Source organism: Entelurus aequoreus, linkage group LG03 (assembly GCF_033978785.1).
Source record: "Entelurus aequoreus isolate RoL-2023_Sb linkage group LG03, RoL_Eaeq_v1.1, whole genome shotgun sequence".
Classification (NCBI taxonomy): Eukaryota; Metazoa; Chordata; class Actinopteri; order Syngnathiformes; family Syngnathidae; genus Entelurus; species Entelurus aequoreus.
This window is the reverse complement of record NC_084733.1, coordinates 65,726,636-65,848,531: the sequence shown is the minus strand read 5'-3', so window position 1 is coordinate 65,848,531 and position 121,896 is coordinate 65,726,636. Positions and strand designations below refer to the sequence as shown.

Genomic DNA, 121,896 nt, shown 5'->3' with positions numbered 1-121,896 from the left:
ACCAAGGCCTTTGACACTGTGAGCAGGGCTGCTTTGTGGAAGATAATGGCAACGTTTGGATGCCCAAAGCACTTCACAAAGATGGTTCGCCAGTTTCATGAAGGCATGATGGCCAGGGTCCTTGACGATGGAGAAGCATCCAAAGACTTCCCTGTGAGCAACGGAGTTAACCAGGGCTGTGTGTTAGCCCCTACCCTGTTTAGCATGATGTGTTCTGCAATGCTGACAGAAGCATTTGCTACAAAGAATACAGGGGTGTGCCTCAGATATCTAACTGATGGCAAGCTCTTCAACCTTTGGCCACTCAAGGTTGTTACAAAGGTCAAGCAAACTCTTTGCAGATGACTGCACCCTGAATTCAACTACTGAACCAGATATGCAACACAGTGTCAACCAGTTCTCAAAGGCTTGTGACAACTTCACCTTAACAATAAGCACACAGAAGACGGAAGTCCTCCATCAACCCGCACCAAGTAATCAGTATGTTGAACCTTCAATTCAGGTCAAAGGAGAAAACCTCAAAGCGGTAGACAAGTTTACATACCTGGTAAGTACCCTGTCTCATGTGGTACACATCGACGATGAAGTAGACTGCAGGATTGCAAAAGCCATCGCAGCATTTGGTAGGCTAAGAAGTAATGTATGGAGTCGTTGTGGCATCAGGCTCGAAACGAAAATATGTGTTTACAGGGCAGTAGTGATAACAACTTTACTGTACGCCTGTGAAACGTTGACATTTTATACCAGACATGCCAGGAAACTGAACCACTTCCACATGACTTGCTTGTGCAAGCTGATGAACATCCGCTGGCAAGACAAAGTGCCAGACACTGAAGTTCTTTCTCGTGCTAAGCTACCATCAATATACGTTCTTCTTCAGCGCTCTCAAGCCCGTTGGACTGGTCATGTCTACAGAATGCCGGATACAAGGATACCCAAACAACTTCTGTACAGGGAACTGTCTTGTGGCACCAGGTCTGTAGGCGGGCAGCGCAAACGCTTTAAGGACTGCTTTAAAGCTAACCTTAAGACGCTCAACATCAACACAGAGACATGGTAGGAGCTGGCAGACGATCGTTCTGTATGGCGTACGGCGATCTCGGTTGGTACCAGAAATGCTGAAAACACTCGCATTGAAGCATGCAAGAGGAAACGTAAGCTCCGGAAGCTGAGAGTGTCAAGTACCTCCGCTCCAACTGGTACAATTTGATTGATTGATTGAAACTTTTATTAGTTGATTGCACAGTGAAGTACATATTCCGTACAATTGACCACTAAATGGTAACACCCGAATAAGTTTTTCAACTTGTTTAAGTCGGGGTCCACGTTAATCAATTAATGGTAAGTGATTTCAAGTGTCCTATATGTGGCAGATACTTCCGAGCAAGGATTGGCCTGACAAGTCATCTGAGGAGACATCAACCACAATCAACTACTTAGATGTCCAGCTGCTCATCAACGACCACAATGGAGGAACATCATCTTGAATTCCTAAAACTATTAAGTAATCGAAAGCAGGAAATGTTGGTAACGTTGTACGATCTGTTGCTGAAAATTTCAATACTTTTCTTTCGTTTGTGTATTTCCAAAGCGTAATGAGCCTTTATTGTGAAGGCGTAACCGGAAATGACCACGTGACCACTACTAGCTGAGCAGTTTAACGATCGGCGGCTGCTCTTCGTGCGTCGCTTTCACACTGCGCGCACACTTTTAGTTAAAATGAGCTCCATAGGGACCGGGGTGAGTATTTGTCTCTTTCAGGCTCTCTACTTTAGACACAACAGAATGGTTTTGTCTCACCTCTTCGAAAATGGTCCGTTCAAATGTGTTAGTGGTGTCCATTCATCTAGCTAGCCAGCTAGCTAGCATGCTGAGTCACAGTGAGGCCGGCTAGCACATTGATGCTAATCAGAAACTGAAAGCTACTTTGTTGTGTATAACCTAATGTAGTTGAGTGAACAAATGTATTATTTCAATCTATTTTGTTTGATTTAATTCTGGTAAAAACGTTTCAGCACTGTAGGAAGAAAACAGGACTCACACCGGGGCTGGGCGATACGGCTGAAAACTATCACGATATCGTAAATTGTTGATATTTTTATTACCTGTGGAAAATATATTTTATTTCAGATATAACCGTCCTGTGATTATGATCTCTCAGCTACCAAGGCAGGACGGAAATGTCAACACAAGCATGGAAAATATAAAATCACATTCATGCTTAAAGGCCTACTGAAATGAATTTTTTTTATTTAAACGGGGATAGCAGATCTATTCTATGTGTCATACTTGATCATTTCGCGATATTGCCATATTTTTGCTGAAAGGATTTAGTATAGAACAACGACGATAAAGATTGCAACTTTTGGTATCTGATAAAAAAAAGGCTTGCACCTACCGGAAGTAGCGTGACGTAGTCAGTTGAACATATACGCAAAGTTCCCTATTGTTTACAATGATGGCCGCATGAAGTGAGAGAGATTCGGACCGAGAAAGCGACAATTTCCCCATTAATTTGAGCGAGGATGAAAGATTTGTGGATGAGTAAAGTGCAAGTGAAGGACTAGTGGGGAGTTGAAGCTATTCAGATAGGGAAGATGCTGTGAGAGCCGAGGGTGACCTGATATTCAGCTGGGAATGACTACAACAGTAAATAAACACAAGACATATATATACTCTATTAGCCACAACACAACCAGGCTTATATTTAATATGCCACAAATTAATCCTGCATAAAAACACCTGCGTGTTTGTTATGCTAGCTCCTAGCTCCTCTGCTAGCTCCTAGCTCCATAGAACACGCCAATACAATTCAAACACCTGATCAACACACACAATCACTCAGCCCAAAAGACCGTTTACCTAACCCAAGGTTCATAAAGCTTATATATTTTTAAAAAGTTACGTACGTGACGCGCACATACGGTCAAGTTATCGAATGTTTAGCAGCCAAGGCTGCATACTCACGGTACCTGATATTCAGCTGGGAATGACTACAACAGTAAATAAACACAAGACATATATATACTCTATTAGCCACAACACAACCAGGCTTATATTTAATATGCCACAAATTAATCCTGCATAATAACACCTGCGTGTTTGTTATGCTAGCTCCTAGCTCCTCTGCTAGCTCCTAGCTCCATAGAACACGCCAATACAATTCAAACACCTGATCAACACACACAATCACTCAGCCCAAAAGACCGTTCACCTAACCCAAGGTTCATAAAGCTTATATATTTTTAAAAAGTTAGTACGTGACGCGCACGTACGGTACGGTACGTGTTATGCTAGCTCCTAGCTCCTCTGCTAGCTCCTAGCTCCATAGAACACGCCAATACAATTCAAACACATGATCAACACACACAATCACTCAGCCCAAAAGACCGTTCACCTAACCCAAGGTTCATAAAGCTTATATATTTTAAAAAAGTTACGTACATACGCAAAAAAAAGCCAAAGCTGCATACTCACAGTAGCACGTCTGCGTCTTTGTCATCCAAATCAAAGTAATCCTGGTAAGAGTCTGTGTTGTCCCAGTTCTCTACAGGCGTCTGTGTATCCAAATCAAAAGTCCTCCTGGTTAGAGTCTCTGTTATCCGAGTTCTTCCATCTTGACTGCATCTTCCGGGAATGTAAACAAAGAAGCGCCGGCTGTGTACTGTTGTGGCTGACTACGTTCGAAAAATACGTCCATTTCGCACCGACAACTTTCTTCTTTGCTTGCTTGGCTTCCTTCTCCATAATGCAATGAACATGATTGAAACAGATTCACGAACACAGATGTCCAGAATACTGTGGAATTATGAAATGAAAACAGAGCTTTTTCGTATCGGCTTCAATGTGGAAGGCATACCCGTGTTCGCCGGGCTACGTCACGCGCATACGTCATCCGCAGAGGCGTTTCGAACCGGAAGTTTAGCGGCAAATTTAAAATGTCACTTTATAAGTTAACCCGGCCGTATTGGCATGTGTTATAATGTTAAGATTTCATCATTGATATATAAACTATCAGACTGCGTGGTCGGTAGTAGTGGGTTTCAGTAGGCCTTTAACAAGCTCTTAAAATGAAGGTGCAAAAATAAGTAACATGTAAGAAATGTTCAATAAAGTGTAAGATAAGTGCAGAGTGGGAAAATGTAAACATAGAAAAACCTGAGAAGAACTATTCTGCAGGTTTAGAGGCGGGAAGTTACAGTTGTGCTCTAAAGGGTGAGCGTGGCTAAGGTGGTGTGGTATTAGCGCTCTTGCCTTGCATCATTCACAGACCACATTGGTCTGACTACGGTCCTTTTGAAAAAAAAACAAAAAAACTGACAATTTCTTTGCTCTCTGTGGCACTCATTTTGACTTTCTCTTCTCGCCATATTGACATAATCAACTGCCAGACAACCAAACCTGCTAGTTGATACTGTTATCTGATTGGCTGTCAGCGTGTCACTTCCACTGATCAGCGATCTCTTCCTGCCTTTGTTCATGCAACCAACCTTGCTTCCCACCAAGAAGGGAACAAAATGATTAAATGTTTTATCGAACACATTTTTTGTTGATAGTGAATACGTGTCTATTGTGAAAAATACTGATATCGTTTTATCTCCCCGCCCAGAGTGCTTTTAAAAATATATTAATATCGATTATATGTCTGTCGGGCTATACATTGTGTACCCCTTTAAATTAAATTGATATCATGGTGCCGATAACAAAATACTGGTATCGGGACAACCCTAGGCCATCACAATATACATTGATATCGTTTTATTGCCCAGCGCTGTAAGGATTTTTTAAAAATTGTAATGTGTTACTGATATTACGTGTCTATTGTGATATAAATATATTGATATCGTTTTATCACCCAGCTCTATAGGCTTTAAAAAAAATATGTACTGTTTTGTTGATCTTATGTGTCTCACTACGATATATAATGATAGCATTTTATCGCCCAGCCTTATAAGGATTCTTAAAAAATGTGTAATGTGTTATTGATAGTACGTGTCGATTGTGGTATAAATATATTGATATCGTTTTATCACCCGGCTTTTTAATTTTTTTTAACGTGTCGTTTTATTGCCCAGCCCAAAAGGATTTAATGAAAAGTGGTCATGTTTTATTGATATTTGTGTTAATTGCGATATATATGTTTATATTGTTTGTTAATTGCGATATGTTGATATTGTTTGTTAATTAGATAGATAGATAGTACTTTATTGATTCCTTCAGGAGAGTTCCCTCAGGAAAATTTAAATTCCAGCAGTGTACAGAATTGAGATTGGAAAAAAAAAAGTTAATAATGGGAGTATAAATGGAAATAAAATAGAAACTATTACAATAAGAATAAAAATATAACAGTAACAATATATCAAGAGAAACTATGTATTGCACTGTTAATTGCACCGTTTTTTGTTGCAGATTATTTCAGTATTGTTATTGTTATTGTTTTGCATCTCCTGTCATCCTATTACCCCCCCTCCCCTCCAGAGAGGAGTTGTACAGTCTGTTGGCGTGTGGGACAAAGGAGTTTTTTAGTGTATTAGTCCTGCACTTGGGATGAAGCATTGAGAATTGCAATATATATGTTGATATTGTTTGTTAATTGTGATACATATGTTGATATTGTTTGTTAATTGCGATATATTTGTGGGGTATTGTTTGTTAATTGCGATATATATGTTGATATCGTTTGTTACTTGCGACATATATGTTGATATCGTTTGTTAATTGCGATATATGTGTTATTATATATGTTGATTTTGCACCGTCCGTAGCTTTCGTCGGTACAATCAAGCTGTTGTGGTTTTTTTAAGCTTAGAATTCCTGGCATAAGAGCCAAAACAATAACAAAGTGAATGAGTGGAATACGGAGGATGTAAACTTCCCGTGGGCATGTCTTCTAGTACGACCTGTCAGCGTCCACCTTCTCACCTGACGGCCGAGTCTTCCAGGTGGAGTACGCCATCAAGGCTGTGGAAAACAGCAGGTTGGTTGTTGCTGCGACTCCTCCCTGCTTTGATGCCCTCTTTAAGTGTGTGTGTGTCTGTGTGTCCAGCACAGCCATCGGAATCCGCTGTAAAGACGGTGTGGTGTTTGGTGTGGAGAAGCTGGTATTGTCCAAACTGTACGAGGAGGGCTCCAACAAGCGCATCTTCAACATTGACAGACACGTCGGCATGGTAACCACACACAGGAGGGGGCGGAACAGCAACAAGCTTGTAACCGTCTGACACCCCCCCAGGCAGTGGCGGGTCTCCTGGCTGATGCGCGTTCGTTGGCGGAAGTGGCCCGGGAGGAGGCGTCCAACTTCAGGTCCAACTACGGACACGACATTCCCCTCAAGGTAAGCCGTCGCAGAGTGGTAACGCCCACCACTCACGCCGCTTCCTGTTGCCACACAGCACCTGTCGGAGCGTGTGGCCATGTACGTGCACGCCTACACCCTGTACAGTGCCGTGCGACCCTTTGGCTGCAGGTGAGGCTTCCTGGTCACACCTGTTCCCTCCTGGTCACAACTGTTGCCACCTGGTCACACCTGTTGCCACCTGGTCACACCTGTTGTCGCCCACAGCTTCATCCTGGGCTCCCACGACAAAGACGACGGCCCGCAGCTCTACATGGTCGACCCTTCCGGCGTCTCTTATGTGAGTCCTGGACACACACATACACACACACACACACACACACACACACAATGGCGTGATGATGCTGAGAAGGTTTCGCTAGAGAGCTGATGTCATTTGATGTAACTTTTCTCTTGGCTGTCTGACCAAAGTGTACCTGTCAACTTACACAACCACCAACATCCTCATCTTTAACCTGCTCCATCTGTGTGTGTGTCACTTTAGGGCTACTGGGGGTGTGCCATCGGAAAAGCCAAACAAGCTGCCAAGACAGAAATTGAGAAATTACAGGTGACTGTGTGTGTTTATATTAAATGTATATATGTATGTACATATGTATGCATGTACAAACCCCGTTTCCATATGAGTTGGGAAATTGTGTTAGATGTAAATATAAACGGAATACAATGATTTGCAAATCCTTTTCAACCCATATTCAATTGAATGCACTACAAAGACAATATATTTGATGTTCAAACTCATAAACTTTATTTTTTTTTTGCAAATAATAACTTAGAATTTCATGGCTGCAACACGTGCCAAAGTAGTTGGGAAAGGGCATGTTCACCACTGTGTTACATCATCTTTTCTTTTAACAACACTCAAACGATTGGGAACTGAGGAAACTAATTGTTGAAGCTTTGAAAGTGGAATTCTTTCCCATTCTTGTTTTATGTAGAGCTTCAGTCGTTCAACAGTCCGGGGTCTCCGCTGTCGTATTTTACGCTTCATAATGCGCCACACATTTTCGATGGGAGACAGGTCTGGACTGCAGGCGGGCCAGGAAAGTACCCGCACTCTTTTTTATGAAGCCACGCTGTTGTAACACGTGCTGAATGTGGCTTGGCATTGTCTTGCTGAAATAAGCAGGGGCGTCCATGAAAAAGACGGCGCTTAGATGGCAGCATACAGGTAAAAGCCAGTAAATTAGAATGTTTTGAAAAACTTGATTTATTTCAGTAATTGCATTCAAAAGGTGTAACTTGTACATTATATTTATTCATTGCACACAGACTGATGCATTCAAATGTTTATTTCATTTAATTTTGATGATTTGAAGTGGCAACAAATGAAAATCCAAAATTCCGTGTGTCACAAAATTAGAATATTACTTAAGGCTAATACAAAAAAGGGATTTTTAGAAATGTTGGCCAACTGAAAAGTATGAAAATGAAAAATATGAGCATGTACAATACTCAATACTTGGTTGGAGCTCCTTTTGCCTCAATTACAGCATGGAGTCGATGAGTTTCTGGCACTGCTCAGGTGTTATGAGAGCCCAGGTTGCTCTGATAGTGGCCTTCAACTCTTCTGCGTTTTTGGGTCTGGCATTCTGCATCTTCCTTTTCACAATACCCCACAGATTTTCTATGGGGCTAAGGTCAGGGGAGTTGGCGGGCCAATTTAGAACAGAAATACCATGGTCCGTAAACCAGGCATGGGTAGATTTTGCGCTGTGTGCAGGCGCCAAGTCCTGTTGGAACTTGAAATCTCCATCTCCATAGAGCAGGTCAGCAGCAGGAAGCATGAAGTGCTCTAAAACTTGCTGGTAGACTGCTGCGTTGACCCTGGATCTCAGGAAACAGAGTGGACCGACACCAGCAGATGACATGGCACCCCAAACCATCACTGATGGTGGAAACTTTACACTAGACTTCAGGCAACGTGGATCCTGTGCCTCTCCTGTCTTCCTCCAGACTCTGGGACCTCGATTTCCAAAGGAAATGCAAAATTTGCTTTCGTCAGAAAACATGACTTTGGACCACTCAGCAGCAGTCCAGCTCTTTTTTCCAGGGTCAACGCAGCCGTCTACCAGCAAGTTTTAGAGCACTTCATGCTTCCTGCTGCTGACCTGCTCTATGGAGATGGAGATTTCAAGTTCCAACAGGACTTGGCGCCTGCACACAGCGCAAAATCTACCCGTGCCTGGTTTACGGACCATGGTATTTCTGTTCTAAATTGGCCCGCCAACTCCCCTGACCTTAGCCCCATAGAAAATCTGTGGGGTATTGTGAAAAGGAAGATGCAGAATACCAGACCCAAAAACGCAGAAGAGTTGAAGGCCACTATCAGAGCAACCTGGGCTCTCATAACACCTGAGCAGTGCCAGAAACTCATCGACTCCATGCCACGCCGCATTAACGCAGTAATTGAGGCAAAAGGAGCTCCAACCAAGTATTGAGTATTGTACATGCTCATATTTTTCATTTTCATACTTTTCAGTTGGCCAACATTTCTAAAAATCCCTTTTTTGTATTAGCCTTAAGTAATATTCTAATTTTGTGACACACGGAATTTTGGATTTTCATTTGTTGCCACTTCAAATCATCAAAATTAAATGAAATAAACATTTGAATGCATCAGTCTGTGTGCAATGAATAAATATAATGTACAAGTTACACCTTTTTAATGCAATTACTGAAATAAATCAAGTTTTTCAAAATATTCTAATTTACTGGCTTTTACCTGTATGTTGTTCCAAAACCTGTATGTACCATTTTAGCATTAATGGTGCCTTCACAGATGTGTAAGTTACCCATGCCTTGGGCACTAATGCACCCCCATACCATCACAGATGCTGGCTTTTGAACTTTGCGTCGATAACAGTCTGGATGGTTCGCTTCCCCTTTGGTCCGGATGACACAATGTCGAATATTTCCAAAAACAATTGGAAATGTGGACTCGTCAGACCACAGAACACTTTTCCACTTTGCATCAGTCCATCTTAGATGATCTCGGGCCCAGAGAAGCCGGCGGCGTTTCTGGATGTTGTTGATAAATGGTTTTCGCTTTGCATAGTAGAGTTTTAACTTGCACTTACAGATGTAGCGACCAACTGTATTTAGTGACAGTGGTTTTCTGAAGTGTTCCTGAGCCCATGTGGTGATATCCTTTAGAGATTGATGTCGGTTTTTGATACAGTGCCGTCTGAGGGATCGAAGGTTACTGTCATTCAATGTTGGTTTCCGGCCATGCTGCTTACGTGCAGTGATTTCTCCAGATTCTCTGAACCTTTTGATGATATTATGGACTGTAGATGTTGAAATCCCTAAATTCCTTGCAATAGCTGGTTGAGAAACGTTTTTCTTAAACTGTTCAACAATTTGCTCACGCATTTGTTGACAAAGTGGTGACCCTCGCCCCATCCCTGTTTGTGAATGACTGAGCATTTCATGGAATCTACTTTTATACCCAATCATGGCACCCACCTGTTCCCAATTTGCCTGTTCACCTGTGGGATGTTCCAAATAAGAGTTTGATGAGCATTCCTCAACTTTATCAGTATTTATTGCCACCTTTCCCAACTTCTTTGTCACATGTTGCTGGCATCAAATTCTAAAGTTAATGATTATTTGCAAAAAAAAATGTTTATCAGTTTGAACATCAAATATGTTGTCTTTGTAGCATATTCAACTGGATATGGGTTGAAAATGATTTGCAAATCATTGTATTCTGTTTATATTTACATCTAACACAATTTCCCAACTCATATGGAAACGGGGTGTGTATGTACATGCAGCTGAGATAGGCTCCAGCACCCCCTGCGACTCCAAAAAGGGACAAGCGGTAGAAAATGTTTTGTGTGTGTGTATGTGTGTGTATATATATATATATACATATATATGTGTATATATATATATATATATATATATATATATATACATATATATGTATATATGTATGTTATATGTATATAATATGTATATCAATCAATCAATCAATGTTTATTTATATAGCCCTAAAACACAAGTGTCAAAAAAGGGACAAGCGGTAGAAGATGGATGGATGGATGGATGGATGGATGGATGTTTGTGTGTGTGTGTGAGTGTGAGAGATGTCATGTAGGGCTGAACGGTTAAAGCAAAAATAATCCCAATGATTTGGATTGATTTTGTAATCAGGATTGTTCATGAATTAGAAGACATGATTGTACCAACACAACTTGAAATATCATTTAAAACTAAAAGTTAAAAACAACAATCAATGAAAACTCGAAAAGTTTGGCAGAAAATTTGATGGGCCACCTATCTGTGCTCTGAAGCTGTGGGCTGGCGTCAATTGAAGCTAAACGCTAAATTAGCCTGCTAGCTTTAGCCTGTTATACTGGGAACAGTTGGCATACTGTATTTTTTTAGAGATCTTTTCATGTTGAAAGTATACTTTTAAGATGGCATCAAGTATCAACATTCATGATTTGTAGGTTCAAACAAACAATAATAGCTAAAATGTTAGCATGCTAACATGGGATGAGTTGGCATAGTTCCATGATGGCATCAAGTCTCAAAATTCATGATTTGTAGGTTCAAACAAACAATAATAGCTAAAATATGCTTCTAAAGTAATGGAAGAAGTGAACATACTTCTAAGAGGGTACCAAGTATCAGAATCCATCATTTGTAAACAAATATTTAGTCAAGTAGAGAAATGCTCACATTTATTGGTGCAATACATGAAGTCTATGCAGTATTTTATAAATAATTGTCAATGGATCAATAAGTGTTTTATTTTGAGTATGGGCTGCAACCATTAGTCCACCCTGTGGACACATGTCCACTATAAAATGTGTCCACACTCGTGACGTTGTCACTGGTGTTTTTGCGGGTGGAAGTGGGTCCGCGCTAGGGCTTGGCGATATATCGACATACTTGATATATCGCGGGTTTGTCTCTGTGCGATATAGAAAATGACTATCGTGATATTCGAGTATACGTTCTCACGCAGTTGCTTTTAGCTGCTGGCATTACACTACAGGCTCTTCTCACTCTTTCTAGGCTCTCCTTCTCACAGAGACTTAAACAAGCGCACCTTCTTACATACGTCACGTACGTATACGCCCTTGCGGAGCAGAGAGGTAGCAGCATGGGTAACGTTAGCTGTGGTGCGAGTGGTAATACGAGAGAAAGAAGGTGCGAATCTGGTAACAAATGAAGGAATGATTAATTCCCAAGAAAAACAGCAGGGGATCCATCGTCTGGCAGTGGTTTGCATTACTGCTAATATGTAGCATCATTTGAAAAGTCACCTGCTATAGAATGAAGAGTGCTTACCGGTACTCCGCATGTCAACATCTCCGTTCGGTGCCACACCCACAAAATGCAGAGGCAACCATTTCCATATCAACACCGTAAGAAAAAAATAGTCCACAACAGAAGGAGATAACGTCCGCCGGAACCTACCACATAGCGAAGGACGTACACAATTTGATTTCCTATTATGCAGCTCATTTTTATTTGGCAGTTATTGACATATCTTGTGTGACATCATGCACAAAAGTGCACTTTATTTGTTTTAAACTATTGTAGTGGCATTCTGTACAAAAAGTGCACTTTAATTTTGTGTTGTTTTGATGTGTCATCTTAGTGACATCATGCACAAAAGTGCACTAATAACTTGTTTTAAAATGTCTCTGACAATTTTGCACTTTCTGTTTTGAAATGACATGAATGTTTGTGCCACTGCTCAATAACTGTTTAATAAATACAGTTTTGGTCAATTAAATAAATGATAAATGGGTTATACTTGTATAGCGCTTTTCTACCTTCAAGGTACTCAAAGTGCTTTGACAGTATTTCCACATTCACCCATTCACACACACATTCACACACTGATGGCGGGAGCTGCCATGCAAGGCGCTAACCAGCAGCCATCAGGAGCAAGTGTGAAGTGTCTTACCCAAGGACACAACGTACGTGACTAGGATGGTAGAAGGTGGAGATTGAACCCCAGTAACCAGCAACCCTCCGATTGCTGGCACGACCACTCTATCAACTTCGCCACGCCGTAGTTGTGATTTCCCTCTCTGCATGAAAGTTTAAAATGAGCATATATTAATGCAGTATGAACAAGAATGTTTTAATTTAGACACATAGAATCATCATACTGCTGTGATTATATGCATCAAGTGTTCATTCAAGGCTAAGGCAAAATATTGCGATATATATCGTGTATCGTGACATGGCCTAAAAATATCGAGATATTAAAATAAGGCCATATCGCCCAGCCGTAGTCCGCACCACCAGTCTGAAAAACATGGCCAGTTGTGAAGCACATATGTAAAATAACTACACGTCAGCCATGCAATATGTACCTTTTATTATCCCACTAATGGTGAAATAAACCTTAGTTGCAGCCCTACTTGTGTTGGGTACTTTCTTGAAACCTTTATTTTGTTAGCGCAGTCAGAGCGGATGTTGTGCACAGCGCTGTTATTGTGAAGGGGGGAAGTGTGCTGCCTTTACCTTGATCTTACATCTATCGTGTGCGCGTGCGTGCGTGCGTGCGTGCGTGCGTGCGTGCGTGCGTGTGTGTGTGTTGCAGATGCGGGAGATGACGTGCAGAGAGCTGGTAAAAGAGGTTGCCAAAATGTGAGTCCTAACAAGTCTTGCTCTATTCCAACTTTGGCTATTTGACTAATACAATGCCCAAATCCATCCTGCATTTCAGACTTGTGTTTCTCACCTTTTTCATCAAACTTATTTGCTTCATTCTGGACTCAATATAGAATGGGGGCCCCAACTCTTTCCACTGAGGGCCACAGACTAACTAAGGAGGCAGGGGACATTTTGCTAGTGTTACCTTTAAGACCAGTACAATCTATAGATTAGTATCAATGAACTAGAAATAAACATTTTAGTAAACATTTTGGGTCAATACTGAAGAGCGAAAGCCAAACTGAAATGCTAACCGCACACTAGCCAGATAGCGTCAAGTCACAAAAATATTAGCACAATTAGCCAAAAAAGTGGCATGCTGATAAAAAGTAGCTACAGGCTGCTAAACCAGGACTATATATAGACAAGTAAATGCAGATCAATTAAAAATGTTTTCTGAATGTTGAGAAGCCAAGCTGAAATGCTAACAGTTAACACGCCGGCCATATAGCACAAAAAAGAGAAAAGTGATGTAAAGAAGTTAGCATGAGTGATGATGATCCTAAAATGTGTTTGCAGAATCTACATCGTCCACGACGAGGTGAAGGACAAAGCTTTTGAGTTGGAGCTCAGCTGGGTCGGAGAAGGTAAGAACATTGCCACAACCAATCACCACGGTCGCCAACTTGACCACACCCACTGTCGATTGTCCCGGTCGCCGTTGTGACCCAGCACTCCCTCTCTTGTGTCCCGACAGTCACAAACGGACGCCACGTGCTCGTGCCCAAAGACGTCCGAGAGGAGGCGGAGAAATACGCCAAGGTGTTCACACGCACACACACACACACACACACACACACACACACACACACACACACACACACACACACACACACACACACACATGTAACGCACCATCGTGTCTTTCAGGACTCGCTGGAGGAGGACGACGACTCGGACGAAGACAACATGTAAACATTTTTTTTGTGTGTTTTGTTTTGAAAATAAAAGTTGTTCCCTGTATTTGCCTCCAGTCAGTGGCTTATCATTGGAGGGTGCTAAAGGACCATATATGGGCTTCCTCACAAGCATCTAACATGGCAAAGAAATCAGCAGTATGACCATATTCAGGTATTATGTTCTTAATATGATTATATTCAGGTATTATGTTCTTAAGATGATTATATTAAGGTATTATGTTCTTATTAGGATTATATTCAGGTATTACAAAATCCAAAACCAGTAAAGTTGGCACGTTCTGTAAATGGTAAATAAAAACAGAATACAATGATTTGCAAATCCTTTTCAACTTATATTCAATTGAATAGACTGCAAAGAGAATATATTAAATGTTCGAACTGAGAAAGTTCTTTTTTTTTTTTTTTTTCAAATCATTAACTTAGAATTTAATGGCAGCAACACATTGCAAAAAAGTTGGCACAGGGGCATTTTTACCACTGTGTTACATGGCCTTTTCTTTTAACAACACTCAGTAAACGTTTGGGAACTGAGGAGATCAATTTTTTAAGTGGAATTCTTTCCCATTCTTGCTTGATGTACAGTTTAAGTTGTTCAACAGTCCGGGGTCTCAGTTGTGGTATTTGACGTTTCATAATGCGCCACACATTTTCAATGGGAGACAGGTCTGGACTACATGCAGGCCAATCTAGTACCTGCACTCTTTTACTATGAAGCCACGCTGTTGTAACACGTGGCTTGGCATTGTCTTGCTGAAATAAGCAGGGGCGTCCATGATAACGTTGCTCGGATGGCAACATAGTATGTTGCTCCAAAACCTATGTACCTTTCAGCATTAATGGTGCCTTCACAGATGTGTAAGTTACCCATGCCTTGGGCACTAATACACCCCCATACTATCACAGATGCTGTCTTTTGAACTTTGTGCCTATAACAATCCGGATGGTTCTTTTCGTCTTTGGTCCGGAGGACACAACGTCCACAGTTTCCAAAAACAATTTGAAATGTGGACTCGTTAGACCACAGAATACTTTTCCACTTAGCATTAGTCCATCATAGATGAGCTCGGGCCCAGCTAAGCCAGCAGCGTTTCTGGGTGTTGTTGATAATCGGTTTTCGCCTTGCATAGGAGAGTTTTAACTTGCACTTACAGATGTAGCGACCAGCTGTAGTTACTGACAGTGGGTTTCTGAAGTGTTCCTGAGCCCATGTGGTGATATCCTTTACACACAGATATCACTTTTTGATGCAGTACCGCCTGGAGGATCGAAAGTCCATAATATCATCGCTTACGTGCAGTGATTTCTCCAGATTCTCTGAACCTTTTGATGATATTACGGACCTTATATGGTGAAATCCCTAAATTCCTTGCAATAGCTGGTTGAGAAATGTTGTTATTAAACTGTTGGACAATTTGCTCACACATTTGTTCACAAAGTGGTGACCCTCGCCCCATCCTTGTTTGTGAATGACTGAGCATTTCATAGAAGCTTCTTTTATACCCAATCATATACCTGTTCCCAATTAGCCTGTTCACCTGTGGGATGTTCCAAATAAGTGTTTGATTAGCATTTCTCAACTTTCTCTTTCTTTTTTGCCACTTGTGCCAGCTTTTTTGAAACATGTTGCAGGCAACAAATTCCAAATAAGATAATATTTGAAAATAAAGTTTTCCAGTTCGAACTTTAAATATCTTGTCTTTGCTGTCTATTCAATTGAATATAGGTTGAAAAGAATTTAAAAATCATTGTATTCTGTTTTTGTTTACAATTTACACAATGTGCCAACTTCACTGGTTTAGGTTTTGTAATGGGCTATATACATCCTTTAATAGATTATATTACTTAAATCTTTAAAAAAATAATTTTGAAAGGTTTTGTATTATGTTCTTAATATGATTATATTCAGGTATTATTATGTTATTAATATGATTGTAGTCAGGTATTATGTGCTTAATATGATTATATTCAGGTATTATGTTCTTAATATTATATTCAGGTATTATCTTCTTAATATGATTATATTCAGGTATTATCAATATGATTATGTTCAGGTATTATCTTATTATGATTATATTCAGGTATTATGTTCTTAATATGATTATATTCAGGTATTATTTTCTTAATATGATTATATTCAGGTATTATGTTTTTAATATGATTATATTGAGGTATTATGTTCTTAATATGATTATATTCAGGTATTCTTATCTTCTTAATATGATTATATTGAGGTATTATTATGTTCTTAATATGATTATATTCAGGTATTCTTATCTTAATATGATTATATTCAGGTATTCTTATCTTAATATGATTATATTCAGGTATTATTTTAATATGATTATATTCAGGTATTATCTTATTAATATGATTATATTCAGGTATTATGATCTTAATAAGATTATATTCAGGTATTATCTTCTTAATATGATTATATTCAGGTATTATGTTATTAATATGATTATATTCAATTATTGCTAATATGATTATATTCAGGTATTATTATCTCCTTAATATGATTATATTCAGGTATTATGTGCTTAATATGATTATATTCAGGTATTATCTTCTTAATATGATTATATTCAGGTATTAATATGTGCTTAATAGTAGTTGCGAATGACGTGTCCGCGTGACGTCACAGACTAAATGCGTTGAAGTGTGACAGCGTGTATTTTATGGACCGAACTCCAAAAGGAGCGCTGTACGTATTGGGGCGTGGCTTCGCTCCAACAAGGAAGCCCGCTCAGCCAATAGCGACGCCCCTCTGTGAAAAGCCCACCAATGCAGACAAAGTCATTGGCAAGCCGCTTCTTATCAGGAAGTGACGCCACACCAGTCGTCATTTCCCTTGTTGGCGCCGCGTTCGTATCGACCAATGTTAAACCATGAAACGTTAAGACCAATAACAACCGCGGAATGGCTCAGCCAATCACATTACTTCTTTGCGAACCCCCCCCTCAGCCAATGGGATGTCGGGAAACACAGCTCGGGACTCAACAGCTTGTTGTTCGTGTATCGCTTCGCAGCCCGAACGAGAGGCAAGCGTCGTCGAATGTGAGTATAAAAATGTCCCTTCGTCCTCCGGAGCTTGACCAAAGTATCCTGGCGTCAAACGCGAGGACACTTGAGTTCCACACGAGGCCGTGTGGACGTGAGAAGATGTCCGCCTCGCAGCCTGTGAATTGAATGGCTTGTCTTTGTCAAAACACCAAATTGAAATCAATCCCTCCGCTTTTGTCCAATGTCGCCGATAATGGCGCCGGTAACTGTCAACTTAGTCCCGCCGTTGTTGACACGGCTTGTTCGGCTTAGGTAACAAGACGATTCAAATCTCCATTTGGTCAACAAACTGGCTAGCATGTTAGCATGCTAGCTAGCTTTAGCCGGGGAGCGGACCGAGAACCCCCGCACTTCTTTCTCGTCTCCTCCGGACCCAGTTCTGCCGGGGGTTCGGCGGCGCTACGAGTACGTCCGTTCGTCCCCCCGCATGGGCGTCGTTGGTAGGGGGAAGCGCGTTAAAGTTAGCCGAGTTAGCTTGAGCTGACATGGCGACGTACGTGATTCTTGGGAGCTCGCGGCGACGCGGGAAGCGCAGCCCCGGCTCGTCTTGCCCAAGTGGTCCCTGCTAGCAGACTTGTGGTCCGCGGCAGGACGGGTAGGGTGAGCACTGGTGTTAGCTTAGCGCCACTTGACAACTTTGTTTATTGTCGCAGTGATCCACAAGCTCTCGAGCTGGACTCCCTCAAATAACAACAAAGATGAAGGTGAGTTTACTCTGACGTCATCAAGTTCCTTGGACTTCAATGGCCTTTAAACACAAGGTGTGTGTGTGTGAGACAGGCAGCAGACGAGCCTGCCTACCTGACCGTGGGGACGGATGTGAGCGCCAAGTACAGAGGAGCGTTCTGCGAGGCCAAGATCAAGACGGTGAAGAGGCTGGTGAAGGTAAAGGTAAGATGTCCGCACACGCCGCCTTTTAACCTCTGTCCGCACACGCCGACTGTGACAGGCACTGTCTGTCGCCACCTGATTGTGGTGCAAGCGTCTCAACACCAGTCTGGTGGGTGCGCTTTGAAGTGCAGGCGTTAGCATGTTGCTGCTTTGTTAGCGTTGGCATGAGTTATGTTACGGACCCCCACTCCACAAAACTGAAGTGAGACACCAGCAACGCAAACTTACTCTGTTTGGACGTCTGCCTCCCGTTTGGTCGTCTACTTCCTGCAAACATAGACCAGGAGCAGTCTTTGTCAGCAAACAACACGTACGGCGTTCGGGGGCGGAACATCTTGACTCCTCCCTTCCTTGCTCTTTTACCTTCAGGTGACTCTGAAAGGTGAGGGCGCCAGTCAGGTGGTCCACGACGACCAGGTCAAAGGTCCACTGAGGGTAAGTGTCACCATGATGACAACGATTGCCGCTACGCTGATGACACGCCGCTCAGCACGTGTGTGTGTATTTTGGTGCAGGTGGGCTCCATTGTGGAGGTGAAGACTAATGAAGGTTCTTGTAGCGAGGCTGTCATCGGTAAACTGACTGACGCCAGCCTCTACACTGTTGGTAAGTTCACTTTGTCGTTTGTGTGTGTGTGTGTGTGTGACTGACCAAGCTGGTGTGTTTCAGTGTTCGATGACGGCGACGAGAAGACGCTGCGCCGTACATCTTTGTGTCTGAAGGGCGAGCGCCACTTTGCCGAGAGCGAGGTGAGTGTAGGAGACGCTGCTTGCCGCCGGTCCTTCCGGCCCCCCTTCATCCTGGCGGTCTTCTCCTCAGACTTTGGACCAGCTGCCGCTCACCAACCCGGAGCACTTCGGCACCCCGGTCATCGGGAAGAAGTCCAACCGCAGCGGGCGGCGCTCCTCTTCGCAGGCGGCGTGAGTGTGGGCAGGAGAAGCGTGTGTGTGGGAGGATGAGGGCAAGGCGCTGATTGCTGGCTGTCCTTCAGGGCCGACGAGGAGAACCAGTCTTCGTCCAGCGAGGACGAGGAGGACGACCGCAGGAGACTGCACGATGAGCTGCTGGGGAAAGTTTGCAGCATCAAGACGGAGAGCGAGCCTGCGTCCTGGTACCTGGCTCTGGTAAAGCAAGCTTTGTCTGTCTGTCTGTCTGTCTGTGTGTGTGTGTGTGAAAGATGACCATGTGATGTGTGCAGGTGGTGTCTCCTAGCTGCAATGATGAGCTGCTGGTGAAGAAGGATCAGTGTCTGCTCAGGTCCTTCCGTGACGGAAAGTTGTGAGTACATTTGTCCATCTCCTCTGCTTCATGTTTTGTCGTCTTGCTTCCTGTTTTGTCGTCTCGCTTCCTGTTTTGTCGTCTTGCTTCCTGTTTTGTCGTCTGCTTCCTGTTTTGTCGTCTGCTCCCTGTTTTGTCGTCTGCTTCCTGTTTAGTCGTCTGCTTCCTGTGTAGTCGTCCGTTTCCTGTTTAGTTGTCCGCTTCCTGTTTAGTCGTCCGCTTCCTGTTTAGTCGTCTTGCTTCCTGTTTTGTCGTCTTTCTTTCCTGTTTTGTCGTTTTGCTTCCTGTTTTGTCGTCTTGCTTTCTGTTGAGTCGTCCGCTTCCTCTTTTGTCGTAGTCTGCTTCCTTTTTAGTTGTCTGATTCCTGCTCGGTTGTCCATTTTCTACTTGGTTTGTTGCTTTGTCGTCTGCTTCCTGCTTGGTGTCGTACTTCCGATGTCTACTTTCTGCTATGTGGTCTACGTCCTGTTTGGTCATCTACTTCCTGTTTGGTCATCTACTTCCTGTTTTGCGCAGTCACACAGTAGCCAGGAGACACGTGCACCCTGTCAACTCCATAAACATCAACAAGTCAGACCTTTCCCACATACCTGGTGAGGCTTTACCTTCCCTCAATGCACCGGATGCTCCTCCCCCTTCGTCTCACTCTCACATCTCCCCCGTAGGCTTCGCAGCGGCCCAGACGTTTGCCAGGCGCCGGACAATCCCTGACGCTTGGAAGATGGACATGAGCCAGATTCTGGAGTCCTCGTCCAGCGACGAGGAGGACAAAGGCAGCGAAGAGGAGGAGTTGGATGAGGAGCAGGAGAAGAGGAAGAAGCTCATGAAGGAAGAGGTGACAGTGATACTGAAACCTCGGTTACCGTTGTAACATAATGCGCCAACAGTTGGCAGGAAATGACGTAGTGACAATCAGGTCCTCCGTCACAGGTGGCGTAGTGACAGTTGCTAGCAAAACATTTGAACGACTAAAGATATTCACCAGCAGCTAGCTTATGTTAGCATTATTGTTGTAATATGTGAAGTGAAGTGAATTATATTTATATAGTGCTTTTCTCTAGTGACTCAAAGCGCTTTACTTAGTGAAACCCAATATCTAAGTTACATTTTCAAACCAGTGTGGGTGGCACTGGGAGCAGGTGGGTAAAGTGTCTAGCCCAAGGACACAACGGCAGTGACTAGGTTGGCTGAAGCGGGGATCGAACCTAGAACCCTCAAGTTGCTGGCACGGCCACTCTACCAACCGAGCTGTACCGCCCCAAAAATTTAACAATACTAGCTAACGTTAGCTCTCCACATGGCTCTCATGAGCTAGCAACACACAAAGCACATACGAGGAGCAGGCGTAGTTACATGTTTGCAGCACAACAACGTGACTTTATTCACCATCAACATCCTATCTTTACTTGTTGAAATGAAGGGGCCAGTGAGCTAGCATGTCACCAGAGCAGCGATACTGTGTGCACGAGATGCACAGAGGGTTGATATCTAATGCATATATGGTCTGTTGCCTTCCTCTACTTGGTCCACTTTGTATGGAGTTAGTATAAAACGACATGAGAATGAAAGGCTTGAAACCTGTACTCGCACACCTTTTGTTTGTTATAATCGCACAATGTATTATCATGCTGTTACAAACAATTGTTGGAATTATAAGCACGTAGTTTGAATGTTATGTCGATACTGTTACACGGTCAACAACACTCACTTCCCCATCAACAACAATGCTAATCGAGCAGACTTTGTGAGAGCCAACAACGATTACTTTGGGAAAATTATGATGCAGAACCTTATATTTTTGAGGCCGAACACTAACAGGATGAGCAATAAGTTTAAGAAGTTGACTGCTACCCGGCGGATGCAGCTTTGTTGTGACACTATAGCATTAGCATCATTGCTAGGTGCTAAACATACAAACTAACCTTAACACTCTTGCTGGGATGCTGACCGACGGGACGCTCACATAATTCTGTTTAGATGAAGAATTAATCACAATCCTTACGAAGGGTTTAAAAAAGTTGCCGCAACTAGCGTCTTTTTTCACCACCTCTGGGGATGCGAAAGTAGACCAGCCTGTGGGTCCATGGCCACATTTGTCTACTAGCAGGTGAGAGATGCATTAATTATAATCTAGAATTTACTTTTAGCAAGTTTGAGACCAGCAGAAGCAGCCGTCTGCTCAGTGTGTCAACAATAGCAGCGTAAGCTAGCACTAGATCACTGCTATCAATGCTTCGCTAAAATAGTCCTTTTAATAATATCACTCATAGTTTGTTAATTTTCAGGTCACGACATGTAAATGGAGTATTGTCGGTGCTTTCTGGATGTTTTTAGAGAGTATAATGAGAGGATCCTCCAACTGTTGACTCGATTGTAAGATATTTATTTACACTTTAGAATGCATTAAAACATGTTCTGGTCTCACATAAGGATTGTGAATGATAACCGCACATCTCTTCACAATGTTTGCGTATTTCCACTATCATCCATAATTATTTCCAAAAGGTGTCTGTGACAGGGCAGTAAAACGGCTGATCAAACAAAACAGAAGTCATGGTCATGGATCCACTAGCTGCGCAAGCTAGCTCTCCAATCAGCTAAACAGACTCAATAACTCCATGTTTGGTGAATTTACTGAGGAATTTGTGAAACAGAAACAATACAAAAAGAATGCCATTGTAAGTTAATAATACTAACACAGACACTCGTAAGCGTTTTAGCATATTAGCTAATGCTAACGATGCTAGCTTGATTACATTATGATAGCACGTACAAATATGCATGAAAACACTCCTACAGACATCACACATGGGACGGTTTAGTAAGTAAGAATTGTTTTAGTTGTATTGTAAAACTTACAAACATAGCTTGGAGTGATGATTGAAGAATCCATACGAGTAGGAACGCTATGGACGGCTAGAAGACTGAAAGGCACTTGTACTTCCGGTTGAAAGCACTAACTGGAAGGACACTGCAGCACTCGTCCAAAAGATGGCACCATAGCACAATCAATAACACACTTTTTCAGTGTGTTAAAAAAAAAAAAGTTTTATTATGCCCTTCAGCGAAGTCAAATCCATGAATTATCAGCACTGTTTTATAAGCACCAGGGTTGAAAGCGTAGGAAGAAAGTTGTGGCTCATGGTCCATGACAATGGTGACTTTTGACTGACACATTTAACATGTGTGCGCAGCCAGAGGAGGAGGCGGACCCAGATGAGCGGGATCACTTCCTGCAGCAACTGTACAAGTTCATGGAGGACCGAGGTGAGACCTCCACCACTATGATGATCATCTTTTGAAGCTTTCTAACCACGTGTGTCCGCTGCAGGGACGCCCATCAACAAGCCTCCAGTTCTGGGTTACAAGGACTTGAATCTGTTCAAACTCTTCCGCCTGGTCTACCAACACGGGGGCTGCCGCAAGGTAACGTCCTCATGCGGCTCATGAAAGACCGAACCATGTGACTGCACGTCCACTCTGGCCAGTGAGACGTTCTGTAGATACAAGACAAGGAACCAGTGGACGCCTCTGGTCTTTTAAACACTATTAATGTAGCAACACTATTTGTCACCTGTCCCTCTACTAATTGGTGTCTGTGTGTGTGTGTAATTAGCTTTGTGTGTGAAGCAGGAACCCTGATGTGACTTTAGCAACACTTGTGTCCTGTAAGACTTGTGTGTTTGCAACTACACTCGCCACTAGTGGGCGCCTGGTTTTCTGTGTTGGAGCGTCCACTTGCTGGAAGTCCAAGTTGATGTTTTAGACTGGTGTGGGGACTCCAACACGGAACAACATGAGTGGGTGAACTAGTGGTGAGTGGAGTTGCAGACACACAAATCTGTTTACACTTTCACATTGCTACACACACCTTACATGCAAAAGTCATGTGTCAAAAGACAGCCAATCTTGGTTCACACAAATCTGAATATACACACACTTTTTTGCACATACACTGATCGAAATACAGAGATTTTATTTCTTTGACACGTCCAGATCAAAAATTATTTTTTTTTTCGCACATTGAAATACAGACAGGTTTTTTTTTTATCACACACTGATTGAGATACAGACACACAAATTAAAACACACACACACACACATGAATCTGATTACACACACAGATTGAGATACAGACACACAAATTAAAACCCACACTCATTGATTTGATTACACACACAGATTGAGATATAGACACACAAATTAAAACACGTGCACATGGATCTGATTACACACACAGATTGAGATACAAACACACAAAACACGCACACAGGGATCTGATTACACACAGATTGAGATACACATGCAAATTAAAACCTGCACTAATGGATTTGATTACACATACAGATTGAGATACAGACACACAAATTAAAACACACACACACACACGCATGAATCTGATTACACACACAGATTGAGATACAGACACACAAATTAAAACCCACACTTATTGATTTGATTACACACACATATTGAGATATAGACACAAATTAAAACAAGTGCACATGGATCTGATTACACACAGATTGAGATACAGACACAAATTAAAACCTGCACTCATGAAATTGATTACACACACAGATTGAGATACAGACACACAAAACCTGCACACGTGGATCTGATTAGATTGAGATACAGGCAGAAATTAAAACCCGCACTCATGGATCTGATTACACACACAGATTAAAACCTGCACTCATGGATCTGATTAGATTGAGATACAGACACACAAATTAAAACCTGCACTCATGGATCTGATTACACACACAGATTGAGATAGACACACAAATTAAAACCTGCACTCATAGATCTGATTAGATTGAGATAGACACACAAATTAAAACCCGCACTCATCGATCTGTTTACACACACAGATTGAGATACAGACACACAAATTCACACAAATTAAAACCCGCACTCATCGATCTGGTTACACACACAGATTGAGATACAGACACACAAATTAAAACACGCACACATGGATCTGATTACACACACAGATTAAGATACAGACACACAAATTAAAACTTGCACTCATGGACCTGGTTAGATTGAGATACAGACACAAATTAAAACCCACACTCATGGATTTGATTACACACACAGATTAAAATACAGACACACAAATTGAAACACGCACACATGGATCTGATTACACACACAGATTGAGATACAGACACACAAATTAAAACCTGCACTCATGGATCTGATTAGTTTGAGATACAGACACACAAATTAAAACACGCACACATGGATCTGATTGGACATACAGATTGAGATAGACACACAAATTAAAACCTGCACTCATGCATCTGATTAGATTGAGATACAGACACACACATTAAAACCCGCACTCATGGGTCTGATTACACACACAGATTGAGATACAGACACACAAATTAAAACATGCACACATGGATCTGATTACACACACAGATTGAGATACTGACACACAAATTAAAACCCGCACTCGATCTGATTACACACACAGATTGTGATACAGACACACAAATTAGTACATGGACATGTGAATGGGATTACAGACGCACAAATGCATTTGCAAATAGTTAGGTTACAATAATACTTGTATTTGTAGTAACAACATCCCTGACAGACACACACACACAAGTCTCACTCAACACCCCTGTGAGGTCCCCAAATAGCTATCCAGGATATGCCTGTAATATGGTTCTTTGATGTTGGACCTGCAGAATCAGCATGTCCTCGTCCATGGTGTCAACAGGGTGAAACTTCTTGTCAACACCTCTGACACATTAGTGTTTTATTTTGAAAGTAAACCCGATGATTTCCTTTGTGTTTGTACATGACTTTTTGCTAACTAGAAGCGTTGTGTATATTCAATTACTTTATCTTTGGGCATCTTGGTCAGATTGAGAGCGGCACGGTGTGGAAGCAGGTCTACATGGATTTGGGCATTCCTATCCTCAACTCTGCTGCGTCCTACAACGTGAAGACGGCCTACAGGAAGTATGTTTGTCGCTATCAATGTGAACAAAACTACTAAGGACAGACAGGAGGTGGCATATTACTCATACAAAACTACTAAGAACAGCCAGTAAAGGACATCATACTCATACAAAACTACTAAGGACAGACAGGAAGTGGAATATTACTCATACAAAACTACTAAGGACAGCCAGTAAAGGACATCATATGCATACAAAACTACTAAGGACAGACAGGAAGTGGCATATTACCCATACAAAACTACTAAGGACAGACAGGAAGTGGAATATTACTCATACAAAACTGCTAAGGACAGCCAGTAAAGGACATTATACTCATACAAAGCTACTAAGGACAGCCAGTAAAGGACATCATACTCATACAAAACTACTAAGGACAAACAGGAAGTGACATATTACTCAAACTAAAGACAGACAGGAAGTGACATAATACTCATACAAAATTACTAAGGACAGCCAGGAAGTGACATAATACTCTTACAAAACTACTAAGGACAGCCAGGAAGTGACATAATACTCTTACAAAACTACTAAGGACAGCCAAGAAGTGACCTAATACTCATACAAAACTACATGAAATTACGTCACAGGTACTTGTACGGGTTTGAGGAGTACTGCCGCTCCGCCTGCATCACCTTCAGGACTATCCATCACAACAACCCACGCCCCCCCAAACTACAGGGCATTCTCAGGACGACGAGGGCGGAGCTCAGCTTGCCTGTGGTGAAGGTGGAGCCTGTATCAGAGAAATGCGTGGAGGCGGAGTCAGAGAATGAAAGTGACAAGGAGGAGCTGAAGGAGAGACAGACGTCGCCAAGGGTGAGACGGGTAAAACATGGAAACTGCACGGCCAGCAGCCGCCGTAACAGACTCCATCTTGTCTGTCACAGGGACGGAGGCGATGTGGCGGTATAGCGCCCAAGATGGACACGCCCACCAGACCCGACAAGGCAGGAGAGGAAAACGGCGACGAGCCAAGGAGGCGCAGCAGCCGACGCCTAGACGAGTCTGAGAGGGGCTCTGAGGAGGAGGAGGAGGAGGAGGAGGAGAATGATGATGATGATGAAGAAGATGAGGAGGAGGATGATGATGAAGACGATGATGAAGACGAGGAGGAGGAGGAAGCGGAGAATGAGCACGAGAGGAGGCGTGTCCACAGGTTGAAGTTATTTTGCTTGTCACATATGTCCATTGTTTGTTCTGTCAAACACACCATCAGCAGCTTGTCCCTGAGTTCATCTGCCATTTGAACTACTTTGTTGACATCCACGCTCTCGCTGTGAAGGGGCGGCGAGGAGGACGAAGACGAGGACGACGACTCTGTGACGGGGACCAAGGTGCGGGTGAAATACGGCCGAGGGAAAACGCAGAAGATCTATGAGGCACACATCAAGAAAACGGACACGGACAACGGCGAGCACTTCTACCTGGTGCACTACTACGGCTGGAACGTCAGGTGAGCGTACGCCCACATGGCCCACACCTGCACACCCTAACGTGCGTGTCCCGCGCAGGTACGACGAGTGGGTGAAGGCTGACCGCATCCTCTGGCCCGCCGAGAAAGGATCCAGGAAGAGGAGCAGGAAGAAGGTGAGCGACCACCGTGTCACTTCCTGTCCGCTTGCTCAATGACCTTTCACCCACATGACAAGGAGGACGTGGACGAGGTGACGCTGAAACCCTCGGGAGCCAAACGAGGTCGTCCTCAGCTCAGAACCACGCCCCCCAAGATGGCGAGCAGTGAGGGGCGTGCCAACGGCAAGGGCGTGCGTACGGAGTCCAACATGGCCAACGGAGACAGTAAGACCCGCCTTCTCGTCACATTAGCAGCAACAAGAAGTCAATGCATGACATTTCCTCTCCAGACGCCACGCGCGGCCGCAGGACCAGGACATCGTCGGGCGTGTACGACTCAGAGGCCACGTCTAACGGTAAGCCTTCCTTCCTGTCGCTGGCCGGCACCTTGGGCGCTAACGTGGCCGCCGTTCTCCTCGCAGAGGATTCTGGGAACTCATCGGTAGAAAGCGAGCCGGAGGAGCCGCCCGACAAGAAGCTGTCGCCGTGGCATGGGAGGCCCGTCGACAGCGCTCTCAAGGAGGAAGCGGAGGAGGCGGAGTTAAGTCAGCATCCCAGCACGCCGCCATGTCCCAGCGTGCCTCAAGAGGATGCCATGAAAGTCGTCAGCAAAACAGAAGAAGGGGAGGAGCCTGTAGAGGAAGTGGTCCCGCAGGACGAGGACTTGTCAGTGGCACAGGAAGTGGTCCCCAAGACGCCGCCTACTGCACAGGAAGTGCCTGCCCACTCCTCCCCGCAGCCCGAGATGGCCCCGGAGGTGTCCCCTTCCCCGCCTGCAGAGGTGGAAGTGGAAGATGTCAAGGGTGCACCTTTGTCCCCTCCCACCTCCAAAGGGCACCGGGCCACCTGTGAGGCTCCTCCCACCACCCCTTTCTGCCCCGCCCCCGTACCGCCTCGTGGCGTCCTGAAGAGACCTGACGAGCCCATGGTGGTCCTCCACTGCCTCCCTTTGCAGCACCTCCCCCCAGAGCCGCCCGCTGCCACCTCCGACACGGACTCTGCCAGCGAGGAGGAGGAGGAGGAGGAGGAGGTGGAGGAGGAGGAGGAGGAGTCAGGCACCAAGGTCCACCCTGACAGGAAGCAGGAAGAGGTAAGCCCCGCCTCCCCCAAATCTTCAGCTACGCCACCCAAGATGTCCCCTGGAAGTCCTGCCAGACCCCTCCCATCACCACTCCGCCGCACCGAGGCAGAGGAGGAGGGGCCAGCTGGGACGCCGCCGCAGTCTCCCAAGGCCCTCGGCCCCGGCCCCGGTGAGGAGCCGCAGATGGGCCCCGACGCGCTAGTTTGTCATGAAGTGGACCTTGACGACCCGGACGACAAGGACAAGCCCGGCCCTCCCTTGGAGCCACCCCAACACCCCTTTCTCCCTGCCGGCCACCGCCCCGAGACCCCTGAGCCGGAGGTGGGCGGAGTCACCAAAGACGGGGACGCACACTCCACTCCCGATGTGGATGTATCGCTAGAGACCAGAGGTAGGTGTTGCACTCCCCCCGCCTCCTTTGTGGCCCTAACCCTGTGACCTTTGACCCCTCAGGGCAGAAAAGGCTGCCTGAGTGCGATGCCAGCCCCTCGGCCAAGAAGCACAAGCGCAACCCCAAGCGAGCCAACACGCCCGCCAAGGCGGACAAGAACGGCACAGGTAGGCGCGCCACGCCACGTCATGATGTCACTTCCTGACAAGACTCCTCATCCTCAGGCCATAGCAGCGACAGCGAGGACCAGTCTGGTCTCTCGTCCCTGTCCAAGCCCAGCAAGTCTCCCACGCCGCACGCCAAAGACAAGCACGGTTCCTACAAGTGGACATTCCAGCTTGGTAACACGCACGCGCACGCACACGCACGCATGCACGCGGCGGCCACTGAAGGCGTCTCCTCTGCAGACCAGCTGGACAGCATGACGAGCAGCCAGAGGATCTCCTTCCTGCAGGACAAGCTGCAGGAGATCAGGAAGTACTACATGAGCCTCAAGTCCGAGGTGGCGTCCATCGACAGGCGCAGGAAGAGGCTAAAAAAGAAGGAGCGAGAAGGTAGGCGGAGCCAACCTCCAAGCCGCAGGTGCAGCTGACTCTCGTGTGCTTGTGTGTGTTCCAGTGTCCAACACCACGCCGTCCACCTCCTCGGGCTCCTCGGACACGGCCATGAGCCCGTCCTCCGCCTCGCCCGCTCAGAGCACGGTGGCCGTGGAGTGCAGGTGATGACACGCCCAGGCCACGCCCCTTCCCAGAGACACCATTGACTCTTCAAACATGGCTGACTTCTTGCTGGGGGGTCAAAGGTGAACTGCAGGAGCCATTATGCAAATGAGATATCTGCTTCTTCAACTACAAAGTAAAAAAAACTTTTTTTTTTAAAAACTTTTTTATGGAATTAGAGCTTCTATTTTGGTTAAAAAGATGAAATATCAGTTGGTGTTCAACATTTGGCAGACAAAATGGTTCCTGACCTCAGCGCCGCTCCACTTCCTGTTTTGTACATAAGCTTTGTGCAGACCACCTTGTAAAGATTTATAGTATTTTTAAGAGAACACTTTGTACACGTTTGTTGCTGGGCCACACACACACACACACCATATGGCCACAGCACTGGTTTCCAATAAAGTTTTTAAATTTCAGTCACATTTTTATTAGCCAAATATTCCATCATCCCAGTTCAGTGAGATTGACCCAGCAGACCCGCTTTAGCCGCCAGCGCCTCGTTCTGCTGGATGTGGTACTCCTGGAAGCGCATGGAGATCCGTTGGGTCATCTTCAGGTACTTTTGGAGACAGGACTCGGAGCACACGGACTGAGGGAGTACAAGTTACAGTCAAAAGACGTCATTGCCGGTCCCGGGGGAAGACTTCCGGTACCTCTTCGGGCCGGACGTCCCTGCTGGTGAAGTCTTTGACGCAGTCCATGAAGCAGTTCTCTGTCACCTTGTTGTACGTCCCCAAAAACTCTTTGAACTGAAACCAGAAGTGACGTCAACGTGTCAGACTACTAATGAAAACCTCTCAGACGGAAGTGTTTTGTTTACCTGTTTGACCTGGTCCGACTCGGACACCTGAACCGCCATGTTTGACAACCTGGGAGTGACACTTAAAAACATGTAGTCAGCATGTGCGGGACAGATAAATGACCGGAAACACACAGGCACGTGGCTACATGCTAAAGTGGCTAAAATCTAGTTAACTGGCGAGCTACTACTGCTCTTTATGAATGCCCGCTACAGTCCCACATCCGATGACCGAATTAAAACCCTTACAGCTTCATGCTCGCGAACACGACGCAAATAAATACATTTTCTTCTCACCTGCGTCAGCTTGAGGCGAGTGAAGGACGGAAGAATGGACCGGAAGTGTGCCCTCTAAAAGTGTAAAACAGATGTATGACAATACATAAAACAGAACCTGATACCTAATAAACACACGAAGACATGCTGTCAAGATACGCCAAACAAAAAACCCTTAAGACAATACATTAGAGAAAGTAAACGTTTAAAAGTGGACCTAAAAGCCAGCCTGTGCGCCACTGAATATACCCCCGGGGGCGTACTATCGTAGTAGTTTTAATGTTCCGACCTATAAATGTCAGGTATTATTTCATACTGTATGTACTGTATATGTAATAGATGTAATGACTTATTTTTTAACATTTCATTAAAATTATCATAGAAATGACAAACGTTAACAAAATCAACTAGAGAGCAGAGACTAGAGACACATCTTAACGGACGCTTTTCCGCTCGGGACCGGAAGCGATCTTTGTTTCCAGCAAGCGCTCAGACACTTTTTCCTCACTACCGTTTTTGAGTTTGCTACAAAGACACTCTTTAAAACTTCACGGGATACATTTTATTGACGAAAACATGTTTGTTTTTCCAGAGCTTGTCTGTGTGCTTTTACGTAACACACTTTCAGCGGGAACTTTGAAGCCGGTTAGCGGGGAATGAGCTAACACCTTAGCCTCGTCGTCTCCAGGGCGATTTTAAAGTTAATTAAAAAAATTATTTTGTTTCATATGTTTAATATTGAGTTTTGTCTGGGAAAATAAACATGTTGTCTCAGGCGGTCCGCGGGGACGTGGGTCAGAACCAGTCCTCTTTCAATTCCGACACTGGAGAACTTCTCATGCGCTCCACTCGGGCTCTTATCGCCGCTAGTAGCCTTGCCACTGGGTCGGCGACCGGTCCCGTGCGGTTAACTATCCGAAAAGTGTCCGACGACTACAGGCAGATCTCCAAACAAGGGAAGCCGCGGTCGAGGCTTCGACACGAGCCAGACACCGGAGCCCCTCTTAGGACACGAACCGACATTCAGCCCGGTGAGTTTTAGTTTTTTTTTTACACAAAATGTATGTTGCTTGTTTTTTGGCTGTTGAATATTGCTTAATTAAATGTAATTCCGTTTGTCAAAATAGTGTTTTAACATTCAGTGCAGAAATATCCGTTGCTTCAAAACGCAACACTCACTTCCGGTTTACCCGTGTCACATGACTGCAAGCGTGACATCTCATTGGCTGGTTATGAGATCGCTTCAGGCTTGATCTACCGGAAGTGTACGTAATTGTTTTTCCTATTGAACGCTTAAACATATATTGGCAATATACAAACAAACCAAGGCATTACAATGTATCTCAATATTACATATATTTTACTAGGTTGACCAGTCAACATCCTTCTACAAAGTGAAGTAAGAAACCATACAAAATATTTAAAGAAACAACTACAAAGAAATAAAATACATACAGATACAGAAAAAAGGCTTATCTGAAAAGACAATAATTTAGGGCTTCTCTATTTTTAACCAATTTCCAAGAATGTATTAATAATTTGAAATCACTAATCCAATGGTAGAATTTGTGTGTCACTTCTAGAAATTGACTTCTATGTATTAAAAATGTAGCTTGCAACATAATAATATTATTAATCGTTTCTAGGTCGCTATCTTTCATAAATGTGCCAAATTATAATTTTTTTGTGAATGGGGACATCTCTATTTATCTGATCTCCCAAAATAAATGTTCGGTATCACCTTCTAAAAATAAATGTAGCATCTCAGATCTCACAGTTGTCAACCATAATGTTACCTGAAGGAATCAATAAAGTACTATCTATCTACATATTTCTTGATCATATTTCTTTAATCATTTTAAACTATATTTCTTTAACTTCAGGAAAATTGGATAAGTAATATATATTGTCTTTATATTACCTATTTCTATGTACGGAGATTCATTTGTGTACTTTTTAACTGCATTTTTTGCATTTGAATTTTGTGAACTCTATTTACATCAAATTATATTCATTGATTAACATTTGTAAACAAAATGTGTGTGTTCTTACAATACAGTGTTTAAAAATCCAGTGTAAAAAATTCAGTGCAGAAATATTTGTTGTTTACAGGAAGTGAGTCCCTTCATTAGAACAAATATTTGTACTCTAAATTCTAAATTATTTTACTCTGATTTATTTATTTTACGCATATTTTTTTGGTACTGAACTTTAAAACACGCATAATTTGATGTAAAAAAAAAGATCAGTTTGCAAAATTCAGTTCCATAAATTCAGTGTAGTAAAAAAAATTTGTAATAGACACAACTTAACCTCCATATTGAGTCTTGAAGCAACAAATACAAATATTACACTTTGAAAATGTTTTGTTTTACATATAAAAAACTCAGTTTTCTTTGACAAAAAGGGCATAAGACAAACAAATACCAAATTAATAAACCAGCGTATCTGCATGGTTTTAAAAGTCTTGAATCCAACAAATTGAATTTAAGGCCTTAAAAATGTTTAAAATTTCATAAAAGTTCTTAAATACAATTTTGAAAGGTCTTCAAAAATCTATTAACGTTACTTTTATCTAAATATGCATAAACTTCAGTCTTGCTTTTAAATGTTTGCATTTTTGAGGACGCGATAACGTAACTACAAAACGTGCTGCCCGGTCAGAATGAGTCGCGCACTACCCAGTGTGCTGTGCGCACGCAGCATTGTGTTGTTACAGCTTAGCCATCCAAAAACTGCCAACAATACTCTATTGACATCTTGTGACTTGAAAGTGAACCAGCAATTAGTGATCTTGTTATTTTAAGCGCTAACGCAGACAAGCTACTTATAGCGGCGCCGTGATCACACAGCTTGTGCGGCTATATTGACATCATCGGCTGGTGAGCTGTGAAAGTTTATTCTAGATGATAAATTACGCCACTCAGCTGTCGATGTGAAATGGGTCTTAAATTGTACTTATTATGGTCTTAAAAAGTCTCATAAAGTTTTACATGTGGCTTTTTGAAATCTGCAGAGACCCTGTAGGTTGGATCTGAAGGTCATCTAGAGATTTAAGTGTTGAAAGTAAAAAATAAAATGTGTGACTTATTTTTAACACTTTTATGACTGGGACCCTTTTGGATCCCCTAAAGTGTAATTTTTTAAAACCTAATTGTTTAAAAAATAATAATGAATCAAAATCAATGTTGTCATAAATTATTGACATATTTAAGGCTCCATTTATTTCACATCAAATATTCCTTTCAAGTACCTCGGAGTCTTGTTCACGAGTGAGGGAAGAGTGGATCGTTAGATCGACAGGTGGATCGGTGCGACGTCTGCAGTGATGCGGACCTTGTATCGGTCCGTCGTGGTGAATAGCAGTTGAGCCGGAAGGCAAAACTCTCAATTAACTGGTCTATCTACATGCCAATCCTCACCTATGGTCATGAGCTTTGGGTTATGACCGAAAGGACAAGATCACGGATACAAGCGGCCGAAATTAGTTTTCTTCCTTCGGGTGACGGGGCTCTCCCTTAGAGATAGGGTTAGAAGCTCTGTTATCCGGGAGGAGCTCAAAGTAAAGCCGCTGCTCCTCCACATGGAGAGGAGCCAGATGAGTTGGTTTGAGTATCTGTTCAGGATGCCACCCGAACGCCTCTCTAGGGAGGTATATAGGGCACATACGACTGGTAGGAGGCCACGGGGAAGACCCAGGACACGTTGGGAAGACAGTCTCCCAGCTGTCTTGGGAACACCTCGGGATCCCCCAGGAGGAGCTGGACAAAGCGGCTGGGGAGAGGGAAGACTGGGCTTCTCTGCTTAGGCTGCTTCCCCCACGACCTGACCTCGGATAAGCGGAAGAAAATGGATGGATGGAGGGAATTATTCTACTTTAGTTTGAACATATTTTTTGTGGAAAATAATGTCTATTTTGTGTTTGCTATATAAAAAACAATGTTTTCTCTGACACTTCTATGGTCATTCCTGCCACATGTGACTAACTGCTTCCGGTTTTAAGTGTGTCTCTTCCAAGAATGACTCGTATGCCTCCTGAGAGACTCCGCAGCCATTGTTAACTGCTGCATGCCAGTTGGATCTCTCACTTGCAAGAGCATCCCTGTTGTCAATGTTGATGGAGAAATATTTCAGGTCTCTCATGATTACGTCTTTAAAACGTAGACGGGGACGTCCTTGTTTGCGCGGACCATTGGCTAGTTCGCCATACAATAAGAGTTTGGGGAGGCGAGTGTCATTTGTACGATGAGTGTGCCCCGCCCATCTGAGATGGCGTTGGCCAAGAGTTGAGTACAGGTCACTGGAGCCTGATTTCTGTAGTAGGAGTGACTTGGTGACATGGTCCTTCCAACACACGCCCAGTATGGAACCAAGACAGTGGAAGTAAAATGCATTGAGGCGATGTTTGTGCCTGCGATATGTTGTCCATGACTCAGATGCGTATAGTAAGGTACTAAGTACACATGTGTGGTATACACATACTTTGAGGAGCAAGGAAAGGTTATTGTTGTGCCAGACACACTTTCTCAACTTTCTACAAACTGACGATGCTCTTCCAATGAACACGTCAAGTTCTGCATCAAAGTTGTTGGTGTTGGAGACAGTGGATTCGAGGTAGGTAAATTTGTCCACCACAGATAGAGATGTGTTGGAGATGGAGATAGTAGGGTTCAGGGTTGCAGGTTGGGCAAGGACAACTGTCTTTTTATGCTAATCTGCAGGCCAAACTCTTGGCATGCAGAGTCAAAAGATGTGGTTGTAGTTCAGCATCATCGGCATAAAGCAGTTCACACACCAGGACATGACTTACTTTAATTTGAGCCCGCAGTCTGGATAGATTGACCAGTTTTCCTGAGCTGCGGGTATGTAAGAGGATACCAGAGTCTTCGGGGAAAGCGCGACCTAGTAGGGCAGAGAACAATATTCGGGTCGGAGCAAGAACACAACGCTGCTTCACCCCACATCTCATCTGAAATTCGTCAGAGCAAGTGCCTTCAAATTGTACCGTTGCCTTCATGCCATTATGAAATTCAGTGATGACCTTCAGCAGCTTATGGGGGCAGCCAAGTCTTTGCAGAACAAAGAAGAGTCCCGATCGGCTGATGTAGTTAAAGGCCTTAGTCAAGTCGACAAACACAAGAAACAGAGGTTTTTCTTGTTCAATGCACTTTTCCTGTAATTGTTGAACACAGAACACCATGTCTCCTGTGGAGCGACCGGCTCAAAACCCACACTGGCTTTCAGGGAGGATACGGTCTGCAACGACTTGTAGTTGTGGTAGAACAGTTCAAGCAAATATCAACTCTGTAGGTCCCCTTTGTTTTTATAGATGGTGATGATGTTAGCATCTGGGAAGACATCTGGGAAATACCCACTGTTCCAGCAAGACACAAACAAAGGATGTAAAACGCAGACAAGGGCATCCCCACCTGCACTGAAAACCTCAAAAGGGGGGCTGTCAGCTACGGGAGCATAGGTAGCAGAAACATCCAGGCAAGGAGTGGGCTTGGGCCTGGCGTGATGAAGCTTGATTGGGGTCAACCTTAGTTTCCGGCGTGCAAGAGAGTGATCAGTGTCACAGTCTGCTGAATGCAGTGATCGGCAATGTGTTAAGTGCGCACGCTTCACCAGCACAAGGTCAGGTTGGGGCCAGCATTTAGAACGAGGATGACACCAGGTGGCCTTGTAGGAGTTAGAGCCCTGAAAGAAGGAATAGGGGATACAGAGTTCCAGCAGGCGTTGTCCATTGTCATTCAGGTTGCCATAACCTTGGTCTCCCAGGATGTCAGGCCATGCGTTTTAGTTCACACCCACTCGGACATTGAAGTCCCCAAGAATCAGCAGGCGTTCAGTTTAGGGGGTCTTTTAAATAATGGAGGTCAGTTGATAGTAGAAAGTTTCCTTTGAACCCAGGTCAGAAGTGTGTGTGTAAGTAGCGATGATTGTGACTGGGCCACAGTTTGGTGAAGGTGCAGTGAGGGGAAGCGAGTAGCCAGTCGTGGAGGCATAATATTTGAACTCATGGAGAGAAGAGATGCTCATAACGGAGAGTGATGGGGCAGAATTTTGTGAAAGCATGCTTGCCCAAGACAAACTTCCATCTCTGGACTCACTACTACAGGTTCCAACAGAACACCGGTGTGTGACATTTGGTGTAGTGAGGTGCCCCGCAGTGACCAACTAACTCGGTCTATTAAGTTGGGCTCTTCTGGTCAGCGGGCAGCTGAGACAGGCCAGTTCAGGTGCTGGGACCGTAGACACGCCCTGAACTCTGCCCACCAGCCCCTGCTGCCAGGCTACATAGGTGGACTGGACTGTCCGGCTTGCTTAGAGCTACTAGGGTCATAACGTAGCTCTCAGGATCATTAAAATATCAAAATGGCGCCCTCTTGCTTTGGTTTGTCAGTGGTAAACATTTATTGTGTAATGTAAAGTTAGTTTGTATTCACCTACTATTTATTTACCTTTAATTTACTCTGTCGCCCCCTGCTGCTCAGTAGGCGCACCTGTCATTGAACGCAGCTGTTTGAACCAAAGTGAAAGTGATTCCTGTCCAGGTCACAAGCTGCTGACATCACACTTTGAGGAAGGGACTCGTGGCCTGGTGCTGGCGGCCCTCAAGCAACGGTGAGCGTTGTTGTTGTCTTACAGGAAGTTGCCCGGTGGGATTTTTGTTTTGAAATCTGGTACCTCTTTCAGCGCTTGCGCCCCCCAGAGGCGCAACGTAAAAGTTCAGCTTCTAGACCCTCCCAGCAGCCGCCATGACGCTCAGAAGAGGGCAGACATCTTGGCTGGTAACCACGGAGACCTCAGCCACGCCCCCGTCACTGCTGCAGCGCAAATGGTACAGTACACTTTTCATCACACGTTGTGCGACTCATAGACACTCATGTGTGTGTGCGTGTGTGTGTGTGTGTGTAGGCTCAACCAGAGATGGCGTGTGAAGGGTTTCAGCAAGGTGACATCACGGACAGGTCGGTGTCCTCTTAAGTGTACACACACACACACACACACTGACTGTAATGTGTGCACTTCATTAGGCAGCGTGGGAAAAGTGGGCGGAGCCAGGTGACAGTGCAGCACCTGGAGGCGCTGCACAGCCGCCGCTTGGAGCTTCAGGTGAGCGACACACCTGTCGAGCTGACGGAAGCCGCTGATGCCGCTCTTCTTCTTTCTCCCAGAACCAACTTCTCGAGTCGGCGCTCAGCTTCGTCACTCGCTACACCCCTGTCACGCCTGAGCAGGAGCACACCTATCAGCAGGTGCCTCGCATGAGCTCTGCAGGTACACATGTCTATTGTCACGCTCGTGTGGGCTCTAAGTCAGGGGTCCCTAACTTTTTTTGCAGCAGGTGGGCATTATTTTCCAGGGGCGGCCTTGCAGGTGTAGCAGACAAAACTCACCGTAAGGCCGAATAGTGGGAGCCAAGTGTTAGCGATGAGATGGTCCCATCTAGTGGTGGCGGTAGACACCCGCGCCGTGTTTCTTGTGTCCAGCCTGCTCCGCCATTTTGTCTTTGCACAAACTGCTGCCTCACACAAATAGCTGCTGGAAATGCGAGCAGTTGTCCGGTCTCTTGTGGCCATGACAGGACATTGGGCCTGTTGTCAGGTCTCTTGTAGCCATGACAGGACATTGGGCCTGTTGTCAGGTCTCTTGTAGCCATGACAGGACATTGGGCCTGTTGTCAGGTCTCTTGTGGCCATGACAGGACATTGGGCCTGTTGTCAGGTCTCTTGTGGTCATGACAGGACATTGGGTCTGTTGCCAGGTCTCTTGTGGACATGACAGGACATTGGGTCTGTTGTCAGGTCTCTTGTGGACATGACAGGACATTGGGCCTGTTGTCAGGTGTCTTGTGGTCATGACAGGACATTGGGCCTGTTGTCAGGTCTCTTGTGGTCATGACAGGACATTGGGTCTGTTGTCAGGTCTCTTGTGGACATGACAGAACATTGGGCCTTTTGTCAGGTCTCCTGTGACCATGACAGAATATTGGGTCTGTTGTCAGGTCTCTTGTGGCCATGACAGGATATTGGGTCTGTTGTCAGGTCTCTTGTGGACATGACACGACATTGGGCCTGTTGTCAGGTCTCTTGGGGACATGACAGGACATTGGGTCTGTTGTCAGTTCTCTTGTGGACATGACAGGACATTGGGTCTGTTGTCAGGTCTCTTGTGGTCATGACAGGACATTGGACCACTTGACAGGTCTCTTGTGACCATGCCAGGACATTGGGCCAGTTGTCGGGTTTCTTGTGGACATGACAGGACATTGGGCCAGTTGTCGGGTCTCTTGTGGTCATGACAGGACATTGGGCCAGTTGTCAGGTCTCTTGTGGCCATGCTAGGACTTTGGGCCAGTTGTCAGGTCCTTGTGGCCATGCTAGGACATTGGGCCAGTTGTCAGGTCTCTTGTGGCCATGCTAGGACATTGGGCCAGTTGTCAGGTCTCTTGTGGACATGCCAGGACATTGGGCCAGTTGTCAGGTCTCTTGTGGTCATGATAGGACATTGGGCCAGTTGTCAGGTCTCTTGTGGCCATGCTAGGACATTGGGCCAGTTGTCAGGTCTCTTGTGGACATGCCAGGACATTGGGCCTGTTGTCAGGTCTCTTGTGGTCATGACAGGACATTGGGCCAGTTGTCATGTATCTTGTGACCATGCCAGGACCTTGGGCCAGTTGTCAGGTCTCTTGTGGTCATAACAGGACATTCGGCCAGTTGTCGGGTCTCTTGTGGCCATGACTAGAGATTGGGCCTGTTGCCGGGTGTATTGTGGATATGCCAGGACTTGTTTATACAAGTTAATACTACGTATCTTGTTGTCAATTATAGTCAACCTGGATGGTGTACTTTTTAACCCTCTTTAACTATAAAGGTACATAATCAAGTAGTATTACCTTATTGTCAATACTAGTCAACCTAGATGGTGTACTTTTTAACCCTCTTCAACTATAAAAGTAGATAATCAAGTAGTATTACCTTGTTTTCAATACTAGTCAACTTGGATGTTATACTTTTTAATCATCTTCAACTATAAAAGTACATAATCACGTAGTATTACCTTGTTGTCAATACTAGTCAACCTGGATGGTGTACTTTTTAATCATTTTCAACTATAAAAGTACAAACCCCGTTTCCATATGAGTTGGGAAATTGTGTTAGATGTAAATATAAACGGAATACAATGATTTGCAAATCCTTTTGAACCCATATTCAATTGAATGCACTACAAAGACAAGATATTTAATGTTCAAACTCATAAACTTTTTTTTTTTTTTGCAAATAATAATTAACTTAGAATTTCATGCCTGCAACACGTGCCAAAGTAGTTGGGAAAGGGCATGTTCACCACTGTGTTACATGGCCTTTCCTTTTAACAACACTCAGTAAACGTTTGGGAACTGAGGAGACACATTTTTTAAGCTTCTCAGGTGGAATTCTTTCCCATTCTTGCTTGATGTACAGCTTAAGTTGTTCAACAGTCCGGGGGTCTCCGTTGTGGTATTTTAGGCTTCTTAATGCGCCACACATTTTCAATGGGAGACAGGTCTGGACTACAGGCAGGCCAGTCTAGTACCCGCACTCTTTTACTATGAAACCACGTTGATGTAACACGTGGCTTGGCATTGTCTTGCTGAAATAAGTAGGAGCGTCCATGGTAACGTTGCTTGGATGGCAACATATGTTGCTCCAAAACCTGTATGTACCTTTCAGCATTAATGGCGCCTTCACAGATGTGTAAGTTACCCATGTCTTGGGCACTAATACACCCCCATACCATCACAGATGCTGGCTTTTCAACTTTGCGCCTCTAACAATCCGGATGGCTCTTTTCCTCTTTGGTCCAGAGGACACAACGTCCACAGTTTCCAAAAACAATTTGAAATGTGGACTCGTCAGACCACAGAACACTTTTCCACTTTGTATCAGTCCATCTTAGATGAGCTCAGGCCCAGCGAAGCCAACGGCGTTTCTGGGTGTTGTTGATAAACGGTTTTCGCCTTGCATAGGAGAGTTTTAACTTGCACTTACAGATGTAGCGACCAACTGTAGTTACTGACAGTGGGTTTCGGAAGTGCTCCTGAGCCCATGTGGTGATATCCTTCACACACTGATGTCGCTTGTTGATGCAGTACAGCCTGAGGGATCCAAGGTCACGGGCTTAGCTGCTTACGTGCAGTGATTTCTCCAGATTCTCTGAACCCTTCGATGATATTACGGACCGTAGATGGTGAAATCCCTAAATTCTTTGCAATAGCTGGTTGAGAAAGGTTTTTCTTAAACTGTTCAACAATTTGCTCACGCATTTGTTGACAAAGTGGTGACCCTCGCCCCATCCTTGTTTGTGAATGACTAAGCATTTCATGGAATCTACTTTTATTACCAATCATGTCACCCACCTGTTCCCAATTTGCCTGTTCACCTGTGGGATGTTCAAAAATAAGTGTTTGATGAGCATTCCTCAACTTTATCAGTATTTATTGCCACCTTTCCCAACTTCTTCGTCACGTGTTGCTGGCATCAAATTCTAAAGTTAATGATTATTTGCAAAAAGAAAAAAGTTTATCAGTTTGAACATCAAATATGTTGTCTTTGTAGCATATTCAACTGAATATGGGTTGAAAATGATTTGCAAATCATTGTATTCCGTTTATATTTACATCTAACACAATTTCCCAACTCATATGGAAACGAGGTTTGTACATAATTAAGTAGTATTACTTGGTTTTCAATACTAGTCAACCTGGATGGTGTACTTTTGAATCCTCTTCAACCATAAAAGTACATAATTAAGTAGTATTACCTTGTTGTCAATATTAGTCAACCTGGATGTTGTACTTTTTAACCCTCTTTAACTATAAAAGTACATAATCAAGTAGTATTACCTTGTTGTCAGTACTAGTCAACCTGAATGTTGTACTTTTTAATCATCTTCAACTATAAAAGTACATAATCACGTAGTATTACCTAGTTGTCAATACTAGTCAACCTGGATGTTGTACCTTTTTAACCCTTTTCAACTTTAAAATTACATAATCAAGTATTATTACTTTGATGTCAATACTAGTCAACCTGAATGTAGTACTTTTTAATCATTTTCAACTATCTAAATATATAATCACATCGTAGTACCTTGTTGTTATTACTAGTCAAACATGGATGTTGTACTTTTTAATCATCTTCAACTATAAAAGTACATAATCACATAGTATTACTTTGTGGTCAATACTATTCAACCTGGATGTTGTACTTTTTAATCCTCTTCAACTATAAAAGTACATAATCAAGTAGTATTACCTTGTTGTCAATACTAGTCAACCTGGATGTTGTACTTTTTAACCCTCTTCAACTATAAAAGTACATAATCAAGTAGTATTACCTTGTTGTCAATACTAGTCAACCTGGATGGTGTACTTTTTAATCATCTTCAACTATAAAAGTACATCATCAAGTAGTGTTACCTTGTTTTCAATATTAGTCAACCTGGATGTTATACGTTTTAACCCTCTTAAATAAATGATAATAATGATAAATAGGTTATACTTTTATAGCGCTTTTCTACCTTCAAGGAACTCAAAGCGCTTTGACAGTATTTCCACATTCACCCATTCACACACACATTGACACACTGATGGCGGGAGCTGCCATGCAAGGCGCTAACCAGCACCCATCAGGAGCAAGGGTGAAGTGTCTTGCCCAAGGACACAACAGACGTGACTAGGATGGTAGAAGGTGGGGATTGAACCCCAGTAACCAGCAACCCTCCGATTGCTGGCACGGCCACTCTACCAACTTCGCCACGCCGTCTTCAACTATAAAAGTACATAATCAAGTAGTCTTACCATGTTGTCATTACTAGTCAACCTATATGGTGTACTTTTTAACCCTTTTCAAGTATAAAAGTAGATAATCAAGTAGTATTACCTTGTTTTCAATACTAGTCAACCTGGATGTTATACTTTTTAATCATCTTCAACTACAAAAGTACATAATCAATTAGTATCACCTTGTTGTCAATACTAGTCAACCTGGATGGTGTACTTTTTAATAATCTTCAACTATAAAAGTACATCATCACATAGTTTTACCTTGCTGTCAATATTAGTCAACCTGGATGGTGTACTTTTTAATCATCTTCTACTATAAAAGTACATAATCACGTAGTATTACCTTGTTGTCAATACTAGTCAACCTGAATGTTGTACATTTTAATGATCTTCAACTATAAAAGTATATAATTACATAGTAGTACCTTGTTGTCAATACTAGTTAACCTGGATGTTGTACTTTTTAATTCTCTTAAACTATAAAAGTACATAATCAAGTAGTATTACCTTGTTGTCAATACTAGTCAACCTGGATGGTGTACTTTTTAATCCTTTTCAACTATAAAAGTACATAATCACATAGTATTACCTTGTCAATACTAGTCAACCTGGATGGTGTACTTTTTAATCATCTTCAACTATAAAAGTACATAATCAAGTAGTATTACCTTGTTGTCAATACAAGTCAACCTGGATGGTGTACTTTTTAACGCTCTTCAACTACACAAGTACATAATCAAGTAGTAATACCTTGTTTTCATTACTATTCAACCCGTATGATGTACTTTTTAACCCTTTTCAACTATAAAAGTATATAATCAAGTAGTGTTAACTTGTTGTCAATACTAGTCAACCTGGATTGTGTACATTTTAATAATCTTCAACTATAAAAGTACATAATCACGTAGCATTACCTTGTTGTCAATACTAATCAACCTGGATGGTGTACTTTTTAACCCTCTTCAATTTTATAAGTACATATTCAAGTAGTGTTACCTTGTTGTCAATATTACATACTTGCCAACCCTCCCTGATTTTCCGGGAGACTCCCGAAATTCAGCGCCTCTCCCGAAAACCTCCCGGGACAAATATTCTCCCGAAAATCTCCCGATTTTCAGCCGGCGCTGGAGGCCACGCCCCCTCCAGCTCCATGCGGACCTGAGCGAGGACAGCCTTTTTTCACGTCCACTTTCCCACTATATAAACAGCGTGCCTGCCCAATCACGTTATTCCATACGAGGCGTCCTGCATACCGCCGATGAGCATGGTGCAGATGGAGAAGATCTTCTCGGCGTCCGTGTTGGCGCACACGTTGCCAAAGCCGACGCTGGTCAGGCTGCTGAGGGTGAAGTAGAGGGCGGCGATGTACGAGCTGCGCACCGACGGGCCGCCGACCGTGTTGTTGACGTAGGGCAGTGGTCCCCAACCACGCGGACAGATTGGTACGCACAAAAAAATAAAAAAAATAAAAGCAATTTTTATTTATTTATTAAATCAACATAAAAAACGCAATATATACGTTATATAACAATATAGATCAGAGGTCTCAAACATGCGGGCCAATTGCGGCCCGCGAGACGTTATTTTGCGGCCCCCACCTTAATATGAAAGTTTAATGTTAGTGCGGCCCGCGAGTTTTAAATGAATGGCGCTTGACAGCGTTGTGTGAGGAGCTGAAGGAATCTACCAATCACGGTGTAGTATGTGGCTCTCAACTATATTGAGGGCATGCCATGATGGCACTGCCTTTAATGTCACCTGACATCACGCAGTCTTTTTCTCCATACTAACAGCGTGCCCGCCCAGTCACGTGTTGTGTGCGGCATCTGCATGCACACACAAGTGATTGCAAGACATACTTGAGCAAGTCATACAGGTCTGACTGAGGGTGTTCATATAACCAACTTTAACACTGTTACAAATATGCGCCATACTGTGAATCCACACCAAACAAGAATGACAAACACATTTCGGGACACATCCGCACCGTAACACAACATAAACACAACAGAACAAATACCCAGAATCCTTTGCAGCCCTAACTCTTCCGGGCTACAAAAACACCCCCGCTACCCCCAACCCCGCCCACCTCAACCCCCCGCCCCCCGCCCCACCCACCACCCCACACACACACACACACACACCCCTCAAACCCCCCCATCACCCCATCTCCCGAATTCGGAGGTCTCAAGGTTGGCAAGTATGCATCGATGTCACTTGCGTGATGCAAGCAGAGAAACATTTTGCCGCTTTTCCACGACAGCCGCACACGCTCTTCCTCCCTCCCTCCCTGCCTCCCTCGCCTGCCCGCCTGCTCGCTCCCGCCCCCGGCGCCGCTGTAAACAGTCCGGGCGGGGAGACGAGCGGTCCGGTGTTGTGCCGGAAAAAGCACCCCCGCCGTAGAATGCCGAGCGACAATAAAAAACTGGTGCACTGGACCCCAGCGCTGACTTGGTAGGATATGTACAGCAAGTAGTGGACATAGAGAGAGAGAGAGAGAGATCAGAAAGCATAAGAAAAAGTATCTACATTTGATTATTTACATTTGATTATTAACAATCCATGGAGGGTGTTAGTTTAGGGTTGAAGTTACCATGAGGTGTACTTTTATTGCGGTTTTGAAGGAGGATAGAGATGCCCTTTACGTGTCTTATTTGCACAGAGAAAGTTGCGGTGCACAAGAAATACAATTTGAAACGTCATTATACAACTAGACATGCTGAGGAGAAAGCAAAATACCAGGGAGATGAGAGAGTGAACCGGGTTGCACATTTTAAAACCAGTCTACTGAGGCAACAAGATTTCTTCAAGAAAGCAACCGAAAAGAGCGATGCAGCAGTCAAAGCTAGCTACATGGTGAGTGAGATGGTTGCTAGGGCGGGAAAGCCATTCAAAGAAGGTGAATTCATTAAAAAGTGCATGTTAGATTTTTTTAAAGAAATCTTTTCTTGCGGCCCAGCCTCAACCAGTTTCTGCATCCAGTGGCCCCCAGGTAAATTGAGTTTGAGACCCCTGATATAGACCAATACAGTCTGCAGGGATACAGTCCGTAAGCCCACATGATTGTATTTCTTTATGAAAAAAAAAAAAAAAAAATATTGGGACAAATTTTCAAGCGTTGACTGGTCCGCAGCTACAAAAAGGTTGGGGACCACTGACGTAGTAGGGCATCTCCAGGCGTTTGCCCAGCTCATGGAGCCATCCTTGGGGAAGAGACGGTAGGACAACAGGGTGACAAGAACTAAATCATCCAGACTAGAGATAAATTGTATTATTATGTTTATCTTACCTAAAAATAAATATATTTACTTATTTAAAAAACAACAACTAAATACATTTTTACTATATTTTGCTAAAAACATCAAAATTAACTCCTTATTACATCCAGCCATAGAATTATACATTAAAATAAACAATTTGAAATAATTAATTTGAAATTATCATAATAATTCACCATATTATAAAAACCATATTTAATTATTAAAATAATTGCTTGTTTATCAACAACTTTAGCATTTTATTCATTACATTTTGAAGCTCTCAGAAGCCAAGTTATGTTATATTCCTTAAGATTTATTTATGCAAGTTTGAAGTATCAATTATCTAAACACAGTTTTGTTTGCATATTTTCAGGATGTATATATATATATATATATGAAATACTTGACATGGTGAATTCTAGCTGTAAATATACTCCTCCCCTCTTAACCACGCCCACTACCACACCCCTGCCCCACCCCGACCACGCCCCCACCTCCCGAAATCGGAGGTCTCAAGGTTGGCAAGTATGCAATATTAGTCAACCTGGATGGTGTATTTTTTAACGCTCTTCAACTATAAAAGTACATAATCAAGTAGTCTTACCTTGTTGTCAATAGTCAACCTGGATTGTGTACTTTTTAATCATCAAGTACATAATCACGTAGTATCTTCAACTATAAAAGTACATAATCAAGTAGTCTTACCTTGTTGTCAATAGTCAACCTGGATCGTGTACTTTTTAATCATCGTCAACTATAAAAGTACATAATCACGTAGTATTACCTTGTTGTCAATACGTGAGAGTGAAGGACTAGAGTGCAGTGCAGGACGTATCTTTTTTCGCTCTGACCGTAACTTAGGTAAAAGGGCTCATTGGATTCCGCACTCTCTCCTTTTTCTATTGTGGATCACGGATTTGTATTTTAAACCACCTCGGATACTATATCCTCTTGAAAATGAGAGTCGAGAACGCGAAATGGACATTCACAGTGACTTTTATCCCCACGACAATACATCGGTGAAGCACTTTAGCTACGGTGCTAACATGATAGCATCATGCTTAAATGCAGATAGAAACAAAAGAAATAAGCCCCTGACTGGAAGGATAGACAGCAGATAAACAATACTACTATCAGGAGACACCGAACCAAACACTGGACCTGTAAATACACGGTTAATGCTGTGCCGCCTGTCGAAGCCTAGCAATGCTGTTGCTAACGACGCCATTGAAGCTAACTTAGCTACGGGACCTCGTCAGAGCTATGATAAAAACATTATCTCTCCACCAACGCCAACCCTCATCTGCTCATCAACACCCGTGCTCACCTGCGTTCCAGCGATCGACGGCGCGACAAAGGACTTCACCCGATCATCGATGCGGTCGGCGGCTAGCGTCGGATAGCGCGTCTGCTATCCTCAAAGTCCTCCTGGTTGTGTTGCTGCAGCCAGCCGCTAATACACCGATCCCACCTACAGCTTTCTTCTTTGCAGTCTCCATTGTTAATTGAACAAATTGCAAAAGATTCACCAACACAGATGTCCAGAATACTGTGGAATTTTGCGATGAAAACAGAGCTGTTTGTATTGAGATACAATGTGTCCGAATACTTCCGTTTCAACCATTGACGTCACGTGCAAACGTCATCATACATAGACGTTTTCAACCGGAAGTTTCGCGGGAAATTTAAAATTGCACTTTATAAGTTAACCCGGCCGTATTGGCATGTGTTGCAATGTTAAGATTTCATGATTGATATATAAACTATCAGACTGCGTGGTCGATAGTAGTGGGTTTCAGTAGGCCTTTAAGTCGTCTGTTTTCACCACATAATTCCACAGTATTCTGGACATCTGTGTTGGTGAATCTTTTGCAATTTGTTCAATTAACAATGGAGACTGCAAAGAAGAAAGCTGTAGGTGGGATCGGTGTATTAGCGGCTGGCTACAGCAACACAACCAGGAGGACTTTTAGTTGGATAGCAGACGTGCTACCGTGAGTACAGCTCTGGCTTCCAAACATTTGATCGCTTGCCCGTCCTTGTGTGCCGCTATGTGCATGTCACGTACGTAACTTTGGGGAAATATATGTTTCTTGCCGACTCTGATGGCGGCCGGGGTGTCATCGAAAGCTACAACGCCGTCCGCCGCCGCGCCGCTGTCCTCACCTGTCTGGGTTGACTTCCTCCGTCTCCGGGCCGCCGACCGCACGATGATCGGGTGAAGTCCTTCGTCGCGCCGTCGATCGCTGGAACGCAGGTGAGCACGGGTGTTGATGAGCAGATGAGGGCTGGCGTAGGTGGAGAGCTAATGTTTTTAGCATAGCTCCGTAGCTAAGTTAGCTTCAATGGCGTCGTTAGCAACAGAATTGCTAGGCTTCGCCAGGCTGGACAGCATTAACTGTGTGGTTACAGGTCCAGGCTTTGGTAGTATTGTTGATCTTCTGTCTATCCTTCCAGTCAGGGGCTTATTTCTTCTGTTTCTAACTGCAGTTAAGCACGATGCTATCACGTTAGCTCCGTAGCTAAAGTGCTTCGCCGATGTATTGTCGTGGAGATAAAAGTCACTGTGAATGTCCATTTCGCGTTCTCGACTCTCATTTTCAAGAGGATATAGTATCCGAGGTGGTTTAAAATACAAATCTGTGATCCACAATAGAAAAAGGAGAGTGTGTGGAATCCAATGAGCCCTTTTACCTAAGTTACGGTCAGAGCGAAAAAAGATACATCCTGCATCGCACTCTAATCCTTCACTCTCACTTTCCTCATCCACAAATCTTTCATCCTGGCTCAAATTAATGGGGTAATCGTCGCTTTCTCGGTCCGAATCGCTCTCGCTGCTGGTGCAAACAATGTGCACATGTGAGGAGCCCTTCAACCTGTGACGTCACGCTACTTCTGGGACAGGCAAGGCTTTTTTATCAGCGACCAAAAGTTGCGAACTTTATCGTCGATGTTCTCTACTAAATCCTTTCAGCAAAAATATGGCAATATCGTGAAATGATCAAGTATGACACATAGAATGGATCTGCTATCCCCGTTTAAATAAAAAAAATCCATTACAGTAGGCCTTCAAGTTGTTCAACAGTCCGGGGTCTCCGTTGTCGTATTTTACGCCTCATAATGCACCACACATTTTCAATGGGAGACAGGTCTGGACTACAGGCAGGCCAGTCTAGTACCCGCACTCTGGGGCGGTATAGCTCGGTTGGTAGAGTGGCCGTGCCATCAACCTGAGGGTTGCAGGTTCGATCCCCGCTTCCGCCATCCTAGTCACTGCCGTTGTGTCCTTGGGCAAGACACTTTACCCACCTGCTCTCAGTGCCACCCACACTGGTTTAAATGTAACTTAGATATTGGGGTTTCACTATGTAAAGCGCTTTGAGTCACTAGAGAAAAGCGCTATATAAATAGAATTCACTTCACTTCACTTCACTTCACTCTTTTACTACAAAGCCAAGCTGTTGTAACACGTGGCTTGGCATTGTCTTGCTGAAATAAGCAGGGGCGCCCATGATAACGTTGCTTGGATGGCAACATACAGTATGTGGCTCCAAAACATGTATGTACCTTTCAGTATTAATGATGCCTTCACAGATGTATAAGTTACCCATGCCTTGGGCACTAATACACCCCCATACCATCACAGATGCTGGCTTTTGAACTTTGCGCCTATAACAATCCGGATGGTTCTTTTCCTCTTTAGTCCGGAGGACACGATGTTCACAGTTTCCAAAAACTATTTGAAATGTGGACTCGTCAGACCACAGAACACTTTTTCACTTTGCATCAGTCCATCTTAGATGACCTCGGGCCCAGCGAAGCGTTTCTGGGTGTTGTTGATACATGGCTTTGACTTTGCATAGTATAGTTTTAACTTGCACTTACAGATGAAGCGACCAACTGTAGTTACTGACAGTAATTTTCTGAAGTGTTCCTGAGCCGATGTGGTGATATCCTTTACACACTGATGTCTCTTTTTGATGTAGTACCGCCTGAGGGATCGAAGGTCTGTAATATCATCGCTTACGTGCAGTGATTTCTCCAGATTATCTGAACCTTTTGATGATATTATGGACCGTAAATGGTGAAATCCCTAAATTCCTTGCAATAGCTGGTTGAGAAATGTTGTTCTTAAACTGTTCGACAATTTGCTCACACATTTGTTCACAAAGTGGTGACCCTCGTCCCATCCTTGTTTGTGAATGACTGATGGAAGCTGCTTTTATACCCAATTGTGGCACCCACCTGTTCCCAATTAGCCTGTTCACCTGTGGGATTTTCCAAATAAGTGTTTGATGAGCATTCCTCAACTTTCTCATTCTTTTTTGCTTCTTATGCCAGCTTTTTAGAAACATGTTGCAGGCAAATTCCAAATTACCGTATTTTCCGGACTATAAATCGCAGTTTTTTTCATAGTTTGGCCGGGGGTGCGACTTATACTCAGGAGCGACTTATGTGTGAAATTATTAACACATTACCGTAAAACATCAAATAATATTATTTAGCTCATTCACGTAAGAGACTAGACGTATAAGATTTCATCGGCTTTAGCGATTAGGAGTGACAGATTGTTTAGTAAACGTATAGCATGTTCTATATGTTATAGTTATTTGAATGACTCTTACCATAATATGTTACGTTAACATACCAGGCACGTTCTCAGTTGGTTATTTATGCGTCATACAACGTACACTTATTCAACCTGTTGTTCACTATTCTTTATTTATTTTAAATTGCCTTTCAAATGTTTATTCTTGGTGTTGGGTTTTATCAAATAAATTTCCCCAAAAAATGCAGTGCGACTTCTATATGTTTTTTTCCTTCTTTATTGTGCATTTTCGGCTGGTGCGACTTATACTCTGGAGCGACTTATACTCCGAAAACTACGGTAGCTAATATTTGCAAAAAATAAAGTTTTCCAGTTCGAACATTAAGTATCTTGTCTTTCAAGTCTATTCAATTGAATATAAAGGATAAATAAATGGGTTATACTTGTATAGCGCTTTTCTACCTTCAAGGTACTCAAAGCGCTTTGACAGTATTTCCACATTCACCCATTCACACACACATTCACACACTGATGGAGGGAGCTGCCATGCAAGGCGCTACCAGCACCCATCAGGAGCAAGGGTGAAGTGTCTTGCCCAAGGACACAACGGACGTGACTAGGATGGTAGAAGGTGGGGATTGAGCCCCAGTAACCAGCAACCCTCCGATTTGCAAATCATTGTATTCTGTTTTAATTTACCATTTACACAATGTGCCAACTTCACTGGTTTTGGGTTTTGTACTTTTATAGTTGAAGATGATTAAAAAGTACACCATCCAGGTTGACTAGTATTGACAAGTTAATACTACGTGATTATGTACTTTTGTAGGTGAAGATGATTGAAAAGTACAACATCCAGGTTGACTCATATTGACAACAAGGTAATACTACTTGATTATGTACAATCCCCAAAACCAGTGAAGTTGGCATGTTGTGTAAATGATAAATAAAAACAATACAATCATTTGCTAATCCTTTTCAACCTATATTCATTTGAATAGACTGCAAAGACAAGATACTTAACGTTCAAACCGGAAAACTTAGTTATTATTTGCAAATATTAGCTCATTTGGAATTTGATGCCTGCAACATGTTTAAAAAAAGACTGAGAAAGTTGAGGAATGCTCATAAAACACTTATTTGGAACATCCCACAGGTGAACAGGCTAATTGGGAACACTTCAAAAATCAGTTCCCAAACGTTTACTGAGTATTGTTAAAAGGAAAGGCCATGTAACACAGTGGTAAAAATGCCCCTGTGCCAACTTTTTGGCAATGTGTTGCTGCCATTAAATTCGAAGTTAATGATTATTTGCAAAAATTAACAAAGTTTCTCAGTTCGAACATTAAATATTTTGTCTTTGCAGTGTATTAACTGAGCTACTGTGTGGAACAATTTCCCTTGTGGATCATTAAAGTTTGTCTAAGTCTAAGTCTACTCAATTTGAATATAAGTTGAAAAGGATTTGCAAATCATTGTATTCTGTTTTTATTTACCATTTACACAACGTGCCAACTTCACTGGTTTTGGGTTTTGTACATGAGTCGATGTGGTGGTCTTCAGTGCACTTACATGAGTTGATGTGGTGGTCTTCAGTGCACTTACATGAGTCGATGTGGTGGTCTTCAGTACACTTACATGAGTTATTGTGGTGGTCTTCAGTGCACTTACATGAGTTGATGTGGTGGTCTTCAGTACAATTACCAGACCGGGGACCGGTGGTTGGGGACCCCTGCTCTAAGGAGACGTGCTTGTGTTATCATGGCAACCATGGAGACATCCTTTGCTCTCTGGCATGATGACTGGTTATCATGGTAACAAGGCTTCTGCAGATCATGCTCCTTTTAACTTCGACTTTTACCTTGACTCTTTCTGGGGACCTCCTTCTTTGTCTCTCTTCTTCTCTTTCTTCTTCCGTCTCCGCCTCATCTTTCGTCTCTTTCTTTTCTCCTTCCTCCTCTATCTTTTCTTAATTCCCTTTTCTCCTCTTTTATTGTATTCCTCTTTCTTTCTTTTCTTCTTCCTCCTTCTTCTTCCTCTTTCTTCTCCTCATTATTTTCTTATTTTTCAGGCTCTTCCTCTTTCTTCTGCTCTCTTCTTTTTTCTTCCTCCTCTTTCTTTTCTTCTTAATCCTCTTCCTCTCTTTTTTCTTATTACTCTTTTTTTCTTCTTCTCCTTTTCCTTTTCTCCCTCTTTCTCATCCGCGTCTTTTCTTCTCCTCCTCTTCTTTCCCTTTAGAGACACTTAACATTTTTGACTTTTGTATAAGGGGTGGAGCCTAAGTTAACTGATCTACACCTCTTTTTTTCCCTCATTAGTAAACATCGACTCATCAACCAGAACCAGCATCGAGAGTGACCCAGTTACCCTGGCAACGCACACAGATCAAAGCAGGTGTGTGTGTGCGTGCGTGCTTCTCAAGGACAAAGATGATGCAATGATATATCCATGCTGGGAGCATGTCTCCATGGCAACACACAGATGTGTTGATGATCACCAGAACACCAACATCACTGAATAATAACTCTGTGCATGTCACACACTGCCAGGTTGCAGCCGGGGGGTGGGACAGTAGTGTGTGTGTGTGTGTGTGTGTGTGTGTGTGTGTGTGTGTGTGTGTGTGTGTGAGAGTATCCAATCAGAATTCCTCAGCTGGATGTAGTGAAGCCCCTCCCCCGCTCCCTCTCCCTGCCCGCAGAGCGCCTGGTGAACAACAACAAAAAGTCTCAACATTTTGCAGCTTGTGCACGGCGGAGGCAGCAGGGCAGCGGTATCGGGACCATGTCCTCGCCCCCGCAGCTGCCCTTGTCCCGCAGACAGTCGTGTTACCTGTGCGACTTGCCCCGCATGTCCTGGGCCGTGATCTGGGACTTCAGCGAGCCCGTGTGCCGAGGCTGCGTCAACTACGAGGGCGCCGATCGCGTGGAGTTGGTCATCGAAACCGCCCGCCACTTGCGGCAGGCTAACTGCCTCCAGGAGCCCACCTCGGCCAAATGCGGGAAGGAGCTTCTCCACCAGAACCCGGCAGACCGACCCAGCAGGTCTCAGCAGCCCTCCGCAGACAGGTACTCGGTCTGTGCGGACAACCGGGCCAGGCTTCTGAACGGGTTCAAAGCAGACGACGGACTTCCCGAACTGAACCGACAGAGTCTGAGCTCAAGGAGTAGGAGCCATGCAGGTTTGGCGTCTGCACCGGGACCTGGTAACATCCCGCCCAGCCTGCAGCCCCAGACGTTGCCGAATAGATTGGACCCGCATGACGCAGCCAGCAGAACAGCTTTGCCAGTCTCCGGCCTTGACCAAAAGGATCAGAGCGAGCCGGCCGTAAAGCAGGAGCATGAGCTGAAAGAAAAGCAGCGCAACACAGAGGTTCTGAGCGAACTGAGAGAAAGTCTTCGGAACCGACAGGAGGACTGGGCGAGCAAGCCCGAGGTGGTCCGTGACACATTGGTTACTTTGTCTGGCTGTACACCCTTTGAGGTCCGCTTCAAAAAAGACCACGGCCTGCTGGGACGAGTGTTTGCATTTGACGCCGTGTCCAAACCGGGGTTAGGCTATGAGCTCAGGATCTTCATCGAGTACCCGAGCGGGTCCGGAAAAGTGTTCTCCAGTGCCTCAGGGGTGGCCAAGCAGATGTACCAGGACTGCATGAAGGACCCAAATCGAGGACTGTCCTCTGGGTTCAAGTACCTGGAGTATGAGAAGAAACACAGTTCTGGTGACTGGCGGCTGCTGGGGGATTTTTTACCAGAACCTCTGCGGGTCTTTAAGGACTGTGTGGGGGCGGACATGCTGCCTCAGCCCCACATGAACAGCAGCCACCCAGTGTTATCTACCATGGTGCCGCCCGCACGGACCCAGCCCCCTTGTCCGTCCAGAGCCATGTCCAGGAAGCGGAAGGCTTCCCCGGAACCGGACGTAGCTGAGAGTGAATCCAAGCTGATGGAGGACCAGCACAGACAGTGGATCAGCAACCAGGCCAAAGCCCTCAAACTGTCCTTTGGTCGCTCCACCTCGCCTGAGTCCGTCCTGCCCCCTCCTGGCGGCCACTCCCCTATGGCGGCGGACGGGCTGGGACACGCGCAGTCTCCAGACAAAGACAGAGCCTCGGGCGACAGTCCCTTGTCCTCCGCCCAGAATAGCCTCCCGGGCAGCAGTGGCGTGGAGCAGGCGCACGCTCCGAGCGCGGCCCCGGGCGGAACTTTGTGCTGCACACTGTGTCACGAGCGCCTAGAGGACACACACTTTGTCCAGTGTCCCTCTGCAGCCGGCCACAAGTTCTGCTTCCCATGTTCCCGGGAGAGCATCATAACTCAGGGGGCCTCGGCCGAGGTGTACTGTCCCAGCGGGGACAAGTGTCCCCTGGTGGGCTCTGATGTGCCCTGGGCCTTCATGCAGGGCGAGATTGCCACCATCCTGGCAGGGGACGTGACGGTGAAGAAAGAGAGAGACCCTTAATGTGATCCGTCTTCACTGCTGTCCTTGTTTTTATATTTGTCGTTTTTTGTACCGCCATCTTTTCTACGTGTTGTAACGTGATCAATAAAGTCTGGTGTCCCACGTGACGTCACGCCTTTGATTGACAGCTTGATGGAAGCATTGCCTTGTTGCGGTCTCGTCTGCAGGGATCTCTCTCCTGCCACTGTTGCCATGGGAACCATTTGCCTGTCGCCTAGCAACAGAGAACCGCTGCAGCCTGCGAGCCTTAGTGGCAGATCTTTTACCTGCCACCAACATCGCATCATATTGTCCTTGAAAATAATGTCTTCCTTTTTCTTCTGGTAGGGATGCCTGCCATCAGAGAGGCACTGTTTCCGTGGCAACCCAAGCCACTGACAGCCAAGTGTTGATGGAGGCCTTTCCCGTGCAGACCGAGGCGAGGACACCATTGATCCCAATCCACGGCGGCGCCTTCATCTTCGATCACGTTTCATCCGTCAAACTCCCAGCGGCACCGCTTCCCAACGGGCCTGAGGTCCCGTCCATGCTGGAGGAGGCCAGCCGGGTTCTCCGCCAGGTTCAGCGGCGGAAGAAAGTTCTGGAGGAGAACCTGAAGGTTGTGGCAAGAGTTCGAAGCGGAGAGATCTTGCACTCTCAGCTGAAGGCCCTGGTTCCTAACAGGTAGCCGCTAGCTCACATTCCTTAAGCCACTGTCGGAAAGGTAAAGGTAGGGCACCCCTCCCCCAATGGTGTTAGGGAAGCTCCTCCCACCTACACACACATCAGGAACAGAAGCATAACAGACCACTACCGTAGTATTACTTCGAGCCGGCTTGTCACCATGTCATGTGACCTCCACAGAGACCATGGCGAGCAGGTCCGTATTAAGAGGACAGTGGACGCCTGGATCCATCTGATCGACAGAGACGTCCAGGTGAGGTGTCACTCGTCACGTTACCTAACGGAGCTTTTGAGACTACTTCTTCTGTGGCGCATAGGCCAAGGTGGAGGCGCAGGCGTCCCGGCGCCAACGCGCAGACGGCACTTTCTTTCCGCAGCAGGCGGCGCCGGGGAATAGAGGTCCTGCCCACACAGGCAGAGCATCGGGAGCGCGGCGCAAGGTGGCGGCGGCAAAAGGACACACCACTGGAACAAGAACGGTGTCTACTCCACTTTGCCTATTGGGCTGACGTGGCCACGCCCATAATGACTCGTCATTGTTCCCCTTCCCAGGAGGCGGAGCCTGCTTTGGAGCGGCCGGATGACGAGTCGTACCTTACTCGTGTGTACGGCGAAGCCCCGCGAGACGGCCTTAGGAAGAGCCCCTACCCACGCTCAGGCTCTCTTCCCTTGCCACCTGACAGGAAGCTCCGCCCACATCTGGTGCCGCTCTTGAAAGGTCAGTTTTCTCCGCTCATGAGCGTGTGGAACCTCCTCATTGCTGACGTCCAGTAGCTGTCAGCAGCAAGTACAAAGAAGGATGCTGCGCAGGTGTTTTCTGTCTCAAAGACCAGTCTGGCACCGCCTCTCAACTCATCACCTGGGCGACACCTGTCCTCCCAGCTGACCTCAAGTGACCCGTCTAAGACCCCTGCAGAGACGGCCATGGCTGTCCCCCTGGGTCAGTGACACCCACCATCAGTGTGTGAATGTGTGCGTGAATGGGTGAATGTGGAAATAGTGTCAAAGCGCTTTTAGTACTTTGAATGTAGAAAAGCGCTATACAAGTATAACCTGTATTAGCTGTCCTGCACGTGCTCGCTGATCACCACTCTGCCCCTCCCACAAAGCTCACCCAAGGATAGGCCCCTCCCCGAGGTGTCAACAGGAGGGGACCTCAGTTCCTGTTACCTGCTCCCCAGTGGACCACGCTCTACCTGAGCCCCCCAGCCAGGTGAGTAAGCCTGCTAGCGTGTGTTGTTGCTCCGCCTCTTCTGATGGACCATGTGTCCCCAGCAGCTGCAACCAGTAGATGAAGATGAAGGGGAAGCACCGCCGCCATCTTTCACTGTCAACGTCACAGACGGGAAGAACGAGGGAGAGGGTGGATTTCCTGGAAGTGACTTCTTGTGTGCGGCTGACGTGGTAAGCATCTTCACCATGGCCGCTGCGGCTCTGACGTTCTTCAGTGACATAATTTCACTCAGGGTGAGGACTCTGTCCCGGAGGAGGTACAAGTACATTTGGACGGAGCTGTGTCTCCCCCTCCGGTCTTGTATCAGGTCTTGGCCCCCCAGGACCAGGGCTTGCATCCCGTCCTCCACCGGGACTCTGCGGCGGGTGGTGACGGCGATCTGGTGAAGCGTCTGGCGCTACGGTGACAAACGGGACACGGGCAGCGTCATGTGCCGCTTCTTGCTTCTGACTGTTGTGTTGTTCAGGGTGGAGCAGCAGCTCATGTCAAGGATGATCTCTGACTTGTACCCGCTGCAGACCCCTGAACCCCAGCGCAACCATGCCACGGAGCCATCAAAGGTGGAAAGGCGCAGTCTAACTTCCGCAGTCGGTGAGTTGAGACACTGACATACCAATCACAAGACATATTCTTGAATGTTTGTTTGTGTACGTAGTGGAGGCAGCAGGTGACACGGGTCTGCAGCACGTGGGGGACACCAATCTGCACGTGGACTCTGTTTTAGTCAAGCAAATGGTCCATGAGGTTCTGGCCATGATAGTCACTCAGGTTCTTGGACAGAGGGAGGCTCCAGATCCCCCACCAGATCTACGACCAGATTTAGGACAAGGACCAAAGATAAGAACAGATCCACGACTTGATCCAGTAACATATCTAGGACTAGAGACAGAAAAAGAACCAGGACTTGAAATAAGAACAGAACCGGGACCCGAGCTAAGAACAGATCAAGAGCTACGATCAAATCCGGTAACAGAACAAGGATCAGAGCTAGGACTAGATCCAGCACCAGTGTTAGGATCAGATCCAGGAACAGAGCTAGAATCAAATCCAGGACCATATTCAGCACCAGAGCTAGAATCAGATCCAGGAGTAGAGCAAGTACCAGCTCTCGCACCAGAGGAAGCAGCAGATCCAGGACTAGAGTTAGTAACAGATACAGCAGCAGAGGAAGCAGCAGATCCAGGACTAGAGCTAGGAACAGATCCAGCAGCAGATCCAGGACTAGAGCTAGGAACAAATCCAGCAGCAGAGGAAGCAGCAGATCCAGGACTAGAGCTAGTGACAGATCCAACAGCAGAGGAAGCAGCAGATCCAGGACTAGAGTTAGTGACAGATCCAGGACTAGAGCTGGTGACAGATCCAGGACTAGAGCTAGTAACAGATCCAGCAGCAGAGGAAGCAGCAGATCAAGGACTAAAGCTAGGAACAGATCAAGAAACAGAGGAAGCAGCAAATCCAGGACCAGAGCAAGAAGCAGATCCAGGACCAGAGTCAGCCCCAGAGCTAGTAACAGATCCAGCAGCAGAGGAAGCAGCAGATCAAGGACTAAAGCTAGGAACAGATCAAGAAACAGAGAAATCAGCAAATCCAGGACCAGAGCAAGAAGCAGATCCAGGACCAGAGTCAGCACCAGAGCTAGGAACAAATCCAGCACCAGAGGGATCAGCAGATGAAGTATAGAACAGTTCAAAGTAGGTAAATGTTCGTCTTTGGTTCGAAAATCTAACCTGCTGCTTTGTTCCAGGTGAAGATGCTTCCTGTGCTTCCTGTGCCAATCACAGCTTCAGGTAGGACAACGTTAGCTTAGCATCAGTAGCCATCAAATACTAACACTTCCTCCTTGTCACCTCAGATCCGTTAGGCACGCCCACCTCCCCTGACGGACTTCCTCCTGATGTCCGCATGTCATTGGGAGACTCCTTGGACCAGGAGATGCCGGTGGAGCACACCATGTATGTACACGGAACATATATGATAATGTCATATGATATGTCACATGATAATGTCATGTCAAATGATACTGTCTTGTGACATGATAATGATATGGCACAAGGTAATGTCATGTCACATATGTCACATGATAATGTCATGTCACATGATATGTCACGTGATAATGTCATGTCACATGATATGTCACGTGAAAATGTCATGTCACATGATAATGTCATGTCACATGATATGTCACGTGATAATGTCATGTCACATGATATGTCACGTGATAATGTCATGTCACATGATATGTCACACGATAATGTCATGTCACATGATAATGTCATGTCACATGATATGTCACGTGATAATGTCATGTCACGTGATAATGTCATGTCACATGATAATGTCATATCACAGGATAATGGCATGTCACATGATAATATGTCACATGATAATGTCATATCACATGATATGTCACGTGATAATGTCATGTCACATGATAATGTCATGTCACATGATAATGTCACATGATAATATAGCACGGTGGAGCAGGGGGTAATGCATGTGCCTCACAATACGAAGGTCCTGAGTAGTCCTAAATTCAATCCCGGGCTCGGGATCTTTCTGTGTGGAGTTTGCATGTTCTCCCCGTGACTGCGTGGGTTCCCTCCGGGTACTCCGGCTTCCTCCCACCTCCAAAGACATGCACCTGAGGATAGGTTGATTGGCAACACTAGATTGGCCCTAGTGTGTGAATGTGAGTGTGAGTGTTGTCTGTCCAACTGTGTTGGCCCTGTGATGAGGTGGCGACTTGTCCAGGGTGTACACCGCCTTCCGCCCAAATGCAGCTGAGATAGGCTCCAGCACCCCCCGTGATCCCAAAAGGGACAACGGTAGAAAACATGACATGTCATGTCACATCATGTCATGTCACATAACATCATGTAACATGATGACGTCATGTCACATGATAATGATTTGTCACATGATGTCATGTAACATATGTCACATGATAATGTCATGTCACATGATAATGTCATGTCACATGATAATGTCATGTCACATAATGTCACATATGTCACATAATGTCATGTCACATGATAATGTCATGTCACATGATAATGTCATGTCACATGATATTGTCATGTAACATGATAATATGTCACATATGTCACATGATAGTCATGTCACATGATATGTCACATGATAGTCATGTCACATGATATGTCACATAATAATGTCCCGTCACATGATAATGTTATGTTACATGATAATGATTTGTCACATGATAATGTCATGACACATGATAATGGAATGTCTTGTCACATCCCGACTGTTTGACACTTAGAAAACATCCCGACTTTTTGACAAAAAAAATTCTGACTTTTTGACACTTAGAAAAAATCCAGACTTTTTGACACATAGAAAAAGAACACCTTTTTGACAAAAAAAATCTGACTTCTTGACACTTAGAAAAAAATCCCGACTTTTTGACCAAAACATTTCAGACTTTTTTACACTTACAAAAAATCCAGACTTTTTGAAAAAAAAAGATTCAAATTTTTTGACACTTAGAAAAAATCCAGACTTTTGACTGTCACATATGTCGCATGATAATGTCATGTCACATGATAATGTATTGTCACATGACAATGTCATGTCACATGATAATGATGTGTCACATGATAATCTCATGTCACATGATAATGTTATGTCATGTCACATGATAATGATTTGTCACATGATAATGTCATATCCATGATACACTATATTGCCAAAAGTATTTGGCCACCCATCCAGATTATCAGAATCAGGTGTCCTAATCACTTGGCCACAAGTGTATAAAATCAAGCAATTAGGCATGGAAACTGTTTTTACAAACATTTGTGAAACGAAAGGGCCGCTCTCAGCAGCTCAGTGATTTCCAGCGTGGAACTGTCATAGGATGCCTGCCACCTGTGCAACATATCCAGTTGTGAAATGTCCTCGCTCCTAAATATTCCAAAGTCAACTGTCGGCTTTATTATAAGAAAATGGAAGAGTTTGGGAACAACAGCAACTCAGCCGCAAAGTGGTAGGCCACGTAAACTGACAGAGAGGGGTCAGCGGATGCTGAAGCGCATAGTGCAAAGAGGTCGCCGACTTTCTGCACAGTCAGTTGCTACAGAGCTCCAAACTTCACGTGGCCTTCCAATTAGCCCACGTACAGTATGCGGAGAGCTTAATGGAATGGGTTTCCATGGCCGTGCAGCTGCATCTAAGCCATACATCAACAAGTCCAATGCAAAGCGTCTGATGCAGTGGTTTAAAGGACGTCGCCACTGGACTCTAGAGCAGTGGAGACGCGTTCTCTGGAGTGATGAATCACGCTTTTCCATCTGGCAATCTGATGTACCAGTCTGGGTTTGGAGGTTGCCAGGAGAACGGTACATTTCGGACTGCATTGTGCCGAGTGTGAAATTTGGTGGAGGAGGAATTGTTGTGTGGGGTTGTTTTTCAGGAGTTGGGCTTGGCCCCTTAGTTCCAGGGAAAGGAATTTTGAATGCTCCAGAATACCAAAACATTTTGGACAATTCCACGCTCCCAACCTTGTGGGAACAGTTTTGAGCGGGCCCCTTCCTCTTCCAACATGACTGTGCACCAGTGCACAAAGCAAGGTCCGTAAAGACATGGATGACAGAGTCTGGTGTGGATGAACTTGACTGGCCTGCACAGAGTCCTGACCTGAACCCGATAGAACACCTTTGGGATGAATTATAACGAAGACTGAGAGCCAGGCCTTCTAGACCAACATCAGTGTGTGACCTCACCAATGCGCTTTTGGAAGAATGGTCGAAAATTCCTATGAACACACTCCGCAACATTGTGGACAGCCTTCCCAGAAGAGTTGAAGCTCTAATAGCTGCAAAAATCATTGGTACTTTAATCTTAATCTTAAAAAAGGTGGACCGACACCATATTGAACCCTATGGGTTAGGAATGGGATGGCACTTCAAGTTCATATGTGAATTAAGGCAGGTGGTCAAATACTTTGGGCAATATAGTGTATGTCACATGATAATAAGCCACATGATAATAAGCCACATGATAATATGCCACATGATAATGTCATGTCACATGATGTTACATATGTCACATGATAATGACATGTTACATGATAATGGCATGTTACATGATAATGTCATGTCAAATGATCATGTCATGCCACATATGTCACAAGATAATGTCATGTCACATGATAATTTCATGTCACATGATAATATGTCACATGATAATGACATCACAATATAAAATGTCATGTCACATGACAATGTCATGTCACAGATATTCATATCACATACATATTTTCCACATGATATGTCACATGATAATGTCATGTCTTATGTAAATGTCATGTCTTATGATAATGTCATGTCATATGATAATGTCATGTGGCATGATATGTCGCATGATAATGTCATGTCGCATGATAATGATTTGTTTCATGATAATTTCATGTCACAAGATGATTTGTCACATGATAATGTCACATGGTAACGTCATTGCACATGATAATGACATGTGACATGATAATGGCATGTCTCATAATGTCACATGATAATGCGTCACATGATGCCATGTCACATGATGTCATGTCACATGATAATGTCATGTTTTAAGATTTAAGATTAGTTTATTTCAAAGGGGACAATGCAATTTCATAAAACACATGACTGCACATGGTAAAAAAAAAAAAAAAAAAGACAATTAGCCAGAAGGCTAGTTTTCATCTGATGTAAAAAAAAGAAAAAGGCAGTAAAATTACAATTTAAAAGAAAAAGAAAAGAGAGAGAAAAAGCACACAATACATATACCATATGATAAAAAACAAAATACAACATCACAACATAACATTTATCTTAGCATCAAAACAGGCTCATCTTTTAGTGCTGGCAGCTGTAGGCGTTGATAAGCCACATTTTCTATTTTTTTGTGAAGGCCTTGTAAGTTGTGACCAGTTTAACCTCCTCAGGTACTGAGTTCCACACATTTGCACTCCTTACTGACCAGGCCGACTTACTGAAAGTGCTCTTGCGCAGAGGAATATAACAGTCACCTCTGACAGAGCCTTGAGTGACACGCTCACGGCTGTTTCTTTTGCTGATGAACTCTGCCAGAGGATCTGGAGCCAATTCATGCAGTACTTTATAGGTCAGTTTTAAGTAAGGATGATGTTTGATAAGAAATGATCGAGTTCGAGCCTATTATTGAATCCTCTTATCGAACCGATTCCTTATCGATTCTCTTATCGAGTCCAGATAGGTTGTTGTATGTGGGAAAAAACACACAATATTTGGTTTAACAAATCACTTCACATTCTCTACTGCTCGCTACTATAGTATTACCATATCTGAGTTATTGTGCAGAAATGTGGGGAAATAACTACAAATGTGCGCTACATTCGTTAACCTTGTTACAAAAAAATTAATTAGACTGATACGTAATGTTGGATATAGAGAACATACAAACACTTTATTTATTGAGTCAAAAATATTAAAGTTTGATGATTTGGTAAAATCGTAAACAGCTAAAATGATGTGGAATTAAATGATGGAATGGATTAAGTAAAGAAGTTAAACATTGTACTGATATGATCCAGTTTAAGAGGTTGTTCAAATGAATAGTGCTTACAAAGTACAAAGAAGAGGAATTATAAGAAATACTTTCAACCTTATTGAAAATAAGATATTCTTCATCTCAGTATATTAATAATGGCTGAATTAATTAATTACATATTACAAAACTGTTGTATATACTAATTCACAGATATTTTATTATAAAAAGGTCAGTAAATGATGTATACATTTGTAAACACTCTGAAGTGGGAAAGGGGTAGGATTAAATAAGCTTTACTTCTTCCTACTCCTGTAAAGTGAAATGATATGAAACTGAGATGTATTATACTGTAAGTGTGTTCATGTTCCAAATAAACTAAAGAAATAAAGAAAGCACTAGTTTATTAGACAGACTTGCAAACTCTGTCGTGATGTAGGCTACAAGATAACGTTAACGTTATCAGACACATAGAAAAAGGCTCACGTTAACGTTACTGTTAGTCACTGACTATGCTTAGGTAACGTTAGTCTAGCTAACATTACTGCAGTCCTGGTTGACATAAGAGGTAACGTTACTACAAGTGAGCAGATATGGAAATTAACCGGCAACAGTTATTGTTAGTTACTCACCGGCGTCACCGCCACTGTAGCTGGGACTGGGGCAGCTGGCAGAAGAAGAGGGGCGTTCTTCGTCGTCTCTTTCGCTGCTTCAACACGTGTCGAAGACACAACACGCTTGTTGTGCTTCCCCCCCTTACACGAGAGCGAAGCCTGGCAATAATTGCATTACGCAGCTTCCTCGTTTTTTTTAGTGAAATGAAGCCATGCCTTGGAGCGCTTTTTCCGGTCCATTTTTTTCCTGCTTTCCCCATCTGCGCCTAATGACTGAGCTACGTGACGTCATTTCTTGTGATGTCCCACGGGGCATTTCTTGTCGGGACGGGATTCGTTCCCAGGGATTTGAATAAAGAACCAACTCTTTTTCTTTACTATAGTGGTCTCGATAACGGGTACCGGTTCTCAAAAAGGGATTCGAGTCCGAGGACTCAGTTCTTTTCTTATCGAACAACCGGGAAACCCGGTTTCGAGTATCATCCCTAGTTTTAAGTCATGTGTGAAGACTGTCCCAGTTAAAAATACTGTAATTTTTTTTAGAATGCACAGTGATGATAGTGCCTAGGTTTTTTATCCATAACTTTAGTTGGTTGTTTGTACAAGATTTCCAATGTTTTTTTGAACTCTGACCAGCCTGAAACCAGCTGGTAAGGCAATAGTTGAAGTGGCTGAAAATCATCGAATGCAAATATAATTTCGCAGCTTCAGTTGACATTTCATTTTGAATTGCAAGAAAATTTGCGAGATTAAACTTGACTATTTTACACAATTTGCCAATATGAGCTTTAAAGGAAAGCTCTGAATCTATTATTAACCAAAGATATTTATATTTGCTGACAATTTGTATTCTTTCTCCATCAATATGTATGTCGGGGACAGATTATACTTTTTTTGTTTTAGTTACAAACATGCCTACCGTTTTAGAAACGTTTAGCTGCAGACAGCACTCCTGCAACCAAGTTGTAACATAGGACATTGTTTTAGTGAGTTTAACAGCAACAATGTATTTAGTGTGACCATGAAGGAAGAAAACCGTGTCGTCTGCATACATTAAGCATTCAGCTTCAGGACAAACAGTGGGAAAATCATTAATATAGAGGCTAAATAAAAGAGGGCCTAATATTGACCCCTGAGGGACTCCGGAGGTTAGCTTAAAAGAGTCAGATCTGCAGTTGTTAACTGATACAGATTGTGTTCGATCATGCACATATGATTCATTTCAGCTCACAGCATTTTGAGAGAAGATAATGTCATGTCACATTAAAATGTCATGTCACATGATAATGTCATGTCACATGATAATGATTTGTTACATAATGATATGTCACATTAACTTTGATGTCACATATGTCATCCATCCATCCATTTCCTACCAGGCTCCAGCGCCCCCCCGCGACCCCGAAGGGAATAAGCGGTAGAAAATGGATGGATGGACATATGTCATGTCACATGATAATGTCATGTCACATAATCTCATGTGTTATGATAATGTCATTTCACATGATAATGTCATGTCACATAATTTCATGTGTTATGGTAATGTCATTTCACATAATTTCATGTTATGATAATATCATTTCACATGATAATGTCATGTCACATGATAATGTCGTGTCACATGATATGGCACATGATAATGGCATGTCACATGATGATGTCATGTCACATGATGATGTCATGTCACATGATGTCATGTGGCATGATATTTAGCATGATAATACGTCGCATGATAATGTCATGTCACATGATAATGATTTGTCACATAATCTCATGTCACATGATAATGTCATGTCACATGATGATGTCATGTGGCATGATGATGTCATGTCACATGATAATGATATGTCACATGATAATGTCATGTCACATGATAATGGCTTGTCACATGACAGGCATGTGATTTTTCCGTCTAAAGTCGGAATTCCGTCTTTTTTAATCTCAGGGGAAAAAAAAAAAATTATCTCCCATTTTTCCGTTTTTTTTTCCCGACCCTAAATCAAGATTCGAGACGTAGTTTATATTACGCCGTAGTTGACTGGTCGATATGTTCCTTGTGACCAATCAGGACATCTGTTATGAATGATGACGTTAATAACGTCATCATTCATAATGGTTATTACCGCCATTTTCCATATGTAAACGATGTCGGTTCTCGAGAGAAAGGACGCTTTACGAGTAAAAGAAATTGATAAACATGTCAAAAATAAGTTTCGATGGGACTGGATGGAAAGGGAAATCACTGATACTGTTGGGAAGAAGGAAGTTACGACTTTGTTCGGTGATTTTATTCGGAAAATCGATCGTCCCGGAAAGGTTTTGTGCACGTGGTGTCATGATAATATTGACTATGGATCACGAGGTTTCAAGGCTTTGGAAGTACATGCGAAACGCCAAAAACATATGAAACAACTTGAAGCAAGGAAAACAAACTTTTCACTAGCTGGTACTTTTGGATGTCAACCGAAAGTGAGCAAACCTTACGGACTTCATCCTTTGTTTACATCGACAACTGCCGTAGACATCGAGAGGAAAGATCCACCCAAACAACCCACTTCAGTTGCAGACAGGGTTGTTAGTAATGAGGTAAGCTAAAAAATATTTGCTTGCGAAATACGCATGTTTGTTTTAAATATTAATCAATTATTGCTTTGCGAAATATAAATGGGTTTTTCTAAAAATAAAAAGCCACGTGAAAATATATTATGAAATTACAGAAATTCAAGGAGTCGCATTATTGATTCCAGTTAACAATTTATTTGAAATACATTTGCATATAATACTATTTTGTTATATTAAGTTCTTATGTAGTCTCTTGAAACTATTGTCAGTGGTGTAACAATCTTGAAGGTAAATATTTTCACACTTGTTTCATGCAATATGTCAGTGTCCTCACATTATTATTATTTCCTATTTTCAAATATGAGTAAACAATACTAAACATGTTTAATTATTTTCATAAATTTATATCCTATTTTGGCGACAAGAATGAAATGTTTACATTTGGTATTTTGTTAAATAAATTTGCAAGGAAAGCTCATGTTAGGGCTGGGCTCTTCGAGAAAGCTAATGTGTGAAGTGAACTGAAGTAATGTGGTAATACTGTAAATAAACTGTAGATAATAACACTGATCAATATGACACCTGTGGATGTGAAATGAACACAAGATGTAAATATTAGTGACTAAATACTGTTGGGACTGAACCATATACAGTGATTCATTAGGATAATTGGGTTATGTATGTTCTATTAATGATGTTTTCATGTCTTTAAACACTAAAATATTTTCTTCAAATGGAGCTGTCTTTGTTAATTTTAGCATGTTAAATTGGTGAAAAACCAGGAGCTTCGGGGGGCGTTGCCCCCCTTTTCCCCCCACCAGGGCCTTCGTCCCCCAGACCCCGGAAATTTTTTCAGTCTTTTTCATTGTGGTCAAATCACATGCCTGCATGATAATGGCTTGTCACATGATAATGTTATGTCACATGATATCATGTCACATGATAATGTCATGTCACATAATGTCATGTCATATGATAATGATTTGTCACATATTAATGATGTCACATGATAGTATGTCATGTCATGATAATGTCATGTCACATAATGTCATGTGTTACGATAATGTCATGTCACATAATGTCATGTCGAATGATAATGTCATGTCACATGATAATATCATGGCACATGATACTGTCATGACACATGATAATGTCATGTCACATGATATGTCACAATAATATGCCACATGACAATGTCATGGCACATGATAATATGTCACATGATATGTCTCATAATAATATCATGGCACATGTCATGTCACCTATGTCACATGATAATATGTCACATAATAATATGCCACATGATAATGTCATGTCACATAATGATTTGTCACACGATATGTCATGTCACATGATAATGTAACGTCACATGTATCACGTGATAATATGTCACATAATAATATGCCACATGATAATGTCATGTCACATAATGATTTGTCACAAGATATGTCATGTCACATGATAATGTCACGTGACATGTCATGTCACATGATAATGTCATGTCACATGATAATGTCATGTCACATGTATCACGTGATAATGTCACATAATAATATGCCACATGATAATGTCATGTCACATAATGATTTGTCACAAGATATGTCATGTCACATGATAATGTCACGTCACATGTCATGTCACATGATAATGACATATGTCACATGATAATGTCATGTCACATGATAATGATGTCACATGATAATGTCATGTCACGTGATGTCATGTCACATGATAATGTCATGTCAGGAATATTATCATATGTATGATAATGTCATGTCAGGAATATTATCAAACATATGATAATGTCATGTCACATGTATCACATGATAATGTCATGTCACATGATAATGTCATGTCACATAACATTTATGTCACATGATAATGTCATGCCACATGATAATGTCATGTCACATAATGATTTGTCACACGATATGTCATGTCACATGATAATGTCACGTCACATGTCATGTCACATGATAATGTCATGTCACATGATAATGTCATGTCACATGATAATGTCATGTCACCAGAGGTGGGACCAAGTCATTGCTTTGCAAGTCACAAGTAAGTCTCAAGTCTTTGCCCTCAAGTCTCGAGTCAAGTCCCGAGTCAAGACAGGCAAGTCCCGAGTCAAGTCCAAAGTCAAGACTAGAAAGTCTCAAGTCAAGTCCCAAGTCCTGCATTTTGAGTTTCGAGTCCTTTCAAGTCCTTTTAACCACAGACTAATATTTTTACACAGATTGTGTATGCTTTTAAAACGCTGTATTTATTTATTAAAACAAGTGCATTTGAAATTGCAGGGAAAAAAATAGTGCTGACATTGCAATTCATAATAGCACTATTAACCAGTCATTTTAATAGTTTAAACAATTTTAAACATTTAACTCATTCCTTTACAGAATAAACACATTTGCAAAAACAAACATTAACATACTATTGGTTGTATTTTATGAAAATAATATTACCACAGAGTTGAGAAGGAGCAAAGATCTTCAATATTTGTATGTGAAAATCACAAAGAAATCTTCCGGGGGAGATGACCCCCCTACAGGGGTTTGGTTTACAAACTTTCAGCCCCACCTAAAACAAAATTCACCAGCCGCCACTGATTATGATGCATTCTCATTTTAGGCAAAATATAAGACAATACTTTCTTAACAGTATAATTGCAACCAGGAATAAGTCTTCAAGTAACAATATTCAAATACTAACATTGTTGGGTAAGACAGCATTTGGTTTTATTCTGAATCCAGTGAAACAGATTGGTGGTTTTAGCTGATATAAAGACTTACAGGTGTTTATATATGTTTATGTTTAAGTATTTGGCAGACGCTTTTATCCAAAGCGACATACATAAAAAATACATATAAAACAATCACTGTAAACATGATCATTTAAGGGAAGAATGTAATAGAAAATATCAATACAAAGTGTCAAGACAGAATAAACTCTCTGCTGCTGCAGTCTATAGGTCCCTAAGATATATAGATATCTAATGTATTCATACATTGTTTATGTAGGATATACGCATGTATATATAACCTAATCATATTGTTTCTTCAACTTAAAAATAGCTGACCGTTTTTTCCCCCTTCTGTGGGATTATATTCCCAGTTTTGATCTCGGACGTCTGGCCATTTATAGCGTATAAGAATATTATATTACTGTTAAGCAAACTATGAATAATAAAAACGCCAAAGCATGTGTCCGTTATCATAGCTACACGTTTGACAAAAAAAGCGCGTGAAAATCAGTGGTATTCAGTGAGGTAAGATGAATTAAATTCGCTGACAGTTCATTGCTCCTGCCAAATGAATTGCACTGAGTGGAGCGGATCACCACTCCAAGATGGCGGCGCCGCGTCTCGTCTGCGCCAGTAGGCAGTAGCGCTCGATGCTGCGTACCCTTATAAGATGTCTATGGTTATAACGTTAGCAGTGAGTTTACAGCCTCACTGACTTAACTACACAGCAAATAAAAGTCATGTTACTTAGCCAATAAACGTTATCTTACATTCAAAACGTACCCTTCTGTGTGGAACTTCAAATGTCGAACGAAGTTGGAAGTTGTTGTGTCTCCGTCTGTAATATTCGAACTGCGTGATTTGCATACGGCAATTCGTTTTTTGTTGACCAAGTCGTAGTTTTTATACCCGAACGAAACCAACTTTGGCATAATTGTTTCTCACTGCCGCGTTGTTTGACAACTCATGTTCGGTGGTTGTCCTGCAATTTGATTGGATGAGAGCTGTGGGATGAAAACAACGTAGATTTAATTTGATTGGCTATTGTACTGCGAGCACACCAGCTGACAAGCAGCATACACGCTTATAGACACAGACGTAGAAAATGAAAGATACGGAGCGCTCCCAAATAACTTTTTAATCTTTGAGTTTTGGGGAAAGTAGCAAGTCATGTCAAGTCAAAAGGCTCAAGTCCAAGTGAAGTCACAAGTCATTGATGTTAAAGTCTAAGTCGAGTTGCAAGTCTCTTTACATTTTGTCAAGTCGAGTCTAAAGTCATCAAATTCATGACTCGAGTCTGACTCGAGTCCAAGTCATGTGACTCGAGTCCACACCTCTGCATGTCACATGTATCACATGATAATATGTCACATAATAACATGCCACATGATAATGTCATGTCACATAATGATTTGTCACAAGATATGTCATGTCACATGATAATGTCACGTCACATGTCATGTCACATGATAATGTCATGTCACATGATAATGTCATGTCACATGATAAAGTCATGTCACTTGATGTCATGCCACATGTCACATGATAATGACATATGTCACATGATAATGGTGTCACATGATAATGTCATGTCACGTGATGTCATGTCACATGATAATGTCATGTCAGGAATATTATCATACGTATGATAATGTCATGTCAGGAATATTATCAAACATGATAATGTCATGTCACATGTATCACATGATAATATCATGTCACATGATAATGTCATGTCACATAACATTGATGTCACATGATAATGTCATGTCACGTGATGATGTCATGTCACATAATGTCATGTCAGGAATATTATCATACAATGATAATGTCATGTCAGGAATATTATCATACATATGATAATGTCATGTCAGGAATATTATTATGGTATGATAATTTAATGTCAGGAATAATATTGGGTTATGTGCACTCAATAATAAGTGTTGTAAATCAACTGTGACAGGATGCAGAGGTCAGAAGAAGAGTTGGCTACGCCCCCTGCTCGGGTTGACCCAGAGTCCAGCTCCAGTTCTTGTGATGAAAGCACTTTGATGACAGGAAGTGACAGTGCACTCCAACAGCTGTCAGAGGGAGAACTGGTCGTCTGTTTCAAGCAGCCCGACTCATTGACAGGTAAGGGGGTGGGGTCAACCTGTTCCACCTTCGCCTACTGACATTCTCCCTTAAATGTTGTGTGTGCGTGTGTTAGAGAGCAGTTTGTCCAGCTCCCTTCACGACATGGTGAGCAACACTTGAGCTGAAGCCAATCAAATGTTCACTGCTTCCTGTCTGATCACTGCCTGTTCCTCATCCAGGACTTTGACCCCCCCAGCGAAGGGCAGGTCAAAGGTCATATGTTCCATTCACACACACTGCAAGATGAAAGATCACAGGTACACACCGACACCCAAACATGCACCTGCCCTCCTCTGACCTCTGACCTGCTGTGTTTTCAGGGTGAGTGGTGGAGGGGGGAGGAGGAACTAAGTCTGGGGGAGGTGCCTGGTGCTCACAGGAAGCTGATGTCGCAATCAAGTGCACCTCGCCGAGACATCGCTTCTTGTGCTGGTGTGACATCATTATGACATCACTGCATCACAGCAGCATCATTATGACATCATCACTGTGACATCACTGCATGACAACAGCATCATTATGACATATCTGTGACATCACTGCATGACATTATCATCATCATTATGACATCCTAACTGTGACATCACTGCATGACATCATCATTGTGACATCACTGCATTACATCAGCATTATTATGACATCGCAGTGACATCACTGCATGACATCAGCATCATATCATCACTGTGACATCACTGCATGACAGCATCATTATGACATCCCTGTGACATCAGTATCATTATGACATCATCACTGCATGACATCATCATCATTATGACATCACTGCATGACATCAGCATCGTTATGACATAATCACTGCATGACATCATCACTGTGACATCACTGCATGCCATCATTATGACATCACTGTGATATCACTGCAGGACATCATCATTGTGAAATCACTGCATGACATCAGCATCATTATGACATCAGCATCATTATATCATCATTATGACATCATCACTGACATCACTGCATGACATCATCACTGACATCACTGCATGACATCAGCATCATTATGACATTATTACAGTGACATCACTGCATGGCATCATCATTATGACATCCTCACTGCGACATCACCGCATGACATCATCATCATTATGACATCATCACTGTGACAACTGCATGACATCATTATGACATCATTGCTGTGACATCACTGCATGACATCAGCATCATTATGACATTATCACAGTCACATCACTGCATGACATCATCATCACTGTGACATCACTGCATGACATCAGTATCACTGTGACATCACTGCATGACATCCGCATCATTATGACATCATCACTGTGACATCAGCATCATTATGACATATCACTGCATGGCATCGTCCTTATTGCATCCGCATTATGAAATGAACTGCATGACATCATCATTATGACATCATCATCATATCAGTCCATGATATTATGACGTCAGCTGCATAACATTTCCATTATCAACACAAGCTCACTGTATGACATCATCATCATTACATCACATCACCATCATTATGACATCACTGTGTGATATTATCATGACATCAACCTCATCATGACATCATTATAGTGACATCATCATATCACTGCATATTTTGAGCATGATATCATGACATCACCTGCATGACATCATCATCACTATGACACCATCGCCACTATGACATCATCATAGCATCACTGCATGACATAATTGTGACATCATCATTATGACATCTTGACATGTCACTAATGCTCTCTTTCGTTGTCTTCTTGTGTGTGTGTTTGTTTGCGCGTGTTCCAGGCCAAGAGCAGAATATATCTTCTGATGAGATTTCGAGTCATTTCTTCTAGTACTTTTCTACTTTTGAAGTTCAGCAGCACTTTAATGAAGCAAAATAAAATCCCTCTAGGAAGTTTTTAAAATCATTCATGCAGTCTTACTTGCTGATGTTTTTCTTTCATTTTGCTTTTCATCAAATGAAAACAATTTGAATTGTCAGAGAGCACTTCGTGAAGGGTCCAACAGGAAGTTGTCGGCAGGAGGAGGAGGACGCAGGTTGGAATCCCTGGTACCCTGACAGACTGAAGAGGCAAACAGCCGGCAGAGGTCTGTGCTTACTCAAAGGTACAATTTCAATGTCAAAACACTGCTTGGCATACATCTAACCTTTTACTATTGTTATTATTATTATTATTATTGTTCACATTCAGTGTTGGGGACAAGATTCCTAGCTTTTTTAAGATAATTTAACAAATCTACACCTCAGTGTCATATACTTTGGTGTTTCACTAATGCCAACTGTTAGCATGCTAACTTTTTTAGCTCATTTTGCTCATATTTTTTGCTACTTGACGCTGTCTGGCCAGCGTGCTAACTGTTAGCATTTCAGTTTGGCTTTTCAGCATTCGCATTTTCTTGTTCTTTGAAACAAATCAAAATATTCTACTGGTTTTGAAGGTGGAAAATAATATTTAGTACGGCTCCATTCTGAGTTTCCTGAAGAAAAGTCTAGTTAGTGAAGTTATGGCGAATAAAAGCCAATCCTAAACATGCATTTATTTCCAGTTCATTCTTGCAGACATGGCTGCAAACTCCATGCCATTTCTGACTTAGCTCCACTCCACCTGTAACGGGCTTAAATAAAAGTCCAATAAAATACAAATGTAATTTCTCTTGTTGCCTTGTTTGTACTTGAATGTATTAAAGGAGCCATATGTAATAATGTGGCCATAAATGGTACTGCATCACGGTCAAAATTCTGTAGTCTCCTCCCCCTCTCCCTGACTGAGGTTGCCAGATACACAGCTGGATGGATTGGGCTACTCCAAGGAACTTCAAACTTCCACTGCCTCTTACTAGGGGTTGAGTTGCTGGGACCATAATAGCTGAATAGACAAGCGTTTTGTCAATAACAAATCTCTAACCAACACATTTGACACAGAAATTAGGCTATTTTCAGGATGAAGTACGTCATGCCTGCTTACAATATCACAACAATCATATAGTTATTGTCAGTACTATCAAAAAACAAAGACTAAAACCAACTACAACCAACGCTAGTGTTGTATATTTGTTGGTCGAGTGACTGTGTGATGGGTGATGAGCCAAGAAGACACCAACGAGGAATCGTCGAACAAAAAGCTTTATTTGATTCAGCGAGCCTCAGGCCCTGTTTACATTAAGCCAGATAACTCCTTAAACAAATAATTATTTAGCCTAAGCCTCGTGTCAGCCACATTAAACCACCGTTTAAGGTTCCCCTCCTTGGATAATTTGTACACGGGTAAGTGCGCCGTGTATTTCTTGAATCTCCGGGGCTCTTAGCTTTGTATGGATTCATCAATCGTTTACAAACTGAGTTCAGAGAGGAAGTGACACCAGAAAGACCGCGCCCCTCTCCTTATTTACTCTCGGACCACAGTCCTTAAATAACTTTTACACTAAGACCCTTACTCTTTGTAGTTCTAGCCTTGGAGCTGGCCAGTCTGTACGAAGCCCAGTTTGTTGTTTAGCCAGTCAGTCTATTTCCTTACCTTATCCCTCTGCTCAGTTTGAGATGGGTGACCTTCGTCTCCTGATCTCTACTCCTACATGTGGGGGCTCCTACCAGATGTTGCTAATGTGTTTATAATCACTCCTAAAATCCAAGCCTGCATTTCTTTAGGATTTCAATTGTCCTGGGGGCAACAGCCACCACTCTATGGATGAGCTGTGATGGACATCTGCACCCGAAGCTATCTAAGGGCATATTTCCTTAATAGAATGATTCCCTAAAAGACTCTGTGACCAAATATAGATGCATGCTAGTTCACAATCATATAAGAAAAATGTACACGATATAATTTACCACACTAGCAATGATTATACTGGTGAAAATAAGTAGAGCATGGTTCGCAGCCTAATGTACGCCCAAAACTAAAGAGTTTACATTTTACCAAGGTATGCCTATAGGCTACTGTTTCAAACCTTTGGAATTGCCATATAACTTGGTACATTTAGTCCACAATATGCAAACACCAATGAGGAATTTTTTTATCGTTATACGTTTCACATTGCCATGATGACTAATGTTGGAACCCATTTCCTCAGCGTATCAGCATATTGAGAAGGAAATAGGCACTGACACTACCCATATCGACATAGGTTTTATTTGTACAAAAGATATGTTGCCCTGTCAGTTAGACGACACATCGACATACAGGCTAACGTCAATGTGTCATTGACTGGGCTAGCATGCTAAGCATTTTTTGCAGGAACATACTAGTAGCTTTGTTAGACAAGATCATAGACTGTATTGGACATTATGGTTTACATCCCAAATGTCCATTTCCATTTATTACAAGTAATAAGAAAATGTAAATGCCTGACTTACCTATCAAGGAGGAAAATTAGCAAGTTTGGCGTCAAATGAAAAAAATCTTCAATGGGCTCCATCTTTTAAAGGCATCCCCAATACAAATCCTGGTTTTGTTCCTGGCTTTGTCATGAATAAGTTGAGAATGGTAACTTTTAGATTTAGTAAGGTCTGACATGTTTAGTAACTTTACCAGTGTCAGTAGCCAGAAGATGGCGGTGCCTAACTGGCAATCTGGATGTGACACACTCACAGACTTTCTAATTGGTCAAACGGTGGAGGGCGGGACATCGAAATGAAAACAAGTTCAGTAAAACATTTTAAAAAAAGGTTCTTGTTTGACATTCTGTCTACAAAATTGCATTTGCATCCAAAAATTTGACTATTTTCTGAGGCAAATTGTATTTATGGTGGCAAATAACCAGGCAGTATACACAGATTATAGTAGTAGTATTAATCAAACATAGTCAAAGAGGAAATATAGAAGATTGTCCAGAAGAGTGTCCATCTTGTAGACCAGTGGTCCCCAACCACCGGTCCGTGGAGCGATTGGTACCGGGCCGCACAAGAAATTAAAACTTTTTTTATTTTTATTAAATCAACATAAAAAACACAAGATACACTTACAATTAGTGCACCAACCCAAAAAACCTCCCTCCCCATTTACACTCATTCGCACAAAAGGGTTGTTTCTTTCTGTTATTAATATTTCTGGTTCCTACATTATATATCAATATAGATCAATACAGTCTGCAGGGATACAGTCCGTAAGAACACATGATTGTATTTTCTCTTGGGAGAAGAAGGAGTGCCTGGTGACCCTTTCAGTGGAGGACGTGAAGATATCCACTTATTGGGAATTATGACACCAGGACATCTGCTGATTGGAGTAAGCGTTGCTCTGGTTTGTCGACAAATTGGAGGTTGTTGGCAGTCTTCAAAGTACCCCACAAATGATTGGAGGGTGCGGGCAGAACTGTGGACACTTGTGATTTGGATAACATCGGACTGTCTGCCCTCCAGGATGAATTTGAGGACCAGTAATAGACAATTGAGAGTGAAAAGCAAATTTTATTTTCACTGGCATACAAAACATTCCAACTTGGATTGTTTCCCTGGCTTCGAAACTCTCCCTAAGGCAGTGGTTCTCAAACTTTTTTTGTCATCCCCCACTTTGGACAAGGGGGAGTTTTCAAGCCCCACCTGCCCCCATCGCCCCAACAGAACGCTAATGCCAAGCTTAACATTTTCAAATTTATTGAACATCAAGTAACATCAAGTTTTATACATTCAAACTAAATAACATAAAATAAAGTCAAGTTCAATAATAAATAAAATAACTGTGCAGCTGTGGTATAACTTGCATCAAGTTCAATATCAAATAAAATAACTTGCATCAATTCAATAATAAATAAAACAAAAGTGTTGTAACTTGCATCAAGTTCAATAATAAATCAAAAAAAGTGTTATAACTTGCATCAAGTTCAATAATAAATCAAAAAAAGTGTTATAACTTGCATCAAGTTCAATAATAAATCAAATAAAAGTGTTATAACTTGCATCAAGTTCAATAATAAATAAAACAAAATTGTTATAACTTGCATCAAGTTCAATAATAAATAAAACAAAAGTGTTATAACTTGCATCAAGTTCAATAATAAATAAAAAAAAGTGTTATAACTTGCATCAAGTTCAATAATAAATCAAATAAAAGTGTTATAACTTGCATCAAGTTCAATAATAAATAAAACAAAAGTGTTATAACTTGCATCAAGTTCAATAATAAATCAAAAAAAGTGTTATAACTTGCATCAAGTTCAATAATAAATCAAATAAAAGTGTTATAACTTGCATCAAGTTCAATAATAAATCAAATAACTTGCATCAAGTTCAATAATAAATGAAAATAAAAGTGCCACTTTGCAATCTTTGCCAAAAAAAGGAGGACAGGGCAAGTGAATATGAGTTTTACAGTACTCCAGCATTAGTGGCTGCAATGAGCCTGTTTTGCACTGCACAGCTTTTCAAATCGGGGTTGCAGGCTTGACACTGCCACTGTTAAAACCTCATTGAATTCGGGGCTGAGCTGCCTTGACGCGAGTGTTTCCCGGTGAATGACACATTGTGTCCAATGTGCATTTGGCGCAACCCTCTTTATTAGAGCCTGCAGCCCGTTTCTTGACTTTGCCATGCGCGCCATCAGAGCAAAAGCCCACACAGTTTTCCCATTTAAGGTCGTGTTCTTTGAGGAAACTGTCCATTATCTTGAACAGCTCATCAGCAGTGGCTCTATTTTTTATGTATTTGCAAAACAGCAAATCCTCGCACAGTGACTCGCCATTCACAAAGCTTCCGCTTAGCCCCGCCCCCATTAGTTACTGTTGCTGTCTGTCAAACTTTCGCTCCTACCTAGAAATGTAAAGCATACAGGAAAAATAAGTAGTTTACATTTATCTATATAGCGGATTTCACAGACAGAATCACAAAGTGATTTCCAGTGTGTATAGAAAATGAAAGCATAGTAAAAAAAAAATCAAAGAATATAATAATAAAAAAAATCAAAGTGAAATTTCCTCCCGTTCCTCACGCCCCACCTGTCATGTCTCTATTCCCCACCAGTGGGGCGCGCCCCACACTTTGAGAAACGCTGCCCTAAGGACAGTGCGGCGAAGACACAACAAACTCCCTTCTTGTCTCTCATTGACACACACCTGTTGACTTTGGACTGACTGGCGGCTGCAAGAACACCAAGGTCACACACACATACCCCACGCTAGGGCTGGGCGATATATCGAATATACTCGATATATCGCGAGTTTGTCTCTGTGCGATATAGAAAATGACTATATCGTGATATTCGAGTATACGTTCTCGCGCAGTTGCTTTTAGCTGCGGGCATTACACTACATGCTTTTCTTCACTCTTTCTTGTCTCTGCTTCTCACAGAGACCTAAAACAAGCGCACTTTGTTACATATGTCACATACTGTCGCGCGTGCAACGTCATACGCCCTCGCGGAGCAAAGAGGTAGCGGCATGGTAACATTAGCTGTGATGCTAGCGGTGCGGTGCGAGTGGTAATACGAGAGAAAGAATGTGCGAATCTGGTAACGAAGGAAGAAGAATTAATTCCCAAGAAAAACAGCACGGGGTCCATCGTCTGGCGGTGGTTTGGCTTCAAGCGGGAAGATGTTAAACAGACAACCGTAATTAGTCAAGTTTGCGGCAAAAGCGTTGCTACAATGAGTAGCAGCTCTACTAATGTAGCATTATTTGAAAAGTCACCCGCTAGAGCAGACCTGGGCAAATTAAGGCCCGGGGGCCACATGCGGCCCATTAAGCTTTTCAATCTGGCCCGCCGGACCTTCCCCCAATTTTTTTTTAGATTTTTAAGATGGAAACTGTAGCTGTGATGTTTTCAAATGACCGTAAGTCTTGAACTATACAAAGTATTTCAATGGTTGGAATCTGCGCTTTTGCAGGATATAATCCAATCCAATCCAATCCACTTTATTTATATAGCACATTTAAACAACAAAATGTTTCCAAAGTGCTGCACAACAATATACTAGTTACTATGGTAATCTAATTAGTTACTATGGTCATCTAATTAATTACTATGGTCATCTAATTAGTTACTATGATAATCTAGGTCACAGCAGCTCAGACGAGGCATCAAGCAGTGTGGGTGGGGAGCGTTTCCACAGAGTGTTTCCAGAGCGGCCAGTCTGAAATTGGGTGTCAGAAACAGACGTGGAAGGAGATTTTTACAACAAAGTTCTAAAGCTTAGTGATATATCAGATCATATGTCGTTAATTTTTTACCCTTTGCGTTCTTATTTTGTTGTGTTTGTAGCATTTTTGTTTCGCTTGATTGTAAAATATGTCGATCGAGAGGGGGGGTGATGTTCATATGTTGTCAATATTCAGTGTTTTATTGTTCATAGTTAATATTGTAAATCCCACATTATTTTCATGTACATTCTGGGTGTCTCATTCAGTAAAAAATTTTTAATTTCCATTTCGTTTTTTAAGGCAGTCTGTCGGAATGTTTTTAGTTTACAATCACACATTATTGTGAGGTTTTGTATTAGTGTTCCTAAAAATAGATATATCGGCCCCCAGACACATTTTTTCAAAAAATTTGGCCCCCAAGTCAAAATAATTCCCCAGGCCTGCGCTAGAGAATGAAGAGTGCTTGAAACTTCGTATGTCAACATCTCCGGCCGGTGCCACACCCACAAAATGCCAAGCAACCATTTCCACATCAACACCGTATGAAAAAAATAGTCAACAGGAGATAACGTCCGCAGGAACCTACCACATAGCAAAGGACATACACTATTTGATTTCCTATTATGCAGCTCATTTTTATTTGACAGTTATTGAAATATCTTGTGTGACATCATGCACAAAAGTGCACTTTATATGTTTTTAACTATTGTAAGCGGTAGGAAATGGATGGATGGATGGATATTGTAGCGACGTTCTGTACAAAAAGTGCACTTTAATTTAGTGTTGTTTTGATATGTCATCTTAGTGACATCATGCACAAAAGTGTTTTAAAATGTCTCTGACAATCTTGCACTTTCTGTTTTGAAATGACACGAATGTTTAATATAAATACAGTTTTGGTAAATTGACTTAGTTGTGATTTCCCTCTGCATGAAAGTTTAAAATTAGCATGTATTAATGCAGTATGAACAAGAATGTTTTAATGTAGACACATAGAATCATCATACTGCTGTGATTATATGCATCAAGTGTTAATTCAAGGCTAAGGCAAAATATCGAGATATATATCGTGTATCGTGACGTGGCCTAAAAATATCGAGATATTAATAAAAGACCATATCGCCCAGCCCTACCCCACGCCCTTGATGCTTGAATCCCTTAGGGGTGATGCACGGCTGGGCAGCGCTTAGATAGCAGCAGCCTGCCTCCGTAGCCAGCGTCAACCTTTTTTTCCATCTTTTACTGGGCGCCTTGTAGCGACCCATCAGCGTTGCTGTTCTGTAACCATGTACACTGTTTGTTTGTCTCATTTTGAACGGGTTTGTGCTGAAAACAAAGTTTTGTTGTACTTGTGCAATGACAATAAAATCATACCTTTGAAGGCTGCCAGCAACTTCCAATTAGTCGACAAACCAGAGCAACGCTTACTCCAATCAGCAGATGTCCTCGTGTCATAATTCCCAATAGGTGGATATCTTCATGTCGTCCACTGAAAGGGTCGCCAGGCACTCCTCCCAATAGTCTGTCGCGTGTCCAGCAACAACTGCTCCGTCAAGACAGACAGGTTCCCCCAAACCTGAGATCTTGTCAATTTTGTTGAGTGGCCAGTTAAAGGCCTACTGAAATGAATTTGTTTTATTTAAACGGGGATAGCAGATCCATTCTATGTGTCATACTTGATCATTTCGCGATATTGCCATATTTTTGTTGAAAGGATTTAGTATAGAACAACGACGATAAAGTTCGCAACTTTTGGTCGCTGATAAAAAAAAGCCTTGCCTATACCGGAAGTAGCGTGACGTCACAAGAGGAAGGATTCCTCACAATTCCCCGTTGTTTACAATGGAGCGAGAGAGATTCGGACCGAGAAAGCGACGATCACCCCATTAATTTGAGCCAGGATGAAAGATTTGTGGATGAGGAAAGTGAGAGTGAAGGATTAGAGCGAAGCTCTTTAGCTACTGAGCTAACGTGATAGCATCTGGCTCCAATGCAGATAGAAACAAAATAAATAAATCCCTGACTGGAAGGATAGACAGAAGATCAACAATACTATTAAACCATGGACATGTAACTACACGGTTAATAATTCTCAGCCTGGCAAAGCTTAACAATGCTGTTGCTAACGACGCTGAAGCTAACTTAGCAACCGGACCTCACAGAGCTATAATAAAAACATTAGCGCTCCACCTACGCCAGCCAGCCCTCATCTGCTCATCAACACCCGTGCTCACTTGCGTTCCAGCGAACGATGGCGCGACGAAGGACTTCACCCGATCACAGATGCGGTTGGCGGCTAGCATCAGCTAGCGCGTCTGCTATCCAAGTAAGTACTCCTTGTTGTGTTGCTACAGCCAGCCGCTAATACACCGATCCCACCTAGAACTTTCTTCTTTACAATCTCCATTGTTCATTAAACAAATTGCAAAAGATTCACCAACACAGATGTCCAGAATACTGTGGAATTGTTCGATGAAAACAGAGCAGTTTGTATGGTGACACATTGGGTATGAATACTTCCGTTGCCATCGTGACGTCACGCGCATACGTCATCATACATAGACGTTTCCAACCGGAAGTTTAGCGGGAAATTTAAAATTGCACTTTATAAGTTAACCCGGCCGTATTGGCATGTGTTGCAATGTTAAGATTTCATCATTGATGTATAAACTATCAGACTGCGTGGTCGGTAGTAGTGGGTTTCAGTAGGCCTTTAAATAGTTCCAATGTTTATATTTGGAGAGCAGTGCAAAAAGAGGCAACAAGAAAGTTAATACAAGACAAGCAGGAGAGTGAAGGGGAGTGTTCGCCCTCGATCACTGCCAGTGAGAAAGATCTCCCTGGAACACCACACTCTATCATCATCATACACACACATATAATAATCACCATGTATGTACCATGAATTGATTAACGTGGAGCCCGACTTAAACAAGTTGAAAAACGTATTTGGGTGTTACCATTTAGTGGTCAATTGTACGGAATATGTACTGTACTGTGCAATCTACCGTATTTTCCGCACTATAAGGCGCACCGCATTATAAGGCGCATAGAATAGACGCTACAGTAGAGGCTTGGGTTGCGAGACCTGTTGTGCCTCAATATTGGTCCATATATAAGGCACACCGGACTATAAGGCGCACTGTCAGCTTTTGAGAAAATTTGAGGTTTTTAGGTGCGCCTTATAGTGCGGAAAATGCGGGTACTAATAAAAGTTTCAATCAATCACTAAAGGAAGAGTATGTGAGTTCCGAACAGAAAAGCAACTCACCAGCTGTCCAACAGGACCAGTCTAGTTGGATGCTGGGGGACACACTGACAGTTTCAAACACCAACCTGTAGGACACATAGAACATACTGTATGTCACCCCTCCAATATCCATCTGATATCAATGTTACTGATAACACTATCAATATCCATCTAATATTAATGTTACCGATATCACTATCAATATCCATCTGATATCAATGTTACTGATATCATCATTAATTTTCTATCTAATATCAATATTACTGATATCACTATCAATATCCATCTAATATCAATATTACTGATATCAATATCCATCTGATATCAGTATCACTGATATCAATATTACTGAGATCATTAATATCCATCTGATATCAATATTACTGATATCAATATCCATTTGATATCAATATAACTGATATCACCATCAATATCTATCTGATATCACCATCACTATCCATCTGATATCAATATTACTGATATCACCATCAATATCCATCTGATGTCAATATTACTTATATCAATATCCATCTGATATCATTGTTACTGATTTCATCAATATCCATCTAATATCAATATTACTGGTAATCATCAATATCCATCTAATATCGATATTACTGATATCTCCATCAATACCCATCTGATATCAATATTACTGATATCCTCGATATCCATCTGATATCAATATTACTGATATCAATATCCATCTGATATCAGTATTAGATATCACCAATATCCATCTGATACTGTCCTATGTCAATATTACTAATATGAGGATCAATACACTCACTTGTAGTTTAAGTGTGTTTGATGAGGAAGATGCTGAAAGTGCTTTCATAATAGTCGGTGTAGATTTTGCAACCAGACTGCAACACAACCCGGAGGTCGTCTCCCACCTCCAGTTCCAAAACCATGCTGTTGGTCGTCATGCCGTAATCCCCCTGGTTGTCTTCACATACTCTGATCATCTGGTCTTGGTTGTTCTTCATCACATATGCAACATTTCGTCCTGATGGTGCACTGCAGGTGAGCGTGATGAAGTAGAGACCCTCGATGGGGGCTGTGAAAACACCTGCAGGAGGACCATCATACAATTATTATTAGTGCCCGCTAGTGGTGCTAATTCAAAGATCTAGTATGTGTGCCCCACAATAGTCTGTACCACTCTTACAGGAAATGCTACGCCAGTTATTTATGACATCATACTTGTGCTGTTGTCATAGCCGTCACCCACGTTGATCCTCACGTCGTTGTAGACCAGTACTTGATTATTAATACCGGCCTCAAAGATTTCATCTACTTCATCCATCACCGCTGAGAAGACCACGGTAGTCTTGGCTGCAGGATGACACATGTGGTGTCAGGTCAAAGGTCAACTTTATTCCTATCAATGACTTACCTTCTTCTGCTGCCTTCTTGTCCAGCGTGTCCACAATTAGTCAATTTGATCCATTTCTCTCATTTTTAATTTTTTTTTTTTTAACCTTAATTAATTTTTGTTGTTTGCAACTTCTGCAATCGGATGTTTCATTTGGTCCACACTTTCTTCCAGAGTCTTCATCATGTCCACAAGAGGCGTGATTTTCTACAACAGAAAATGATCTGGGTCTGGAATTTCTGGTTGAGCATGGTCAGTGTAGGGCGTGCTTAGCGGGGGCTCCGTGGAAATGTGATCTTTTTTACATTTTATTGGCATTCTTACTAACTCCAGTCGGCAACTCTACCATATTTTTTACTGACCTGTCGTGTGTATTTTCTTGCCTGCGAATTACCAAAGTCCGGCTATTGGTATCATGTGATCATGTCAACAGTCTCTTGCTAACTTCATACATATGTTTTGGCTTTGTCCTTCCCTCTGCAGTTATTTTTAATACTTGGTATTTGGTAATTGGCAAAACAATCTAACCAAATCCTCCAAGCAGACTATTTAGGGTAGCACCTCAGCCATCTTCTCTTCGCAAATCCAAAAAGAACTTGGTAGCATTCACTGCTTTGTTGGCTCGAAGACTCATTGTGCTAAACTGGAACGCTGCAACACCTCCTTGCCACACCCACATGATTAAAGATGTTCTTTATTTTCTTAAATTGGAGAAAATTAGGCTGACATTGAACGCTTGTTCTGTGAAGTTTTAGGAAGTATGCGGTGCATTCCTAAAATATGTAAAAGAGACTGATCTCAACTGATTAAAAAGTTATTGAAAAGTAGTTAATTGATGAGCCTTTTGTCTGCTTTTGTGTATTGCTGCACCGTGTTGGGGACATTCAGGAGTGCAGTTGTCTGTAGCTTCATGTCAATATTTGCCCGTACTTATTTGACTGATGCAAGGTTTTTTTCTAATTTCATATATCATTTTTGTGGGTAACTTGTTTGAAGGAGACAAAAAAGAACATTTGACATTTGTTTATTGGTATTTCTGGACGGTATATGTAAAAAATCCAAACAAACAAATGTTTAAAAAACTAAGAAAATGATCAGGGTCAAACCTGAGTTTTTTACCTCAATCTCATTTTTATTTTCAGCTTTCATCTGGTCCAGGCGTTCTTCCAGAGTCTTCATCTGGTCCAGGCGTTCTTCAAGAGTCTTCATCTGGTCCAGATGTTCTTCCAGAGTCTTTATCTTGTCCAGGCGGTCTTCCAGAGTCTTCATCTGGTCCAGACGTTCTTCCAGAGTCTTCATCTGGTCCACAAGTGGTGTGACTTTCTACAAAAGAAAATGATGTCAGTCAGCTTCATCCAAGTGTAAAAATGTTTTTTTAACCTAATTTTCCTTCATGTTGTCTGTAGCCTGTGTATGCAAATGTTATCTAAATATTATACCTTTTTATATTAACTATTACACTTATGTTATTATACTTTTTATGTTATTAACTATTATACTTTTTATCTTATAACTATTATACTTTTTATGTTATCAACTATTACACTATTAAAATAAAAAGTGTAATAGTTAATAACATAATAAGTGTAATAGTTATTAACATAAAAAGTATAATAGTTACTAACATAAAAAGTGTAATAGTTATTAACTTAAAGAGTGTAATAGGTAATAACACAAAATGTATGAGTTAATAACATGAAAAGTGTAATAGTTGATAACATAAAAAGTATAATTGTTAACATAAAAAGTATAATAGTTAACATAAAAAGTGTTATAGGTATCAACATAAAAAGTATAATAGTTAATCACATAAAAAGTGTAATAGTTAATAACATAAAAAATATAATAGTTATTAACATAAAAAATATAATTGGTATTAACGTAAAAAGTATAATAGTTAATCAAAAGTATAATAGTTAATAACATAAGTATAATAGTTAATAACATAAAAAGTGTCATAGTTAATAACATAAAAAGTATACTAGTTATTAACATAAAGAGTGTAATAGTTGATAACAAAAAAAGTATAATAGTTAATACCGGTAACATAAGTATAATAGTCAATAACATAAAAAGTGTAATAGTTATTGACATAAAAATTGTAATAGTTAATAACATAAAAAGTATAATAGTTAATAACATTAAAAGTACAATAGTTATTAACATAAAAAGTATAATAGTTAATAACAAAAGGTGTAACCGTTAATAACATAAAAAGCAAAATAGTTAATAACATAAAAAGTATAATAATAGCATAAAAAATGCAATAGTTATTGACATGAAACGTATAATAGTTAATAACATAAAAAGTATAATAGTTAATAACATAAAAAGTGTCATAGTTAATAACATAAAAAGTATAATAGTTAATAAAATAAGAAGTATAATAGTTAACATAAAAAATATAATAGTTAACATAAAAAGTGTAATAGTTATTAACATAAAAAGTATAATAGTTAACATAAAAAGTATAATAGTTAATAACATAAAAGTATAATAGTTAATACCCGTGACATAAAATGTATCATAGTTAAAATTATAAAAAGTGTAATAGTTAACATACAAATTGTAATAGTTAATCAAATAAAAAGTATAATAGTTAACATAAAAAGTGTAATAGTTAATAACATAAAAAGTATAATAGTTAATAAAATAAAAAATGCAATAGTTAACATAAAAGGTGTAATAAGTATTAACATAAAATTACAATAGTTAATAACATACAAAGTGTCATAGTCAATAACATAAAAAGTATAATAGTTATTAACATACAAGTTTAATAGTTAAAAACATTAAAAGTACAATAGTTATTAACATAAGTATAAGTTAAAGTACCAATGATTGTCACACACACTAGGTGTGGCAAAATTATTCTCTGCATTTGACCCATCACCCTTGATCACCCCCTGGGAGGTGAGGGGAGCAGTGGGCAGCAGCGGTGACCGCGCCCGGGAATCATTTTTGGTGATTTAACCCCCAATTCCAACCCTTAATGCAAAATAGTTAATAACATAAAAGTATAATAGTTAATACCGGTAACATAAAAAGTATAATAGTTAATACCATAAAAAGTGTAATAGTTAACATAAAAAGTATAATAGTTTATAACATAAAAAGTATAATAGTTATTAACATACAAAGTGCAATAGTTTAACAGAAATATAATAAATATAATAATATAATAAGAAGAAATATAATAATAATAACAAAAAAACTGTAGTAGTTAATAACATAAAAAGTATAAAAGTAACTTACATTTGTGAGTAGTCAACTTACTTTTATAAATAAAATAACTCACATTAGTGAGTAGTCAACTTACTTTTATGAATAAAGTGACTCACATTAGTGAGTAGTCAACTTACTTTCATAAATAAAGTAATTCACATTAGTGAGTAGCCACCACACCTACTGTTTGTGGGTTGGGCTCTCTGGGGGCTTGGGCCGTACTCTGGCTTCCAGACACACTGGGAGTCAATTGTATTGTACATACAGATTCACATATACAGTATATACATACATACATACATACGTACCTACGCTCCCACATACATACACAAATACAGTACATATCTATATACTCAAAGTTCGTACATCCACACGCACATTCATTGTACAAACATACACATACACATACTGTACATATACATTCACTGTACAAACATACATATACACATACTGTACATATACATTCACTATACAAACATACACATACACATACTGTACATATACATACACTGTACAAACATACATATACACATTCTGTACATATACATTCACTGTACAAACATACATATACACATACTGTACATATACATTCACTATACAAACATACACATACACATACTGTACAAATACATACACTGTACAAACATACATATACACATTCTGTACATATACATTCACTGTACAAACATACATATACACATACTGTACATATACAAGTACATATGCACACATACACTCATGCACATAATCACGTTTCATCAAACATATATTAACGTTGTTGCCCTAGGGTAAACTGACAATGCTTAACCTATTGTTACTATAACAATCTACAAGGTTAATATAGGTTGCTTCTCTTTCTTCCCCTCCATTTTTCTGCATTCTTTCGTATCTCTAGTTATCATTACATATATGTATTGTTGCATTTGAACAACTGTATTGTTGATAATAAAGGTAAAGTATTGGTATTGTTCATTATCATTAGCGCTATTTCTATTAGTATCTGTATTGTTCCATTTGTAGTGTAATAATGCTCATTGTCATTTCTGTATTTTTTTTTTTTTTTTCGCTAACTGCTTCTTTGCTACCACTTTTATGATCATATTTGTACATATCGTATTTGCTGATGTTGCTCTATTGTTGTTGTTATTGTTGTGTTTGCTGTTGTTGTTTTTGTCTCTCTGTCTTATTCCCCTCTTGTCCCCACAATTCCCCCCTCTGTCTTCCTTTTTTTCTCTTTCTAACCCCTCCTGCCCGACTGCACCAAATGATAATATAAATACATTTAATAAAGTCAAATACAAATAAGGCAACAAGAGAAGTATCCCACACTTCTCTTTTGTAAAGTAAATCTGAACAGCCGATATGGGCATCTACATCTACTATATGATTTGCCTGAGAAGCTGGACAGGACAACAACAAACAAAAAAAAACCACATTAGTGAGTAGTCAACTTACTTTTATGAATAAAGTAACTCACATTTGTGAGTAGTCAACTTACTTTTATAAATAAATTAACTCACATTAGTAAGGAGTCAACTTACTTTTATAAATAAAATAACTAAAATTTGTGAGTAGTCAACTTACTTTTACAAATAGAGTAACTCACATTTGTCAGTACTCATTCATTACAAATTTTTTTTCATTTATTTCAAGCAATTACATAAAAAAGTACAAAGTTGACAACACATAATAATATAAATTAATACAGTGCAAAAGGTAATGTATAGTGTGTAATGCATGATTGTCCAGTTTTGCCTGAAAGGGAGTGGGAAGAAGATAATTTATTTAATCCCACCCCCAGTTCTCCATTCAGTGATTATTCACATGAGTTTCACTGTTACTTTGTTCAAGGGTTATAATACAGATGTTGTATCATAGTGGCATTACAATAATTATTACACTGTAACAATAATTTGTATCAACAATGTAGGAAGAAGGAATGTACCAACAATGGTAATAGACATCATAGCAATAATGGTAATAGACAACATAGCAATAATGGTAATAGACAACATAGCAATAATGGTAAGGAAACATTGAGCACATGTTAACACTTTGAGACAGAGTACAACAGCAGGTCAAATTAAAGACCCTCATCTCTATATTTGAACCAGACCCCATGTTTGTATAATAGTTTGAATCGATTAATAGTTTGGCGTTGCTTGTGTTGTAAGTCCAGTTTGTTCCATAGTTTTACTCCGCATACAGACACATAAAAACGTTTACGAGTGGTTTGAGCTCTCGGCAATAAGAAATATCCAAAGCCTCTCAAGTTATGAGCCTGCACTCGTCTTATAAAAAAACGTTGTAGATTAGGCGGCAATAATTTGTTAAATGCTTTATATAAGATTATTAATGTATTATATTTAACAAGGTCAACAAATTTGAGCAACTTTGATTGCATAAACAGATTATGAGTATGTTCTAAATAACCAACATTGTGAATGGTCCGCACTGCTCTTTTCTGTAATATGATCAGAGGATGAATTGTGTTGTGGTAAGTATTCCCCCGTACTTCAACACAGTATGTAAGGTATGGGAGTACCAAGGTGCAGTATAGAGTACGAAGTGCATTTTCATTGAGGTATAGATTTGCTTTGTTTATAATTGAGAGGCTTTTGGAGATTTTTGTTTTAATGTGTCTGACATGAGGTTTCCATGATAGTTTACTATCAATTATTACTCCCGAAAATGTATTTTCATTTACGATTTCAATTTGGGTACCATCAATACTTATTTTCTGTTCAGACATTATGTTGCGATTTCCAAACATCACTATCTTAGTTTTATTTATATTCAAAGAAAATGTATTTGTGTCCATCCATTTTTTAACTATGTTTAGTTCTGTGTTTACTGTATTTATGAGTAGGGTTGGGTATCGTTTGAATTCGAACGATTCCGATTCCGATTCTTTGTTTCGATTCCGATTCTTCTTGTACCATGCCAGGATCAAAGTGTTTGACAGGTAGTCCCTGGAAGGTGGTATGTATTTTGGGTTGAGCGTTTTCACCATATCCCTGCAAACATAAACAAACATGTAATGTTGCTGTTACTGTTTAGCCCAGTATCAATTAGCTTAGCTCTAACGTTATTGCTTAACTAACCTAAATGTTGGAGATTCCACCTCTGAAAAGGGATGCAGTCTTTTGACTGTGTGCAGTGACCTTTCTGTGGCACTCTTCCGTCTGTGGCACGACATCTTCCCCATTGCCGCTACGGTGAACGGAGTACGCTGAGCACATCGCGGAGCCTGGCTAGCAGGTTGTAAATTGTCTATGAAAAAATATGCGGGCTAATTTGTTAGCTGCCTCAACGTTGGCGCAAAACACATTATTTATTGCATATATATTGTTTTACTTACCGGATTCGGACTGCAGTGCAGTCACCGAGGTGCCAGGCTGGGCGTTGGAGGAAGAGGCAGAGGAGGACGGTCGGCGCAGCGCGTCGAAGACGGGACACGCATTTATTTGTACTCCATGAACTCGGAGGTGCTTCATCATGTTCGACGTGCACCCTCCTAAGCACGAAACAGTCCTGTCGCATGTGTTACATTTCGCCGATATTTCATTTTTTTTAGTAAAATAAAGCCACACTTTCGACCGCCGACGCCCGCTATCAATGCTTGACTGACTCGCTCGGCTACATAGGCTCGGCTATGCTAACACTTCCGGCGGTGGGCGCTTCTTCGTTGGTGTTCAGCGGCTTCTTCTTCCGGTCGGCGGACTTATTCTTTTTTTCCGGTCGGCGGACTGGGTATCGAAACTAGGAATCGAAATTTAAACTTTTGAACGATTCCGGGAGAATCGGAAAGTTAGTCCCGGTTCCAATCGATACTCGATACCCAACCCTATTTATGAGCTCATTATAGTCATTACTACAGTAGAATATATTTGTGTCGTCTGCAAATAGTATACATTTCAGTACTTTGGATGTATTAAACATATCATTAATATATACATTAAACAGTTTTGGCCCCAACACGGACCCTTGGGGGATACCACAAGCAATGCCAAGAGTATCAGAAAAAAATTTACCCATTTGTACAAACTGTACCCTCCCTGTTAATTAACTTTTTAACCAGTCACCAGCCAGCCCCCTAATTCCATATATTTCCATTTTATCTAGTAGAATTGAATGATTAATGGTATCGAAGGCTTTCTTTAGATCAGTGGTTCTTAACCTAGTTGGAGGTACCGAACCCCACCAGTTTCATATGCGTATTCACCGAACCATTCTTTAGTGAACAATAAAAAAAAAAAATTTTTCAAATTCAAGGCAAAGTTATATGTCTTTTTACTGGTGCACAAAATGAAACGTGCATGAGCATCACCTTGTTCAAAGAACAAAACCAACACAGTGCATGAACTCACAACAAATTACACACCTGCAAATCAGATGGAAATTAGAGGGAACATTGTTTGGGGGTATCCATAATATGCCGATAGGGAGAAGTTTTTATTTTCACGATGAGTTGGGTGTGTCTTGACCTCCGTGGCAGAGGATCCGCCAAACCCCTGAGGTCGACTCACCGAACCCCTAGGGTTCGATCGAACCCAGGTTAAGAACCATTGCTTTAGATCAATAAAAATACCAACTGCATATCTTTTATCCTCCAGTGCATTAGTCATTTCTTCAATAGCTTCAGTTATCGCCATTGAGGTTGTTCGTTTGGACCTAAAGCCATACTGACCGTCATTGATTATATGATGCTTCTCAAGAAAAGATTCAAATCGAGGGTTAAATAGTTTCTCTAAGATTTCGGAGTACTGAGGCAAAAGAGAGATTGGTCTGTAATTGGTGAAAGCGTGTTTGCTGTCACTTTTGAAGAGCGTAGTTACCTTAGCGATTTTCTTTTGACTTGGAAAGCAGCCAGTCTGGAATGATAGGTTACATATATAAGTTAAAGGCCTACTGAAATGATTTTTTTTCTATTCAAACGGGGATAGCAGATCCATTCTATGTGTAATACTTGATCATTTCGCGATATTGCCATATTTTTGCTGAAAGGATTTAGTAGAGAACAACGATGATAAAGTTCACAACTTTTGGTCGCTGATTAAAAAAAGCCTTGCCTATACCGGAAGTAGCGTGACGTCAGAGGAGGAAGGGCTGCTCACATTTCCCCATTGTTTACACCAGCAGCGAGAGAGATTCGGACCGAGAAAGCGACGATTACCCCATTAATTTGAGCGAGGATGAAAGATTTGTGGATGAGGAACATTAGAGTGAAGGATTACAGTGCAGTGCAGGACATATCTTTTTTCGCTCTGACCGTAACTTAGGTACAAGGGTTCATTGGATTCCACACTTTCTCCTTTTTCTATTGTGGATCACGGATTTGTATTTTAAACCACCTCGGATACTATATCCTCTTGAAAATGAGAGTCGAGAACTCAAAATGGACATTCACAGTGACTTTTATCTCCACGACAATACATCGGTGAAGCACTTTAGCTACTGAGCTAACGTGATAGCATCTGGCTTAACTGCATATAGAAACAAAACAAATAAACCCCTGACTGGAAGGATAGACAGAAGATCAACAATACTACCAAACTCTGGACATGTAACTACACGGTTAATGCTTTCCAGCTTGGCGAATCTTAGCAATGCTGTTGCTGACGACGCCATTGAAGCTAACTTAGCTACGGAACCTCGACAGAGATATGCTAAAAACATTAGCTCTGCACCTACGCCAGCTCTCATCTGCTCATCACGACCCGTGCTCACCTGCGTTCCAGCGATCGACGGTACGACGAAGGACTTCATCCGATCATAGATGCGGTCGGCGGCCCGGAGACGGAGGAAGTCAAGGTGAGGTCGGCGGCTAGCGCGTCTGCTATCCATCTCAAAGTCCTCCTGGTTGTGTTGCTGTAGTCCGCCGCTAATACACCGGTCCCACCTACAACTTTCTTCTTTGCAGTCTCCATTGTTCATTAAACAAATTGCAAAAGATTCACCAACACAGATGTCCAGAATACTGTGGAATTTTAAGATGAAAACAGAGCTTTTTGTATTGGATTTAATGGGCTCCGAATACTTCCGTTTCAACCATTGACGTCACGCGCAAACGTCATCATATCGAAACGTTTTCAGCCGGAAGTTTGCCGGGAAATTTAAAATTGCACTTTGTAAGTTAACCCGGCCGTACTGGCATGTGTTGCAATGTTAAGATTTCATCATTGATATATAAACTATCAGACTGCATGGTCGGTAGTAGTGGGTTTCATTAGGCCTTTAAGGGTTTTACAATATTCAGTATAACGTTTTGAACCAATATCATGTTGATATCATGGCAGTCAGTGGAGCACTTACTTTTACACTTCCGCACAATGTTTGTCACTTCCTGCTCATTTGTAGCTGAGAGGAAGAATGACGAAGAATTCTGTTCAATAGTTGATTTTGTAACTCCATTGTCTGGGATATCAACAACCAACTTAGGATCAACATTTACAAAAAAACTATTGAACTTATTCACTACATTACTCATATTATAATCTTCACCGTTTTCATCAATAAAGTAATCAGGATATGTCAACTTTGAATATCCTTGTTTGATTAGACTATTCAAAACATCCCAAGTTCCTTTTATATTGTTTTTGTTATCATATAGTTTTTTAAAATAATATACCCGTTTGCTTGTTCTTGTAATATCAGTTAATTTATTTTTGTACTTCTTGTATCGTTGTTCGACTTCTTTTGTTTTTATTTTGATGAACAGTTTGTAGAGATTGTTTTTCTTTTTACAGGCATTAATTATCCCTTTTGTGATCCAAGGGCTATTTTTATGTTTTTCTTTTATAAAATATTCTTTCACAGGGCAATGTTTATTATGCAGGGAAGTAATGATGTCTAAAAAAACACTCAACTTACTTCTTTAAATAAAGTAACTCACATTTGCGAGTAGTCAACTTACTCGTATAAATAAAGTAACTCACATTGGTGAGTACTCTACTTACTTTCATAAATAAAGGAATGTACATTTGTGAGAATTCAACCTACAGTTATAAATAAAGTAACTCACATTTGTGAGTAGTCAACTTATTTTTATAGATAAAGTAACTCACATTGGTGAGTAGTCAACTTACTTTCATAAATAAAGTAATTCACATTAGTGAGTAGTCAACTTACTTTTATGAAAAAAGTAACTCACATTTGTGAGTAGTCAACTTACTTTTATAAATTAAGTAACTCACATTAGTGAGTAGTCAACTTACTTTTATAAATAAAGTAACTCACATCAGTGAGTAGTCAACTTACTTTTATAAATAAAGTAACTCACATTAGTGAGTAGTCAACTTACTTTTATAGATAAAGTAACGTACATTTGTGAGCAGTCAACTTACTTCTATAAATAAAGTAACTCACATTAGTGAGAAGTCAACTTACTTTTATAGATAAAGTAACGTACATTTGTGAGCAGTCAACTTACTTCTATAAATAAAGTAACTCACATTAGTGAGAAGTCAACTTACTTTTATAAATAAAGTAACTCACGTTTGTGAGTAGTCAACTTACTTTTATAAATAAAGTAACTCACATTAGTGAGTAGTTAACTTACTTTTATAAATAAAGTAACTCACATTAGTGAGTAGTCAACTTACTTTTATAAATAAAGTAAATCACATTTGTGAGTAGTCAATTTACTTTTATAAATACAATAATGTACATTTGTGAGTAGTCGATTTACTTTTATAAATAAAGTAACTTGTGAGTATTGTCCAGTGAGGTGAGTTTTCAGAGAAGATAACCTGTGTCTTTGAGTGCATCACCGTGGTGAAGAGCAGCCTCATATTGACTCCAAGCTGACTTCTCCATCATGAATTCCTAACTTTACTGATGTTCTCCGTCCAAATACACTTGACGATGTTTTCACTTACTGTCATTTGGCCCGACTGCTCCTTTTTTCTCATCATGATCTGCGCGCGGGTTTTGGTCAAAATGATCCATTCCTTAAATTGCTCTGATGTGTCGATCTCCAACTCCAAGTCGTGCAGTGAACTTAGTAGTTCTATTTCACTGTCCAGTGTGATCAAGCTTAATTTGCTCATTTGTGGACAACATCTCCAGCAAAGTGCTCAAGATGGTGACATCCGGTTCATTTTTATCCATTTCTGAGTCGATATGATCAGTAATTCTCATAGCAGCGCGTCTGATCGCGTTACGCTTTTGTTTGATCCTGTCCGCGTCCCTCCAACAATCGTCCTCCGCTGTTCTTGCAACTTCATTCTTCTGGGCGCTCATCGTGTCCCGGATATTTGGCAGCAGGCTGAGATAGACTCCAGCACCCCCCGCGACTCCAAAAGGGACAAGCGGTAGAAAATGGATGGGTGGATGGAAACGAAATATTTGTGCACCTGCCGGCACTTACAGGAGGAGACAGAGTCTGGCTTGGCGAGTTCTTTCTATTCAAAGACAACGTGGTTCCACGTCCGTCTTTTCATGCACAATAGCCAAGTCATCTCGCTAAATACGCATCAACACTCACAGACTCGCCCCTCACAGACACGCCCCTCACAGACATGCCTCTCACAGACACGCCTCTCACAGACACGCCCCCCACAGACATGCCCCTCACAGACACGCCTCTCACAGACACGCCCCCCACAGACATGCCCCTCACAGACATGCCCCTCACAGACACGCCTCTCACAGACACGCCCCCACAGACACGCCTCTCACAGACACGCCCCTCACAGACACGCCTCTCACAGACACGCCCCCCACAGACATGCCCCTCACAGACACGCCTCTCACAGACACGCCCCCCACAGACACGCCTCTCACAGACACGCCCCCCACAGACATGCCCCTCACAGACACGCCTCTCACAGACACGCCCCCACAGACATGCCCCTCACAGACACGCCTCTCACAGACACGCCCCCCACAGACACGCCTCTCACAGACACGCCTCTCACAGACACGCCCCCCACAGACACGCCTCTCACAGACACGCCCCTCACAGACATGCCCCTCACAGACACGCCTCTCACAGAAACGCCCACAGCGGTGCTCCTCACCCAAGTGAAATAAAGACTTTTGTGATAAGTAAATCAAAACAAGTTGAAAGTAGGTTTTAAGCAGTAGTTATGGAAACAAATAAGTCGAATGTCTCGGCCACGACTGTGCGATATTTTCAGCAGAAATAATATGATCTAATCAGTGTGTGACGATCTGTCACTTCATTTGTGTTTGTTTTCCTTGTTTTTGTATTTACTTCCTATCAGTGCTCTTATTTTGGTTTCCACTTCCTGCTTGTTCCACTGAGCACTGTTCGTTCACTCACCTGCTGTTGATTGGCAGCTGGTCCACACCTGTATCCTATTTATGCTTTGTCTCGAGCACTCCTCAGTGCTCGAAGATCACTTTATGTTTGGAACTGTTTCATGCAAGACTTGCATTCTCTTCTGTTGATGATAATTAAAATCATCTTACATGTTCATCGGCTCCTGGTTCCTGTATCTTGGGGTCTCAAAAACTGCAGCCATGCGAATTCCTAACACAGTGAATGCAAACAAAAGGTGACGTGTATCTAGATAGGTCCTCGTTTTTGTAATTATTAACTTTGCAACGGTTTCCGGTTTCCTGTTTCCTGTTTGCCACGAGTGATGTTGTTGTTTTTGTTCCCCATTTACTTGACAAAAGCTGCACCAAGTGTGCGCATCCAGGTTAGTGTGCTGGACCCTCATTGTTGGTGCATGCACCCTCACATCCACACAATGAGGTGCAACAGACCCCAGATTTAAAGCACTTGCAGCACCCGCTACAAGACTTCTTGGTTCCCAAGTCTTTGTTGTCAAGCTGTTCCATTCCAACATTCCAAAATTGGGAATATTCAGTTTGACGGAGGTTGCCTGACTCCAATAAAAACTGGCCTTCAGCAGTGCCCTTCTGTATTATCCTCATAGGCTTTGAAGAGTCCTGGTCCTTGAAGGACAATGTCATTGAATACTCTTAAAGGTTTAGGAACAGATACCGTAAGACAGTTGGAAGGTAAGGTGCCATCAAATTTGTGTCCTGGTTGTAAAAAATACTTGTGTAAAACCAAGGCAGCCCTTGTCAACAAAAGTGCCTCATCTGGATCAATCCGGTTGGAATCATGGCCTCTAGCTACACTGTCTGCCACTTTTTGCTTGCTTGCAATGTACGTCTCCCTCCCTTTCTGGTGTTCACTCCAGTCAGGCAGAAAAGAGAGGAGATGTGTCTTGGATGTTGTTGTGTGAGGTTCATTATAACAACAGACATGCCCACGTTCATTCATAAGGGTTCTATAGAGTTGCCTTGAATTTGAAATTGTGAAGGAGCAATCTGAATCCTCAACTAGGGCAACAATTTGCGCTATAGTCAGAGGGTCAAAGGTTTCCCTGGATTCAATGGTAGACGCTTCTTCTTCTGATATGCTGGAAGATGTTTTATGTTGTGCAACTTGTGCTGCATATCTCAAGTTCACATAACATTTGGTATGACAGTACACTTTTTTTTTTTTTTGGTAACGCCGAGATGAGCGGTCGCACTCTCTTTCGCTCCCGATCGGGAATCCAAACAACTGCTCGGATTATCCCACACTTCCTCCTTTTTCTACTGTGGATCACGGATTTATATTTTAAACCTCCTCGGATACTCTACCCTCTTGAAAATGAGAGTCAAGAACGCGAAATGGACATACACAGTGACTTTTATCTCCACGACAATACATCAGCGAAGCACCTTGGCTTTGGAGCTAACGTGTTAGCATCATGCTTGTCTGCACATCGAGGCAGAAGAAACATGCCCCTGACTGGAAGGATAGACAGAAAGTCAATAATACTACTATTACTTTACTATCAGGAGACACTGAACTCAACCCTGGACCTGCAACAACACGGTTAATGTTGTCCCGACTGGCGAAGACTAGCAATGCTACTGCTAGCGTCGCCATCGAAGCTAACTCGACTACCGGCTCATCTCAGCTCAAGCTCACCTGTGCTCCAGTGATCGGCGGCTCGGCGGAGGACGTCGCCCCGTTCATCGACACGGTCGGAGGCTCGGCGGCGGCGGTGGAGGACGACCCGGTCATCGGAGAAGGCAGCGACTCAGCAGCGGTGAACGACGCGGCGGCTGCGGTGGACGGCGACCCAGACATCGGTGATTGCGGGGAACTGCACGAGATGGCGGGGGTCTACGCGGCCTCTCCCCGGTCCCAGACGGTCGAGGACGCGGCATACACAGGATTTAGAGGCGCCTTTACACAAACATTTTCGTTATTCTCTTTCTCTTTGTCTTCAAAAAAGCCCGCCAAAAGGAAACCCAACCCCACCCCCAGCAACCCTACCTGGCCTCCCCCTCTGCCCCTCTCCAACTCCGCCCCTCCCCCTCCCTCTCCCTCCCCCTTCACCTGGAGGACGATCAATATGCCTCTCTCTCTCTCTCCTCTCTCTCCTTGCTCTTCAACTTCAACAGCAATAATAACCAACAATTTTTCTGGTCAGTACCACAACACAGCGGACTCTGATGCTCTTTTTGGTTCCAGTGGACTACACATCATCCACCTTAATGTGAACAGCCTCTCTGGAGCCAAACTTGACAAAATCAGAGAAATGTTCCTCAACACAAAGGTAAAAATCTTGTATTTCTCTGAAACCAAATTTGATCAAAGTATTTCTGACTCAGAGATAGAAATACAAAACTTTTCGGTTATCAGAAAGGATAGGAATAAACACGGTGGGGGCGTTTGTATGTATATTCACCAGGATATTAAATACATAACTCGCACTGATCTTAACCACAATGACCTGGAATCTGTGTGGGCGGAAATCAAATTTAAAAACGCTAAGCCGGTACTAATAGGGACTGTTTATAGACCCCCTAATCACAGTGATTTCTATGGGGATTTGGAAGAATGCTTGGCAGGGACAGACAACATGGAGAAAATTATAACTGGGGATCTGAACACAGATATTTAACGCAAAGATGCGCCTGTCTCTAGATCCTTCAGCAAGTTTTGTAATCTGCACGGTCTTTCCCAGCTAATAGCGCTACCCACAAGGGTGTGTGATTCCACCCAATCAACCATAGATCTCATTCTCACTTCAGACCGGCCTAAAATAAAAAATAGTGGGGTCATGATCTGTGGTCTTAGCGACCACTGTCTAACCTTCTGCACCCGTAAAATAGCTAAACCTAAAGCCAATGGCCACATAACAGCCCAATCCAGATCCCTCAAAAAATACTCCAATGACAATTTCAATTTAAAATTAGATGAGTGGGACTGGTCCCCTGTGCTCGCGTGCAACCTAGTCGATGTTGCTTGGGATCGCTTCAAAACGGCGTTCCTAAAGATACTAAATGACATGGCTCCCGTGAAAACAGTCAGGATCAAAGCCCGCTCGGAACCATGGATGAATCCGGACCTATTAGCTGCCATAAAAGACGGAGACAGGAAATACTCTGAATACCAAAAATGTAAAACAGAAGTAGATAAACAACCCAATAATATCAACCTCAAATTACTCATTTCAACTCTCAAAAAGCAATGCAATAAATTAAGAAATAAGTCAACCAACCTGACTAAATCCTTAAAAAAAAATTACATTAACGACAAAATAGAGGAAAACACAAATAAGCCACGTGATCTCTGGAAAATTCTCAACAACCAGCTTCCTGGTTGCAGCCAGAAACTTAAAACAAGACTCACCAACATCAGCATCAAGGAGGGTGACTCCCTCATTACAGACAAAATGGAGGTAGCTAGCAGACTTAACATCTTTTTCACCAGCATAGCCGCAACTCTTGTCAACAAGCTGTCCCACCACTCTGGACGCTTTGGTGTAGAACACATTAAAGCCTTCTACAGAAAGCTAGGAGTATCCAACGATGATTTCAAATTAGAAATGGTCACAGCTGATGAGGTGTTTAAAAAATTGAGCGCGCTCCACCCTAACAAGGCCACCGGCCTTCATAATATTCCCTCCAGATTCCTCAGGGACTCTGCCTCCATCATTGCCCCGATCATCACGCACATAATAAACCTATCAATTACACAAGGCCAAGTACCAAAAGATTTTAAGATAGCAAGAGTAACTCCCCTCTTTAAAAAAGGAAGCAAATTGGAACCTGGCAACTACCGACCTGTTTCTATTCTCAGTTCCGTTTCGAAAGTAATGGAGAAAATAGTTTATGAACAGGTCGATAGTTACCTTGCCACTAATAAACTCATGTACAAATTCCAATCCGGCTTCAGAACTAACCACTCCACTGACACATGCCTTCTCTAACTGACCGACCACATCAAACATGATGTGGACGCGGGCAAATACTGCGGCATGGTCATGCTGGACCTTCAGAAGGCCTTTGACACCGTTAACCACGCTATACTGTTGGATAAGCTCAGAGCAATCGGATTTAACAAAACCTCATGGAGCTGGATGCAATCTTACTTGGAGGGGAGGGAGCAGGTGGTAGAGGTGAACGGCACCGTGTGCCCCCCCCCCCCTCTCGGTGAACTGTGGAGTCCCCCAAGGCAGTATATTGGGACCTTTACTGTTCCTAATATACATAAACGACATGTCATTGGCATGCGACTGTGAATTGTTTTTGTTTGCGGATGACTCTGCCTTGCTGGTATCCGGCAAGGACAAGTCACAGGTGGAGAAAATCCTCAGTGCTGAGCTCTGTAGAACTTGCACCTGGCTCGCTGACAACAAGCTATCCATACACTTGGGTAAAACAGAATCCATCCTGTTTGGGTCCCACATCAAACTTAAGAAAGTCAATGACTTCACCATAAAAGTAGGTGACATTGTTATCACCAGGAAAGATGAGGTCACCTACCTAGGTTCCATTCTAGAGGCTAACCTTTCCTGTGATAAAATGGCAACCAAGGTAATCAAAAAGGTTAACCAACGAACGAGATTTCTCTACAGAATTTCCTCTCTGGTCAACAAAAGCACCTTGAGGATTCTGGCGGGAACTCTCGTTCAACCCTTTTTCGATTACGCAAGCACCTCCTGGTACCCCAGCACCTCCAAAACCCTCAAATCTAAACTCCAAACATCTCAGAACAAGCTAGTCAGGTTACTTCTAGACCTCCACCCCAGATCCCACCTCACTCCTACCCACTTCTCTAAAGTGGGCTGGCTCAAGGTGGAGGACAGAGTTAAACAACTTGCACTGAGCCTAGTCTATAAAATCCGCTACACCTCCCTGATACCGAAGTACATGTCGAACTACTTCCTCAACGTAAATGACCGCCATAACCACAACACCAGGGGGTGCTCCACTAACCACGTTAAACCCAGATTCCGAACTAACAAAGGTCTTAACTCATTCTCTTTCTATGCCACATCAATGTGGAATGCGCTCCCAACAGGTATAAAAGAAAGGGCATCTCTATCCTCCTTCAAAACCGCAATAAAAGTTCACCTCCAGGCAGCTACAACCCTAAACTAACACCCTCCCCGGATTGCTAATAATCAAATGTAAACAATCAAATGCAGATACTTTTTCTTTTTCTTATGCCTTCTGATCTCTCTCTCTCTCTCTCTCTATGTCCACTACTTGATGTCCATACCCCCCCCCCCCCCCCTCCACACCCCTGATTGTAAATAATGTAAATAATTCAATGTGATTATCTTATGTGATGACTGTATTATGATGATAGTATATATGATAGTATATATCTGTATCATGAATCAATTTAAGTAGACCCCGACTTAAACAAGTTGAAAAACTTATTCGGGTGTTACCATTTAGTGGTCAATTGTACGGAATATGTACTTCACTGTGCAACCTACTAATAAAAGTCTCAATCAATCAATCAAAAAAAGCTGTTAGCAGACTTCCTGCAGTATGCTAATGGTAAGCCACGGTCTGATATTGCTCTGCAAAGTATTATAAATTACACTAAAGCTAACGTGAGATTTATTGTAAGATACACAGTTATTTAACAGCAGTTGAAATGCTATATTGGTGAATTTTCATTTTGAATTGGTTGTTGCTCATGTCAGATGTACTACTATTTTGCACTGAAGTCGATATTATTTTGCCCCTGTAGACATCAAAACCAGCGGAGGTGCTAACCACATATTGTGTGTATGTGCGTTCTGATCACTCATTGCAGGTAATAATTGTTGCACTATGTGCGTTTTATGTGTCAAGACGTTCATATTTAAGTTTGGATTGTACAACATTTTAATATGGGAACAACGTGGTCTGTTATATTCGCTAGTCACCACTAGAGGATGCTAAAAGTCCATTTAATTATTTGTGTCATGTCTTGTATTGTATTTTGTATTTTTCTATTTTCTATTTCATAAATATATTTTAAAAAAAAGGATGATGTTGGCTAAAAACCAAGTAAATAATATGTTGTATTGAATTAATTGTAATACCAGTAAAGATAAAAGCAAGTTAAAACCACTATACGATCACACGTTAAAAAAAGTATACCGTAAAAAACCATTGTATTAAAGGCTTACTGAAACCCACTACTACCGACCACGCAGTCTGATAGTTTATATATCAATGATGAAATCTTAACATTGCAACACATGCCAATACGGCCGGGTTAACTTATAAAGTGCAATTTTAAATTTCCCGCTAAACTTCCGGTTGAAAACGTCTATGTATGATGACGTATGCGCGTGACGTCAATCGTTGAACCGGAAGTATTGGTACACCATTGAATCCAATACAAAAAGCTCTGTTTTCATCTCAAAATTCCACAGTATTCTGGACATCTGTGTTGGTGAATCTTTTGCAATTTGTTTAATGAACAATGAAGACTGCAAAGAAGAAAGTTGTAGGTGGGATCGGTGTATTAGCGGCGGACTACAGCAACACAACCAGGAGGACTTTGAGATGGATAGCAGACGCGCTAGCCGGCGACCTCACCTTGACTTTCTCCGCCTCCGGGCCGCCGACCGTATCTATGATCGACGCTCCGTCGATCGCTGGAATGCAGGTGAGCACAGGTGTTGATGAGCAGATGAGGGCTGGCGTAGGTGGATAGCTAATGTTTTTAGCATAGCTCTGTGAGGTCCCGTTGCTAAGTTAGCTTCAATGGCGTCGTTAGCAACAACATTGTTAAGCTTCGCCAGCCTGGAAAGCATTAACCGTGTATTTACATGTTCATGGTTTAATAGTATTGTTGATCTTCTGTCTATCCTTCTAGTCAGGGGTTTATTTCTTCTGTTTCTATCTGCATTTAAGCCCAATGTGCTATCATGTTAGCTCCGTAGCTAAAGAGCTTCGCCGATGTATTGTCGTGGAGATAAAAGTCACTGTGAATGTCCATTTCACATTCTCAACTCTCATTTTCAAGACGATATAGTATCCGAGGTGGTTTAAAATACAAATCTGTGATCCACAATAGAAAAAGGAGAAAGTGTGGAATCCAATGAACCCTTGTACCTAAGTTACGGTCAGAGCGAAACAAGATACGTCCTGCACTGCACTCTAGTCCTTCACTCTCACGTTCCTAATCCACAAATCTATCAGCCTCGCTCAAATTGATGGGGTAATCGTCACTTTCTCGGTCCGAATCGCTCTCGCTGCATTGTAAACAATGGGGGAATGTGAGGAGCCCTTCAACCTGTGACGTCACGCTACTTCCGGTACAGGCAAGGCTTTTTTTAATCAGCGACCAAAAGTTGCGAACTTTATCGTCGATGTTCTCTACTAAATCCTTTCAACAAAAATATGGCAATATAGCGAAATTATCAAGTATGACATAGAATGGATCTGCTATCCCCGTTTAAATAAAAAAAATCATTTCAGTAGGCCTTTAAGTCACATCTGTAATTGCATTTCATGTAATTGTAAAAATATGAAAATGTTATGTACTTGAGCAGACTTCCTGCACTCTGCTAATGACATCAAAACCAGCGGAGGTGCTAACCACATATTGTGTGTAGGTGCGTTCTGATCACTCATTGCAGCTACCAGTAAAGAACCACATCATCCAATCCAGCCTGTGTGTGGGTTCTTGGCGGGACGGGTACACAGAAGTCACACATATATATATATAGGTATATATATAGGTTAGGGCTGGGCGATATGGCCTTTTATTAATATCTCAATATTTTTTGGCCATGTCACGATACACGATATATAGCTCGATATTTTTTCTTAACCTTGAATGAACACTTGATGCATATAATCACAGCAGTATGATGATTCTGTGTCTACATTAAAACATTCTTGTTCATACTGCATTAATATATGCTCATTTTAAACTTTCATGCAGAGAGGGAAACCACAACTAAGTCAATTTACCAAAACTGTATTTATTAAAGTTATTAAGCAGTGGCAAAACATTCATGTCATTTCCAAAACAGAAAGTGCAAGATTGTCAGAGACATTTTAAAACAAGCTATTAGTGCACTTTTGTGAATGTCACTAAGATGACATATCAAAACAACACTAAATTAAAGTGCACTTTTTGTACAGAACGCCACTACAATAGTTTAAAACAAATAAAGTGCACTTTTGTGCATGATGTCACACAAGATATTTCAATAACTGTCAAATAAAAATTAGCTGCATATTAGGAAATCAAATGGTGTATGTCCTTCGCTATGTGGTAGGTTACTGCGGACGTTATCTCCTTATGTTGTCGCCTATTTTTTTTCATACGGTGTTGATGTGGAAATGGGAGACGCCAAGCTCAATTGGGTCAGTGCTGGTTGCTCCGGCATTTTGTTGGTGTGGCACCGAACGGCGATGTTGACATACGGAGTTTCAAGCACTCTTCATTCTCTAGCGGGTGACTTTTCAAATGATGCTACAAATTAGCAGTGGTGCTAAGTTGCTAACGCTTTTGCCGCATACTTGTTCAACATCTTCGTGCTTGAAGCCAAACCACCGCCAGATGATGGACCCCGTGCTGTTTTTCTTGGGAATTTATTCTTCCTTCATTTGTTACCAGATTCGCACCTTCTTTCTCTTGTATTACCACTCGCACCTCTTCGCTAGCATCACAGCTAACGTTACCCATGCTGCTACCTCTCTGCTCCGCGAGGGTGTATGACGTTGCACGCGCGTCAGTATGTGACGTATGTAAGAAGGTGCGCTTGTTTTAAGTCTCTCTGAGAAGGAGAGACAAGAAAGAGGGAGAAGAGCCTGTAGTGTAATGCCCGCAGCTAAAAGCAACTGCGTGAGAATGCATACTCGAATATCACGATATAGTCATTTTCTATATCGCACAGAGACAAACCCGCGATATATCGAGTATATCGATATATCGCCCAGCCCTGATATATATATATATATATATATATATATATATATATATATATATATATATATATATCAGTGGAGGCTGGTGACTTCCAGAATTGAGGAGGCCATTTTTTTCCGCTTGCTCACTTCACTCGCGATGGAATGTTCCCTGTTCTCTTATCTGTCTTTGTGCTGGCCAAAGGCATACTATTTGGAGTGTAAGCTACAGTCAGAAAGTTCTTGCTGATGCAATTCATTGTGCAGAGCTTAGCCTTGTGCCTTCCTGAAGAAATTACATTGCTGTAAGTCTATGAGCCTGCCTGATAATTAAGCTGAGAAATGACATTTGGATGTTATATAAACGCCAAGTGAACATGTGTAAAAGGCAGGAATTTTAATTATGTAGTTAAAAACAATTTTGTTTAGCTTACATTTTTCATTCTTCTACAGCTTCAACATGTAATCACCAATTTAATCAAGTTTAGCATATAAAAAAGATAAGATAACACTTTCTTTATCATATGTAGTTTTATTCAATATATTTAATATAAAATATGTAAAAATATGGTTCCAGTTGGCTTTATCTGCTGAGAAACACAGACAAAATGGAGTGTTATTACTACTGAGAACTAGTGGTGTAACACTGGTAGAGACATCTAATTAGTTCAACTCACATCTGGTTTAGCTGAGGGGCGGCATGCTCTCTCCTGGACTCCACTCCACAGGTTGGTGCTGGCTTCATTTACTGAGAAATACAGGACATGAAATTTTGTGTTATTACTACTGAGAACTAGTGGTGTAACACTGCTATTACTACTGAGAACTAGTGGTATAACACTGGTAGAGATTTCAACCCACCTCTGGTTTAGCTGAGGGGCGAGGGGCTCTCTCCACGACTCCACTCTACGGGTTGCAGCTGGCTTCATCTACTGAGAGACATGAAATGGAGTGTTATTACTACTGAGAACTAGTGGTGTAACACTGGTAGACACCCAGTTCATCCAAAAAGTAATTCAGATTGTACTGCAATTTCTTGAGAGCAAAGTAGTGAGAATACTCACAGGTCGTGTGGATCCAGAACGTGTCCAACTCAGCCATCCATCCCCAGATTAAAAAAAAACTGTAACGTTGATTGCAAAAACTAGATTTTCTTTCCCATCCCATGGCCTGCATCTAGGTTGAACTCCATCCTCCTCTTCCACTGGATTCGGACCCAAGCCACCACCACAAGCACCTGTTCCATGTACATTTTCCTCTCTCACATCCATTTTGCCTGGCTAATCTAGGCTTGCTCGAACACACACAGCTAACTGGATGGAAAACAATGAGCTAAACTTCAACTGTAAAAATGTCCAAACTACAGAGATAAATGTCAATGAGGCGATTAGCAGCAGCAGCTTTTGCTTTCGAAATCTGTCTCAGAGATGTTGTCAACTCAAGGAGAAATGCCTAGAGTGAAGGGTTTAACGTTAACGCATATCTATCTCCAGCCCAAGATCTCAAATTGCGCCAGAATCTCGCCGATTTCCGAGGTCGTTTTAAGCAAAAGTATTTGGCTATATGAGCTATAAACTTCACGGATGATAGCCAGGGGTGTTCTCTAAATTTCCTGAAAAGCACAAGTTGATAGGACACTCGTAGCCACTATGGCGAGTGTTTGTTTGACTGAAGTGGCTGGCGAATTCTCAAAATGGCTTCTGTGTTGATTAGGAAAGGAAAGGATTGATTCCAAATGAACCAGTAGCATGTGATTGGACGAACAAAATGTCAATCTTTCAGCCCTGGACACAATGCATGGTGAGGCCAGGCCTCCGTTGCCCACCCATTTTCAGTGATCTGGCCAATCACATATTGGCATGAAAAAGCATGCATTACATTGACTTCTATGAGAAGCTAATTTCCTAGGGGAGGCCTGGCCTCCCTTAATACAAACTGATAGGGAAATCTGGCCTGTTGCTTTACAATTGCAATATTGGGTTTTAGCCATGGGAACATTTAGATTTATGAACAAAACTAAAATAATATGAATATAAAAAATAAAAAATATGTTTTTTGTTAAAATAAATAAATAAAATAAATATATTTATTGTTTTTTTAAATCTCTCTCTTCTCTCAAATTATTGGGGAGGCCAGGCCTCCTCCACCTCTATGGAGGAGCCTCCACTGATATATATATATATATATATATATATTATATATATATATCATATATATATATATATATATATATATATATATATATATATATATATATATATATATATATATATATATATATATATATATTATATACATATATATATACCGCTTATTCCCCGTTTGTATATATATATATATATATATATATATATATATATATATATATATATATATATATATATATATATATGTATATGTATATATATATATATATATATATATATATATATATATATATATATATATATATATATATATTCGCACATATACATATATATATACCGCTTATTCCCCGTTTGTATATATATATATATATATATATATATATATATATATATATATATATATATATATATATATATGTATATGTATATATGTATATGTATATGTATATATATATATATATATATATATATATATATATATATATATATGTATATGTATATATATAATATATATATATATATATATATATATATATATATATATATATATATATATATATATAATATATGTATATGTATATGTATATATATATATATATATATATATATATATATATATATATATATATATATGTATATGTATATATATAATATATATATACATATATATATATATATATATATATTATATATATATATATATATATATATATATATATATATATATACATATATATATATATATATATATATATATATATATATATATATATATATATATATATATATATATATATATATATATATATATATATACAAACGGGGAATAAGCGGTAGAAAATGAATGGATGGAAAATGGATGGATATATATACCGCTTATTCCCTTCGGGGTTGCGGGGGGCGCTGGAGCCTATCTCAGCTACAATCGGGCGGAAGGCGGGGTACACCCTGGACAAGTCTCCACCTCATCACAGGGCCAACACAGATAGACAGACAACATTATATATATATATATATATATATATATAATATATATATATATATATGTATGTGTGGGAAAAAATCACAAGACTATTTTTTCCCACACATACATATTACGCTCTACCACGGTATCGAGCACTATTTTTTGGATAATCTAATTAAGACATATATATATATATATATATATAATATATATTATATATATATATATATATATATATATATATATAAATATATATATATATATATATATATATATATATATATATATATATATATACAAACCCCGTTTCCATATGAGTTGGGAAATTGTGTTAGATATAAATATAAACGGAATACAATGATTTGCAAATCCTTTTCAACCCATATTCAATTGAATGCACTACAAAGACAAGATATTTGATGTTCAAACTCATAAACTTTTTTTTTTTTGGCAAATAATAATTAACTTAGAATTTCATGGCTGCAACACGTGCCAAAGTAGTTGGGAAATGGCATGTTCACCACTGTGTTACATGGCCTTTCCTTTTAACAACACTCAGTAAACGTTTGGGAACTGAGGAGACACATTTTTTAAGCTTCTCAGATGGAATTCTTTCCCATTCTTGCTTGATGTACAGCTTAAGTTGTTCAACAGTCCGGGGGTCTCCGTTGTGGTATTTTAGGCTTCATAATGCGCCACACATTTTCAATGGGAGACAGGTCTGGACTACAGGCAGGCCAGTCTAGTACCCGCACTCTTTTACTATGAAGCCACATTGATGTAACACGTGGCTTGGCATTGTCTTGCTGAAATAAACAGGGGCGTCCATGGTAACGTTGCTTGGATGGCAAAATATGTTGCTCCAAAACCTGTATTTACCTTTCAGCATTAATGGCGCCTTCACAGATGTGTAAGTTACCCATGTCTTGGGCACTAATACACCCCCATACCATCACAGATGCTGGCTTTTCAACTTTGCGCCTATAACAATCCGGATGGTTCTTTTCCTCTTTGGTCCGGAGGACACGACGTCCACAGTTTCCAAAAACAATTTGAAATGTGGACTCGTCAGACCACAGAACACTTTTCCACTTTGTATCAGTCCATCTTAGATGAACTCAGGCCGAGCGAAGCCGACGGCGTTTCTGGGTGTTGTTGATAAACGGTTTTCGCCTTGCATAGGAGAGTTTTAACTTGCACTTACAGATGTAGCGACCAACTGTAGTTACTGACAGTGGGTTTCTGAAGTGTTCCTGAGCCCATGTGGTGATATCCTTTACACACTGATGTCGCTTGTTGATGCAGTACAGCCTGAGGGATCGAAGGTCACGGGCTTAGCTGCTTACGTGCAGTGATTTCTCCAGATTCTCTGAACCCTTTGATGATATTACGGACCGTAGATGGTGAAATCCCTACTTTGCAATAGCTGGTTGAGAAAGGTTTTTCTTAAACTGTTCAACAATTTGCTCATGCATTTGTTGACAAAGTGGTGACCCTCGCCCCATCCTTGTTTGTGAATGACTGAGCATTTCATGGAATCTACTTTTATACCCAATTATGGCACCCACCTGTTCCCAATTTGCCTGTTCACCTGTGAGATGTTCCAAATAAGTGTTTGATGAGCATTCCTCAACCTTATCAGTATATATTGCCACCTTTCCCAACTTCTTTGTCACGTGTTGCTGGCATCAAATTCTAAAGTTAATGATTATTTGCACAAAAAAAATGTTTATCAGTTTGAACATCAAATATTTTGTCTTTGTAGCATATTCAATTGAATATGGGTTGAAAATGATTTGCAAATCATTGTATTCCGTTTATATTTACATCTAACACAATTTCCCAACTCATATGGAAACGGGGTTTGTATGTATATATATATATATATATATATATATATATATATATATATATATATATATATATATATATATATATATATATATATATATATATATATATGTTATATATATGTATATATATATATATATATATATATATATATATATATATATATATATATATATATATATATGTTATATATATGTATATATATATATATATATATATATATATATATATATACAGTATATATATATATATATATATATATATATATATATATATATATATATAGTATATATATATATAGTATATATATATATATATATAGGTATATATATATATATATATATATATAGGTTTATATATATATATATATATATATAGGTATATATATATATATATATATATATATATATATATATATGTATATATATATACATATAGGTATATATATATATATATATATATATATATATATATATATATATATATACATATAGGTATATACATATATATATATATATATATATATATATATATATATATATATATATATATATATATATATATATATATATATATATATATATATATATATATATATATATATATATACCGGTATATATATATCAGTGGCGTGCAGTCACTAGAGGCAGGGGAGGCATGGCCTCACCTGCCATCATGGAAAGAAAAGAAAAAGTAAAAAGAAAAAAAATTAATTAAATTGTTATATGTATCCAGTGATTATACTAAAGTTATTTTCCATTTAACTTCACCAGTTTTAGATTATTTTTATTTTTATTTTCACATTTGCCGTTCAAATACTGAGAAGAGGTATATATAGGCACGTCACTGATTTGTGCCTCAACATGGATTGTGCGCAATGACTCGGCTAACTGCTGGCCTGCTGTGCAGTGAGACCGTATTGCTATATGAATTATATTATACATTTCCATAGTTTAGTTAGCTGAGGTATATAATGTACAGTGTATTTTGTCAACAACTGTATGTGTGTAACGTATTTATTGTGCTGAGCGATCATAAAACTGGAGGCTCGTCTCATAACCCCGCCTCCTGGTGCCAAGCACTTCCGCCGCAGAATGCACCGCCCGGCGCCCGACGGGAGCGCCACACCAACCAAAGCCCACACCCAAACCCTCCAGGTGCAAGACCGAATCCACCCCAAAAAAGTCACTTAACAAGAAGCCATAAGTGCAAAAACAACAATGCTTGCGCGGCGCGCCGGAGGAGCCGTGAATAGGGACACAACATTAGGTACACCTGCAGTTTGCTGCGCGGATTTCATATTTCATTCATTCACGACTCTTCCAACGCGAACACCACGTCTTCCGCACTTATAAGTAAAGGAAAGACCATTTTAACGTTTTTTTTATTAAATGTGCTTTTTTGTGTGCTACATTTTGTAAGTGTAAAGTTAAAGTACCAATGATTGTCACACACACACTAGGTGTGGTGAAATTTGTCCTCTGCATTTGACCCATCCCCTTGTTCACCCCCTGGGAGGTGAGGGGAGCAGTGGGCAGCAGCGGCGCTGTCCCTGGGAATAATTTTTGGTGATTTAACCCCCAATTCCAACCCTTGATGCTGAGTGCCAAGCAAGGAAGAATGCTGGTATGAGCTTTTAAACATAACCCGTTAACTGCTGCCAATCAAATGGTGAATAAGATACTCTTTAGGGTTCATATGTTTGTAAATCTGACTGTGATGAAGTCAGTGCCTCACCAGCCATGAACCTCACCGCACGCCACTGATATATATATATATATATATATATATATATATATATATATATATATATATATATATATATATATATATATATATATATATATATATATATATATATATATATAAAGGTGTGTGTGTATATATATAGGTATATACAGTACAGGACAAACATTTGGACACACCTTCTCATTCAATGCGTTTTCTTTATTTTCATGACTTTGTACATTGTAGATTGTCACTGAAGGCATCAAAACTATGAATGACCGCATGTACTCCACATGTGTTCATTCATAGTTTTGATGCCTTCATGTGCCTATGTACCTAACAAAAAAAGGTGAAATAACTGAAAACATGTTTTATATTGTAGTTTCTTCAAAATAGCCACCTTTTGCTCTGATTACTGCTTTGTACACTCTTGGCATTCTGGCGATGAGCTTCAAGCACACCTATGAAGTGAAAACCATTTCAGGTGACTACCTTTTGAAGCTCATCGAGAGAATGCCAAGAGTGTGCAAAGCAGTAATCAGAGCAAAGGGTGGCTATTTTGAAGAAACTATATATAAAACATGTTTTCAGTTATTTCACCTTTTTTTGTTAAGTACATAACTCCACATGCGTTCATTCATAGTTTTGATGCCTTCAGTGACAATCTACAATGTAAATAGTCATGGAAATAAAGAAAACGCATTGAATGAGAAGGTGTGTCCAAACTTTTCCCCTGTACTGTATATATATATATATATATATATATATATATATATATATATATATATATATATATATATATATATATATATATATATATATATATATATATATATATATATATATATATATTAGCCTTGTGAAAAGTTGTGAAGCCCCACCCTTAAACCTAACAGGAAGTGCTGGAGAACCTGATCTAAATTTCCTTCAAACATGTTAGCGTGCAAGCTAACTGCTTTTGCTGCCAAATACTTCTTCTTAGCTTAGCTTAGCTAGCAGCAAAACGTGGGAAAAATAAAAACCATGACACTTTTTGTGTGAGTGCGTGTGTGCGTGTGTGCTTGTCCCCCCAGCCTGGAAGATGGACCTCCTCAGAATGTTTGTGCACTTTGTCACGTTGTGTATCTATGGCGTTGTTGTGTTTCTTTCCTTTGTGCTCACAACAGGCATCCATTAGTCACCTGGAAGTGGGTGTGGCCTAAATGTGCTAACAGGGAGTGGTGCACACACACAGACACACACACACACACACTGCAGGTGAGCGCACGGCAGGTAAGACTTGAACACAAAATGTCCTTATGTGAAAGGTAAAACTGGATTGTGTCTACCAGACACTTTATTAGGTACCCCTGTTCTGGTCACATGGTGGTGGGCTAATGGACGAGGATCACTCATGGACTAGTCTCACTCATGGACTAGTCTCACCAATGGACTAGTATCTCATAGACTAGTATCACTAATCGACTCATATCACTCATAGACCAGTCTCACTAATGGACTAGTATCACTAATGGACTAATATCACTAATGGACTAGTCTCACACATCCTGTCTACCTTTGGAAACTCATCCACTGTGTGTGTGTGTGTGTGTGTGTGTGTGTGTGTGTGTGTGTGTGTGTGTGTGTGTGTGTGTGTGTGTGTGTGTGTGTGTGTGTGTGTGTGTGTGTGTGTGTGTGTGTGTGTGTGTGTGTGTGTGTGTGTGTGTTTTTCTTCAAGTTCCGACTCGTCTTCACCACGGAACAACATGATGAATGTAAGTTTTGTCGCATGTTTGAACCCCAGGGAACTGGAAGTTCTTTAGTTGTGTGTCTTTGTGTGTGTGGGGAAGACAGGGAACATTCCACATGAAGCACCACACCCTCTGTGCTGCCTTCAGGGACACCTGGACATGTCTAACATATTTCTGTCTGGCAGCTCTCGGACGCTCTTGATGAGGGGGCCAACAACCAATCAGCAGGTCTTTGGCCCAATCCGTCCTCAGGCACCAACCCTGCCTGGCCCGGTGCACCACCTGGAGGTGCGGGTTCAGGGGGGTGGCCTGCACAGGGTGGAAGCTCCGGGGGCTGGCCTGCACCGCAAGGTGGAAGTTCCGGGGGGTGGCCTGCACCTGCGCCTGCACCTGCACCGCAGCCCGGAGGTGGGGGTTCATGGGGGTCAGGAGGGCAGTCTGGACCGCAGTCCGGAGGTGGGAGTTCAGGGGGTGCAGGGGGATGGCCTACACCTCAGGGTGGGAGTTCCGGGGGGTGGCCTGCACCTGCACCGCAAACCGGAGGTGGGGGTCAAGGGGGCTCAGGAGGTTGGCCTGCACCCGGAGGTGGGGGTTCAGGGGGCTCAGGGGGCTCAGGGGGTTGGCCTGCACCCGGAGGTGGGGGTCCAGGGGGCTCAGGGGGCTCAGGGGGTTGGCCTGCACCCGGAGGTGGGGGTCCAGGGGGGTCAGGGAGTTGGCCTGCACCGCAATCCGGAGGCGGACCCAGTCCCTCCCAAGGAACTGGGCCCAAAACAACTTCACTGGTGAGACACTGCATACTTCTAAAAACGATGATGACGATGACAACCATGATGTTTGCTAGGCGGTGCCCTTCAGTCAAAGCTTCCCCCATGGACTGAGATCAGGAACTAACATCTCTATCAGCGGAACGATCAAACCCAACGCTAACAAGTCAGTTTGCAGTGCACCATGGTGATGACGATGACAATGACAGAGATGTGTTCAGGTTCATTGTGGATCTCGGCTCGTCGCGGGACTTGGCCTTCCACTTCAACCCTCGCTTCAACGAGTACGGAAAGAAGGTGGTTGTGAGGAACAGCAGGATTGGCAACAAATGGGGGACGGAGGAGCGACACCTGGACGGTCGCTTCCCCTTCGCGACGGGTCAACCTTTCCAGGTGTGCACACCCGACGACCCTTTCCCTGCTAATGCTAATGCTAACAGGAAGCAATTTGTTCCAGATGAGGATCCAGTGCACCGACCAGATGTTCAAGGTCTTCGTGGACAGCAATCCCCCGCTGGAGTTCAAGAATCGCGGGACGCCGTTAGGAAACGTCAACAAGCTGACCATCTGCGACGACGTCACGCTGTCGCAGGTCAACATCAACTGACCTTTCACCCCAGCATGACCTTGCGCCCAAGCCTGACCTTTCACCCCTCAAATCTGCTCGCAGGCTTCCTGCTTAAGTCAAGCCAAATAAAAAGTTGTTGAGGAGACTTTTTCCTTCTTGTTTGAAAACTGTCAGTTTGTGTGATTGTTGTGTGATTGTAATGTGATGGTTGTGTAATTGTAATGTGATGGTTGTGTAGTTGAATGGTGATGGTTGTGTGATTGTTGTGTGATGGTCATGTGATTGTTGTGTGATTGTAATGTGATGGTTTTGTAATTTTATAGTGATGGTTGTGTGATTGTTGTGTGATGAACATGTGATTGTTGTGTGATTGTAATGTGATGATTGTGTGATTGTATGGTGTGGTTGTGTGATTGTAATGTGATTGTTGTGTCATTGTATTGTGGTTGTTGTGTCATGGTTGTGTGATGTTGTGTAATTGTATGGTGATGGTTGTGGGATTTTTGTGTCATTGTAATGTGGTTGTTGTGTGATGGTTGTGTGATTATAATGTGATGTTGTGTAAATGTAATGTGATGGTTGTGTAATTGTAATGTGATGGTAATGTAATTGTGTGATTGTTGTGTCATTGTAATGTGGTTGTTGTGTGATGGTCATGTGATTGTAATGTGATGAATGTGTGATTGTAATGTGATGTGTGATTATGATGTGTTGGTTGTGTGATTGAAGTGTAATTGTAATGTGATGTGTAATTGTAATGTGATGGTTGTGTGATTACCATGTGATGGTTGTGTAATTGTAGTGTGATGTTATGTAATTGTATGGTGATGTGTGATTGTATGGTGATGGTTGTGTAATTGTAAAGTGATGGTGGTGTGATTGTGTGGGGACGGTGTGGCAGAGTTGGGAGAGTGGCCGTGTCAGCAACCTGAGGGTTCCTGGTTCAATCCCCACCTTCTGCCAACCTCGTCACGTCCATTGTGTCCTTGAGCAAGACACTTCACCCTTGCTCCTGATGAGTTGTGGTTAGCACCTTGCATGGCAGCTCCCGCCATCAGTGTGTGAATGTATGGGTGAATGTGGAAATAGTGTCAAAGCGCTTTGAGTACCTTGAAGGTAGAAAAGCGTAAGTATAACCCATTTACCATTGTTGTGTGATTGGTCTGATTGTTGTGTCACTATATTTTTTGTGTAATTGTCATGTGATGGTTGTGTAATTGTAGTGTGATGTTGTATAATTGTATGGTGATGGTCGTGTGATTGTAATGTGATGGTTGTGTAATTGTAGTGTGATGGTGGTGTAATTGTAATGTGTTGGTAGTGTAATTGTTGTGTCATTGTTATGTCATTGTAATGTGGTTGTTGTGTGATTGTAATGTGATGTTGTGTGATTGTGATGTGATGGTTGTGTGATTGTTGTTTCATTGTATTGTGGTTGTTGTTGTTGATTGTCGTGTGATTGTAATGTGGTGTTGTGTAATTGTAATGTGATGGTTGTGTAATTGTATTGTGATGTTGTGTAATTGTATGGTGATGGTTGTGTGATTGTGTGAATGTATGGGTGAATGTGGAAATAGTGTCAAAGCGCTTTGAGTACCTAGAAGATAGAAAAGCGCTATACAAGTATAACCCATTTACCATTTACATTTGCCATTGTTGTGTGATTGGTCTGATTGTTGTGTCACTATATTTTTTGTGTAATTGTCATGTGATGGTGGTGTAATTGTAGTGTGATGTTGTATAATTGTATGGTGATGGTCGTGTGATTGTAATGTGATGGCTGTGTAATTGTAGTGTGATAGTGGTGTAATTGTAAAGTGTTGGTAGTGTAATTGTTGTGTGATTGTTGTGTCCTTATGTGAATGTAATGTGGTTGTTGTGTAATTGTATGGTGATGGTTGTGTGATTGTATGGTGATGGTGGTGTAATTGTAATGTGTTGGTAGTGTAATTATTGTGTGATTGTTATGTCATTGTAATGTGGTTGTTGTGTGATTGTAATGTGATGTTGTGTAATTGTGATGTGATGGTTGTGTGATTGTTGTTTCATTGTATTGTGGTTGTTGTTGATTGTCGTGTGATTGTAATGTGGTGTTGTGTAATTGTAATGTGATGGTAGTGTGATTGTAATGTGATGGTTGTGTAATTGCAGTGTGATGTTGTGTAATTGTATGGTGATGGTTGTGTGATTGTATGGTGATGGTCATGTGATTGTAATGTGGTGGTTGTGTAATTGTAAGTTGATTTTGTGTGATTGGTTGTGTGATTGTATGGTTATAGTCGTGTGATTGTAATGTGGTGGTTGTGTAATTGTAGGTTGATTTCATGTGATTGTAATGTGATGGTGGTGTGATTGTTATGTCATTGTATTGTGGTTGTTGTGTCATTGTAATGTGATGGTTGTGTAAATGTAGTGTGATGGTTGTGTAATTGTTGTGTGATTGTAATGTGATGGGTGTGTAATTGTAATGTGATGCTGTGTGATTGTAATATGATGGTTTTGTAATTGTAGTGTGATGTTGTGTAATTGTATGGTGATGGTCGTGTGATTGTAATGTGATGGTTGTGTAATTGTAATGCGATGGTCATGTGATTGTTGTGTGATTGTAATGTGATGGTCGTGTGATTGTAATGTGATGGTTGTCTAATTGTATGGTGATGGTGGTGTGATTGTTGTGTCATTGTAATGTGGTTGTTGTGTGATGGTTGTGTGATTGTAATGTGATGGTTGAGTAATTGTAGTGTGATGTTGTGTAATTGTCGTGTGATGGTTGTGTCATTGTATTGTGGTTGTTGTGTGATTGTAATGTGATGATAGTGTAATTGTTGTCATTGTAATGTGGTTGTTGTGTGATGGGCATGTCATTGTAATGTGATGATTGTGTGATTGTAATATGATGTTGTGTGATTGTGATGTGATGGTTGTGGGATTGTTTTGTCATTGTATTGTGGTTGTTGTGTCATTGTAATGTGATGGTTGTGTAATTGTAGTGTGATGTTGTGTAATTGTATGGTGATGGTTGTGTGATTGTATGGTGACGGTCATGTGATAGTTGTTTAATTGTAGTGTGATGTTGTCTGATTGTAATGTGATGGTGGTATGATTGTGTGATTGTTGTGTGATTTTTGTGTCATTGTAGTGTGGTTGTTGTGTCTTTGTAATGTGATGGTTGTGTAATTGTAGTGTGATGGTTCTGTAATTGTTGTGTGATTGTAATGTGATGGTTGTGTAATTTTAATGTGATGTTGTGTGATTGTAATGTGATGGATGTGTAATTTTAGTGTGATGTTGTGTAATTGTATGGGGATGGTCATGTGATTGTAATGTGATGGTTGTGTAATTGTAGTGTGATGGTCATGTGATTGTTGTGTGATTGTAATGTGATGGTCGTGTGATTGTAATGTGATGGTTGAGTAATTGTAGTGTGATGTGTAATTTTATGGTGCTGGTTGTGTGATTGTTGTGTAATTGTCGTGTGATGGTTGTGTCATTACATTGTGATTTTTGTGTGGTTGTTGTGTCATTGTATTGTGGTCATTGTGTGATTGTTGTGTAACTGTATTGTGATTGTTGTGTGATGGTGATGTGATTGTCGTGTGGTTTCAATGTGATGGTTGTGTAATTGTTGTAGGATGTTGTGTAATTGTATGGTGATGGTTGTGTGATTGTCGTGTCATTGTATTGTGAATGTTGTGTGAAGATCATATGATTGTAATGTGATGTGTAATTGTAGTGTGATGTTGTGTAATTGTATGGTGATGGTTGTGTGATTGGTGTGTGATTGTCGTATCATTGTCATGTGGTTGTTGTGATTATTGTGTAACTATTGTGATGATTGTGTGATGGTCGTGTGATTGTCGTGTGATTGCAATGTGATGGTTGTGTAATTGTAGTGTGATTTTCATGTAATTGTTGTGTGATGGTTGTGTGACTGGTGTGTGATGGTTGTGTAATTTTCATGTAATAGTTGTGTGGCTCGTGTGTGATTGTTGTGTGATGGTTGGTCGGTTGAAATTTATTTGGAACATGAATACAAAATGATACATCACATATTTTTATTTCTCTTTACAGCATGTTTGAAAAGGAGTAGGAATAAGCAGAGCTTATTCAATCCTACACCTTTTCCACTTCCTGTCAATGAAAGACACGTGTGTTATTTGTGTGATTTGTGTGACACTCAAGCTGTGTTGATGCATCAAGATCGTGACATACTGCCACGTCACCTTTGCCCCGCCAGGGGGCGCCGCAACACATTGGAACCGAATGGCTGTAGCTGTAGAGCAGCGCTCTGAAAATAGACGATCTTGGACCGGCCGATGACGTCACGACGCCGCTCCTCCAGCTGGACGTCAGTCAGCGTTTGAGACTTAACTTTTTACTCCGCCATGTTTCACAAATTAAAGACATCGAATGAAATTCTGAGGCGTTAAATCAGCCGCTGAGAAGAGTTGCAACGGGAGATTAGTCGATGTCAGAGGTGTTCGGAACTCGAACATTAACCTCAGGTGAGCTCGAGCGTCGTCTTCTTCCGCCTGTTAGCTTCTGCTGCTGAAGCAGCAAATGTTGCGCGGGTGCTTTTACTCAAACCTGACTTTGCCTCCGACGCCATGTTTCCTCATGCAGCTAGCCTCGATGCTAACCCGTTAGCCAGGTGTTTTCATACTAGTTAGCGTCGAGCTAGCGAACCCCGGAAGTGTGTTTATTTCCTTAGCTCCTCGTGGGGTCACGTGACAACGAGCTAGCAAGCGAACACTGCCTTGTTTTCCTGGTTTGCTCCATTTCATGACGCAACGCTTCATCCTCCTGACCTTTGAACCCTGCAGGTCGCTGCACTTCTCTTGTCAGAGATGTGATGAGCTGTCAATCAAGCCAGGCCACGCCCCCTCGCCCCATCAGGCAGTCAAGGCACAGTGTGGAGGTAAAGCCCGCCCTCTCGCCATCATGCACTCTTCCAAGTCAACTTCAACTTCCTGTCCACAGGGCCACCATGCACGTGACGCTTATGCGCTCAGACTTTGGTCTGGACCCGCCCAGCGCCGTTAACCACGCCATCAGCGCCACAGGAGCGTCGCCCAGCCTGAGAGCCCGGCCGCCATGTTGTCTCGCTTTCTCCTCGCCAGCGGCTGAGGACGGCGCAGCCCTGCTGGACATGTGGGCTGTCATCAAGCCGGGACACGTCCGCGAGAAGATCGCCATCTTCACTGAGGAGGCAGGAGAAAGAAACCACGCCTCCTTTTTGGGGACTGCGCGGGCCGGAAAGGTGAAGGGACGCTGGCAGGAAAATGGTGACGCCAAGCGGCGGAGGAGGTCTGCAGACAGCCAGAACCTCCCGGAGGACCTGGGAAGCTCCGCCCACATTCTGGCAAGTGGACGTGGCGATGTTGAGGGGGTGGAGCGCAAGGTGTCTGTGGGCGAGATGGTGGCGTTCCTGGAACGGCGAGCAAGTGTGCACCAGGCAGACTCCAAACCCCTGCTCGCGCTCCACAAAAGCTTTGCAGCCCCGCCCCCTCAGGACAAAGGGGAGGAGCCAGAGTGCGTCAAGGTGTCGGACATGGTGGCCAAGCTGGAGTCCGAGTGTCTGCGGTGCAGGACCGAGGGGGGCGTGTCCAGAAGCAACAGCCTGAGGTCAGTGGGGCGTGTCCTCCTTGCCACTGCCCACCATTTCCCCGCCCCCTCACCGTGTCCGTCAGGGGCCTCGGCTCTGGCCACACCCTCCTTCCGGCCGTCAGGTGGGAGTCCTGAGGCCTCGCCCTCGCTGGCTGAGGAGGCAGAACCTCTTCCTGGATTACTGTTTCTATCTCCGCCCCCGACGAGCACTCATTTAGGCTCCACCCCTTTGGCGTGCACAGACACAGATTTGACTTTTGGCTCCAGCACCCCCCCTTCCCAGCCCCGTCGTGTCTGTGCTCTGAGCAGCAGCGTGACACGGTGCGCCTCGACATCACTCAACTTCCTGGAGCTGCGCCAGCGACTCCGCCAGCTTCTGGAGCCGCCGCCCACGGCGCCACTGTCTGCACTGCCGGCGGACGTGCTGGTGGGCATCTTCGCGCTGCTGCCCACACGCACGCTGGCAGCGCTCAAGTGCACCTGTCGCTACTTCAAGTCCGTCATCGACAGCTACGCCGTCCGCCCCGCTGACGCGCTGTGGGTGTCGGATCCCCGTTACCGCGACGACCCCTGCAAGCGCTGCAAGCGGCGCTACGTGCGCGGCGACACGTCGCTTTGTCGCTGGCACCATAAGCCGTACTGCCAGCCGCTGCCCTATGGCCCCGGGTACTGGATGTGTTGCCATGGCACCCACAGGGGTGCGCCGGGGTGCAAACTGGGTCTCCATGACAACCGCTGGGTGCCTGCCTTCCACAGCATCAACGTTCCCTTTTGCCGCGGGAACAGCAGTGACTAAGCTGTTTTCGCTTTGCGCCACAAACTCAACTTTTTAAGTTTTTTTTTTTTTTCAGCCCAAGGGAAGGGTCTCAGGCAGGATCCTTCCCCATCAAGCAGGTGGGCGGGGCCTTCGCCAGATAGACTTCCTGTGCACCTTGTTTGTGTTTACTTTACTGGTTGCCGTGGAGACAATAAACATTGAAAGAGCAAGATTGAAAAAACCAAAAGTTTGCTTTAATAAAGAGCTTTTTATCACTTCCTGTTTGCCTCTTGCTCACTTCCTGTTTGCCTCACATGCAGGTGGTGATATGAGCTGCGACAGCGTGTCCACCAGCTGGAAGTAGTTGTACTTGACGTCAAAGTCCATGTCGTACCAGAAGTTGACTGCAACACAACAAGGGACGTCAGGTGACACGTCAGGCGACCTGTGGGCGTGCAGTACCTGCCATGCAGCCGTGCGTCTGCCGCACGTGGTGGAACCACAGCGAGGGCAGGTATAGGATCTCCCCGGCCTTCACACTACAGTGCAGCGGCCGCGCTCTTCGGTACATAGGGTAGCGCTTCAGGTCGGGGTCCAGCGGGTCCAGGGGGATCCAGGGCACCTAGTGAAGGGGGCGGATGATGTGAGGGCGGAGCCTAACGCGTACATGCCAACCTACCTTCTCACAGTCGGTCTGGTCCACCGCCGCAAAGTCGCCGTCGTCCTGCTGGCGGTAAACCGCGGGCTGGTAGAGGCCTGGCGACAGACACGGTTGCCATGGTTACAGGAGGCGGGGCCAGCATGCGCGGTCACTACAGTACCGTAAGGGAGGAAGGGTCGCTCTGTAGGCGGCAGCAGGATGAAGTTCTTCTGTCCAGAAACGACACAGTAGACGTTCTCATAAGGATCTTTGTGCACTGAAACAGGAAGTGCCAGACTTAGCGCTATGTCCCCGCCGCCGGACAGGAAGTCAGGGCTTACGTGACGTGACGGCGTCTGCTTCGCCCAGCCAGAAATTGACGGCGTCTGGTAACTTTCCTGAATGCAGAAGAAGAAAAGGTCAGTT

General features: G+C 41.9%; 8 protein-coding genes, 2 long non-coding RNA genes and 1 other non-coding gene across 23 annotated transcripts in view; 8 read left to right on the top strand and 3 right to left on the bottom strand.

Annotated features, from left to right (window-relative positions):
• Positions 1–1,576: 1,576 nt before the first annotated feature.
• On the top strand, positions 1,577–14,116 carry LOC133646752 (proteasome subunit alpha type-3). 2 transcript variants are annotated; one of them, XM_062042487.1, is made up of 11 exons: positions 1,577–1,740; positions 5,895–5,977; positions 6,047–6,170; positions 6,233–6,334; positions 6,393–6,466; positions 6,563–6,635; positions 6,840–6,905; positions 12,933–12,979; positions 13,565–13,632; positions 13,743–13,858; positions 13,891–14,116. In XM_062042487.1, exons 1-11 carry the CDS (start codon positions 1,720–1,722, stop codon positions 14,104–14,106), a joined length of 990 nt encoding a protein of 329 aa, XP_061898471.1. In that variant the 5' UTR covers positions 1,577–1,719; the 3' UTR covers positions 14,107–14,116. The 2 variants fall into 2 exon arrangements, with proteins under 2 accessions (XP_061898471.1, XP_061898472.1); XM_062042488.1 differs by having other exon boundaries at positions 13,743–13,807; positions 13,916–14,008.
• On the top strand, positions 6,686–6,764 carry LOC133647540 (small nucleolar RNA SNORD53/SNORD92). The gene has a single exon (XR_009825722.1). It is a non-coding gene; the product is annotated as a small nucleolar RNA SNORD53/SNORD92 (small nucleolar RNA).
• Positions 14,052–29,337, top strand: arid4a (AT-rich interactive domain 4A). 4 transcript variants are annotated; one of them, XM_062042483.1, is made up of 25 exons: positions 14,052–14,116; positions 17,682–17,732; positions 17,809–17,919; positions 18,289–18,354; positions 18,435–18,525; positions 18,589–18,668; positions 18,739–18,839; positions 18,911–19,043; positions 19,118–19,197; positions 19,714–19,790; positions 19,863–20,032; positions 22,392–22,464; positions 22,529–22,623; positions 25,088–25,185; positions 25,775–26,003; positions 26,075–26,343; positions 26,470–26,640; positions 26,699–26,774; positions 26,837–26,984; positions 27,050–27,115; positions 27,182–28,231; positions 28,294–28,398; positions 28,456–28,572; positions 28,639–28,785; positions 28,850–29,335. In XM_062042483.1, exons 2-25 carry the CDS (start codon positions 17,727–17,729, stop codon positions 28,951–28,953), a joined length of 3,663 nt encoding a protein of 1,220 aa, XP_061898467.1. In that variant the 5' UTR covers positions 14,052–14,116; positions 17,682–17,726; the 3' UTR covers positions 28,954–29,335. The 4 variants fall into 4 exon arrangements, with proteins under 4 accessions (XP_061898467.1, XP_061898469.1, XP_061898470.1 ...); XM_062042485.1 differs by lacking the exon at positions 14,052–14,116 and adding an exon at positions 16,833–17,022 and having other exon boundaries at positions 26,840–26,984; positions 28,850–29,337; XM_062042486.1 differs by lacking the exon at positions 14,052–14,116 and adding an exon at positions 16,834–17,022 and having other exon boundaries at positions 17,809–17,913.
• Positions 29,154–30,417, bottom strand: LOC133646753 (mitochondrial import inner membrane translocase subunit Tim9). 3 transcript variants are annotated; one of them, XM_062042491.1, is made up of 4 exons: positions 30,050–30,417; positions 29,774–29,822; positions 29,607–29,702; positions 29,154–29,542 (listed from the first exon to the last, which is right to left on the bottom strand). In XM_062042491.1, exons 2-4 carry the CDS (start codon positions 29,810–29,812, stop codon positions 29,408–29,410), a joined length of 270 nt encoding a protein of 89 aa, XP_061898475.1. In that variant the 5' UTR covers positions 29,813–29,822; positions 30,050–30,417; the 3' UTR covers positions 29,154–29,407. The 3 variants fall into 3 exon arrangements, with proteins under 3 accessions (XP_061898475.1, XP_061898473.1, XP_061898474.1); XM_062042490.1 differs by having other exon boundaries at positions 29,166–29,542; positions 29,774–29,834; positions 30,050–30,367; XM_062042489.1 differs by lacking the exon at positions 30,050–30,417 and having other exon boundaries at positions 29,163–29,542; positions 29,774–30,043.
• Positions 30,418–30,468: 51 nt separating this feature from the next.
• LOC133646750 (protein TALPID3-like) lies at positions 30,469–73,198 on the top strand. Of its 5 annotated transcripts, none has more exons than XM_062042480.1 (24): positions 30,470–31,059; positions 36,586–36,655; positions 36,728–36,872; positions 36,950–37,002; positions 37,069–37,147; positions 37,210–37,312; positions 51,989–52,064; positions 54,456–54,791; positions 54,972–55,044; positions 55,109–55,270; positions 55,344–55,509; positions 55,576–55,731; positions 55,901–56,004; positions 56,067–56,195; positions 56,258–56,427; positions 56,492–56,616; positions 56,681–57,699; positions 57,770–57,812; positions 57,878–57,977; positions 70,433–70,602; positions 70,679–70,710; positions 70,785–70,862; positions 70,926–71,037; positions 72,376–73,197. In XM_062042480.1, exons 1-24 carry the CDS (start codon positions 30,792–30,794, stop codon positions 72,423–72,425), a joined length of 3,819 nt encoding a protein of 1,272 aa, XP_061898464.1. In that variant the 5' UTR covers positions 30,470–30,791; the 3' UTR covers positions 72,426–73,197. The 5 variants fall into 5 exon arrangements, with proteins under 5 accessions (XP_061898465.1, XP_061898464.1, XP_061898463.1 ...); XM_062042479.1 differs by having other exon boundaries at positions 36,529–36,655; XM_062042478.1 differs by having other exon boundaries at positions 36,526–36,655; positions 56,070–56,195.
• LOC133645754 (probable E3 ubiquitin-protein ligase IRF2BPL) lies at positions 52,406–54,145 on the top strand. Its single transcript, XM_062040623.1, has one exon. It carries the CDS (start codon positions 52,452–52,454, stop codon positions 54,126–54,128), a length of 1,677 nt encoding a protein of 558 aa, XP_061896607.1. The 5' UTR covers positions 52,406–52,451; the 3' UTR covers positions 54,129–54,145.
• Positions 73,199–104,869: 31,671 nt separating the features above from the next.
• Positions 104,870–105,845, bottom strand: LOC133645753 (uncharacterized). The gene is made up of 3 exons (XR_009825203.1): positions 105,576–105,845; positions 105,392–105,462; positions 104,870–105,304 (listed from the first exon to the last, which is right to left on the bottom strand). It is a non-coding gene; the product is annotated as an uncharacterized LOC133645753 (long non-coding RNA).
• Positions 105,846–112,377: 6,532 nt separating this feature from the next.
• On the top strand, positions 112,378–113,554 carry LOC133645752 (uncharacterized). The gene is made up of 3 exons (XR_009825202.1): positions 112,378–112,676; positions 113,122–113,158; positions 113,320–113,554. It is a non-coding gene; the product is annotated as an uncharacterized LOC133645752 (long non-coding RNA).
• On the top strand, positions 113,553–114,633 carry lgals3b (lectin, galactoside binding soluble 3b). The gene is made up of 5 exons (XM_062040870.1): positions 113,553–113,558; positions 113,632–113,916; positions 113,976–114,064; positions 114,120–114,291; positions 114,356–114,633. The coding sequence occupies exons 1-5, from the start codon at positions 113,553–113,555 to the stop codon at positions 114,503–114,505; spliced, it is 702 nt and encodes a 233-aa protein (XP_061896854.1). The 3' UTR covers positions 114,506–114,633.
• A 4,088-nt stretch (positions 114,634–118,721) lies between these two features.
• Positions 118,722–121,110, top strand: fbxo34 (F-box protein 34). The gene is made up of 3 exons (XM_062042471.1): positions 118,722–118,971; positions 119,290–119,384; positions 119,447–121,110. Exon 3 carries the CDS (start codon positions 119,454–119,456, stop codon positions 120,867–120,869), a length of 1,416 nt encoding a protein of 471 aa, XP_061898455.1. The 5' UTR covers positions 118,722–118,971; positions 119,290–119,384; positions 119,447–119,453; the 3' UTR covers positions 120,870–121,110.
• jmjd7 (jumonji domain containing 7) overlaps positions 121,063–121,896 on the bottom strand; it is an 8,695-nt gene continuing 7,861 nt past the window's right edge. For 2 of the 3 annotated variants that reach the window (XM_062042473.1, XM_062042475.1), the window contains exons 5-9: positions 121,812–121,868; positions 121,652–121,747; positions 121,510–121,586; positions 121,293–121,452; positions 121,063–121,234 (exon numbers count right to left, since the gene is read on the bottom strand). In XM_062042473.1, the coding sequence (XP_061898457.1) occupies positions 121,125–121,234; positions 121,293–121,452; positions 121,510–121,586; positions 121,652–121,747; positions 121,812–121,868 (500 nt within the window). In that variant the 3' untranslated portion in view covers positions 121,063–121,124. The remainder of the gene's footprint in view (positions 121,235–121,292; positions 121,453–121,509; positions 121,587–121,651; positions 121,748–121,811; positions 121,869–121,896) is intronic. The other variant, XM_062042472.1, reaches the window with a different exon arrangement.

Excerpts from the sequence above, each read along its gene's own strand:
- lgals3b (XM_062040870.1), top strand. Across the intron at positions 113,917-113,975 it reads GGCCCAAAACAACTTCACTG|GCGGTGCCCTTCAGTCAAAG; the intron begins GTGAGACACTGC and ends GATGTTTGCTAG. Across the intron at positions 114,065-114,119 it reads ATCAAACCCAACGCTAACAA|GTTCATTGTGGATCTCGGCT; the intron begins GTCAGTTTGCAG and ends AGATGTGTTCAG.
- LOC133646750 (XM_062042477.1), top strand. The coding sequence starts at position 30,792 with ATGTTGTCTCAGGCGGTCCGCGGGGACGTGGGTCAGAACCAGTCCTCT. Across the intron at positions 36,656-36,727 it reads CTGGCGGCCCTCAAGCAACG|CGCTTGCGCCCCCCAGAGGC; the intron begins GTGAGCGTTGTT and ends TACCTCTTTCAG. Across the intron at positions 37,313-51,988 it reads GCCTCGCATGAGCTCTGCAG|TAAACATCGACTCATCAACC; the intron begins GTACACATGTCT and ends TTCCCTCATTAG.
- arid4a (XM_062042483.1), top strand. Across the intron at positions 26,344-26,469 it reads GAGAGGAGGCGTGTCCACAG|GGGCGGCGAGGAGGACGAAG; the intron begins GTTGAAGTTATT and ends CTCGCTGTGAAG. Across the intron at positions 28,573-28,638 it reads CAAGTGGACATTCCAGCTTG|ACCAGCTGGACAGCATGACG; the intron begins GTAACACGCACG and ends TCTCCTCTGCAG.
- LOC133645754 (XM_062040623.1), top strand. The coding sequence starts at position 52,452 with ATGTCCTCGCCCCCGCAGCTGCCCTTGTCCCGCAGACAGTCGTGTTAC.
- LOC133646752 (XM_062042487.1), top strand. The coding sequence starts at position 1,720 with ATGAGCTCCATAGGGACCGGG. Across the intron at positions 6,335-6,392 it reads GACACGACATTCCCCTCAAG|CACCTGTCGGAGCGTGTGGC; the intron begins GTAAGCCGTCGC and ends GTTGCCACACAG. Across the intron at positions 13,859-13,890 it reads CACACACACACACACACACA|TGTAACGCACCATCGTGTCT; the intron begins CACACACACACA and ends CACACACACACA.
- LOC133646753 (XM_062042489.1), bottom strand. The coding sequence starts at position 29,845 with ATGTTTTTAAGTGTCACTCCCAGGTTGTCAAACATGGCGGTTCAGGTG. Across the intron at positions 29,703-29,773 it reads AGTCGGACCAGGTCAAACAG|TTCAAAGAGTTTTTGGGGAC; the intron begins GTAAACAAAACA and ends TTCTGGTTTCAG. Across the intron at positions 29,543-29,606 it reads GGGACGTCCGGCCCGAAGAG|TCCGTGTGCTCCGAGTCCTG; the intron begins GTACCGGAAGTC and ends GTACTCCCTCAG.
- fbxo34 (XM_062042471.1), top strand. The coding sequence starts at position 119,454 with ATGCACGTGACGCTTATGCGCTCAGACTTTGGTCTGGACCCGCCCAGC.